The 143,712-nt window shown below is 42.5% G+C and overlaps 7 protein-coding genes and 1 long non-coding RNA gene across 17 annotated transcripts in view; 3 read left to right on the plus strand and 5 right to left on the minus strand.

Moving 5' to 3' along the window:
• Positions 1-5,172: 5,172 nt before the first annotated feature.
• LOC139535525 (uncharacterized) lies at positions 5,173-6,295 on the minus strand. Its single transcript, XR_011667148.1, has 2 exons — positions 5,897-6,295; positions 5,173-5,675 (listed from the first exon to the last, which is right to left on the minus strand). It is a non-coding gene; the product is annotated as an uncharacterized lncRNA (long non-coding RNA).
• A 1,104-nt stretch (positions 6,296-7,399) lies between these two features.
• miip (migration and invasion inhibitory protein) lies at positions 7,400-11,113 on the minus strand. Of its 2 annotated transcripts, none has more exons than XR_011667147.1 (9): positions 10,377-11,113; positions 10,029-10,249; positions 9,242-9,344; positions 9,018-9,129; positions 8,777-8,856; positions 8,530-8,656; positions 8,278-8,374; positions 7,911-8,035; positions 7,400-7,773 (listed from the first exon to the last, which is right to left on the minus strand). XR_011667147.1 is itself a non-coding variant. In XM_071335008.1 (9 exons), the coding sequence occupies exons 1-9, from the start codon at positions 10,693-10,695 to the stop codon at positions 7,639-7,641; spliced, it is 1,332 nt and encodes a 443-aa protein (XP_071191109.1). In that variant the 5' UTR covers positions 10,696-11,113; the 3' UTR covers positions 7,400-7,638. The 2 variants fall into 2 exon arrangements, 1 of the variants encoding a protein (XP_071191109.1); XM_071335008.1 differs by having other exon boundaries at positions 7,911-8,048.
• Positions 11,114-31,289: 20,176 nt separating this feature from the next.
• LOC139535528 (membrane metallo-endopeptidase-like 1) lies at positions 31,290-73,874 on the plus strand. The gene is made up of 24 exons (XM_071335016.1): positions 31,290-31,386; positions 36,382-36,671; positions 37,168-37,212; positions 37,518-37,577; positions 37,740-37,901; positions 38,497-38,577; positions 38,762-38,857; positions 40,790-40,908; positions 41,023-41,088; positions 41,175-41,309; positions 41,566-41,655; positions 47,098-47,234; positions 47,468-47,561; positions 47,671-47,799; positions 47,968-48,066; positions 48,171-48,254; positions 48,363-48,466; positions 48,687-48,745; positions 70,774-70,893; positions 71,029-71,162; positions 71,474-71,539; positions 71,681-71,776; positions 72,694-72,770; positions 72,866-73,874. Exons 2-24 carry the CDS (start codon positions 36,515-36,517, stop codon positions 72,963-72,965), a joined length of 2,310 nt encoding a protein of 769 aa, XP_071191117.1. The 5' UTR covers positions 31,290-31,386; positions 36,382-36,514; the 3' UTR covers positions 72,966-73,874.
• Positions 73,875-76,671: 2,797 nt separating this feature from the next.
• prxl2b (peroxiredoxin like 2B) lies at positions 76,672-84,022 on the minus strand. Its single transcript, XM_071335017.1, has 7 exons — positions 83,841-84,022; positions 82,861-83,065; positions 82,255-82,306; positions 82,077-82,140; positions 81,838-81,913; positions 80,800-80,918; positions 76,672-77,261 (listed from the first exon to the last, which is right to left on the minus strand). Exons 1-7 carry the CDS (start codon positions 83,898-83,900, stop codon positions 77,235-77,237), a joined length of 603 nt encoding a protein of 200 aa, XP_071191118.1. The 5' UTR covers positions 83,901-84,022; the 3' UTR covers positions 76,672-77,234.
• Positions 84,023-91,507: 7,485 nt separating this feature from the next.
• On the plus strand, positions 91,508-104,925 carry slc45a1 (solute carrier family 45 member 1). Of its 7 annotated transcripts, none has more exons than XM_071335014.1 (10): positions 91,509-91,687; positions 99,107-99,571; positions 99,739-99,831; positions 99,941-100,165; positions 100,406-101,295; positions 101,388-101,541; positions 101,707-101,883; positions 102,476-102,681; positions 102,908-103,148; positions 104,031-104,925. In XM_071335014.1, the coding sequence occupies exons 2-10, from the start codon at positions 99,139-99,141 to the stop codon at positions 104,054-104,056; spliced, it is 2,445 nt and encodes an 814-aa protein (XP_071191115.1). In that variant the 5' UTR covers positions 91,509-91,687; positions 99,107-99,138; the 3' UTR covers positions 104,057-104,925. The 7 variants fall into 7 exon arrangements, with proteins under 7 accessions (XP_071191114.1, XP_071191115.1, XP_071191110.1 ...); XM_071335015.1 differs by having other exon boundaries at positions 91,510-91,687; positions 102,908-103,133; XM_071335013.1 differs by having other exon boundaries at positions 91,508-91,687; positions 99,116-99,571; positions 102,908-104,925.
• Positions 104,926-105,934: 1,009 nt separating this feature from the next.
• On the minus strand, positions 105,935-109,349 carry LOC139535530 (parathymosin-like). Its single transcript, XM_071335018.1, has 5 exons — positions 108,584-109,349; positions 107,582-107,668; positions 107,131-107,203; positions 106,939-107,009; positions 105,935-106,805 (listed from the first exon to the last, which is right to left on the minus strand). The coding sequence occupies exons 1-5, from the start codon at positions 108,632-108,634 to the stop codon at positions 106,737-106,739; spliced, it is 351 nt and encodes a 116-aa protein (XP_071191119.1). The 5' UTR covers positions 108,635-109,349; the 3' UTR covers positions 105,935-106,736.
• Positions 109,350-126,747: 17,398 nt separating this feature from the next.
• LOC139535533 (protein FAM72A-like) lies at positions 126,748-131,525 on the minus strand. The gene is made up of 4 exons (XM_071335024.1): positions 130,550-131,525; positions 130,192-130,269; positions 129,525-129,649; positions 126,748-129,095 (listed from the first exon to the last, which is right to left on the minus strand). The coding sequence occupies exons 1-4, from the start codon at positions 130,693-130,695 to the stop codon at positions 129,001-129,003; spliced, it is 444 nt and encodes a 147-aa protein (XP_071191125.1). The 5' UTR covers positions 130,696-131,525; the 3' UTR covers positions 126,748-129,000.
• A 23-nt stretch (positions 131,526-131,548) lies between these two features.
• The window catches only part of LOC139535531 (SLIT-ROBO Rho GTPase-activating protein 2-like), a 119,421-nt gene continuing 107,257 nt past the window's right edge, over positions 131,549-143,712 (plus strand). For 2 of the 3 annotated variants that reach the window (XM_071335020.1, XM_071335022.1), the window contains exons 1-2: positions 131,549-131,645; positions 133,309-133,783. In XM_071335020.1, the coding sequence (XP_071191121.1) occupies positions 133,717-133,783 (67 nt within the window). In that variant the 5' untranslated portion in view covers positions 131,549-131,645; positions 133,309-133,716. Of the gene's footprint in view, positions 131,646-133,300; positions 133,784-143,712 lie in introns of those variants that run through there. The other variant, XM_071335021.1, reaches the window with a different exon arrangement.

The raw sequence follows: 143,712 nt of genomic DNA on the forward strand, positions 1-143,712 counted from the left end.
CGACAAAAGCGGTATCCCTTCTAAACAAAACCCTGGTAATGGAGAAATTGTATAAAAATGCCCAGTTGCCCACTATTTTGGCTACCATGGCTAGAAGAGATATCGGTGACTTTGAAAGAGCGGTCTTAAAGGTGCATAGAGGGTTCATTAGAGAACGCTGTTTGAGAGATTTTATTTTGAAGACAAACCGCAAATTCCACTATTGTGGCTACCCCGAATTTGACTGCACGTCACATAATAATGAAGCTGGTAAAACTTTGGCGCCCAGAGTCGGTGCCGCACGAGCGCAGACACACCTTCCCAAGCTCTGGGCAGTGCTGGTCGTAATAAAGCTAGCTAGCTAGCTGATGCAGGCAAACAAAGTTCTTCCCCAAAAACATAGCAAAACGACATAATCTGTTTCAGTAGTTATAGTTAGCTAGCTAACTATCTAGCTAAGTGTCATCGTCTAAAATATTTATAAGACAGTTCTTATTTGATTAATGGTGGTCGGACCCATCTATATGAAGCTAGCCACAATAAGGATTAGCCACAATCGTGGAATTTGCGGGTTGTCTTCAAAATAAAAGTCTCTCAATGAAAGTCATGCAAATAATACAAATAGGGGAATTATTCCATGATGGAATAGATCATGCAAACGAGGTTGGAATGTTCTTATATAAATTCTACAAAAGACAATCATTTGTTAATTTGACCAAAAATCTGTTGAAATCACACGGGATGTATTAGACTTTAGAATTGCATTGGTGGCATACTTATTTCACTGTACAGCCTTACCTATGGATTGTAGATCAATGACATGGGGTATCAGTCTACTCAGTGACACCAAGAGAACCTTAGCGCCATAGCTCTTATTGCGGGAATCTGAAACCACTGTGAATTGAGCCACATTTATTGTACCAGTCAACCTACCATGTGTATTGAACAGTATTCCAGAGGAAAAACAATTCAACGTGGATGTTTTGGAGCCTGATAACTCTTGAGGAGGACTTTGGGGAAAAAGCACTTAGGTACTGAGAAGGCTGATACCCCATTTAATTGATCCCCAATCGTTAGGTAAGGCTGTATAGTGCAATATGAATGTCAATACGCACAATAGGCTGACTGGGGAGGTGATTTCCCACAGTCAAAGTCCCGCAATAAGAGCTACGATGCTAATATTTCCTTAAACTATTCACAGTTGTGTTCTCTTGGTGTCACCGAGTAGACTGATACCCCATTTCATTGCTCCACATTCCAACACTCCATCCATGTTTAACAATATCAAGTCTAAACATGGCATGATTTCACCAATTTTAACCTTCTGCATCACTTTCAAAGAGGGACTTTTATTTTAAAGGCGAATCGCAAATTCCACTATTGTGGCTATTCCTTTATGTGGCTAGCTTCACAACACATAACCAGGTCGGGTCAAACCATAGTATAGCAGTCAGATGAAACAAGTGATTTCAGTGAGAGATACCAGCGTCAGCAGCGTAAACAGTGGAGAACAGCATACAAAAGAAGCAAGGAGAGGAAAGGAGCACTGAGGAACTTGACCACTCCTCCACAAAGTCCAGATCATGTTCCAGAGCAGTCCCCACAGCCAGGATCTTCAAGGTCAGGGCAATGTGCATTGTTGGTCTTTGTGTAGAGTACCGATGTTGAACGTGCAATGGAGATGATGCCAAGCCCGATGAAAGCTGTGCCTTCCACCATGAGAATACACCATGTCATCACCGTTTCTCCTGGTGAGCTGATATCTTGTGATGTCAGCTGCCTTTGTTCAACAAAAAAGGAGCTAAACTGTACATGCTTTAACACACAGCACTTCAGTTTCAGGCAGAAGGTCCTGGCTGCTGCAGAACAGCCAGCCAACTAGGAAAATCAACAACCTGTGGATGAAATCCAGTGGGGAGATCCAGGTGTTCTTGGACAGTGGTGTGTAGTGGAATATGATGATAACCTTTATCCAGGCATCATCCTCGGCATGGATGAAATGAGGGTACAAGTGAAATGTATGCATCGTGTAGGACCAGATTTTTCTGGCCTTCTCGAGACGACATCCACTGGTATCAGTTTGATGAAGTCCTTGAGATGATTCCACCCCCACAGCGTGTGACATCCCACCACGTGGAGGTTGAGAGAGATATGTGGGCCAGACTCTCAGCAAGAAACCCATGAATGAATTAATACGGTTCTCCTGAGAAGAAAGATAGTCATGGTGACACTAGCGCTGTAGCTACAGCTGTTCTAGCATTCTAAATGCCCTTGGAAAATGTTCCAACAGTTTGATGACACGTTGAACTTTTCTGATGAAACCTGTTGAATGTTATTAATTACCCTAATGCCTAATGGGTTTTTATTTGTTTTTATTTTTACTGCAGTTTGGTTAATAAAACCCAGATTATTCTAAATATATCTAATGTCCTTATTACATGGTTGCATACAATGAAATGCAATGTTTTGGGGTAAATCTTGGAGGTATTATGATAGTAAACTAAACTTGTTTATATCGAAACCGATGTCTCTTCAACCCTGTTACAGTATTCATTCCTGTCACCCTAGTCTCAACCCCGTCACATAACAATATTTGTTAAATAAAATGGGCAAAGATGAATAAATATGAATGTAATGTTTTCTGAGCTCAGTCTGAAATGTTAAGGACAATCCCAAGAAGATTAGATTTATGTTACAATTCTGAATTGAAAGCATTTTTATATTTAAATGATGAGCCCGCTGACACATAATGTGTCTATTTCAGGGTTTAACCTAGCAACATTCTGAGATTTTACATACATTTTATATTGATAATAATTGAATTGGTTTGGGGGACACATGAGCATTAGGTAAATGTTGATTTTATAACAAGTATCTTTTATAATCATATTCAGACAGCTTCCATATTGTCTGTGACGGGGTTGAAGATAAATGGTGTCCATATCAGACAAAAATGTACAATAATAAAAGGGCTTTAATGCCTGAGGTGGGGAAATGTTTTCTTGAAGGTTTAATATGTACTTAATGTTGTGGGGTGTTCAGAAAATGTATTTATTCTAGGAAAAGAATTGCATATTTAGAAAAATATTACTGCAGCCCAAGAATGACCCATGTATTAATTTGTGATGCTATCCTTGATATGATCCTGCTATTGTCACATGCTACACATGCATCTATCTATCCAATATTATGATGATTTGTTATAAGGGATATTATATTTTAGTAATCCACAATGACCTGGTGATGTAATAGTCTAATGACATTACCTTCCATATTCCTACAGTTACCTTGTAACTGGAGATTCCTTCAAAAGGATTGCCTACAGTTACCATGTAGGAAACTGCAAGGTTGGGTGACCAGGACCATCTGGGACTGCCTCCTGGAGGAATTCAGGCGTGTGAAGGCTACCTGTGTACTGCATAACTTCATGAGGATGGACACGAGGACCAGGAGAAGTCTGCTGCTCTGCAGGATGTTTCAAGGATGGGGTCCAACAACGCAGCAAGAGAGGAAATCCGTGTGCGGGAGATCTTCACCTCCTACTTCTTCGAAGAGGGTGCTGTTCCCTGGCAACACCATAGACTACACTATGCACAACCAAAGGCCCTTTATAAGCCATCCACATTGCAATAAGAGTATTCTTCCATTTACTTAGCTATGTCAACTGCAGTTATTCAATCCCCAGTTTCTCTTCCTTTGATTTCTACTTCTTAGGTGAGATTGCTGTTTAGGTAAGGGTGTGACGTCTGTACAAAAACAAAACAGGCTATTTTAAGTCACCCATATTGACAAAAATGTAGAACAATTAGACACCTTGTAACCCACACCTACACACTCATGTATCAATCTGATTGATGGATTGTGTTGTGCAGTAAGCAGGCTCAGGTGTATAACTGTGGCTCCTCCCACCTTCAAATAGGCAAGAGGGCCAACCATGGAGAATAGTAAGACACTTCATTCTATAACTACCATATATTGTTTGTCCTCCTATGTCTGTGCTTAGTGTGGACACCAGGTGAGGTCACACACACAGATTCCTGTTGGAACACTGTCTCTTTAACTACCTTATTTCCACAATAACAGTCTCTCTCCTTCACTTCATCCCTTTCTCCCCTTCTCCCTAAATCCTCTAGATTATATCAGATGTGTTGGTGAACCCCTCCCGCATCTGAACTGGCTACATAGAGGGCACAGCATGATCAGAGGTGAGCGGTCACTTGGTCAGGTCAACAGGAAGTATTATTAAAGAGATGCTTTACATTGAAATAGAGATGTAGTAGTCCCAGAATTAATGATCCAAGGTCAGTTTTGCATTTCACCTGCTGATGATTATGATGACTGACAGTGTTAAAATAAAATAAAAACAAGGCTTAAACATGATATCTCTCTCTCTCCATCTGTCTCTCTTCTGCAGGTATGTTTTGAGATGAAAGAGGATGCCAACATCGCCACCTCATCCGCTCTTAAGATAACATTCGGGCCGACTGGGAGCCCAAGGCTGGTTAGGAGACACCACTAGAGACACTATTATGTAATTGTGATGAACTGAGAGAATATTAGTGTAGCACTGTGATTCATTAATCATATGCTATCTTCCCTGCTCCTCTGTTCTTACCTCTTTCCCTTTCTGTCTTTCACACCTCTCTCGCCACCTCCTCTTTCTTCCTGTTTTTATAATGCACACCAGATGTGCATTGAAGTACAGATTGCACTTGTATTCATAATATATTACAATTATAATATTTATAATGCATGTATTATGCATTTATAACCCTTGGATAATTAACTTCTTTCAATAAAGCGTTTCACATTTTCTACTGGTTGAAATGTCCTCCTTCATTTGATGAACTACTACACCTATCCTGTGTTTATCAGATCAATGCAGGTGAATGAAATTAGATATTGAGATGAACCGGTTTTAGAGTATTTACATGATGAATAGGAAGTGTAGTGTACTGTTTTTGAAATTATATTTATGTATATATGAATTACAAATCAGCCTTTAACTAGTTAAATCATGTTTCTAGTCTATTGCAAAGTTACAATGTGCAACCATTGATGTCCCAGGACCAGGATTGGTAAACACTGTTGAAGTGTATAATTGTAATACATACATGCAGACACAACATCATTCAAAGACTGGAATTTGATACTCCTGGTATTGGATATGACTGAACAAGAATCTCACAGACATACCTGAACTGCACCTTTATTTGCCAAAGTAGAGCACATGATCAGTGAATATATTAAATGTACAGGCTACAATGTGGGGATCTCATGCATGGTCAAAACTACATGTATATACGACTTTCATCGTTGGCACAAAGTTATATTAAATTCTACTCAATCCATAGGCTTCATTAATGTCATTCAGACTGTTCTGAAGTTGATACAACTGTCTATTATAGCTGAGGATCAAGGCTAGGTTCTGCAATGACATTTTAGAGTCGATACACAGATCGGCTACATAGCTAGCTACACATCCATAGGCATACAGGTATTTATCCTCCACTGCACAATAAGCAAGAAAATAGTTAGCTAGCTACTTTACTTCAGATGCATTGAATGGCAAATATCAGCAAGGCATCTTACAAAATTGTGCATTCAATTTGAGGTAAATGCTTTAGCCAGCTACATTCTTTACATCCATTGTTTCACAAGACGACAGCGTGGTTTGCTGGTTGTTTCAGGAGTCCCTACAACATTAAACAAACAGAATTACAATTTCAAACTCATGTCACAACACCCATAAAGCTGGCTAATGTTAGCTAGTCAGCTAGCTTGCTAAATAGCGATTTTCGTAAATTAACTATATGACAAAAAAATATATCATATTTTGTCTTTAATATTATCTAACATATTACTCTCAACTGTATTTTTATTTTACATGATTCGTTATGGCGTTATAATCACTTACATTTGCTTCCACCCCAGTATTATTGTCAGCCATCTTTGCTGAAGAAAGTATCCAGCTTGGGTCGTCCCATAGCGTCTAATTCTTCATGGGAACCACTCGATATGATTGGTCATCGCCTAGCGGTCGCCGTTGGTGATTTGCATAAAGTTGGGAAATGTTTAACTTTTTCACAGCCCCACGCCAAGTTCGTGCTGACCAACGATTCCCCGCCCGATACGCTTCTCGGAGACAGCGTTTTCCATTAACAAAAAAAGGAATTATAGAATTTATTGTGGAAGAATGGTTTCAAATCCCTCCAATAGTTAAAATAAAAAAGACTTGTAGAATCTATGCCAAGACGCATTGAAGCTGTTCTGGCGGCTCGTGGTGGCCCTAGCGGTTAGACGCGAGCCAGCAGCCGGAGGGTTGCAAGTTCGAATCCCGGGTCTGACTGAAAAAATCTGTTGGGAAGTGAGCTGGCAACTGGAGTGTTGCTAGTATTAAATCCTAGATGCCATTGCCTGCCGTTATATCCTTGAGCAAGGCACTTAGGCCCTAGCAACTCACAAAAAAAACATGTTTGTGTGTCTTTTGGAGGGGTTGGTTTGAAAACGGAAGTCAAATTTCGCTTGAACCTTGTGCGCACTTGACCAATAAAGGGATATTAATATAAGACACTATGTTGGCGTTTCCTTTATATTGACAGTTACCTGTAGGTGGTGACGAATTAACAGCACTAGAGGCTGGCTGCATCAACAAAAACACCTTTCTGATATAGAATTGAATATCTTACCAAAATAAATACCTGAATGTTGATTTTAAAACATAATTCCTTATCCAATTTTGTGATAAAAGGCTAAAGCCTACCTCCATAGCTTCAATCTATGCAATCATGTCTGATTTTTTATTTATTTTTATTTAACCTATATTTAACTAGGCAAGTCAGTTAAGAGCAAATTATTATTTACAATTACGGCCTAGGAACAGTTCAAGGAAAGGCGCAAGGGTTTCCTTTTAAGATTATTCAAACAGGGTCTTCCCTTCTGTCAATTTATTCATTTTACAATGAGTCAAGTCAAATTGTTTCTAAGGTATGCACAACACTTACACTAATGTCCGCTATTTGTCCCTCTGAAGCCCCAGAAATCATCACCACCCCTAAAGACATCAACATGCATTCATAAAAAATAACAAGGTGAAATCTAATTTAATTTGTCGACCCTAACAATGGAAATTAAGTAAATTGATGGTAATACTATTTAAGCAAATTACATTGTATTATCTTGGTACCAATCTTAAAAGTTGCAATATGTTCTATGTGCACTATTTCTATGCTTCCCGTTCTAAAGTTCTGTTTTTGCGTCTTTTACTTTAGGTTTTGTACACCAGCTTCAAACAGCTGAAAATACAATATCTTTTAAATAACCGAACCACTTAAACCGCTGTGAAATGATTATCTACACTATACATTGCTTGTTTTTATCACATAAACTATTAGAATTTTAGCAACCAGGAAATGGCGGAGCGATTTCTGCATATTGCACCTTTAATAAAATCGGTAGCTCATCAAAATGAAAATCAAGCACTTAATTTTCTATCATACACTTATATAATGTGTTAAGATACATTAATGATTCAATAGCCACAATGATAATCCTACGTTAAAACTGCTGAGGGTTAATTCGTCATCATTATTAAAGATTTCATTCATGTAAAAATATGAAATCATAATACTACACAGGTTTTATAGTGCTGTTAGGTTGTCAGAACACAGGGTAGGACGGGCTGTGTGGTTTGCTGTTGGCAGGCAGGCGCTGGAAACGGTAGCGGGCCAAACGAGACACGTCAAGCAGCTGATCAGAACGCTGACTGCCAGACACTCTGGACACTGAGAAATCCTGAGAAAAAAACAGAAAACCAATCAACCAGACCCACACATACCAGTATGCCAAACAAACACATGTTAAGACACAGACATCTTTGCAACGGCCACCAAGACCTGTGATATGTTTTCATTCATCTTGCAATGGCTCACCAGAAACTTCTTAGACTGTGGCTGTGCAGAGGGGACTCCATAGCATGCCGGCTTCGTGTCCACAGAGCTCCTCAGATCCAGGCTGCTGAGCTGTTGCCCAGTGCTGGGGACTGTGTTAGACCAGCCTGACAGACAGTGCTGTAGTGAACATCAAATCAAAGGCTTGTGATACAACTACAACTAAAACCTTATTACAGTTTTTGGGCGAACTATGGGCCGGATAAGCAATGAGAATGAGCAAGATGACAAAGCAAGATGATAACAGAACAGTATAATTCAAATGATTGAGGAGTGTGCTTCAATGTCAAAACCACATTGTATGGAGAGATGTAGTCTTCTCTTATTAACACACACATGCCACACTCACCGATGGTAGACCCAGGCTGTCGGAGGGGTCAAAGCTACACCTCCGATGGGCTTTGTACTGGTATGCTGGCAACAGCGTGGAGCGAGGGATGCTGACCCTGGGACAGAAACAAAATAATATTCTTTATGACAAGGACAAGTGTTATAACGGTATGGTATTAAAACACCATCCTGGTTTGTAATGGACTTCACTTTAGTAGAAGTTGAGGATCAGTGAGATGAAAAGTGGCACCAGGCGGATGAGTGGTCTCACCTGATAAAGGCTGGATCAGCCGCAGTGTGGGGGATTTTGTATTTGGGCTTCTTACACACAGGGCATGACTCCTGAGAATCCAACGGGGTTGGGAACAGTCGGCTGTTGATCCTGTAACAGAACGTACCTAAACAACAAGGAGAAACCGAGTCAGACAGTACAGTTACAGTATTCAGGGTCTCTTCTTCAGTAAGCAATAGGGACATTATGTAGGTCTAATCCAAAAGCTTGCTATGGTTTCTCATACACTGGTGAGTGTCCATGGTGTGCTGTTGGTCTTCCTTCTCTATTGACAGTGGTGGGGGTGAAAGGTCCTCTTCAGATAATCTGTGAGGAGGGTAAATCAACAGTCATTCATTAAATAAGAATTATTATCTATTTCAGTAATAGCCCTCTTATAGTCGGAACTTTTGGTTAAAAATACTTTATACCCAAATCCGATTCACAGCTCAAGAAAAAAACATATTACATTAAGTGAATGCACTTGCCCTGCTTGTTGGCTGTGGACACACTCATCTCTGTTGACCTGTCGGAAAGTGCGCAGATCATTGAAGAACTGCTCAGAGTGCTCTGTCAAGGAGCTTTCTGCATCCACAATCCCTATGGGAGGAGAAAACAGTATCAATTTCATATAGAGTAACATTTTGGCTGCTACCCCACTAAACTGGTTGGGTTAGCTTTATTTCTGTATAGAACTCATTTCTTGGCATACCTGCTATCCAGTCATAGCCCAGTAAAGGCTGCAGACGCTGTCTGTCTGAGGCTGATGTTTGCTCCAGTCCAGGGGATTGGAATGTGTATTTACCCACCTCCCTCTATGGACACAAGCAGAGGGCAACATTTTTAATGAGACTATTAAAGGTGAAATGTGTTGCTAAAAAAAACACACAGCAGTGAGTGCAATGGTAGATCAAGCAGTTGTACCATTTTTTTTAAATAACTAACCCAAGATAGGCTACAGCCTGTCGTTTCCAATGGGAGGAAATTAATCATAGTGGGCTGAACAAGGAGGTGGGCAGAGCCAAGCACGAGCTAGTTTGATACTATTGGCACATTCTAGCATATATATTGCATTCTTCTGTTAGGGAACGCTTACTCTGTGAAATGTGCAATAACTAAATTTGCGCTTGCATTCCTTCTAAACAAAGCAATTTTTAAGAACTTTTAAAACTGTTTGTAACATATTTTAATTTTGTCGGCATCCATCTTCTCCCACAGCCGGCCACTCACCATATTTGTTGGTGAGTGGAAATGCCAACAGGATGCTATAATTCTAGTAAACATCTGGCTAATTGTTCTATCTGTGGTTGTACTGCCTCACTTTGATAATACAGTGCCATCTAGTTGGAGATGATATACCCGTGTATAGTAACCTTTCTTTATATATTATCTATGGTAGTAATAGGGTAATTACTACAGTAACAACTTTTTTTAACAGAACTGTCCTTACACCACTTGTGTAATAACAACATTTCCCTTCTCCTTTTTACTTTGCTCACCCGTTCATTCTCCTGATTATAGTAAATTGGCCTGGTATAGGGCCTCCTAATATCCAATGATCTGACAAGAGTTGCAGGAGGGCCTTTGCCTCGGTCTTGAAGAAATCCTGTGTAAACAGTAGAGTGTTCTGCAGCTTGGCCTGGTTTAAGCTTGGTTCCTGTGATAAGGTATGGTGTAGAGGTCTGACAGAGGGTGACATTCACAGATTCCACTGCCTCACCTGAGGAAAAATGGGTTCAGCATTATTTCTATGGAAATCTTATTGTGTGACTGATATGCCAATATTAGTCTATGTCAGCAGTTCCTTTGCATTTCATTGGCATAGCTAGCTTGTTAAGGTTACCTACCTTCCGTTCTCAGTGGTGCTGTTGCCTGTGTTTCAGTGTTGTCTCTCTCCTTGAACTGTACAGTAGGTTTGCTGAGAGCTGACCTAGCAGTGCCTAAGTCACCATCTATCAGGGTCACCATGTTCTCTGCAGGGGGACTTTTTTCTTTATTCTGACCTGGGTTTTTCGTTGTGTTGTTTTGTGCTGTCCGGTTTGAATCATTCTCCGAGCTGCCTTTGGTGCCGGTGATAGTCAACAAACTTTCGGTTTGGTGCCTCAACTGCATCAACAAGTCTTTGTTGCGCTCTCGCAATGCACTCAACCGTTCGGGCGAGGCCATTCGCTACTGAACAGAGGGCTGGCTAACGTTAGATATCTAGCTACTAAGCTAACTTAGCTAGCTAACGTTAGTTTGCTAGCTAGACCAAAAGCAACGTTACGTTAAGAGCAAAGAGCCAGTCTTGGCCAATTCAGAAGACACATTTTTTTTTTTAAATTCGCTGGCTATTTCATACAACTTTTAAAATATATCATATATGTTTAATAATTTATAAACAAACATAATCCAAGTTTGATCAGTCTTCTATGTTTTCAGTTTGACTTTAACTCCATAACAACGCATCAGCATATAAAGCATTTGATTGGCTAATGTGATGTTAGTCACCCATAATGCAACACGCAACCGTTTTAAAGAAACAAATACACATTACTGAAGAAAAAAACTGTTTACGTCCCAATTATCTCTACCTACTCCCAAAGTGTCCATTTGTGCACTTCCCATCACTGATTTGAAAGGAAATACTGGTCCAAGAAATATTGTGGAAACTCCCTCCATGCTACTTGTGGAAATTAGTGAACGAGAGTACACTTCAGGAGAAAGGAGACACTATTGGGATGCAAACTGGTTCTGTGGTTTGAAGATTAGGTCTAATTCTGCATTCATGACCAAGTGGGAAGGTTGTATTAGCCACTCACGACTGGGAACGCCCACCAATTGGTAACAAATGGGAAACTATATCATCCCCGATTTTTCTAACATGCTAATCTCTGACATCACCTACTAAGGAAATTACCTCGATAACAGCATTTCGACAGTTATGCAACAACAAAACATTATTCTAAAAACCTATCTATTAATATGTTTTTTGAACGCTATAACTTGTTTACAAGCGTGATCGCTGTAATAGTTACTTAGTTTATGGTTGATGCAGTTTGTTGACCATTAGCCAATCTACGTTTCTCGGCGAGTTCAAAGCACATGAATGTTTCCAATTGGGATTTACGACTTCACTTCGCTGGTAATTACCACCTACCCACTTGAAAATGAACGCAGCATTAGGTCTGAGAATGTAATCAAATAATATAATACACATTTAGTTTTCAAAACGATGTGATTTGTCAGGAAGTTAGGATTCAATTTGTAATTAAAATGACAAGGAGTGACATAACACATGATGCCCCAGTCAATTATATTATCCCCCCTACAGAGTGTCTGTAATAATACATACAATCAGTGGGTCTAATCCTGAATGCTGATCGGTTAAAAACGGTATTCCATCAGGTGTCTATTCCACAAGTTACCACCGGGTAAATCTATGACGTTAATTAAACTGCCTATTTATTCTGTTCCATCTGCCTGCGTAGTCCACTGTCTCATCAGCCCAGCCAGGCAATATATAAACGTGATCTCCACTCTCTCACATTTCTTTTAGACTAACATTTAGTTTTCAACAGCGGCGATTTGTATAAACGTTGCTGTCTGTCTGTCCGACATTTGCAACATTGTTTCAATATTCAAATTCGATCTCCTGCTGTACCATAGTAATGAACTTGTCGGGACGAGACACAGCGTTTCTCAGCCAGACGAAATCATGAATCAGCTGGCATCGTTTTTATGGATATATACAAATTGAAAAAGGTGAAACGAAACGAAGTGCTGCTAGTTTGCAGAATTTGCAGATTCAGTTTGAAGTGATTGTGTTAGCTGTGGCGTTGGATAGCTCCTCTAAACACCAGTGTCTTGACAGGGACGAGAGCAGATCTTCTATGCCAGGCAAAATAGCGCCTCATTAGCTCATTGTTATGGATGTGTCCAAATAAATGTCACTAGAAAACAGCTTAAACAAATGCAAATGCAGCTACGGTTATTTTTCTGGGTGCATTGTTTGACGCGAGTGCAAGTTAGCCGTAGTTGGCTAGCTAGCAAGCAAGAGATACAAATACGTTGCCAGCCAGTATGGCAATAAATACAGACCAAAAAGACTGAATGAATGGTTCGCGTCTGGCAACCGAACCTGTAGAACGAATGACCAGGCGGCTTGGGTATCAATCCTAGATTTGTGTCGGGACTATATCTTGTGGAAGGATGAATTAGTATGAATAAATTCATCCAAATAACGTTTTTAATGAAAATATGTCAATATTTTTCATTGTAACCCGTTGTCTTTAAAGTTATAATGCCCTCGAAGCAGGTGTTTGGAGAATATTGGAATGAAACAGACAGGGAGCAGGTCTCGAACCCTCGACCATCTAGCACGAAGTCCAGTGCTTTGTCGACTGTGCCGCAAAACCAGGCTCGAACGGCGGAGTCGATAACCGCGCTTATATATTGGCACGTTTGCCTAACAACACTAATGCCAATATATCCTCCAAACACCGGCTTCGAGGGTATTATCACTTAAATGTACAATGACTGTTTAATATAATTAACATATTTATTCATAGTTTCTGAAAACTTTAGACACGGTCATTGTAATGTTTTTCATTGTGCCATCCTAAAAGGACAATCTGTGCTTGTAAAAGCTGAGAAATGTGTGAGTATTCATCCACTGCTTACTGACAGGAGGAGATTAGTTTATCTACAATTAAACATGTCCATCCGTGGTGACACTAATCATGGCACTGCCGGTGGCAGAGGGTCAGAGTCATAATGATATGTACGCTCTCGTTTTGAATGGTGCTGAGCTGTGTGGGCGAGCTGCTACTCTATATTCCAGTCACGGCTCGTTTGCATTGAGATGTGTCCCAGCCAGTCCAGTGTGATTGGCTGACCACAGTACTGTGAATTGCACCCCATGATCATTAAATGGTGCCAGTTATGAAGTCATATACTCCTCTGTGTCCCTGTAATTACTCTCCCACTGTTGTGCTCCAGGCAATTACCGCCTGCTGCCGGAACGCCTCATCATCCATTAACTACTGGTCACGGACATCACAACAACAACAACAAAATAGGGAATTACACAAGATTTACAAACATATCATTCTTAGAATTTAGAATAAATGGGAACCTTCATTACTGTAAAAGCCCTGGTTCATTTGACAGTGGTAACCCTAGGATAAATGTGAAGCAATTCAGTCAATACTCAATGAGACCAGAGCTCTGGGAGCTTTTTTGGTGAACTAAAAGGGTAAAAGGTGAAAAAAAAGAATATCATTTTTACATCTGGAATATTATCCATTTCATACCCTGTAGAGGGCGATATGTGACTTTTTAAATTACTCTTAGATATGAAGGAACTGTAAAAGTCAATAACAAATGGAAATATATTTCACAAGAAGTGTTCTAGCAAAAAAAAACAGGACACTGTGTTTATGCTGAGGCTGAGCTAAGTGCTCCAACCATGTTACAACTACATTCAAATCACACCTGGAGTCACTGAATGTATTGATCTCATCATAGTTTTACATGGTTTAGAAGTACTGTGGGCCCTTCTTTACCAGATGCGAACCTTGGGTTTACCACACTTTTTAAAATTTCCTCTGAACTGAAATTATCGGTGTGCTCCCCTGCTGCTGCGGAGCTGTAGGCATCATAGTGGGACTATGGGGACCAGTTGAAGTAGAGTACATGCAAATAAAAATAAACCAAAGCCAAAGTAAATATACACTGAGTATATAAAAGAGCTTTCACCTGGATTCCCTGGCCAGTCAATATCATGGAAAGAGCAGGTGTTCGTCATGTTTTGTACACTCAGTGTACATCAAGTCACCTAATGTGTCTGGATGGGTCTATTCAAAAAATGTGTCTAGGGGCTACCTCTACTGGCTGACAGTGACATCTCTTATATTCCTCATTTGAAATTATGTTTGATAAGCAGTAAGCACACAGAACAACATAGTCCCAGCAGGAGATAGCGATGGACAGTGAAGGGTCAGGTTGGCTGATAGGATCAGGCTGAGAGGGGATGCCTGTCACAGCAGGTGGCAGTGAGGTGTTGAAGGGGGAGGTGGCTGTGCTGATAAAGAGACACAGAAGGTCGATTGTTCCCGCCAAGCTGCTTTTAGCAGGGGGATGCCATTAAGATAAGGAGGATTAGGTCTAGCACAGGGAGAGGGTTGTCCTAGCTGCCACACTCTGATGGACAGGACAGCAGGAGAGATCACACTGGGTAAGAGACAGGGTCCAAGACAAGGTATGCAGAGACGCAGGGTCCAAGAGAGGTTTGCAGATACTCTACTATTCAGCAGCAGCACAGGATGCACACACACAGATGCATTAAACAATCAAAGAAACTAAAGGCTGTATGTCTATAGGCTGTATGCCTTTACAGTGTCGCAATATACAGTACAAGGCAAAACAGCATCCTTCCTAGGTTGCAGGAACACATGTTCTTTGAGTTCTCGTTTTCCATGACACAATAAAAATGCTTCTAATTAGCTGAGGGGGATCTACTATAAATGATCAGCCTTTCCAGGATGGGAGGAATATTGTTTTGCCTTCCTACATAAACATCCAGGTACTAGCTTTGATCCATTATCCTATTGAGCCCTGAGTGTCAGAGAATGGTAAGAACACATTGAGAAAAACAGAACCATGGCAAGGTAGCACTCTTTAGCTAGTATTTAGGTGTGCGCTACCAAAAGTTTTCCAGGAATGGAGTGCTAATCTGTGTATATTCATTCTAGCTCCTTGGTATCTCAGAAAAGGAAGGCGATAGCATCTGGGGAGATGCTATCACCTTTCCATGCTAACAGCTTTCCTTTTCTGGAATAACAAGGATCTGCAAACCTCTTTAGCTACTTGCATTGTGGATCCTTCCAGCACAGCATTCTCCTATGAGATTTCACCCTGGTGATTTTGTGTATCTTTTATGTTGAGCACCTGTTATAGAGCGAGATGCGAGACACTTTACTTGACACCCATTGTCATAACACATTATGACACGGTCATAACCATGTCATGACACGGTCACCCATTTATGACACGGTCATAACCATGTCATAATATGGTCATAACACTCTCAGGACACATACATTTAGACCTGTTGTGACATATATTGCGTTACACCATAGCCTACTTGTCTACAGTATGTTAATGTTATATAACACTTTCTGAAATTGACCATATAAAATTATCATTGTAATTGCACACAAATGTAGGTACGACATGCACCTACCTCAATGCTCTGTTGCTGATCACTAGGATGAATGCAGGAGCAGATTTCAGGAGCAGGACAAGACATTCTTTTTTTGACTGATGACTGACATAATGGCATGGACATGATAGGCCAATCTGGCTTCTATGATTATGATGGTCATAATGCTTCATGACAGTGTCATAAAGTTTATTTTCTGCAAGTTGTTTAAAGTATGACCAAAAAAAACATGACTGTAAATAATGAATTACAACAACAACTTAAGAAATACACTTTTAAACGAAAGGAAACTTCTTGGCATGGAAAAAATACATTTCAATAAATGTGGGTTTTGACACTCTTATGTAGGTGTCATAACCAGACATAAAATAATGCAATATACACTGCTCAAAAAAATAAAGGGAACACTAAAATAACACATCCTAGATCTGAATGAAGGAAATATTCTTATTAAATACTTTTTTCTTTACATAGTTGAATGTGCTGACAACAAAATCACACAAAAATTATCAATGGAAATCAAATTTATCAACCCATGGAGGTCTGGATTTGGAGTCACACTCAAAATTAAAGTGGAAAACCACACTACAGGCTGATCCAACTTTGATGTAATGTCCTTAAAACAAGTCAAAATTAGGCTCAGTAGTGTGTGTGGCCTCCACGTGCCTGTATGACCTCCCTACAACGCCTGGGCATGCTCCTGATGAGGTGGCAGATGGTCTCCTGAGGGATCTCCTCCCAGACCTGGACTAAAGCATCCGCCAACTCCTGGGCAGTCTGTGGTGCAACGTGGCGTTGGTGGATGGAGCGAGACATGATGTCCCAGATGTGCTCAATTGGATTCAGGTCTGGGGAACGGGTGGGCCAGTCCATAGCATCAATGCCTTCCTCTTGCAGGAACTGCTGACACACTCCAGCCACATGAGGTCTAGCATTGTCTTGCATTAGGAGGAACCCAGGGCCAACCGCACCAGCATATGGTCTCACAAGGGGTCTGAGGATCTCATCTCGGTACCTAATGGCAGTCAGGCTACCTCTGGCGAGCACATGGAGGGCTGTGCGGCCCCCCAAAGAAATGCCACCCCACACCATGACTGACCCACTGCCAAACCGGTCATGCTGGAGGATGTTGCAGGCAGTAGAACGTTCTCCACGGCGTCTCCAGACTCTGTCACGTCGGTCACATGTGCTCATGTGCTCAGTGTGAACCTGCTTTCATCTGTGAAGAGCACAGGGCGCCAGTGGCGAATTTGCCAATCTTGGTGTTCTCTGGCAAATGCCAAACGTCCTGCACGGTGTTGGGCTGTAAGCACAACCCCCACCTGTGGACGTCGGGCCCTCATACCACCCTCATGGAGTCTGTTTCTGACCGTTTGAGCAGACACATGCACATTTGTGGCCTGCTGGAGGTCATTTTGCAGGGCTCTGGCAGTGCTCCTCCTTGCACAAAGGCGGAGGTAGCAGTCCTGCTGCTGGGTTGTTGCCCTCCTACGGCCTCCTCCACGTCTCCTGATGTACTGGCCTGTCTCCTGGTAGCGCCTCCATGCTCTGGACACTACGCTGACAGACACAGCAAACCTTCTTGCCACAGCTCGCATTGATGTGCCATCCTGGATGAGCTACACTACCTGAGCCACTTGTGTGGGTTGTAGACTCCGTCTCATGCTACCACTAGAGTGAAAGCACCGCCAGCATTCAAAAGTGACCAAAACATCAGCCAGGAAGCATAGGAACTGAGAAGTGGTCTGTGGTCACCACCTGCAGAACCACTCCTTTATTGGGGGTGTCTTGCTAATTGCCTATAATTTCCACCTTTTGTCTATTCCATTTGCACAACAGCATGTGAACTTTATTGTCAATCAGTGTTGCTTCCTAAGTGGACAGTTTGATTTCACAGAAGTGTGATTGACTTGGAGTTACATTGTGTTGTTTAAGTGTTCCCTTTATTTTTTTGAGCAGTGTATGTCACAACAGGTGTAAATATATGAACAATGTTCAGGCACTGAGCAAATTTCAGGTTTTCTGAGCGCAAACTTGAATGTTGTGAAAAGTCTGTGCAACTTCCAGCGAGCGTTCATTGTGAACACTGAGGCTGCAGTCGATTTGAGTTACAGTTTTGGCAGTGGTCAATTAGGCTACTGTGGCTATTTGATCATAATGTAGGTCTACCAGAGTGGCCTACCATCAGAAACAATGGAGAAAATGCATCCATAACATTTTAACATGAAAATGTTAACATGTTCTATCATTCAATCTACAGTATCAGCCAATGTGGTGTTCAATGAAGGCATACATTCCATAAGACTTTTTAAAAAGCATGCAGGGCTTGACATGAACCTGTTTATCAATTTGTCCTTCAGACAAGAAGGTGACTGAAATGGTTGTTGTGTTGTTTGATGCATGAAACCACTTTACAAAATAAAATGCATTATTATTCCCATACCATTATTACAGAGAATCAGACACATTATGCTAACCTCTCCTTACTGGCTACTTAGTTTATTCAAGTCTTCTCAAAATACAATACTGCCCCTTTAAGACAAACAAAAGCACTTTACTTGACTTGCTTTTCAAAGAAGGCTAGTAATGCAGACGTTTTGTGCGCTTGTAAGCAATCACTCCCCCATTGCTGACTACAAATGATCTATAACTGGGCTAATAACTCACTAACTAGCAAAGGATATGAACAAAATTTGCACAAATGGCTACAAAAATTTAGAAAGGCAGGGCAGGATGGATATACTGTCTGTAACAGTTTGGGTCTAGAGTGTCTCCCGCTTTGAAGAGGGGGATGACCGCGGCAGCTTTGCAATCTTTAGGGATCTCAGACGATACGAAAGAGAGGTTGAACAGGCTAGTAATAGGGGTTGCAACAATTTTGGTGGATCATTTTAGAAAGAGAGGGTCCTTGTAGGGGTCCAGATTTTGCAGCTCTTTCAGAACATCAGCTATCTGGATTTAGGTGAAGCGCGGGGGGCTTGGGCAGGTTGCTGCGGGGGGTGCAGAGCTGTTGGCCAGGGTAGGGGTAGCCAGGTGGCAAGCATGGCCGGCCGTAGGAAAGTGCTTATTGAAATTCTCGATTATCGTAGATTTATCGGTGGTGACAGTGTTTCCTAGCCTCAGCGAAGTGGGCAACCCAGAGATGGCACTAGTGGGGCACCTATCTAGGATATATAAACAGGTACATTATGAGTGTCTGATTAGGATGTTGTGACCTGTAACATGTAATACCTGAGTAAAGGATTGTGCTTGCATTTTACAAAACTCTCCGACATGAGTTATTCACATAGACATAATAACACCTGCTAACAAGCAAAAACTCAAACAGGAAGTACTAGTGACATGCTCACTATGGAAGTGGTCAGATGAAGCGGATGCTAAGCTACAGGGCTGTTTCGCTAGCACAGACTGCAATATGTTCCGGGATTCATCCGATGGCATTGAGGAGTTCACCACATCAGTCACCGGCTTCCTTAATAAATGCATTGACAACGTTTTCCCTACAGTGACCGTACGTAGATATCCCAACCAGAAGCCATTGATTACAGGCAACATATGCACTGAGCTAAGGCTAGAGCTGCCGCTTTTAATGAGTGGGACAGTAATTTGGAGGTTTATAATAAATCCCGCTAGGCCCTTCGACGAACCAATAAACAGGCAAAGAGTGAATACAGGACTAAGATCGATTCCTACTACACTTGCTCTGATGCTTGTCGGATGTGGTAGGGTTTGCATACTATAATGGATTACAAAGGGAAACCCAGCAATGAGCTGCCTAGTGAGGTGAGCCTACCAGACAAGCTAAATGCCTTTTATGCTCGCTTCGAGGCAAGCAACACTGAACCATGCATGAGCGCACCAGCTATTCCAGACGACTGTGTGATCACGCTCTCCGAAGCCGATGTGAGTAAGACCTTTAAACAGGTTGACATTCAGACGGATTATCAGGACGTGTACTCAGAGCATGTGCTGACCAGCTGGCAAGTGTCTTGTGCCCAAGAACGCCAAGGTAACCATGAATTGCTTTGAAATGCTTTTGGCTCACATCAACACCATTATCTCAAACAGCTTTGACCCACTCCAATTTGCATACCACCCCAACAGATCCACAGATGACGCAATCTCTATTGCACTCCACACTGCCCTTTCCCACCTGGTCAAAAGGAACACCTACGTGAGAATGCTGTTTATTGACTATAGCTCAGCGTTCAACACCATAGTGCCACAAAAATCATCACTCAGCTAATGATCCTGGGATTAAACAACCTCCCTCTGCAACTGGATCCTGGACCTCCGGACAGTCCGTCCACAGGTGGTGAGGGTAGGCAACAACACATCCGTCATGCTGACCCTCAACACGGGGGCCCCTCAGGGGTGCGTGCTTAGTCCCCTCCTATACTCCCTGTTCACCCACGACTTCGTGGTCGTGCACGACTCCAACACCATGACGATGAGACAGCCTATAGGGAGGAGGTCAGAGACCTGGCAGTGTGGTGCCAGTACAACAGCCTCTCCCTCTCCCTCAACGTCAGCAAGACGAAGGATTTGATCGTGGACAACAAGAGACAGAGGGTCAAGTACGCCCCCATTCACATCGACAGGGCTGTAGTGGAGTAGGTCGAGAGCTTCAAGTTCCTGTGTCCACATCATAAGGACCTATCATGGTCCAAACACACCAATACAGTCGTGAAGAGGGCACGACAATGCCTCTTCCCCTTCAGGAGGCTGTAAAGATTTGGCATGGGCCCTCAGATTTTCAAAAAGTTATACAGCTGCATCATTGACAGCATTTTGACTGGCTGCATCACCTCTTGGTATGGAAAATGCTTGGAATCCAACCGCAAGTCGTTCCAGAGGATAGGGCATCACTTGGGCCTAGCTCCCTGCCATCCAGGACCTCCATACCAGGCAGTGTCAGAGGAATGCCCTAAAAAGTGTCAAAGACTCCAGCTACCCAAGTCATAGTCTGTTATCTCTGCTACAGCACCAAGTCTGGAACCAAAAGGATCCTGAACAGCTCTTACCCCCAAGCCATTAGACTGCTGAACAGTTAATCAAATGGCTACCCAGACTACTTGGAATGACCCCCTTTTTATTTTCACTAACTCTATGCACACTCAACCACACATACACTCCAACACACACACACACACACACACACACACACACACACACACACACACACACACACACACACACACACACACACACACACACACACACACACACACACACACACACACACACACACACACACACACACACACTTATTCTCTGTCCTGATTGCCTAGTCACTTTTACCCCTACCTAAATGTACATATTACCTCAATCACTTCAACTACCTCGTACCCCAGCACATTGGTACTCCCTGTACATAACCTTTTCTTTTTTTCTCTTACTTATTATCTTTGCATTGTTGGGAAAGGGCTCATAAGTAAGCATTTCACAGTAAAGAGTTTTCAGTGCATGTGACAAATATTTTTTTTATTTGAGGTTGACCTTGGGACAGGGACTCTCGTCATATCTCAATGTCCCCCTGAGGACGAATGACTGCATAATAGTACAGAAAACCGAACTTAATCTTATAATTGCTCTGACACATCATACACTGATTAATAAAAAAGCAATTACACCATTGATATTGCAATAGAACACTCAAGCACTCTTCTTTTTATTCATCAGCTGACCCCCTGGATTCTGTTTAAAGGTATAGTTATAGCAGTTTTCTCCACTCGAATACAAAAGACACACAGACACAGAAATGCTTGCAGAGCACAGGCAAATACAAAAAAAGATATACACACGCACATACACACGCACGCACGCACACACACACACACAAGCACAGTCACACTTAGCCAAACATTATCCTTGCTATTCAATGAACCCTCATGAGGACAATTCTCGGTATTCACAAATTGCTGGTGATAAAGTAGTTATGGGTTTCTCCTCAGTGAGAGAGGCATTAAAGACTGCTCAGTGCTCAGATAGCTTGTATAAAAGGAAAGACAACCTATCAGGCAACAGGCAATGCATGCTAATGTAAAACAACCCATACAGATACTCAATAATTAAGTAAATCATAACCAGGAGAGAGCTGTTGAGAAAGCCTGGAGAGACCAAGATGAGGAGGAGAAATCATATCAGTTACTAGTGGGCCTGGAGAGATGTCTTGACCTGGACCTGTTACAAGGGTCTATCTTGACTAAAACTTTGCTGATAACTACTTTATTGAGGAAAACTACTTTATTGAGGAAAAAGGTACTTACTATGATGTGATATGCAGTTGTCTCACCTAGCTATCTTAAGATGAATGTACTAACTGTAAGTGGCTCTGGATAAGAGCTTCTGCTAAATAACTAAAATGCAAATGTTAATGTAATGTCACGTCCGTTGTAAGGAGGAGACCAAGGCGCAGCGTGGTAAGCGTACATTCTTCTTTATTATAAGAATGAACACTGAACAAAACGAACAAAATAACAAAACGAACCTTGAAGCTATACAAATGAGTGCTGACAGGCAACTACATATAGACAAGAACCCACAAATACCCAGGGGAAAATGTCTACCTAAATATGATCCCCAATCGGAGACAACGATAAACAGCTGCCTCTGATTGGGAACCATATCAGGCCACCATAGACATACAAATACCTAGACCTACAAAACCCTAGACTTACAAAAAACCCTAAACAATACAAAAACTAACGTACCCACCCTAGTCACACCAAAATATAAAGAAAACAGAGATATCTCAGGTCAGGGCGTGACATGTAATGTGAGTTGACAAACCTGCAGAGCCCTGTGTCTTGGGGTCTAACCCTAAGAAGTTCTGGGAAACGGTTAAAGACCTTGAAAATAAACCCTCCTCCTCACAGCTGCCCATGTCCCTTAAAGTTGATGATGTGGTTGTTACTGACAAGAAGCACATGGCTGAGCTCTTTAATCACCACTTCATTAAGTCAGGATTCCTATTGGACTCAGCCATGCCTCCTTGCCTGTCCAACATTTCCTCATCTCCCACCCCTTCTAATGCGACTATCCCCGATGCCTCTCCCTTTTTCACCTGCTCCGCAACACAGTGTCTCCCTGCAGGCAATCACTAAGTCCGAGGTGCTAAAGGAGCTCCTGTCACTTTGGCAACAAGGATCAGGAGACAGACGCAGGAATGTGTAATAGGGTTTTTTATTTAGCCCAAATTACGGCGTGCCGTGTAAAGGCACGGGGACAAAGACCAAACAAACACGTAACAAAAACACAGGGTTGAAACCCAAACAAAAGAGCGAGGAGTACCTCGAATAAATAACACACACGCACAATGATTAACACACGGGACGAGACCCGTAATCATCTGCGCAATCAACAAGGGCACGAAAACTCAAAACACACAGCACGGGTATTCACACTCACCAACGGACATTGTAACAATAACCTACCCGACCATGGCACATATATACAAATACAATCAGTGGGAATAGGGGCCAGGTGTGTGCAATGAAAGTTCCAGAGGGATCCGTGTCAGCCCCCCCCCCACTGGCGAGACCCCCATTTCCAAATCAAGAATAACCTTTTGTATCAGGTGTCGCGCCAACAGGGGGAACTTCGAGAGGTACTGTTGCTGCCCCGACGGTATGTGGGAACCGTTCTTCAGCTGGCCCACACCCATCTATTGGGGGCGCACCTTGGAATGGAGAAGATCCGGGAACGGCTCGCTGCCCTGGCCTGGGAGGAGGAGGGCCGTGGAAGACTATTGTCGCAGCTGCCCAGAGTGTCAAATCACTGTCCCTAAAGCACACTTCCGAAACCCACTGGTCCCCCTACCGATCATTGGGCTACCCTTTGAATCGCACCGCCATGGACATAGTAGGACCCCTGGTAAAAATGGAACGAGGACAACGGTACATCCTGGTAATAGTAGATTATGCTACCCGGTATCCAGAGGCCATTCCCCTACGGGCGGCGGTCTCCAAGGGAATTACCCGGGAGCTGTTCCACGTCTTTAGCCTGGTGGGTATCCCGAACAAGATCCTGACCAACCAAGGTACCGGGTTTATGTCCCGACTAATGAAACATTTGTGTGCTCTCCTACAGATCAAGCAGATCCGGACCTCTGTCTTTCACCCGCAGACGGATGGGCTCGTCGAGTGGTTCAATAAAACGCTCAAACAAATGCTGCGGAAAGTCCACGAGCAGGACGGGAAGAACTGGGACCAGCTACTACCCCACCTTATGTTCTCAGTCCGAGAAGTGCCCAGTCATCCACCGGATTTTCCCCTTTCAAACTCCTCTACGGGAGGAGGCCATGCGTACTACTGGACCTCGCCACGGAGGTGTGGGAAGCCCAACCAACCCCCTTACGCAGCGCGGTAGAACACGTGGAGACTATGAGGGAGCGGATGACAGCCATATGGCCAGTGGTAAGGGAACATATCAAGAAGGCCCAACGCACCCAAACCCAGGTCTACAATCGGGAAACCCAGCTCTGAGAAATCCAGGTGGGAGACAAGGTGCTGGTCTTAATCCCCACGGCAGAAAGTAAGTTCCTGGCAACATGGCATGGGCCGTACGAGGTGCTAGAGAAGTTGGGACCCATCAATCACCACGTATGGCAGCTGGGGGGAGACAGAAACCCCAACAGATTTACCATGTGAACCTATTGAAGAGGTGGCATGAGAGGACAGCCTTAGCCGTGTTATGGTCGGGACCCAGGATGCCAATGGTACCAGTGGTGGTCCTGAGCAATGAGGACCTTGACATGGCCCAGAAGCAAACGCTCTGGGAGCTTGTCAATCGGAACACTGAGGTGTTCTCCAAGAAGCCAGGCCACACGACCCACATTGAACACCATGTCCGCACCTGGCCCGGGGAAACGGTACAAAAGAGGCCATATCGGATCCCCGAGTTCCGAAGGAAGGCTGTGAAACAGGAAGTGGAGGCTATGCTGAGGATGGGCGTCATCGAAGAGTCCCACAGCGCCTGGTGCAGCCCCATCGTGTTGGTGCCCAAACCGGACGGTAGCCTGCGCTTCTGTAATGACTTCTGTGGTGTGAACGACATCAGCTTGTTCGACACCTACCCCATGCCGAGGATGGACAAGCTCATCAACCAATTGGGAAAGGCCCGGTACATCAGCACCCTCAACCTGACCAAAGGATATTGGCAGGTATCGTTGGCAGCGTCCTCCCGGCAGAAGACACCAGACGGCTATTATAAGTACCGGGTGCTCCCATTTGGTCTCCACGGAGCCCGCCCACGTTCCAGCACCTGACGGACCGAGTCCTCTGACCCCATCAACAGTACGCAGTGGCCTATGTGGATGATATCATCATCCACAGCCAAGGTTGGGAAGAACATCTGACACGCCTCAAGGCGGTGTTGGACACGCTCAGGCAAGCCGGGTTGACAGCGAACCCCAAGAAATGCAAGTTAGTGTACGAGGAGCTGGAGTATTTGTTCGGATGGGGGAACAGAAAGAGAGGAAGGCCCATACGGTATGTGACTGGCCCGTTCCACGCACCAAGACACAGGTCAAGTCCTTCCTGGAACTGGCAGGAACTACAGCCGGTTTATCCCCAACTTTGCGGCTATAGCCTCCCCCTTTACCGATCTAACCAGGGCTCGCCTCCCGAAAACAGTGAAATGGACAGGTGAGACCGAAGCGGCATTCAGGTGACTGAAGGAAGCACTGTGCTCCCATCTGATTCTCATAACACCCGATTTCCAGGTACCGATGTTGGTCCAGACGGACGCATGGGACACGGTACTAGGGACGTCCTGTCCCAGGTACATGATGGGGAGGAGCACCACAGCATGTACATAAGCCGAATGCTGATACCCAGAGAGAAAAAAACTTGATTGTCGAGAAAGAGTGTCTAGCGGTGAAGCTAGACACTTTCAAGTATTACCTGTTGGGCTCCCACTTCACCCTGGTCACAGACCATGCTCCCCCGGCCATCCAGACCAGGGACACAAACAGTCAGGTCACCAGGTGGTTCTTCAAAGCTTATCTTTTTCTGTTGTGTACAGGTCAGGGGTGAAGCATGGGAACACGGATGCCCTATCGAGAAGGGAGACATACGGCACACTGACGACAGCCCCCAGGTTAGCCACCAGGGGGAGACTCATCAAGGCCTGGTGACAGATGGATGTGCCAGGTCTCGCCGAGCTCTCCGGCCAGGACTAATTGGGGCTTATTGTGGTTGGTGAGTAATCAAGGGGCTGATTGCTCACCAGCTGGACGAGTCTCATAAAGCTACCAGAAGGGCAGCACACGGGAGTGGGGACTGGAGAAGAGAGTTTACTCCTGTATAGTCGTGCTCAGTACCAGAGATAACGGAGGGAGCTCGGTTTTGTTCCCAACAGGATACAGCAAGACCCCGAAGCCCAGAAGACGGTATCCCGGAGGAGACCTGCTGAAGGAGGCCTATTATTTCCTCTTTGTTTATTAATTAAATAAACACCCTTGAAACCAAGCTAATACAATTCTGTCCATGTTCGATCTGTGTAAATGTCTTGACCAAACCCCCTGGTCTGCCACTGTAGGCTTATGAAATATGTGTTCCAGCAAGAAACAAAACAATTCCAGGAAATGAAATGGAATATTCAATAAAAAAATACATGCATTTCTGTTACCATGTTATTATAATAGGAAGAGAACATGATGAAAATAACAGTTATAATACATGTGCAGATTGGAGGACATTTTATTAAATGTAATAAAAAATGAATCATTTTAATTTGTTATATTAAAGAGGCACATAAATGTCCAGTATGTTCTTGGTAAAAACAACAACTGTAGTTAATACTATCACCCAGGTGACCCTATCTTTCCTTTTTCCCCACAGAGAACTGTCTGCATTTGAGAATTGAGAATTCTGGTGCAGCAGGCTTTTAGCAAACTCATGCAAAAGCACGAGTTGAGTTCATTCCTAATAGCCTAATTAAAAAGCTATCAAAGCTAGTTTTTCAAAGCTTCTCATCATTGAGACAGGGAAGTATTAACTTATGGCCTGAGCGAGCACAAACATACACTGCCTTATACACTTTACAGAGCAAATAAATCTATAATGATTGAATTTGAGCTCCTGCACTTGAACACAATTAGACAAGCTTTTGCCAAGCGCTGGGGGCAGTCTCTGCTCCATATACAGGTGGACAGAAAACATCAGACAATCAGCCATATAAGGAATAATAAGCATGACAAGCCATGTCTGGTAAACCCTAAAACAACTACCAATATATGATATAGTACATATCAAGAAGCTGCAAGTTGGCTACTGAAAAACAAAGGCCACAACTCCATGAACACTGCGATTCAATGAACTATTCAAATGTGTTGTGGGAGTGCCAAACAGCCAGACATTATACCTGGAACTACTGTCCATCACCAGCTGTCAATGGTCCTCCCTATTAAATTAGCAGTGACACAAATGTACACTGTATTGTTTAACTGAGTTACTGTATGTACTTATGAAGTCAGGAAATGGGGATGCTTACACGGGGCACAACTCCTGCAACTCCTGGCCCATTCTTTCCCCCTTAACCTGAAACCAAGAGCGTTAACAAAATCTCAGCGAAAAGAAACCAACATCTTCCAATACATTCTCGAATGCACACAGAGCATATTATCATCCATCTGAGAGTTTGAGTTTATTTATTCATGTAGCTGTCAATGGTTATGTTGAATGATTTCTGAGTTATAGGAACACATTCCCTCCAACTAAATGATTCCAGAGTTATGAGCTCATTTGCAAGTCTTGATTTCCCAGGCTCGGGGCCTAACAATGGAATATTTGGCACAAGGACCCATTTCTAATGGAATGGAATGGAAATATTAGTGAGATCCCATATATTTAGTTCCTCTGGCCTGTCTGTTGCATCAGAGGTGTCATGCCCATAGGGAGAAGAGGGGCACGTGCCCTCTCAGATTTGTCCTGTCCTATTTTGTTGTTGTTTCTTTGTAACACTACTAGCCACCTAGCAATTTTATAAAGTTGGTTTTAGCTAGCCCAGATAGGTTCCCAATCTCCCAACCTCATAACTAGCGACCAATAAGCCATTTCGGGATATCAATCAAGTTAGAGTAGCTAGCTTGTCTAACTATCTTAGCTGGCATGCTGGCAAGGTTGGTAGCCTTTAGAAAAGCAAGCAATTACTAAATGTACTGAATACGACAAACATTCCTTTCACTCTTTGACCCAGATTTCAGCAGAGATGCAGAGAAGCATATTTAGTTTCTTGAAAAATTACCATCAGTCACAAGGATACAGACAGCTCAAGAGGTATGCTTAAGAAATGCAGAAAAATAAACATTTTTACATAGAATTAAGCATAATAACGTGTTGCATATTCCCCCAACCATATGCAGTCTGTATTTCCTTGATTGCCAAAGTACGTATGAAAAATCTATTTTGGCCTTTCATCTGGTAATGAACCTCCAGTACGTGTTCTAGTTTGCATGATAAAGATTGTCCACTGCTAAATGTATACACTGTTCTCAACATTATCTGTTTTCAGAACTTGTTTTATCAGCAACACCAAACCGTCATGGACAGCCAGCTGGACAGAGAAAAGGATGTTCCCACTCTCTATCTAATATCAGTTAATTATTGTGGTTTAATCAGCCTGATAATAAGCCTGGGCGCCATGCCATTTCAATCTGACACCAGGGCAGGGTCATGTCTCAGCATACAGCGGGACCAGGCAGCAGCTAACTAACTTCCCCCAAGCAGCAGTGCCCTTCCTTGGGCTGGAGAGCATTGTTTTAAACTGCTCATACGGCCTGGGACACTAAAGAGTCAATATTACATTCCATACACTCCCTCCACAGATTCCTGTAAGCCCATGCTTTTCTCCAGTTGCTCTCCCAGCCAGCTTCCCCTCTCTCAGAGTCCCTTTGTCCTTTTCACTGATTCACTCAGCAGCTGGGCGGGATCCTTCAATAGAAACTTCTGTAAGAAAATGAAACATTTATGAAACTGATGCCTACTGTGATCCTCCTCTACCCTCCTCTGCCTCTCTCTCGCCACTCTCTCTCCCTCCATCCCAAAAGTCTTCTTCTCCTCATGATTTCTTATTATCACTGTCACTATCTCACTGACAGCCTTCTACCATCTCTACCTCTACCCCTCCTCTCCCTTCAACTCTCTCTTACGTCACGTACAAAATAAATACGTAAAGTTGCAGATTTACATATGAAAATCACTTTTTCACATGTGAAATAGCTATTTCACATGTTGAGCTTAAATTTCACACCTGAAACCATATTTTCACATGTATCAATTTAGAGTTCACATTATAACACCACCTTTTTACATTTGTGGAGAATACAGATGCCGTATCTTAATTTGATCATCCTATTGTTGCAGGAATTTTCCTGCACAGCAAGAAACGCAAACTTGTATTCGAGATTGTATTCAAGGTTTAAAAAAGCTTCTATACCTTGTCATTTCCATTAAAAAAATTCAGATTTGTTTTCCCTATTGAAATGTTTATTAGCCCCTATAAAATATGTCCATTAATTGTAATCCACATTTGTCGTTTCACATGTAAAATAAAAATGAAAATCTAACTTTTACATGTGGAATTGCAAGTTCACATGTGAAAAACAATCACATGTGAAAATCAAATTTTCAGTTTCACACGTAAAAAAACTGAATTGCAGATTCACGTGGTGTTGAAATAATGTTATTCTCCTCACATGTGAAAAGATGTTGTTAATATGTTGCAGTAGCACTGTTTCCAACGGTGGAATTAGGATGACCACATCTAAAAAGCCCAAATGTGGGACAATGGAACGATTTTGCGGGACATTTCCTGAAAGGGCGGGGGCAGGTTAAATCCTCTTGAGTCCATTTCCCCGACATATATTTTTTGCATGGGCTGCGTCTCAATCCACAGCATCCACCAATGGCGGCCTTCTGCATCTGCGGTGGAAGGTGTCCAAGCTACAGCGGTGTTTGTCAGACCATAAGACAACCCTGAAAATCGGTCTTCTCACGAAAACATCTGTAGCGTCCAAACAGTTTAACCTACAAAACAAGGGAAGTACATATGGAAGTAGTTCAGTGCCTAAACAAAGGGGTTAAATATGTGTAAAAAAGATGTATAAATAGTTTCCTGATCTTTCTTATATCTCTCAGATATCGGACAGACTTCAAAACAAACTTCATTTCGTTTAATTTTTTTACTATGTATTTTTCCATCTATGAATCTGTTATTCTTAAAATAATTCCATATGTTAGCTTAGTAGAAACCTCTTTCCCCTGGCTTTAACTATAGAAGGTTTTAATGGATTACGCTCAAATGGCGACATACACTGAGTGAACAAAACATTAAGAACACCTGCTCTTTCCATGGCATAGACTGACCAGGTGAATCCAGGTGAAAGCTACGATCCCTTATTGATGTCACTTGTTAAATCCACTTCAATCTGTGTAGATGAAGGGGAGGAGACAGGTTAAAGAAGGATTTTTAAGCCTTGAGATAATTTGAGACATGGATTGTGAATGGGCAAGACAAAAGATTCATGTGCCTTTGAATGGGGTATGGTAGTAGGTGCCAGGTGCACCAACTTGTGTCAAGAACTGCAATGCTGCTAGGTTTTTCACGCTCAATAGTTTCCTGTGTGTATCAAGAATGGTCCACCACCCAAAGGACATCCAGCCAACTTGACACAACTTTGGGAAGCATTGGAGTCAACATGGGCAAGCATCCCAATGGAACGCTGTCATCACTTTGTACAGTCCATGCCCTGATTAATTGAGGCTGTTCTGAGGGCAACTCACATATCAGGAAGGTGTTCCTAATGTTTGGTGTATTCCGTGTAGTTCTGCTGTATGAAGGTCACTGCCTGTTAAAGGGGCAATCCTAAGTTTTTACATACATTTTTGGACTTAAATTAATGATACGTACCCATTGATTCTTGAAGAATATAACATAAATGCCTCATGAGTTTAGTTCAACTTGTCGTCGCCCATCAGAACCCTAAATATAAGCTTCTTTTACCCCAATGTTTGTAAGCAAAGTACATTTAAACAACCACTGTTTAGCCAAAAAACCTTGTTAAAACGGTTAGTTTGATATCATCGATGGTCAGCCCTTGCATCCATAGCGCAGTCTACGGATTTGAGAGTGGTTGCATTCCTCCAGCCCCATCCCTCAGCTTTTTACGGAAACTTTAAACACTTTCAATAGAGTAATAGTGTTATTATATGGTGCAATCTTCTAGTGAGTGAGTTAATTTTGTGCCATTAATATCAAGCAAAGCTTCTGAAGTCGAGAACAAAATTCTTAATATTGCAACAAAAAAAATCTGATATTGAAAGCAAAACATAAACCCAAAAGTTAAACAAAATACTGCAAGGAAATTATCTATTTTCTTTTATTTTAATAATGTGTTTTTGTAAGGGATGCTCTATACCTCTCCCTCGCTCCCTCTCTCTTTCTTTCTCCATCTTTTTCTCTCTCTCTCACTCTTTCTCTCTCTCACTCACTCCCTGAGCTGCAAACTGGACCAGATAGTATCTCTCAAGCATCCAGCGCCACAGCGTCATTTCTTCACACACCAGCTCTGGGTGACAGCTCAGTAGGGGTGTTTGGGAAAACAGCTTGCTGTGAGAGACGTCTCAGGGAGTTCTACCGTCTAGATACAGGTAAGGGGCACTGCCTCACAGGCACTCCCTTGCTACATACCTTTGCACACATTTAACCACGACAGGTACATAAACAGATATACATTTATAGCTGCTATAGTTTCAAGTTTTCATAGGATTTAAACTCATTTGTATGATCTTTGCTGTTCATTTTATTTCATGTAAAAATGTATACTAATTTTGCTACCAGTCAGATAACACTTTTCTTTTCTATCTATCTGTTCTACATGAATACTGTATCATGCATGCTGCCTACTTTATGGATTGTTTTGAGCATGAACACTACATGTGTGCATCCTACAAATACCCCCAAAGCCAACTGAAATGTCTTAACAAACTAGACAACAATAACAAAAAAATAATAATCTTTGTTACTATACAGATACGCTTTATATACAAAGGTATATGAACACCCCTTAAAATTAGTTGATTTGGCTATTTCAGCCACACCCGTTGCTGACAGGTGTATAAAATTGAGCACACAGCCATGCAATCTCCATAGACAAACATTGACAGTAGAATGGCCTTACTGAAGAGCTCAGTGACTTTCAAAATGGCACCGTCATAGGATGCCACCTTTCCAACAAGTCAGTTCATCAAATTTATGCCCTGCTAGAGCTGCCCTGGTCAACTGTAAGTGCTGTTATTGTGAAGTGGAAAAGTCTAGGAGCAACAACAGCTCAGCCGTGAAGTGGTAGGCCACACAAGCTCACAGTGCTGAAGCGCGTAGCGCGTAGAAATTGTCTGTCCTCGGTTGCAACACTCACTACCGAGTTCCAAACTGCCTCTGGAAGCAACGTCAGCACGAGAACTGTTTGTCGGGAGCTTCATGAAATGGGTTTCCATGGTCGAACAGCCGCACACAAGCCTAAGATCACCATGAGCAATGCCAAGCGTTGGCTGGAGTGGTGTAAAGCTCGCTGCCATTGGACTTTTGAGCAGTGGAAATGCGTTTTCTGGAGTGTTGAATCACGCTTCACCATCTTGCAGTCTGACGGACGAATCTTGGTTTGGCGGATGACAGGAGAACGCTACCTGCCCCAATGCATAGTGCCAACTGTAACGTTTGGTGTAGGAGGAATAATGGTCTGGGGCTGTTTTTCATGGTTCGGGCTAGGCCCTTTAGTTCCACTGAAGGGAAATCTTAACACTACAGCATACAATGACATTCTAGACGATTCTGTGCTTCCAACTTTGTGGCAACAGTTTGGGGAAGGCCCTTTCCTCTTTCAGGAGGAACGCCGACTGCGAGCCAGGCCTAATCGCCCAACATCAGTGCCCGACCTCACTAATGCTCTTGCGGCTGAATGGAAGCAAGTCCCTGCAGCAATGTTCCAACATCTAGTGGAAAGCCTTCCCAGAAGAGTGGAGGTTGTTATAGCAGCAAAGGGGGGACCAACTCCATATAAATGACCATGATTTTGGAATGAGATGTTCCACGAGCAGGAGTCCACATGTTTTTGGTCATGTAGTGTATAAACAAAACATAGGCTCAGAGTTCAGAAACATTGAGTAAGTTCATTCTGTTGACCTGACACACAGGCAGGCACTAATCCCTGGCACCGAGTTGAGAAGGTTAGAGACGTGGCTGTGGTACCAGTCACCAAACATGTAATCCCAACTAACGAGAAAAGGTGCTTAGAGCAAAGAAAGTCTAAATCCATGACATTTTCCACCCAAAGGTTTCGTTTTGATGTCTAGTTATACACCATAACATTGCATCATTGCTCTAATTCACAAATACACTTTTAAAGGTTACTAAATCTCATCGATTCCCCCAAGACATTTGAGGGTATAACCTATACTGAACAAAAATATAAACGCAACATGTAAAGTGTTGGTCCCATGTTTCATGAGCTGAAATAAAAGATCCCAGAAATGTTCCATATGCACAAAAATCTTAATTATATAATTTTGTGCACAAATGTGTTATTTCTCTCCACTTTTGTGTACAGATTTCTTTCCATTCCTGTTAGTGAGCATTTCTCCTTTGCCAAGATATGCCATACCTGACAGGTGGATGGGTTATCAAGAAGCTGATTAAACAGCATGATCGTTACAAATCAAATTAAACTTTATTTGTCACACGCGCCGAATACAACAAGTGTAGACCTTACCGTGAAATGCTTACTTACAAGCCCTTAACCAACAGTGCAGTTCAAGAAGAGTTAAGAAAATATTTACCAAGTAGACTAAAATAAAAAGTAACACAATAATAATAACGAGGCTACATACAGGGGCACGGGTACCGAGTCAATGTGCAGGGTTACAGGTTAGTTGAGGTAATTTGTACATGTAGGTGGGGGTGAAGTGACTATGCATAGATAATAAACAGTGAGTAGCAGCAGTGTACAAAAGGGAGGGCGGGGTCAATGTAAATTGTCCGGTGGCGACTATATTAATTGTTCAGCAGTCTTATCGCTTGGGGATAGAAGCTGTTGAGGAGCCGGTTGGTCCTAGACTTGGCGCTCCGGTATCGCTTGTCATGCGGTAGCAGAGAAAACAGTCCATAACTTGGGTGACTGCAGTCTCTGACAATTTTATGGGCTTTCCTCTGACACCGCCTAGTATATAGGTCCTGGATGGCAGGAAGCTTGGCCCCAGTGATGTACTGGGCCGTTCGCACTACCCTCTGTAGTGCCTTACGGTCAGATGCCGAGCAGTTGCAATACCAGGCGGTGATGCAACCGGTCAGGATGCTCTCGATGGTGCAGCTGTAGAACCTTTTGAGGATCTGGGGACCCATGCCAAATCTTTTCAGTCTCCTGAGGGGGAAAATGTTTTGTCGTGCCCTCTTCACAACTGTCTTGGTATGTTTGAACCGTGATAGTTCGTTGGTGATGTGGACACCAAGGAACTTGAAACTCTCGACCCGCTCCACTACAGCCCGTCGATGTTAATGGGGGCCTGTTCGGCCCACCTTTTCCTGTAGTCCACGATCAGCTCCTTTGTCTTGCTCACGTTGAGGGATAGGTTGTTGTCCTGGCACCACACTACCAGTTCTCTGACCTCCTCCCTATAGGCCGTCTCATCGTTGTCAGTGATCAGGCCTACCACTGTTGTGTCGTCAGCAAACTTAATGATGGTGTTGGAGTTATCCTAGCCCCATTGGAGTGGGGCTAGGATATCCGGGAGGATGCTGTTGATGTGAGCAGCCTTTCAAAGTTCCGATGTGAGTGCCACGGGGCGGTAATCATTTAGGCAGGTTACCTTTGCTTACTTGGGCACAGGGACTATGGTGGTCTGCTTGAAACACGTAGGTATTACAGTCTCGGTCAGGGAGAGGTTGAAAATGTCAGTGAAGACACTTGATAGTTGGTCTGCGCATTCTTTAAGTACACAGGTGCATCTTGTGCTGGGGACAATAAAAAGGCCACTATAAAATGTGTAGTTTTGTCACACAACACAATGCCACAGATGTCTAAAGTTTTGAGGGGGTGTGCAATTGGAATGCCCACCAGAGCTGTTGCCAGAGAATTTAATGTTAATTTCACTACCATAAGCCGCCTCCTATGTTGTTTTTGAGAATTTGACAGTATGTCCAGCCGTCCTCACAACCGCAGAACATGTATGGCATCGTGTGGGCTAGCGATTTGCTGATCTCAAAGTTGTGAACAGAGTGCTGCATGGTGGCGGTAGGGTTATGGTATGGGCAGGCATAAGCTACGGACAACAAACACAATTGCATTTTATCGATGGCAATTTGAATGCTTAAAAATACTGCGATGAGATCCTGAGGCTCAGTGCGAGGCCCATTTTTTTAAAGATATCTGTGACCAACAGATGCATATCTGTATTCCCAGTCATGTGATATCCATAAATTAGGGCCTAATGAATTTATTTAAATTGACGGATTTCCTCATATGAACTGTAACTCAGGAAAATCAATGAAATTGTTGCATGTTGCGTTTATATTTTTGTTCAGCATATATCAACAGAATTTAATACATAAATTACCACAACCCGTAGTAAGAAAACTGAAGATGACAGTGCAGTCATATCACTATTAGATATCAAATATGCAATATCTAATTATCAAAATAAGGAATTCATTTTATAGTCTGAGGGGTGAGAGCAGATTTTGGCTTGGATATAGGCCTACCACAGCAACCTAGTCTTGTTGACTACAGAGATACGTAGCTCTGACATTGAGACAGACAGCTTTTGCGAATACATTCGAGATGGGCAGTAAAGACCTGCAGATTCTCCAACCTCCAACAGCCGTGCCCATGAGTATTCATCAGGAGAAGCTAATGGGGCACAGCGACATGAACCTCTGATTTAGAGCCCTGCCTCCTGTCACTCCTAATAGAAGAGCAGCTAGCGAAAGTGTAAAACAGGCTGGTATTGGAGGAGGAACAGGTGTTGATGAGTGAAAAGATGCAAAGTGATGCTGAAAGGTATGAGTCATTGGGATTTGTTCCCCAGAAATGCTCATTTGCAATATTGTGTTCAGATAAAACATTATGATGAGTAGGAAATATTGTGCAGGAGGTGTACAGCCAGCTGTAGAATTATGAAGGGCCACATTGAGTTAGGCCTACACATATTTTTTTGTACTAAAAGCACAAATGCATAATTTAATTCAAAATGCTTGAAGATATGAGTGGGTAAAGAAACCCACGTTATATCTAACATTAAGCCTAATATGACCACTTGTAAGGCTAAAAACGTATCCAAAGTCAAATGAGCAAATATTATGTTCCAAACGAAGAATTTTCTCAAAATAGCGAAGTGGCAAAGCCGAGCTCACAATTTGATCTGCGCATCGTTGTCAGCTGTGTCTGGGTCATATCACAAAAGCAGTCAAGGGAACACCATGGTCACATCCGACACTACAATAATTTATTTCCAGTTGCGCAGTAGGCCCATTGGAAGGGTGTGATTATTTAGGCTATTAGCCTATAAATAAGCTTTAGCGTAGAAAGAGACACACTTTCATACGAAGAAGAGATAAGTTGAAGGTTCAACTATGTTTTCTCTCACTCGGTCTAGGTCACTTGAACGACTGGCATAGCACTGCATCACTTTACACAGCCCACTCACAAACGGGTACGCAGGCTCTCTGCCTGTACCCGGTCCCCGTCACTCTGCACGCTAATTTTCCAGAGAGCCCGGAGAGGTGAGAATGGGAAAATCCGAAAGCCAAATGGATATCATGGAAAAATCAACCAAACCAGTGAAGCGCCGTTGGACTGTTGTGGAGATTGGGCTATCTGTGCTGTTGTTGCTGGTCAGCTGCGCCCTAGCTGGACTGATAGTCCTCTACACTTCGGCTTTGAGAGGTAGGCTCAACCCAACGACCGAGGACTATTCCCCTAATCAATTGCTAAATGTCATTCCATTTATAAAGTGCGTAATGTCCTGAATTGGTCTGTGACCCTCTGATTTTCTCCACTAATAGTAATGCAATTTACATTTTAACGGGTTTGTCAAATTGTGGAGGTCATATGGTTTGACTATAGTTGGGCAATGGGCATTGGGCAGTAGAAATACAAATAGAATTTGACCTCCACTAATTACACTCACATCTTCCTGTGATATTTATCAGGTTTTCATGTTATGATTCGTCTAGTTGGAAAGCACAAAGCCAAGCAGTATTTGAACAACTTTATGAGCATCTTGTGACAACTATTCCAGAGTGTTTTGTAAAATATATTGAGGGATAAATAGGCGACCAATTTTCTAATCAGAATAAAGTGTCCATTATTGAGGTGGGCAATGCATTCCAGCCTATTGTAACAGTAAGTGCAAGCATTGTTTATTTTCTCTCCAATGCAGAGCAATCTAATAGATCTGGTGTGTCAAGGAGCTCAGTCACCGAGGGTGAGTCTTGACAATTGAGTTGAAATATGTGATTATATCCATGTTATAGGATACGCTACGATGTAAACTGGCCAGAGGATGTTCCCCTTCTCATTCCCTCGGACAAAAGTGAGAGAATAGTCATCACTGACACAGCCATTTCAGAGAGACCAGACAGACAGACAGTATCAAACCATGACTTGCCAGAGAAATCTAAAGGGTCCTTGATGCTGCTGTTAATAAATTCATACTCTTTGCCAGGAATGACGATAATTGTTTTCTATTAAAAGTTCCTCTTATATCCATTCACTGTGTCATGTTTTCAGTGCAGCAGTATCGTTCTGGCCCCAGCAATGTTTGCACAACTCCTGAGTGTGTTACTGCAGGTGAGCATTCCGCATTCATACGGGGTAGTTCTTCCTCCCAAAACAAACTCATCACTCAATATTATATCAACATCACAGACAACTGCGTCACAAGTTTCCCTTAACTGCTATGTAATCCCATATTCCCCTCTCTTGACTCTTCATCTGACTGTGGCCCCACAGCTGCTCGTCTTCTGCAGAACATGGATGCAACGGTGGAGGCGTGTCAGAACTTCTACCAGTATGCCTGTGGGGGCTGGCTGGAGCGCCATGTCATCCCAGAGACCAGCTCCCGCCACAGCGTCTTCGACATCCTCAGAGACAAGCTGGAGATTGTGCTTAAAGGTCCAGTTCAGCCATTTAAAAAAAAAAATCTCAATGTCAAATCATTTCTAGGTAACACTGAAGTATCTTCCTGTGATTTTTTTCAATTAAAATGGTCAAAAAGAAACAAAAATAGCAAAAGGCGATATTTCAAGCAAGAATATTGCTAAGAGTGGTCTGAGTGGGGAGGGGAAAACTGAAAATGAGCTATTATTATTGGCAGAGAGGTTTGAAACTCTCTTTCTTATCGGTCTACTAACAAATTTACCGCATGGGGATGTCACCATGGAAGGCCAAAACTCCATCCCACCAAAACAGGCTGAAATTTCAGGTGGTCTTTTCAAACAGCTCTTACACCAAAAAGGCATGATCATAACCTCATAGTGTGGACATATATATATAAAACACAGGAAAATCAATGGGCCTTTAAAGGTCAGTCAGCAACATGTTTCCATAGTAACCTCAGGGTCAGCCGTTATGTGATAAAAGTGACCCATGGTCAGCAACTGTCTTGTATGCAGGATTACACTGTGTTATCATCAACTTGCTGTGTTAGATAAAATCAATGAATAAAATTAGGTCAATCTTTGCGATGCTGTCGGTTATCTTCTCACAGGAGTTTTTGAGACTGAGAGTGATCAGGACCGTGATGCCTTTAGGAAGGCCAAAACTCTCTACAGCTCCTGCATGAATGAGAGTGAGTAGTATTTCTCATGTCTAAACTCATACCAACTCAACAGCAGTTATCACTGTTACACAGCTCTTTGGTCACATCAGAATTAGCTGCATACTCTGTAATATTAATCAACAGTAAGTATGTAAGATTGACGGACAGTGCATTCGTAAAGGTGTTACTGTGTTGTCTGTGTTGTCTGCTGTAGCTCTGATAGAGCAGCTCGACTCCAAGCCTCTCATGCGTCTCATCGACAGCATAGGAGATTGGCCTGTTGCCTCAGAGGACTGGAACAGCGCTACAGGTACTGATAACACACACACACACACACACCAGCTGAAATGATGAGTGATATGAGTGTGAGTGACGTGTGACATGCTCGTCCAGCCTGCCCCTCCTCCCGGCTCTCAGGTGTTGTGATGGGGGGTGGGGGGGTGGTTGAGTGGGCAGCAGAACAGCAGAGCAGCCCTCAATCAGGACTGTGACTGATTCTTAAAATAGACCACTGTGCTCTGCGCCAAACCTCCTGACTGCCGCCAGTATAATTAAATGTAATCAAGGACGGTGGCTCAAACAAAATTAACCACGCGTAAGTGCATCTGGTGCATTTTCACAAACAGATATATGACTGTAGATTGTGCGGCAGTGGCCATCTACAGTGCCTTCAGAAAGTATTCACACTCCTTGACTTTCTGAACATTTTGTTGTGTTACAGTCTGAATTTAACGTTGATTAAATGTAGACTGTGTCACTGATCGACAAACAGTACCCCATAAATGGAATTGAACAAATGTATAAAATATGTTATTTGTTAAATTTGTTATGACAAGCCTAAATAAGTTCAGGAGTAAAAATTTGCTTAACAGGTCACATAATAAGTTGCGTGGACTTACTCTGTGTGCAACAATAGTGTTTAACTTGATTTTTGAATGGCTACCTCATCTCTGTAACCCACACATACAAGTATCTGTAAGGTCCCTCAGTTGAGCAGTGAATTTCAAACACAGATTCAACCACAAAGCCTAGGGAGGTTTTCCAATGCCTTGCAAAGAAGGGCACCTATTGGTAGATGGGTAAAAAAAATAAAAGCAGACATTGAATATCCCTTTGAGAATGGTCAAATTATTAATTACACTTTGGATGGTGTATCAATACACCCAGTCACTACAAAGATACAGGTGTCCTTCCTAACTCAGTTGCCCGGAGAGGAAGGAAACCGCTCAGGGATTTCACCATGAGGCCAATGGTGAGTGTAAAACAGTTACATAGTTTAATGGCTGTGATAGGAAAAAACGTAGGATGGATCAACAACATTGAAGTTATTCCACAATACTAACCTAATTGACAGAGTGAAAAGGAAGCCGGTAAAGAATTAAAATATTCCAAAACATGCATCTTGTTTGCAACAAGTCAACAACAATGTGGCAATGCAATTAACACTTTGTATTCAGGACCAAAAGTTATGTTTGGGGCAAGTCCAATACAACACAAAATTGAGAACCACTCTCCATATTTTCAAGCATAGTGGTGTCTGCATCATTTTATGGGTGTGCTTGAAATCGTTAAGCACTGGGGAGTTTTTCATGATAAAAAATAAACGGAATGGAGTTAAGCACAGGCAGTATCCTAGAGAAAAACCTGGTTCAGTCTGCTTTTCACCAGACACTGGGAGAGGAATTCACCTTTCTACAGGACAATAACCTAAAACACAAGGCCAAATCTACACTGGAGTTACTTACCAAGAAGACAGTGAATGTTCCTGAGTGCCGAGTTACAGTTTTGACTTAAATCTACTTGAAAATCTATGACAAGACTTGAAAATGGTTGTCTAGCAATGATTTTGAAAAGAATAATGAGCAAATGTCTTACCCAGAAAGACTCACAGCTGTTATCACTGTCAAAGGTGCTTCTGCAAAGTATTGACTCAGGGGTGTGAATACTTATAGAAATTGGATATTTAATTTAAAAAAAATGTGTAAACATTTCTAAAAACGTGTTTTCACTTTGTCATTATGGCGTATTGTGTGTAGATGGGTGAGAATTTCCATTTATTTGATCCATTTTGAATTCAGGCTGTAACACAACAAAATGTGGAATAAGTCAAGTTATGTGAAGACTTTCTGAAGGCACTGCATACTTGGCTGTGTGAGAGGTAGGCAGTGTCCTCTCTGCAAGCCAGATTATTAATGTTATATTAAATGGCCTTGTGTATAATTGTTTAATGTTATTATCCCAGAACAGGCTTGGAGCCTGGAGGATACTCTAGCCACCCTCAACTCTCGTTACCACAAAAAGGTTATTCTGGACATGTATGTGTGGACGGATGACCGCGACTCCCGGCGCCACATTATCTACGTAAGGACAGTGTCTGAAAACACACTGTTCGCAAAGGTTCAGTGTTTTATTTGTCAATCTTCACCAATACTGATTTGGTGATAGAAAACTGACATGTCTGTTTATATTTTACAGATTGACCAGCCAGGACTGGGAATGCCATCCAGAGATTATTACTTCAACGATGGAAACTACAAAAGGGTACTTTCATCAACAGCGTGTTTCATAATGTTATATTGATGTCATTGCAGGTCAACTTTGCAGTTATGTGTCGAATGGCTCTTTAGGTGCGAGAAGCCTACTTGCAGTTCATGGTTTCCATGGCGAGGATTGCCCGCGAGGACAGGAACTTGACCCAGGAAGATGACTGTGTGGTGGAGGAAATGGTGCAGGTGCTGGATCTAGAGACAGATATTGCCAATGTGAGTGCAAACCTGCCACAATAGGAACCAGAACTGTGACAGAAATGAAAAAGGGACTTCAATGAATTAGTCTACAGCAAGAAACATCTAATAGAGACATCTAATAGAGACACTGTACTTTATGTTGTCCGCATGTTATAAACTTGATGAAAATCATGAATAGATCAATATTACTGATAAATACAGTTTGTCACCTCAAATTATAATACATCAGACATTACTGTACACCTATACTTTCTGTGCTGTCGTGTCATAGGCCACATCCCCTGCAGAGGAACGTCAGGATGTCACGATTCTCTACAATAAGATGACCCTTAGTAAGCTGCAGGAGTCCTTTAATCTCAACGTAAGTGCTTCCACTCCAGTGATTTCAAGTGGATGAGACTTGAGTCTGATGGCTTTGCCTATTTATAGTACACTGTACTATATGTACAGTGCATTCTGAAAGTAATTAGACCCCTTCCCTTTTTCCACATTTTGTTACGTTAAAGCCTTGTCCTAAAATTGATTAAATTATTGTTTTCCCTCATCAATCTACACACAATACCCCATAATGACAAATGTTAGAAATGTTAGCAAATTTATACAAAATAAAAAACAGAAATACCTTATTTACATAAGTATTCAGACCCTTTGCTATGAGACTCGAAATTGAGCTCAGGTGCATCCTGTTTCCATTGATCATCCTTGAGATGTTTCTACAACTTGATTGTAGTCAGCCTGTGGTAAATTCAATCTATTGGACATGATTTGGAAAGGCACATACGTGTCTGTAAAAGGTCCAACAGTTGACAGTGCATGTCAGAGCAAAAACCAAGCTATGAGGTCAAAGGAATTGTCCGTAGAGCTCCGTGACCGTATTGTGTCGAGGCACAGATCTGGGGAAGGGTACCAAAAGAATTATGCAGTATTGAAGGTCCCCAAGATTACAGTGGCCTCCATCTTTCTTAAATGGAAGATGTTTGGAACCACCAAGACTCTTCCTAGAGCTGGCCGTCCGGCCAAACTGAGCAATCGGATGAGAAGGGCCTTGGTCAGGGAGGTGACCAAGAACCAGATGATCACTCTGACAGAGCTCCAGAGTTCCTCTGTGGAGATGCGAGAACCTTCTAGAAGGACATCCATCTTTGTAGCACTCCACCAATCAGGCCTTTATGGTAGAGTGGCCAGAAGGAAGCCACCCCTTAGCTTTGAGTTTGCCAGAAGGCACCTAAAGGACTCAGTCCATGAGAAACGAGATTATCTGGTCTGATTAAACCAAGATTGATCTCTGTGGCCTGAAAGCCAAGCCTCACTTCTGGAGGAAACCTGGCACCATCCCTACGGTGAAGCATGGTGGTGACAGCATCATGCTGTTGGGATGTTTTGCAGCGGCAGAGAACTGGGAGACTAGTCAGGATTGAGGGAAAGATGAACGGAGCTAAGTACAGAGAGATCCTTGATGAAAACCTGCTCCAGAACGCACAGGACCTCAGACTGGGGGCGAAGGGTCACCTTCCAACAGAACAATGACCCTAAGCACACAGCGAAGACACCACAGGAGTGGCTTTGGGACAAGTCTCTGAATGTCCTTGAGTGGCCCAGCCAGAGCCCGGTCTTGAACCCGATGAAACATCTTTGGAGAGACCTGAAAATAACTGTGCAGCGACGTTCCCCATCCAACCTGACAGAGCTTGAGAGGATCTTCAGAGAAGAATGGGAGAAACTCCCCAAATACAGGTGTGCCAAGCTTGTAGCGTCATACCCAAGAAGACTCAAGGCTGTAATCGCTGCCAAAGCTGCTTCAACAAAGTACTGCATACTCCTGAGTGGTGCAGCGTTCTCAGGCACTGCATCTCAGTCCTAGAGGCATCACTACAGACCCTGGTTCAATCCCAGGCTGTATCACAACAGGCCATGATCGGGTGTCCCATAGGGCGGCACACAATTGGCCCAGCGTCTTCCATGTTAGGGGAGGGTTTTGCCGGGGTAGGCCGTCACTTTTAAATAAGAATTTGTTCTTAACTGCAGACACATTTCAGTTGAATACATTCAGTTGGACAACTGACTAGGTATCCCCCATTCTCTTTCCCTAACTGACTTACATAGTTAAATATATGTTAAATAAAATTTTAAAAAGTAAAGGGTCTGAATACTTACAGTTGAAGTTGGAACTTTACATACATAGGAGTCAATAGGAATCAATAAAACTCGTTTTTCAACCACTCCACAAATTTCTTGTTAACAAACTATAGTTTTGGAAAGTCGGTTAGGACATCTACTGTGTGCGTGACACAAGTAATTTTTCCAGCAATTGTTTACAGACAGATTATTTCACTTATAATTCACTGTATCACAATTCCAGTGGGTCAGAGGTTTACATACACTAAGTTGACTGTGCCTTCAAACATCTTGGAACATTCCAGAAAATTATGTCATGGCTTTAGAAGCTTCTGATAGGCTAATTGACATAATTTGAGTCAATTGGAGGTGTACCTGTGGATGTATTTCAAGGCCTACCTTCAAACTCAGTGCCTCTGCTTGACATCATGGGAAAATCAAAAGAAATCAGCCAAGACCTCAATAAAAAAATTGTAGACCTCCACAAGTCTGGTTCATCATTGGGAGCAATCACCAAATGGCTGAAGGTACCACGTTCATCTGTACAAACAATAGTACGCAAGTATAAACACCATGGGACCACGCAGCCGTCATACCGCCCAGGAAGGAGACGCGTTCTGTCTCCTAGAGATGAAAGTACGTTGGTGCGAAAAGTGCAATTCAATCCCAGAACAACAGCAAAGGACCTTGTGAAGATGCTGGAGGAAACAGGTACAAAAGTATCTATATCCACAGTAAACGAGTCCTATATCGACAAAACCTGGAAGGCCACTCAGCAAGGAAGAAGCCACTGCTCCAAAACCGCCATAAAAAGCCAGACTACGGTTTGCAACTGGACATGGGGACAAAGATCGTACTTTTTGGAGAAATGTACTCTGGTCTGATGAAACAAAAATATAACTGTTTTGCCATAATGACCATCGTTATGTTTGGAGGACAAAGGGGGAGGCTTGCAAGCCAAAGAACACCATCCCAACCGTGAAGCACGGGGGTGGCAGCATCATGTTGTGGTGCTCCTGCTTTGCTGCAGGAGGGACTGGTGCACTTCACAAAATAGATGGCATCACTGAGGCTTGCAAGCCTCCCCCTTTTTATTATTTTACAGTGACGGCCTACCCCGGCCTAACCCTCCCATAACCTGGAAGATGCTGGGCCAATTGTGTGCCGGGGCGGCAGGTAGCCTAGTGGTTAGAGCGTTGGACCAAAAGTTTGCAAGATCGAATCCCAGAGCCGTCACGTTACAAATCTGTCAGTCTGCCCCTGAACAAGGAAGTTAACCCACTGTTCCTATGCCATCATTGAAAATAAGAATTTGTTCTTAACTGGCATGCCTAGTTAAATAAATACAAAATGAGGACGGAAAATTATGTGGATATATTGATGCAACATCTCAAGACATCAGTCAGGAAGTTAAAGCTTGGTCGCAAATGGGTCTTCCAAATGGACAATGACCCCAAGCATACTTCCAAAGTTGTGGCAAAATGGCTTAAGGACAACAAAGTCAAGGTATTGGAGTGGCCATCACAAAGCCCTGACCTTAATCCTCTAGAAAATGTGTGGACAGACCTGAAAAAGTGTGTGTGAGCAAGGAGGCCTACAAATCTGACTCAGTTACACCAGCTCTGTCAGGAGGAATGGGCCAAAATTCACCCAACTTATTGTGGGAAGCTTGTGGAAGGCTACCTGAAACAATTTGACCCAAGTTAAACAATTGAAAGGCAATGCTACCAAATACTAATTGAGTGTATGTACAGTTGTGGCCAAAAGTTGAGAATGACACAAATATCAATTTTCACAAAGTCTGCTGCCTCAGTTTGTATGATGGCAATTTGCATATACTCCAGAATGTTACGAAGAGTGATCAGATGAATTGCAATTAATTTCAAAGTCCCTCTTTGCCATGCAAATGAACTGAATCCCCAAAAAACATTTCCACTGCATTTCAGCCCTGCCACAAAAGGACCAGCTGACATCATGTCAGTGATTCTCTCGTTAACACAGGTGTTGACGAGGACAAGGCTGGAGATTAATCACTCTGTCATGCTGATTGAGTTCCAATAACAGACTGGAAGCTTCAAAAGGAGGGTGGTGCTTGGAATCATTGTTCTTCCTCCGTCAACCATGGTTACTTGCAAGGAAACACGTGCCGTCATCATTGCTTTGCACAAAAATCATTGCTTTGCCTTCACAGGCAAGTATATTGCTGCCAGTAAGATTGCACCTAAATCAACCATTTATCGGATGATCAAGAACTTCAAGGAGAGCGGTTCAATTGTTGTGAAGAAGGCTTCAGGGCGCCCAAGAAAGTCCAGCAAGCGCCAGGACCATCTCCTAAAGTTGATTCAGCTGCGGGATCGGGGCACCACCAGTACAGAGCTTGCTCAGGAATGGCAGCAGGCAGGTGTGAGTGCATCTGCACGCACAGTGAGGCGAAGACTTTTGGAGGATGGCCTGGTGTCAAGAAGGGCTGCAAAGAAGCCACTTCTCTCCAGGAAAAACATCAGGGACAGACTGATATTCTGCAAAAGGTACAGGGATTGGACTGCTGAGGACTGGGGTAAAGCCATTTTCTCTGATGAATCCCCTTTCCGATTGTTTGGGGCACCCAGAAAAAAGCTTGTCCGGAGAAGACAAGGTGAGCGCTACCATCAGTCCTGTTTCATGCCAACGGTAAAGCATCCTGAGACCATTCATATGTGGGGTTGCTTCTCAGCCAAGGGAGTGGGCTCACTCACAATTTTGCCTAAGACCTTGCCTAGCACCTTGCCATAAGGAAAAAGTGATAACTAAGTGGCTCAGGGAACAAAACATCGATATTTTGGGTCCATGGCCAGGAAACTCCCCAGACCTTAATGCCATTGAGAACTTGTGGTCAATCCTCAAGAGGCGGGTGGACAAACAAAACCCACAAATTCTGACAAACTCCAAGCATTGATTATGCAATAATGGGCTGCCATCAGTCACGATATGGCCCAGAAGTTAATTGACAGCATGCCAGGGCAGATTGCAGAGGTCTTGAAAAAGAAGGGTCAACTGCACATATTGACTCTTTGCATCAACTTTATGTAATTGTCAATAAAAGCCTTTGACACTTATGAAATGCTTGTAATTATACTTCAGTATTCCATAGTAACACCTGACAAAAATATCTAAAGATACTGAAGCAGCAAACTTTGTGAAAATTAATATTTGTGTCATTCTCAAAAATGTTGGCCACGACTGTGTACTTCTGACCCACTGGGAATGTGATAAAAGAAATAAAAGCTTAAATAAATATTTCTCTCTACTATTATTCTGACATTTCACATTCTTAAAATAAAGTGGTGATCCTAACTGACCTAAAACAGGGAATTTTTACTAGGATTAAATGTCAGCAATTGTGAAAAACTGAGTTTAAATGTATTTGGCTAAGGTGTATGTAAACTTCCAACTTCAACTGTATGTAAATGTGATATTTCAGGTTTTTTATACATCTGCACAATTTAAAAATATATATATTTTTGCTTTGTCATTATAGGGTATTGTGTGAAGATTGATGAGGGAAAAAAACAATTCAATTAGAATAAGGTTGTAGCGTAACTAACAAGTCAAGGGGTCTGAATACTTCCCGAATGCACTGTATGTACTTGTAGCTCGCAGAAGAAGGCTCAGCCTGGTAATAATAGAAACAAATATATATTTCTGACAGGGTTTTAACTGGACACGGTTTGTGCGTGGGGTGTTGTCCAGCGTGGCTGTGGACCTACATCGAGAGGAGGAGGTGGTGGTCTACAGCTCTCCCTACCTGAAGAAGATGAACGACGTGTTCTCCAAACACACTGTCAGGTCAGACTCTGCCCAATGGCAGCTGTTCATGTAGAACAATGGTAGGATCACGATAAGCCCATGGTTCAAATGTGCTTCTATCAGTATAGTATCTACTGTGAATTATCATGCGAGTCATGCAGTAGGGTTGATTGTGGTCACACCATCTTGGGTTGTGTGTGTCATGTAGATACATCTGCTTGAGCGATTGAGGAACATTATTGGTGAAATATGTCCATGTTTTTCTCCTCCAGAACCATGCAGAACTACCTTACCTGGCAGCTCGTCATGGAGAGAGTCAGCAGCCTGAGTCGCCGCTTCAAAGATGCCAGGGCACACTATAGAAAGGTGAGACAGATATATGAGCACACTTAGGAGCACACTTCGAAACAAGCACATTGAAAAGCGAATTAATGTGTAAACGTGTGGCAAATTAGACGGTCTGTGTGTGTGTCAGGCATTGTACGGGACCACCGTGGAAGAGGCACGGTGGAGAGACTGTGTGCGTTACGTCCAGGGCAGCATGGAGAACGCAGTGGGTGCTCTGTATGTGCGAGAGACCTTTGCTGGTGAGAGTAAACGCATGGTGAGTCACTCCTGTTGACGAGATGCAGGCAAAACAGGGACAATCCCTCTCCGGCTTATTATATCACTGTCACTAAAGCAGATTAGGCTGCACTTTTAACATGAGTGCCCATTTGTGTCCATGTGAGTTGTTACGGGTGTGTACATTGTTAACTCTTTGTGTGAACAGGTCAGTGACCTCATCAGTAAGATCCAGGAAGCGTACGTGGAGACACTTGAGGAGCTGAACTGGATGGATGACCAGTCTAAGGAGAAGGCAAGAGAGAAGGTACAAACAAAGTGGTGCAAACAAACATACCATTTACATCAGCATTTTGAATGTGTAAAACAAAGAACTTACCAGCTGACTGTTCTACTGCTCTATGTTCTCAGGTCATGGCCATTAAGGAGCATATTGGCTATCCTGACCACATTCTGGAAGAGAGCAATCTGAAGCTTGACCTGGAGTATGCCCATGTATGTGTGACCTGGCCAAAGTACTGTGATACATCTTCCTTTTCAAAGAGAAATGGATGTAGAATTTGTTGTCTATATTGTTTCTGATGATCTGGTCTCTGTCTGCAGCTGAACTTCAGTGAGGAGAACTACTTTGAGAACGTCCTTGAGAACCTGCAGGCTGAAGCACACAAGACGTTGAAGAAGCTGAGAGAGCCAGTCGACCCGGACATGTAAGATACATCCATTTAGCCTCACATAGTGTAGACGCACCCCACACTGGGCACAGACGTCAATTCAACGTCTATTCCACGTTGGTTCAACGCCATTCCATTGAAATTATGTAGAAAAAACGTTGATTCAACCAGTGTGTGCCCAGTGGGACGTGAACACGGGGCACACATTCCCTCTCAAATGATGGGATCTTTATTCTAATAGTTTTTTTTTTACTAGGTGGATCATTGGCGCTGCTGTTGTCAATGCTTTCTATGCGCCAAACAGAAACCAGATAGGTAAGATGACAACAGCCAACACAATGGCTGCAACTTTTGTCACCCATCCAAAGTTAGCTATCATCAGCCAATCATGACTTCAAGAAAAATCCCTTACTAGAAAAATAAACAAGTTCTGCAGACACCATAATTATTTGATGAATTCAGAAGCATGTAGAGAATAAAAACAAAAACATGCATCATGTTTGCAACACGGCACTAAAGCAATACTGCAAAACGTGGCAAAGCAAATCACTTTTTGTTATGTTTGGGGCAAATCCAATACAACACATTACTGAGTACCACTCTCCATATTTTCAAGCATAGTGGTGGCTGCATCATGTTATGGGTATGTTTGTAATCATTAAGGACTGGGTATTTTATCAGGATAAAAAAGAAACGGAATGGAGCTATGCACAGGCAAAATCCTATAAGAAAACCTGCTTCAGTCTGCTTTCCACCAGAGACTGGGAGATGAATTCACCTTTTAGCAGAACAATAACCTAAAAAACAAGGCCAAATCTACACTGGAGTTACTTACCAAGAAGACCGTGAATGTTCCTGAGTGACCGAGTTGCAATTTTTACTTAAACCTGCTTGAAAATCTATGGCAAGACCTGAAAATGGCTGTCTTAGCAATGATCAGAAGCCAACTTGAAAGAGCTCTTACAAAACAATACAAAAACAACACAACCAATTGTGCTGTTTGTAACTCATTTTGTACATAATGTTGATAGTACCGTCTCTTATGACCGAAAAGAGCTTCTGGACATCAGAACAGCGATTACTCACCTCGAACTGGACAAATATTTTTTCTTTAATGAGTCTGACGCTCCCGGACAAGGGGCAAATCCTCGTCATTCGCATGAAGAAAATAAGGAGATACAGGGAGCGCAGACCAGGGTGCCTTGTGAGAATTCGTCAGGGAGTGTGTAACCCGCCTCTACCATCCATTCTACTGGCCAATGTGCAATCACTAGAGAATAAACTGGATGAGCTCAGTTTGAGACCATCCTACCAACAGGACATTAAAAACTGTAATATCTTATGTTTCACCGAGTCGTGGCTGAATGATGACCCGGATAATATACAGTTGGCTAGGTTTCCTGTGCATCGGCAGGACAGAACAGCTACATCCGGTAAGACGAGGGGTGGGGATGTGTGTCTATTTGTCAATATGTCACATATGTCTAATATTAAGGTAGTCTCAAGGTATTGCTCGCCTGAGGTAATGTACCTCATGATAATCTGTAGACCACACTATCTTCCAATAGAGTTTTTATCTATACTTTTTGAAGTCGTCTATTTAGCACACAGTCTGTTCTGCAAATTTAGGAAGAGATTACGTCAGTAATGAGATGCACTATAAAGAGGTTATTGTGTATTTTCCAGTAAGTTAATGGCAACTTGTTGCTGTGAATTTGTCATTTCTTACCTGGAAGCTACTAGTTAATAAGTTATTTTAAAATTCAGAAGAACTTACTGGCAAAACATTGCAAGTAATCTACAGGACACTTGCTGCCACTCCTTGCCAGTAACCTACTGTGCCATCAAATCAAATCCAGCTTTATTTATACAGCACATTTCAGACATGGAATGCAACGCAATGTGGTTCACAGGAAAACAACAAACAATAAAAACAATGAAAATAAAAACTGAAATATTTACTACACAACATAAATAAGAGGATAAAAAAACTAAAGAATAACATTGAAAACTGAACGACTAAACACCATAAGGAAAAGCAAAGCTGAAAAAGTTAAATATGTCCACAATTTCAGCCCCCTCAGGTTCTCTGGCAGGCTATTCCAGAGGCTGGGGGGATAATAACTTAAAGCTGCCTCTGCAGGCTTTAGGATAGTTAAAAGGGCAGTGCCAGAGGACCTGAAGGACCTCCTGGGTACATAACATAAAAGCATGTCTGACATGTATTGGGGTGCACAATCGTGGATTGATTTAAACACCAATAGAATCATCTTAAAATGTATTCTAAATCGCTCAGACAGCCAGAGCAGAGACCGTAAAACCGGGGTAAGTGTGCACTCCGTCTGGTCTTGGTCAGTACCCGTGCTGCAACATTCTGTATGTGTTGCAGTTGACCAATGGGCCGACTAGACAGTAGAGCGTTACAGTTGTCAAGCCTTGTAATAAAAGCATAGAGGAGTTTCTCTGTATCAGCCTGAGAGAGAAAACGGCCGCACCTTGGTAATGTTCCTCAAGTGGTAAAAAGGTGACTCTTCTGTTGACAACATGCACATCACTTGCTGATTGGCAGCATACTGTAGCAGAGGCAGCCAATCAGAAGATTGCAGGTGGTTTGGAGGTTTGGCTTTCAGCTAACTATTTTTGGTCTCCCATGAGTGGGAATGCCATCCCAGTTAATGTGTTCGGTTGTATTCAAGACACCATGTCATTGTCATACTCACTTCCCTACCAGACCATCAGGTCACTGAGTGATGTATTAACTACACTAAGTTACTGTGAATTTCACAATAACCTACTTGCAAATAGCTGACAGCAAGTTATTGAAAATTAAACATTAACTTCCTGTGAATCAGCTGCTATTAAGCTACTGGAAAATACACAGTAACTTCTTCACAGTGCAGCTCTTAATTGTCTCTAGCTCTTACAAAAAGGGCCTCAACCTTGATCAACACAACAACAAAACCAATTAAACTGGTACAACATTCCAGTTGGTAGAGCATGGCGCTGTGGATTCGATTTCCAAGGTGGACCAGTCCGCAAAAAATAAGTATGCACTCACTACTGTAAGTCGCTCTGAATAAGAGCATCTCCTAAATTACTAAAATGTAAACATTCCAACTAACAGTTGGCAGCCTAGTGGTTAAGGCCGTTGGCCAGTAACTGAAAGGTTGCTGACCCGGTGAAAAATCTGTTGATGTGCCCTTTAGCAAGGCACTTACAGTGCATTCAGACCCTTTGACTTTCACATTGTTACATTACAGTCTTATTCTAAAATGTATTAAATCGTTTTTTCCCCTCATCAATCTACACACAATACCCCATAATGACCACGCAAAAACAGGTTTTTAGAAATGTTAGCACATTTATTACAAATTCAAACAAAAATATTTAATTTACATAAGTATTCAGGCCCTTTACTCAGTATTTTGTTGAAGCACCTTTGTTAGCAATTACAGCCTTGAGTCTTCTTGGATATGACGCTACAAGCTTGGCACACCTGTATTTGGGGAGTTTCTCCCATTCTCTGCAGATCCTCTCAAGCTCTGTCAGGTTGGATGGGGAGCGCCGCACAGCCGTTTTCAGGTCTCTCCAGATATGTTCGACCGGGTTCAAGTCCGGCCTCTGGCTGGGCCACTCAAGGACATTCAGAGATCCAAAGTCACTCCTGTGGTGTCTTGGCTGTGTGGTTAGTGTCGTTGTCCTGTTGGAAGGTGAACCTTTGCCCCCAGTCTGGGGTCCTGAGAGCTCTGGAACAGGTTTTCATCAAGGCTCTCCCTGTACTTTGCCCCGTTCATCTTTCCCTCGATCCTGACTATTCTCCCAGTCCCTGCCGCTGAAAAACATCCCCACAGCATGACGCTGCCACCACCATGTTTCACCGAAGGGATGGCGCCAGAAGTGAGGCTTGGCATTCACGCCAAAAATAATCTTGTTTCTCATGGTCTGAGAGTCCTTAAGGTGCCTTTTGGCAAACTCCAAGTGGGCTGTCATGTGCCTTTTACTGAAGAGTGGCTTCCGTCTGGCCACTCTACCATAAAGGCCTGATTGGTGGATTGTTGCAGAGATGGTTGTCCTTCTGGAATGTTCCTCCCACCTCCACAGAGAAACTCTGGAGCTCTGTCAGTGTGGCCATCGGGTTCTTGGTCACCTCCCTGACCAAGGCCCTTCTCCCCCGATTGCTCAGTTTGGCCGGGCGGCCAGCTTGAGGAAGAGTCTTGGTGGTTCCAAACGTCTTTCATTTAAGAATGATGGAGGCCACTGTGTTCTTGGGGACCTTCAATGCTGCAGACATTTTTTGGTACCCTTCCCCAGATCTGTGCCCTGTGCCTCCACACAATCCTGTCTCGGAACTCTACGGACAATTCCTTCGACCTCATGGCTTGGTTTTTGCTCTGACTGTCAACTGTGGGACCTTATATAGACTGGTGTGTTCCTTTCTAAATCATGTCCAATCAATTGAATTTACCACAGGTGGACTCCAATCAAGTTGTAGAAACATCAAGGATGATCAATGGAAATAGGATGCACCTGAGCGCAATTTCGAGTCTCATAAAAGGGTCTGAATACTTATGTAAATAAGGTTTCTGTTTTTTTATTAGCAAAAATTGCTAAAAACCTGTTTTCGCTTTGTCATTATGGGTTATTGTGTGTAGATTGATGAGGAAAATGTTTTATTTAATCCATTTTAGAATAAGGCTGTAACATAACAAAATGGAAAAAGGGAAGGGGTCTGAATACTTTCAGAATGCATTGTAAGTCGATCTGGATAAGAGTGTCTGCAAAATATTTACATATTTTAGACCATACTCCCAAATATACTAATGAGCCTCCACAGCACATTTCCCCCACCTACATTTCAAAGTACAGTATAGTCACGTTCACATGCTAGTCGGAGCTAGGAAACTCTGAAATGTCCGACTTGCTAATTCGTTGAACACAGCACGTGATTAACTACAACCAGTTAGCAATTTGGAGATTTCAGAGTTTCCTAGGTCCAACTAGCATTTGAGCGCAGCATAATGCTGCGTTCATAACCAAGTGGGAATTTGGGAATTTACCTGGGAAAAATCCACTTGAACGACCCTCCAACTGGTAATCACTAGTGGGAAACTCGTCTATCATCTTGAGCTCCCACTACTCCCCCATGCTGAACTTTGACGTCACCTAAGGAAATTACATTTTATAACAGCATTTTCGGCAGTTAAATGCAACAACAAAACATTAAAAGCAACCCATTAATATGTTTTTTGAACACTATAATTTGTTTACAAGCATGATAGCTGTACTTTTAGTTTATGGTTTACGCAGCTTGTTGGCCATTAGCCGATCACCTTTACTCAACAAGTTCAAAGCATGTGAGCGCATTCAACTGGTATTTACGACTTCACAACTGGTAAATTCCCACCTTCCATATAGTTACGAATGCAGCATTAAATGGAATATAGCATTATATAGAAAGAGGAGTGGGAGGCCCCAGTGCACAACTGAGGAAGAGAACAAGTACATTAGAGTGTCTAGTTTGAGAAACAGACGCCTCACAAGTCCTCAACTGGCAGCTTTATTAAATAGTACCAGAACACTAGTCTCAACGTCAACAGTGAAGAGGCGACTCCGGGATGCTGGCCTTCTAGGCAGAGTTGCAAAGAAAAAAGCCATATCTGAGACTAGCCAATAAAAAGAAAAGATTAAGATGGGCAAAATAACACAGACACTGGACAGAGGAACTCTGCCAAGAAGGCCATTATCCCGGAGTCGCCTCTTCACTGTTGACGTTGAGACTGGTGTTTTGAGGGTACTATTTAATGACGCTGCCATCATTGATTACATTTACTTATTTTAGCTATTTGAGAGTTTTCTGTATAGTTGTCAAAGTTGGTGGGGTATATTATTCTGTTTTAATGTAACACCTGAATCACTATGATAAATATAATCGTTTTTCTTGAGTGTATCGTTAACAAAACTGAGATGTACTTTGAAGTCTAAAGTGTAGGAATACAGGTGAAATCAGTTATTGACAGACATTCTGGTGGAGTAGGATGATGAGAATGCAGTGAACCTAGAGATTTCAAATCCCAGGTAAGGACATGAGGAATAATAATTACTGTTTAAATAAACATACACACTGTAGTCAAAAATGTTAGTTAAAAGCACTGTGTGTGTATCATAACACATTTTTGTTTTCAGGGTTAAAAGCACAGTGTGTATCATAACAACAAATTTTGGTTTTCAGGGCATCACCGTGAATTTTATTCCACGTGAAAAAGTTATGCGATCACGTGAAAATCCATGTGAAACTTAGTGTGAAAATCCACATCATCACGTGAATTGTTCCAAAAACACATGGTTTCACATGTGCAAAATGTGATTTTCCACATGTGAAATCATGTGGTTTTTCCCATAAGGGCTGGCTCACTTCCACTCTCACCTGATTGAGAATAATGACTGGCGGTAATCCTTTCTGCTGTTGATAGTTTCAGGCTCCAGTGCACACAAACTTTGCGGGCTAAAAAAGATGGACTTGGCTTGGGGCGCCAGCAACAATGAATGCAACTCAGACAATGCTGCTAACACATGGACTGGTAATGTGCAATGATGATTAGTCAGATGTGAAGAATTTTGTTTCATTCGCTTGATATAAAAGGTTGCATGATGTGGAAATTCTTACACGCGGCATTCTAAGTCAATCTTCAATGAATCATTGTTTATTATCAGTGCGCTAGAGAGGTTCCAACCAACTTGAAGTGCCATAGTGAACGTCTGTCAGGAGGTCCCACGGGGCAGTGATTTAGCTTATTCATTATTTATTCATCATTAACGTTTTCTTCATTCATGTGACCGACCAATACTGGGTCATGCATGTGACAGACCAATACCCCACAAGGCTTCTTCTCTAAGCTGAGACCTTGAAACCGAGATATCTTTCATTCTCAAAACAAGGGTCTGGGCGTTCTGCCAAATTGCAGATACTGATAGTGAGGGTTCTTTCAATCAGTCACTTGCATGAACACAGAAAACGGTTATTAGAAAAGCATAAACATAGAACACAGAAATTGTTAAATAGAAAAGCACCAACATAAAATGTTCCATCACATTCCATCCTCTTATCTCGTGTGATAATAATCATTACATTTTAATAGAAGCTAAAGTCTAAAGGCTTACATATCAAAATATTATATACTCCTATTAAAGTAAGGGAAATCAACACAGAAAAAACACATAATTTCAAACCCTTCATTCTGGGTTATACAATCTAATTAGTATCGTAACACTATAATCATAATAAAGGTTATACTTCTATTAACGGGAGTGAATTTATCAAGAATACACACACATGCACAGCATGTTAAATAACAATTTAGACAAACTAAGAAAGAAAAAACATGCTGCAGCCCATCGGGCAATTTGGGATCCCCACTTCCAAACAGGGATTCCAAGCAAGTTGCAGGCGTCCACTCTGGTTGTGGGGAATTATTCTTAGCAACAGTGGCAATGTATTCGGCGAGATCAGTCATATTAGAAGAGTGATCTGGGACAAAAGTACAACATTCATCGACAATGATTGCACAAGTGCCCCCTTGACCTGCCAAAAGATAGTCAAGAGCCTCTCTGTTTTGCAAAGCCAATTTAAGCAATTATTTTAGCATTTCCAATTCCAAGTCTCTAGAGAACTCCTGAATCTGGTATAGGGCACATGCATAGTGACTTTCACAGGGAAGAGAGAGAATACATGTTATAACAGTTTCACACCAACCTTTTAAATCAAATCAAATTTTATTTGTCACATACACATGGTTAGCAGATGTTAATGCGAGTGTAGCGAAATGCTTGTGCTTCTAGTTCCGACAATGCAGTAATAACCAACAAGTAATCTAACCTAACAATTCCACAACTACTACCTTATACACACAAGTGTAAAGGGATAAAGAATATGTACATAAAGATATATGAATGAGTGATGGTACGGAACGGCATAGGCAAGATGCAGTAGATGGTATAGTGTACAGTCTATACATATGAGATGAGTAATGTAGGGTATGTAAACATAAAGTGGCATTGTTTAAAGTGGCTAGTGATACATTTTTACATAATTTCTATCAATTCCAATTATTAAAGTGGCTGGAGTTGAGTCAGTATGTTGGCAGCGGCCACTAAATGTTAGTGGTGGCTGTTTAACAGTCTGATGACCTTGAGATAGAAGCTGTTTTTCAGTCTCTCGGTCCCTGCTTTGATGCACCTGTACTGACCTCGCCTTCTGGATGATAGCGGGGTGAACAGGCAGTGGCTCGGGTGGTTGTTGTCCTTGATGATCTTTATGGCCTTCCTGTGACATCGGGTGGTGTAGGTGTCCTGGAGGGTAGGTAGTTTGCCCCCGGTGATGCGTTGTGCAGACCTCACTACCCTCTGGAGAGCCTTACGGTTGTGGGCGGAGCAGTTGCCGTACCAGGCGGTGATACAGCCCGACAGGATGCTCTCGATTGTGCATCTGTAGAAGTTTGTGAGTGCTTTTGGTGACAAGCCGAATTTCTTCAGCCTCCTGAGGTTGAAGAGGCGCTGCTGCGCCTTCTTCACAACGCTGTCTGTGTGGGTGGACCAATTCAGTTTGTCTGTGATGTGTACACCGAGGAACTTAAAACTTTCCACCTTCTCCACTACTATCCCGTCGATGTGGATAGGGGGGTGCTCCCTCTGCTGTTTCCTGAAGTCCACAATCATCTCCTTTGTTTTGTTGACGTTGAGTGTGAGATTATTTTCCTGACACCACACTCCGAGGGCCCTTACCTCCTCCCTGTAGGCCGTCTCGTCGTTGTTGGTAATCAAGCCTACCACTGTAGTGGTAGGTTGAGTTGGAGGCGTGCATGGCCACGCAGTCGTGGGTGAACAGGGAGTACAGGAGAGGGCTCAGAACGCACCCTTGTGGGGCCCCAGTGTTGAGGATCAGCGTGGTGGAGATGTTGTTACCTACCCTCACCACCTGGGGGCGGCCCGTCAGGAAGTCCAGGACCCAGTTGCACAGGGCGAGGTCGAGACCCAGGGTCTCGAGCTTGATGACGAGTTTGGAGGGTACTATGGTGTTAAATGCTGAGCTGTAGTCGATGAACAGCATTCTCACATAGGTATTCCTCTTGTCCAGATGGGTTAGGGCAGTGTGCAGTGTGGTTGCGATTGCGTCGTCTGTGGACCTATTGGGTCGGTAAGCAAATTGGAGTGGGTCTAGGGTGTCAGGTAGGGTGGAGGTGATATGGTCCTTGACTAGTCTCTCAAAGCACTTCATGATGACGGAAGTGAGTGCTACGGGGCGGTAGTTGTTTAGCTCAGTTACCTTAGCTTTCTTGGGAACAGGAACAATGGTGGCCCTCTTGAAGCATGTGGGAACAGCAGACTGGGATAAGGATTGATTGAATATGTCCTTAAACACACCAGCCAGCTGGTCTGCGCATGCTCTGAGGACGCGGCTGGGAGTGCCGTCTGGGCCTGCAGCCTTGCGAGGGTTAACACGTTTAAATGTTTTACTCACCTCGGCTGCAGTGAAGGAGAGCCCGCAGGTTTTGGTAGCGGGCCGTGTCAGTGGCGCTGTATTGTCCTCAAAGCGAGCAAAAAAGTTATTTAGTCTGTCTGGGAGCAAGACATCCTGGTCCGCGACGGGGCTGGTTTTCTTTTTGTAATCCGTGATTGACTGTAGACACTGCCACATACCTCTTGTGTCTGAGCTGTTGAATTGCGACTCTACTTTGTCTCTATACTGGGACTTAGCTTGTTTGATTGCCTTGCGGAGGGAATAGCTACACTGTTTGTATTCGGTCATGTTTCCGGTCACCTTGCCCTGGTTAAAAGCAGTGGTTCGCGCTTTCAGTTTCACGCGAATGCTGCCATCAATCCACGGTTTCTGGTTTGGGAATGTTTTAATCGTTGCTGTGGGTACGACATCGTCAATGCACTTCCTAATGAACTCGCTCACCGAATCAGCGTATTCGTCAATGTTGTTGTTGGACGCAATGCGGAACATAACCCAATCCACGTGATCGAAGCAGTCTTGAAGCGTGGAATCAGATTGGTCGGACCAGCGTTGAACAGATCTGAGCGTGGGAGCTTGCTGTTTTAGTTTCTGTTTGTAGGCTGGAAGCAACAAAATGGAGTCGTGGTCAGCTTTTCCGAAAGGAGGGCGGGGGAGGGCCTTATATGCGTCGCGGAAGTTAGTATAACAATGATCCAAGGTTTTACCAGCCCTGGTAGCACAATCGATATGCTGATAGAATTTAGGGAGTTTTGTTTTCAGATTAGCCTTGTTAAAATCCCCAGCTACGATGAATGCAGCCTCAGGGTGTGTGGTTTCCAGTTTACAAAGAGTCAGATAAAGTTCGTTCAGGGCCATCGATGTGTGTGCTTGGGGGGGGATATATACGGCTGTGATTATAATATAAGAGAATTCCCTTGGTAGATAATGCGGTCGACATTTGATTGTGAGGAATTCTAAATCTGGTGAACAGAATGACTTGAGTTCCTGTATGTTGTTATGATCACACCACGTCTCGTTGATCATAAGGCATACACCCCCGCCCCTCTTCTTACCAGAAAGATGTTTGTTTCTGTCGGTACGATGCGTGAAGAAACCAGCTGGCTGCACCGACTCCGTTAGCGTCTCTTGAGTGAGCCATGTTTCCGTGAAGCAAAGAACGTTACAATCCCTGATGTCTCTCTGGAATGTTACCCGTGCTCGGATTTCATCAACCTTATTGTCAAGAGACTGGACATTGGCGAGTAGTATGCTAGGAAGTGGAGTGCGATGTGCCCGTCTCCGAAGCCTGACCAGGAGACCGCTTCGTTTGCCCCTTTTTCGGCGTCGATGTTTAGGGTCATCGGCTGGGATCAGATCCATTGTATTGGGTGGAAGGCAAAACACAGGATCCTCTTCGGGAGAGTCATATTCCTGGTTGTAACGATGGTGAGTTGACGTTGCTCTTATATTCAGTAGTTCCTCCCGACTGTATGTAATGAAACCTAAGATTACCTGGGGTACCAATGTAAGGAATAACACATAAAAAAACAAAATACTGCATAGTTCCCTAGGAACGCGAAGCGAGGCGGCCATCTCGGTCGGCGATGGCCGATCGGCCAAGGAATGAGATTGGGGCAAGGTTAGCCCAAGCTACAATCTAGTGGCTCTCCTCACATTTTAGGGCACAGCTCGGTCTCTAGAAGTCTCTCCTTTCCAAATCATAATTATAATTATTGATCAATTATCCAACCCAAAATTAGAATGACGGTCCTTAGTGCTTCATGTTGGTTCTATCACTTTAGTTTAAGACTCTCAACTTAGCACAAACCAATACTGGCGGAATGTAAATTTATATTGACATACAGTATATTTATCTTATTTTTCTAACATTAACGTTTCTCATCACGGCCCCAATTTGTGGTAATGACAGATTGGTATCTCAATGCATTCTTAGTCTAAATGACTATCAAATTCGCAGTGTGCAGACCTCCACAATCAACCTGATACCCCAAATAAACAATTTGGCATAAGCCTAAATCCATTACATGCACGGTTGACTTTTGTTCAATTAATTCAAATCAAGTTTATTTTATATAGCCCTTCGTACATCAGCTAATATCTCGAAGTGCTGTACAGAAACCCAGCCTAAAACCCCAAACAGCAAACAATGCAGGTGTAGAAGCACAGTGGCTAGGAAAAACTCCCTAGAAAGGCCAAAACCTAGGAAGAAACCTAGAGAGGAACCAGGCTATGAGGGGTGGCCAGTCCTCTTCTGGCTGTGCCGGGTGGAGATTATAACAGAACTATGCCAAGATGTTCAAAATGTTCATAAGTGACAAGCATGGTCAAATAATAATCATGAATAATTTTCAGTTGGCTTTTCATAGCCGATCATTAAGAGTTGAAAATAGCAGGTCTGGGACAGGTGGCGGTTCCATAACCGCAGGCAGAACAGTTGAAACTGGAATAGCAGCAAGGCCATGTGGACTGGGGACAGCAAGGAGTCATCATGCCAGGTAGTCCTGACGTATGGTCCTAGGGCTCAGGTCCTCCGAGAGAGAGAGAGAGAAAGAAAGAGAGAAGGAGAGAATTAGAGAGAGCCAAGATTTTCAAAATGTTCATAAATGACAAGCATGGTCAAATAATAATCAGAATCAATTCCGTCCATATACAGTGGGGAGAACAAGTATTTGACACACTGCCGATTTTGCAGGTTTTCCTACTTACAAAGCATGTAGAGGTCTGTCATTTTTATCATAGATACACTTCAACTGTGAGACGGAATCTAAAACTAAAATCCAGAAAATCACATTGTATGATTTTTAAGTAATTCATTTGCATTTTATTGCATGACATAAGTATTTGATACATCAGAAAAGCAGAACTTAATATTTGGTACAGAAACCTTTGTTTGCAATTACAGAGATCATACATTTCCTGTAGTTCTTGACCAGGTTTGCACACACTGCAGCAGGGATTTTGGCCCACTCCTCCATACAGACGTTCTCCAGATCATTCAGGTTTCGGGGCTGTCGCTGGGCAATACGGACTTTCAGCTCCCTCCAAAGATTTTCTATTGGGTTCAGGTCTGGAGACTGGGTAGGCCACTCCAGGACCTTGAGATGCTTCTTACGGAGCAACTCCTTAGTTGCCCTGGCTGTGTGTTTCGGGTCGTTGTCATGCTGGAAGACCCAGCCACGACCCATCTCAATGCTCTTACTGAGGGAAGGAGGTTGTTGGCCAAGATCTCGCGATACATGGCCCCATCCATCCTCCCCTCAATACAGTGCAGCCGTCCTGTCCCCTTTGCAGAAAAGCATCCCCAAAGAATGATGTTTCCACCTCCATGCCTCACGGTTGGGATGGTGTTCTTGGGGTTGTACTCATCCTTCTTCTTCCTCCAAACACGGCGAGTGGAGTTTAGACTAAAAAAACTATATTTTTGTCACATCAAACCACATGACCTTCTCCCATTCCTCCTCTGGATCATCCAGATGGTCATTGGCAAACTTCAGACGGACCTGGACATGCGCTGGCTTGAGCAGGGGGACCTTGCGTGCGCTGCAGGATTTTAATCCATGGCGGCGTAGTGTGTTACTAATGGTTTTCTTTGAGACTGTGGTCCCAGCTCTCTTCAGGTCATTGACCAGGTCCTGCCGTGTAGTTCTGGGCTGATCCCTCACCTTCCTCATGATTATTGATTCCCCACGAGGTGAGATCTTGCATGGAGCCCCAGACCGAGGGTGATTGACCGTCATCTTGAACTTCTTCCATTTTTTTTATAATTGCGCCAACAGTTGTTGCCTTCTCACCAAGCTGCTTGCCTATTGTCCTGTAGCCCATCCCAGCCTTGTGCAGGTCTACAATTTCATCCCTGATGTCCTTACACAGCTCTCTGGTCTTGGCCATTGTGGAAGGTTTGGAGTCTGTTTGATTGAGTGTGTGGACAGGTGTCTTTTATACAGGTAACGAGTTCAAACAGGTGCAGTTAATACAGGTAATGAGTGGAGAACAGGAGGGCTTCTTAAAGAAAAACTAACAGGTCTGTGAGAGCCGGAATTCTTACTGGTTGGTAGGTGATCAAATACTTATGTCATGCAATAAAATGCAAATTAATTACTTAAAAATCATACAATGTGATTTTCTGGATTTTTGTTTTAGATTCCGTCTCTCACAGTTGAAGTGTACCTATGATAAAAATGACAGACCTCTACATGCTTTGTAAGTAGGAAAACCTGCAAAATCGGCAGTGTATCAAATACTTGTTCTCCCCACTGTATATACAAAATGTCCATTTATTTGGCGCATTTGATCCAGAAAAAAACAGCTTCCAATTTGCGCAACGTCACTACAAAATATCTCAATAGTTACGTGTAAACTTTTGCAAAACATTTCAAACTACTTTTGTAATACAACTGTAGGTATTTTTAAACGTTAATAATCGATCAAATTGAAGACGGGACTATCTGTGTTCAATAGAGGAAGACAACAAACTGACGCTACTTTTCGAGTCATGCGCCCCTCTCAAAAAGTACACTTCAAGTGACACTTGTTCAAGATGGCCGTACTTCTTCATTACCCAAAGGAATAACCTCAACCAATTTCCAAAGACTGGTGACATCCAGTGGAAGCGGTAGGAACTGCAAACAAGTCAATTGGAAATCTAGTATCCCAATGAAAACTAATTGAACAGACAGTGACTTAAAAAAAATAATATTCTGAATGGTTTGTCCTCGGGTTTTTGCCTGCTACATAAGTTCTGTTATACTCACAGACATGATTCAAACAGTTTAGGAAACTTCAGAGTGTTTTCTATCCACATCTACTAATAATATGCATATCTTATATTCTGGGGATGAGTAGAAGGAAGTTGAAATTGGGCACGCTATTTATCCAAAAGTGAAAATGCTGCCCCCTATCCTAGAGAAGTTAATAACAACACACAGTTTAAAATTTTTTTTTTGTCAAATTGGCTTATACTCCTATCATCTTGGCGATCTCACCGCAGAGTTACAAGGTCAGGGAGTTAGAGGGCGTATCCTTAGAGAGAAATCACGACCATACAGCAGACCCAATCTGGTGAGATATGTTATTGAAGCAAGACAAAAACAAGGAAAACAAAACACCACAAATATATCACTCAAGGTGGAGAAACCTTCAGTCCATTTGGAGTAACTGTCAACCATTACCAACATCTTTTTCCTTTTACTTGCAGGCATGTGAATAAAATCTATTTGCATATTTACCAAAGGCTCAGGGGACCGGTAATTCCCCCTTTGGACACACTTACATCGTGATTCATGTGTCCAAGAAAACAACAACACTGCCTGTTAAATAAAAAATAAACAAATTAGAATAACAAATCAAATTAGAATTAAAACTCTTGATAACTCCATCAGGAAATAATTGTATCCCAAAAGGTAATGGTAAAATAGACTAGAGACAGGTGTTCCTGATTCAGGGGCAGCGCTCTCTCTCTCTGTCTTTCTCGTGGTCCGAATCACACATAGGACTATTGATAAATGATAAACTTTTTCTTAATTATTAGAGTTTACATAGCCCATTTAAATCTGACTCAATGTCTCTCTAGTGAGGGTGATCAGGCCTCACCAGGAAGTCAGAACAGAGGTCCAAGGTCAGTCAGCCCTATTAGTGTTTGTTTCCCTGTACCTCAGACATTATTTAAAGATATTTCAAACATTTTGCGTATCAGGTTTACATTCAGTACATTTCTTTTCTTATGAAGATAATTTGCATGTGTGCAACCAAAACTGACAATAGAACCTTCAGAAAATGTAATTTGTGTACAACATCCTTTCTAACCTGTGAGTAGGTGGGTTGTGTGTGGGTGCTGGCGTGTGTGTGGCAAAAATCATAGGGTAAAAACAAACAAAATATGGCCAGGCCTAACTTAATTTGGGAGCTCCCTTAACAGCTGGATCCGGGGAGCTTTAACTGCTCTCCAAAGGCACTTGCATTAGGAAGCCTTTCATAGGGAGAGATACATAATCATTAAAAACATTTTTTTTAAATTATTATTATTAATAATTATACTTCAGACTTTTCGGATGATGCAGTGTCCCGTCAAGCTGAATAGGCACCTTCTAAAGTAAACAATCCCAGAGCCCCTCTCTTGTAATCTTGTCGTTTTGACCTGTTGCATTAACCTCTCTGGAGCGGATAGCACCCCTGAGGATAGCACCCCAGCTAACAATCACAGACCATCATATTTCAACCCTCCCGGCACGACACAAAACGCAGAAATAAAGATATAATTCATGGCTTACCTTTGACGAGCTTCTTCTGTTGGCACTCCAATATGTCCCATAAACATCACAAATGGTCCTTTTGTTCGATTAATTCCGTCGATATATATCCAAAATATCTATTTATTTGGCACATTTGATCCAGAAAAACACCGGTTCCAACTTGCACAACGTGACTACAAAATATCTCAAAGGTTACCTGTAAGCTTTGTTCAAACTACTTTTGTAATACAACCCCTATCCTAGAGAAGTTAACATACAATTCTGTACAAACTGTCCCTGGGACATAAAACTAGTCAAAATATGAAATCCGCTAGGATCTTCAAAAAGTTAGTGCTGGCTTATCAGCTCAATATTCGGTACTAAAACATTTACTTAGATCTACTTCATTCTGGACACAGTTCCACGTAATGGGAAAAATATTGTTTTAGATGACATTACCTTCTTACTTAAATCACTGGTGCTACCCAAACTATAGAATTGTCAAAAACTTGCTTATTAAATTATTCATACCTCTGTCCCAAATGTCCCCACTGTCTTTCATACAGCCTGTTTGAGTTCAGTGTGTACTGGCAGCTATCTATTGTATCACAGGAAGCTTATCTCTAACCCAAACAACAGATGACATAAACACGAGAGCAGTGGACCAGGCCTTGAAGAGTGAGCGGCCTCTAATTTAATATCATTCCCAATGCTCAATCCCTCTTTCTTACTTCTTCAAATTACTAAGATATTGCATTGTTGGAGTGCAATTTGAAAGCCAATTACCATTCACTTTGTTACTTTCACTAGTCTCCATATAAATTTCCCTTCAACTAGGACTCCCTTCCCAATAGGAAGACCTCTTAATCTACTACTACTAATACACATGGATCACTCTCAAACAACATTCTGCTTTTCCCCCATTGCAAGGTTTAAAACAAAACAAACATGATAACTTTATCCATATTGGAAGGCATTGTTTTCATTTTAGTCTACCCTAACAATGTTACTCTATATATTTATTTCAAATTTCTGATGGATATTCACTTTCTGCTTCACACTTATTAAATGTCTATTATTTTGAGATGAACATGTCATGCTTTGGAGGGATCAATATGTATTAACTGAGCTGGCACTGTCTATCAGTCCCCTGTAGATGGCATGGTGCTCTGTCCATAATAAGTCTCTACCTAGCAAGTTAAATGGTTGAGTAGGTGAATACAGAAAATCATTGGGTCTATTTAACAGGGTATGGGATTTATTTCAAAATGTATAACCAGGGTGGAGGAAATCATATAAGCAGTTATAGTTTTATTGGTTAGGTTTAAGTCCAGTACTTTAACCGTATCTTTATCAAATGATCCATAAAGGGACCACTGAACATTTCTCCTAATTTTTTAAACCACTTAAGCATGTTGATGTGTGGGTGTGCAAGTTGTATATTATTATTATTATTATTTCTATTGTTACTTCATCAGATTTCTAGTAACCCATTATACTCAATATTATGTTACTTTATCTCTAGTAACCCATTACACATGTGTGTTACATCACAAATTCCTCCTCTACACCAGTGTTCTATTCATACAGGGGTTTGAATATTTTCTAGTGTTTTATTTAACAGCATATTTGGGAATGGTACTTTCTATTTTCATATCTCCACATGCATAATAACGTTATACCATCAAACTCCAGTGATGAGTCATGTTATCCTCATGTAATCTAAAGGCATGTTACCCTCAGAGACATGTTATCCTTGTTACTAATGAGACGTGTAATCATGTTATCCTCGTTACTAATCGAGACATGTTATCCTCCACCTGTAGATCCAACGGGTGGTGTTGGACAGACCCCTAGATAACGTTACAGACTGAAAAACTCAATTCACAGAACTTGTGGGGGCATTCATTCACCTCTTTCACACGTGAGCTAGTCCCCTGGCAGCTCTCATTCACAGCTAAATTTCAATCTCTTATTATCCAACTTTCAATCATCTTATAATCATATTTCAATCAGTATTATGATCCAAATTTCAATCATAATAGTAATAATGTCAATCAATTAATTATTCAAATTTCAATCCGTTTAATATGCTATATCTCACAATCACACAACTTACACATCCACATTCACTTAGTAATATTCCCAAACACACTCTGTAATCTCCCTTATTACCCATGTGCATCTTCAACAATTCTCTTGTCATTACTTGCTATGCACCATATGCATATCCTGTACATACAGTGGAAGTCAGAAGTTTACATACACCTTAGCCAAATACATTTAAACTCAGTTTTTCACAATTCCTGACATTTAATCCTAGTAAAAATTATAGTTTTAGGTCAGTTGGGATCACCACTTTATTTTAAGAATGTGAAATGTCAGAATAATAGTAGAGAGAATTATTTATTTCAACTTCTATTTCTTTCATCACATTCCCAGTGGGTCAGAAGTAAACATACACTCAATTAGTATTTGGTAGCATTGACTTTAAATTGTTTAACTTGGTCAAACGTTACGGGTAGCCTTCCACAAGCTTCCCAAAATAAGTTGGGTGAATTTTGGCCCATTCCTCCTGACAGAGCTGGTGTAACAGTCAGGTTTGTAGGCCTCCTTGCTCGCACACGCCTTTTCAGTTCTACCCACACATTTTCTATAGGATTGAGGTCAGGGCTTTGTGATGGCCACTCCAATACCTTGACTTTGTTGTCCTTTAGCCATTTTGCCACGACTTTGGAAGTATGCTTGGGGTCATTGTCCATTTGGAAGACCCATTTCTGACCAAGCTTTAACTTCCTGACTGATGTCTTGAGATGTTGCTTCAATATATCCACATCATTTTCTTACCTCATGATGCCATCTATTTTGTGAAGTGCACCAATCCCTACCGCAGCAAAGCACCCCCACAACATGATGCTGCCACCCCCGTGCTTCGCGGTTGGGATGGTGTTCTTCGGCTTGCAAGCCTCCCCCTTTTTCGTCCAAACATAACGATGGTCAATATGTCCAAACAGTTCTATTTTTGTTTCATCAGACCAGAGGACATTTCTCCAAAAAGTACAATCTTTGTCCCCATGTGCAGTTGCAAACCATAGTCTGGCTTTTTTATGGCGGTTTTGGAGCAGTGGCTTCTTCCTTGCTGAGCGGCCTTTCAGGTCATGTCGATATAGGACTCGTTTTACTGTGGATATATTCCTTTGTACCTGTTTCCTCCAGCATCTTCACAAGATACTTTGCTGTTACTCTGGGATTGATTTGCACTTTTCTCATCTCTAGGAGACAGAACGCGTCTCCTTCCTGAGCGGTATGACAGGTGCGTGGTCCCATGGTGTTTATACTTGCGTACTATTGTTTGTACAGATGAACTTGGTACCTACAAGCGTTTGGAAATTGCTCCCAAGGGCAACCAGACTTGTGGAGGTCTACAATTTTTTTTCCTGAGGTCTTGGCTGATTTCTTTTGATTTTCCCATGATGTCAAGCAGAGGCACTGCGTTTGAAGGTAGGCCTTGAAATACATCCACAGGTACACATCCAATTGACTCAAATGATGTCAATTAGCCTATCAGAAGCTTCTAAAGCATGACATAATATTCTGGAATTTCCCAAGCTGTTTAAAGGCACAGTCAACTTAGTGTATGTAAACCTCTGACCCACTGGAATTGTGATACAGTGAATTATAAGTGAAATAATCTGTCTGTAAACAATTGTTGGAAAAATTACTTGTGTCATGCACAAAGTAGATGCCAAAACTATAGTTTGTTAACAAGAGATTTCTGGAGTGGTTGAAAAACGAGTTTTAATGATTCCAACCTAAGTGTATGTAAACTTCCGACTTCAACTGTAGATATTTATTATAAATGCCTGTAGATACAGTAGCTGTCAGCGAGGCTTTCCATGGTCCCGTTACTTCCTCGCTCTAGTCTTCTCGTTAGACTAGTGACTAGCCTTCTCTCTATAAGAATATGGGTACCTTTTTATGCGTTGGTCGCCTTCATTTTATATCATTTATTTTTTATACTGATTGATTTAAATTGACTTACTGAAATCAGTTGCCGTCCCTCAATTGTTAGCGGATGATGCGTCTCCTCCTGGGCAGCTCATAGTAAGGCTCTGGTCTGGACGGGTCTCGTCCTCTTTTGGTCAGACAGGAATTTCCCTTATGCTTCCTAGAATGCCCCCCACTCCCCACTGGAAAGCTCAGTAGGCAGAATGAATAATCCAGTTTGTGACTTCAATTTTTTGTGGAAATTCTTACACAGGGACACTCAAAGTCAATCATAAATTAATAATTGTTTATTAATCAGAGCGCTGAAGAGGTTCCAACAACCTTGATGCACCATAGTGAACATCTGTCAGGAGCTCTCATAGGCAGTCTCATAGTTCTCTTATATACTGCAGACAAGTCATATTTGCACGATTTAGCTTATTTATAATTAATTCATCCGACCAATACTGGGTCATGCATGTGACAGATACTTCACGAGGCTTCTTCTCTAAGCTGAGACCTTGAAACTGAGATACAGTGGCTTACGAAAGTATTCACCCCCCTTGGCATTTTTCCTATTTTGTTGCCTTATAACCTGGAATTAAAATGGATAGGCCATTCCAATACATTTAAATGTTTCCCCTTAAACCACTCGAGTGTTGCTTTAGCAGTATGCTTAAGGTCATTGTCCTGCTGGAAGGTGAACCTCCGTCCCAGTCCCAAATCTCTGGAAGACTGAAACAGGTTTCCCTCTAAAATTTCCCTGTATTTAGCACCATCCATCATTCCTTCAATTCTGACCAGTTTCCCAGTCCCTGCTGATGAAAAATATACCCACAGCATGATGCTGCCACCACCATGCTTCACTGTGGTGATGGTATTCTCGGGGTGATGAGAGGTGTTGGGTTTGCGCCAGACATAGTGTTTTCCTTGATGGCCAAAAAGCTCAATTTTAGTCTTATCTGACCAGAGTACATTCTTCCATATGTTTGGGGAGTCTCCCACATGCCTTTTGGCAAGATTTCTTCTGGCCACTCTTCCTTAAAGCACAGCTCTGTGGAGTGTACAGCTTAAAAAGTGGTCCTATGGACAGATACTCCAATCTCCGCTGTGGAGTTTTGCAGCTCCTACAAGGTTATCTTTGGTCTCTTTGTTGCCTCTGATTAATTCCCTCCTTGCCTGATCCGTGAGGTTTGGTGGGCGGGCCTCTCTTGGCAGGTTTGTTGTGATGCCATATTCTTTCCATTTTTTAAATAATGAATTTAACCTCTCTAGGGTACGTGAGATGGTAGCGTCCCACCTCTTCAACAGCCAGTGAAACTGCAGGGTGCCAAATTCAAAACAACAGAAATCCCATAATTAAAATTCCTCAAACATACATGTATTTTACACCATTTTAAAGATACACTTGTTGTAAATCCAGCCACAGTGTCCGATTTCAAAAAGGCTTTACGACGAAAGCAAACCAAACGATTATGTAGGTGAGTGCCTATTCACAGAATAACACAGAAGTTCCAAAACATCCTTTGATTTTGCAGAGAGCCACATCAATTTACAGGAATACTCATAATAAACATTGCTAAAAGATACAACTGTTATGCATGGAATTTTAGATGCACTTCTCCTTAATGCAACCGCTGTGTCAGATTTCAAAAAAGCTTTACGGAAAAAGCAAACCATGCAATAATCTGAGTCGGCGCTCAGAGCCCAATCAAGACACAAATATATTCGCCATATTATGCAGTCAACAGAAGTCAGAAATAACATTATAAACATTCACTTACCTTTGATGATCTTCATCAGAATGCACTCCCAGGAATCCCAGTTCCACAATAAATGTTTGTTTTGTTCGATAATGTCCATCATTTATGTCCAAATTATGTCCAGAAGTTTTAATGGTGCTCTGTGGGATGTTCAAAATGGCAGATATATTTTTTTAACCCAACCCTGATCTGTACTTCTCCATAACTTTGTCTCTGACCTGTTTGGAGAGCTCCTTACTTAGTGGTGTTGCAGACTCTGGGGCCTTTCAGAACAGGTGTATATATATACTGAGATCATGTGACAGATCATGGTGACACAGACTGCACACAGGTGGACTTTATTGAACTAATTATGTGACTTCTGAAGGTAATTGGTTGCACCAGATCTTATTTAGGGGCTTCATAGCAAAGGGGGTAAATACATATGCACGCACCACTGTTCCGTGTTTTATTTTTTTAAACAAGTTATTGTGTTAATTTCACTTCACCAATTTGAACTATTTTGTGTATGTCCATTACATGAAATCCAAATAAAAATACATTTAAGTTACAGGTTGTAATGCAACAAAATAGGAAAAACGCCAAGGGGGGTGAATACTTTTGCAAGGCACTGTATCTTTCATTCAAAAAATAAGGGTCTGGGCGTACTGCCAAATTGCAGATACTGATCGTGAAGGTTCGTTCAATCAGTCACTTGCATGAAAACAGTTATTAGAAAGCACAAACATAGAACACAGAAATTGGTAAAAAGAAAAGCACCAACATTAAAGTTTATTAGATGGTTTTATAGATGGTCTTAGTTAATTTGGCCCGATCTGTTCCTTGTACGTTTCTCTCTGTCCTTTTTCCTAGTATTCCCTGCCGGTATCCTGCAGCCTCCTTTCTTCAGTAAGCAGCAGCTCCAGGCCCTGAACTTTGGTGGAATAGGGATGGTTATTGGACATGAGATCACCCACGGGTTTGATGACAATGGTGAGGCAGTCCTCATATTTACAGTCAATGTCTGTGTCCAATGTGTTGCACAATCATTTTTAGTATAGAGTATTAATTCATGGGAAAATGTCAAGAGATTGCATCACAATTAATTCCACATATCTTTCAAAACAGGCCGTAATTTTGACAAGGATGGTAACATGCTTAACTGGTGGAGTAATTATTCTGCTGAGCACTTTAAGGACCAGTCACAGTGCATGGTGCAACAATATGGCAACTTCAACTGGAAGCTTGCAGGAGGACAAAATGTGAGTTTCCAAATGTAGCTGAAGCATGGGCAAAATGTTAAATGTATTTGGGTATAATGACTAAAACTTAATTTTAGCTTCACTATAAAATATTATAGAAGATAGATTTTTTTGAAAGAACCTCAATTGAGTGTTTACCATTTAGCTGTTAGTGTGTTAAATACATCCTGCAGTGATTTTAGAACTTTTTCCAATATTTTAAGTATAAATACACTACTGTACATACACTTAAGACCACCTAAATCAGGTGTTAAATGAGGTCAAAAGGAGACTGGAGTAGGACTTTAATGACTGTCTCTGTGTTACCGCAGGTCAGTGGAATTAGTACTTTGGGGGAGAACATCGCAGACAATGGAGGAGTTCGGCAAGCTTACAAGGTGCGACACCAAATTATTAAACGCATTCAACCCCCATAAAACACAATGAACCACTTCATAACAACAACAAAAAAAATCTCTGACTAAATACTATCTAATTATATTTTATATTTGTATGTTTTTTTGTGTGTTTGTGGTCAGGCCTACATGAAGTGGGTGGAGAGAGAAGGAGAAGACCTTCATTTACCTGGTCTGGACCTGGACCACAAGCAACTTTTTTTTCTTAACTTTGCCCAAGTGAGTAAGCTCCCATTTTTAATAAATTGAGTAGTCAAAAGCAGGATTCCCCTACAGGGGTGGGCAACTCCAGTCCTCAAGGGCCTGATTGGTGTCACAGTTTTGCCCCAGCTAACTCACCTGACTCCAATAATCACCTAATCATGATCTTCAGTTTAGAACGCAATTTTATTAATCAGCTGTGTTTGCTAGCGATGAAGAAACAGTGTGACACCAATCAGGCCCTCGAGGGCTGGAGTTGCCTACCCCTGCGCCTAGCACTACACAGCTGATTAAAATAATCAAAGCTTGATGATGAGTTGGTTATTTGAATCAGCTGTGTAGTGCTAACCGAGGTTGGGAAACCCTGTTCTAAAGTAGGCCACTGTTTCTCAACCTTTATTACACCAGGGACCTAAAAGCTATATTAGCGTCCTTCCTCCACTGCTGTCCACTGAGAACAAAAACCCAAAGAGATTATATTTTCCTAAATAATTGGTTTTCAAGAGATAAACAATTGGACAAAGGAGTTTAAAACTACACCAGATCATGACTATATATCAAGCGACCTACCTAGGGGTACAGAATGTTTTTTTTTTTAAAGACCACTGCGGTGCCAGGGAAAACAAGGCAAGAGCAAAGCCAGACTAGTGTTTTATAGTCCTTATCCAAAACCAGGTCAAAAGCCAATGTCTGCATAACAGCCAAACAAAATCCCTACTGGGATTATTCAGTTGGGCTGTCGAAAGGCACTTTGGAAAAAATACTTTTCTCAGGCATATCAATTTCATTATCATTTAATGGTTTACATTTACTGTATATTCAGGCAAAAAATATCAGTACTGGTAAAATGCGAACACATGTAGTTGAGAAAAGAAATGTGCTTTTACTGTATCAAACTTGAATTATTTAATTAGTGATACATCTTTCTCCTCCAGGTATGGTGTGGTGCCTATCGGCCTGAATATGCCAGCCAGTGCATCAAGACTGACTCCCACAGTCCCCTAGAATACAGGTAACGACCAACAGTAAAAATGTAGCGCTTGGCTATTCCAACATACAGTATTTTCTGTCAATCTGTTAACACTCTTCACCTATCTTCTCTCACAGGGTACTTGGCTCCCTACAGAATTTTGGAGCATTCTCAGATGCATTCCAGTGCAAACCAGGTACTCCCATGAATCCTGAGATGAAATGTCGGGTGTGGTAGCCAGTTTGGGCTTTTCAGCTCTACTCTTGTTATTTATTTCTTGACTGGGGCAGCTAAACAAAAGAACATGCTTAACAACCACCTTGTGTTATACTGACGCCAAAGAGACATCCTGCCTTGGAGTATGTCTGATTGATTTACATGGCAGAAGATAACAGACATTTACACAAGTGTTACGGATTGGATAACTGACCAAACTACACCCTAGTATCACCACTTGAAGCAGACGATGAGACAGGAAAAACACTTGGAATGCGTATGTACTTATATGGCTACTCAACCTAAAGATGTTGTCTGTGGGTGAACAGTTTTGCTTGTTCTTGTTTACAAGTGGTTTTGTTGCATACATCTGAAGCTCCTATGGACCAATGTGGGTGGTCAGTGGATAGATGCATAGTTGGGCAAATGTAGGACTTTCCTAAGACCTTGTGGAATATGTTTGAGCCAAGCTGGCTTTATATGCTTTAACTGACTTTTTAAAGAATTTCCTAAATAACTCTTTGTTATTTTTGCCAAGTCATTCAGATGGCAAATCCACAGCGCTTTTCAGCCCACATATTTAGTGGCTTTCATTTATGTGCAAAAGTGATATTTTGGTACTGAGTTGCCTGGTACAATCCTGTCTGATATGGAACATTTGTTTTTTAAGACATTTTGCCACAGGGCAAGAGTCAAAAGTGAATAATAAGTCTGACATTACAGTGTGACTATGAAATGAATAAAGGCTCTGTGAAAATGAAGAGCAGCGGTGACCTAGAGATGGACATAATTAGTCTCACTCCTAGGCCAAGGCTTGGCTACGTCATTCTTTGAAATGAAACCATTTACCTGAAGACGTCAGACTGTTAAACCTTTGCAGCTTTAACCTTATATGAACATTTTGAAAAAATAAAAAAGGATGGCTTAAAATGTTTTTGATACAGCATGTATAAATGTGAGATCTACAAATATATATGCTTGGAAATAAGCTTAAATACTTGCTAGGCTAGCACTGTTTTGTTTGAGATTCATTTATAGTGATAATGATCTGCCATGGAGTGATCAGTGTCTTATATTAGATACTCAATACTCGATCACAACTGAAAGTGATTTGACTTACTTGACTGACTTATTGTTGTGTTACAGTATGTTTCAGAGACAAACATTTGATCAACAGTGCTCCTGATCTCGGGCTTTGTCCACACAGCACCAGTCAGCATTTGGGACTAGGATATGATCAGAAAGAAACGTTTAGAGGAGTGTTTTTCAAAAAAGGTACACAGAGAAGTCTTTAACTGTATACAATGCTTTGTGTTTTCTGCATAAAATAAACAGAGCAGAAAACTGTTCCCAGCATCCCGTAATAGTCATGGGGTTAGCGCCTACCAATAGTCCTGGCATCGCCAGCAGAAAGTAACAGAGGGGATTGACACTTCATATAATGAGGAATGTGCAGCCATGTCCTTTCCTCCATGTCTCCTTCCACCGTTTAAAAAATATATATACAGAGACAAATACACTTTACTTTTGCTTCCGGATACCCCGTTCCATATTGGGTGTGCAAGAAATAGAGAAATGAAATAAAATATTCCCCCCAAAAAAGGGATACTAGGTGTAGCATTTTTTATGGTCTGGCTTGGATGTCTAAAATGCCAATATTTCAGATATCACTACAAGGTGTTCCACAATAGTTTCCAGGACAGGCAACACATGTTCACAATTTGACGAAGTTGTTTAAAAAAAATGTCCAGTCTTCATAATTCCTTACCCGTTGTTGTGTATCTTGCCGTGATTGAACACATGCTCTTCTGAGAACATCTATAAGCTAGAACTTGATTATTGTATGCAACCTTTGAGGCAAAACCCTATAGTCATTGGCATATCCACACAGAGGTGGAACGTAGGTTTGAATAGAGAAGCAGGTGAAGTCCAGGTGAAGGGGCACGTCTTGATCTCTGCCATTGACTAGTGGCCCAGAGAAAGACTGTGCTGGTGCGTGTGTGGGGACAGTTGGGAGCCTGGTAACTAACCGCTATAGGGGCCTCTTGGACAGACTGACAGATTGACACTGGGGAAATAGCTTCTCATTAGAGAGTTGCCAGTCAAGGCCAGGACTGTTATTTTCTACCTTGATTAACAAGTAATGACAGCAGAACTAAAGGGCAGAACAGGAGAGAGAACCTGACAACATGATCAAACAGATTGCCATGGTGGAACAGAGGGTTTTGAAGCACTGCTGGGGAAAGAAAACACACATTGTTAAAAGCTCAACACTGTCATTGAGAGAATTCAGGATGCCTTTGTCAATTGAACATGACTGTTATGTCTGATCAGAGGCTGATTTAGTGAATGTTCATGATATATGTATCTTGCCTTTGAAGCTTTATTTACAATCACTCTGCCTGTTTACTTCTTGTAATGGCTTGGATGTTGTGCAGTGCAGGGGATTCTGATAGCTTTGTTACTGGTGCCTGTTTCACTTGGGATGTGAGTGGTGAAGTAGTTTGTTGCCAATCAAAGCGACTATCCATAGTTGACAAGGAATTAAAATAACCAACAGTGACAATATAAAGATAAAAGCTAGATAACCTACTTGGGTTGCTTCTGAAATAGCACCCTATTCCCTATATAGTACACTACTTTGGGATGTGCCATTGTATTTGTTATTTGGTTGTCCATTTAAACGAAATGTTATAATGGTTTCATCATGCACATAAGATTTAAACAATACCATTCGCACAAAATCAGTTTGAGAATTGTACATACCTCTTACACATTGACACACAATAGCCTCTTCAACCTGTGATAATAGATATACATTCCCCCACTAGTATTCCTTAGACCATTAGAATCAAATAAATACCCAAACTACAGCTATCTGCAATTGGATTTGTACTTTTCTTACATAACTAGCTGATGATATAACTATAAACCAAAATGGAACACAAATAAAATATTTCTGAAGCAACAATAGGATACCTTGTCAGTGCTGTGTGCTTCTCTGGTAATTACAGGTGAAAGCTCATGCTGCTATATAATTATCTATATAAACAGCTTTTTTTGTGACTCAATCTGTTATTAGCGCTATCAATTGATTGTTTACCTGAGACGTTTCAAGTCTCTTCTTTTCAATGTTTTGTGATCATAAAGAGCTATGGAGCTAAATCCTCACTTCTCAAACTAGTGAGTCATTTTCAAACTTTTGTTAAATGTTTGTGTGCATCACAATGTTCTGAATTTGTGCCATTTTGTGATAATGCATATTGCATAAGTAATATGCTAATTATGTTACTGTATATCTTGGTGTAAAAACAAATGCTATACTTATTGAAGATATTACGTAAATTGATTAAATTAACTTGTATCTAAGCATAACAAGTGTTTGGCCTGAGTTTATTGTGGAATGCAAGTTGGATATTTTAACTGTTTATATTACCTTACATAAGGTATATACATTTTTGCCTAGATAAACCCAAGTCGATCTAATGATGCTATTTCTTCCAGATCAGGTACAAATATTTGATTCATGAGAAGTTGATAGCTTGTGTGTGTTCCAGCTCTCCATGTCAAAAATAATATGGTTACTATAAGGTCTTACACCTGGCAGCTCTGTCCAGATCAGATGACTGAACTCCATGTTTGTATTTCACGAGTGTGGAAAGTGTTCAGATCTCTGCAAAACACTCAACATCAGGGTGAAGTCATTGTATTCAATCCCATAAGCCACTAAACAGCTAGTTTTAATTTTAATTGGGCACAACACATACATACAAAAAGTATTTCAAACAGTACATTGTAGAACGTCACAAGCCAATGAGCAATTACTATACAATAAAATCTACAATGTTATATGTTATGTGAGGTATCTGATTAAGGAAAAAGTATCAGGATAATTTATAGGAATGTCTAGCGAGGCATGCGTAAGTCAGCACCAGCCTCAGCACACATACAGTGAGTGTTTAAATGAGCTGCTCTGTGACGGAACTGGAGTGACTGGCCACTCACCAGTAAACAAGCAACTTTATACTATTTAATAACATTATGCACAATCATTTATAAATAAGGATTTACAAGCTGGAAAACATCTAGTAATCTACTATATCGAGAATCAAAATTGATTTGGTTGTACCGAGTTAGAGTATCTATTATAAGAACCATTGACGCAGATTCAAAAGGTTATAATCATCCTGCTTCACAGTCCAGATTTGCCCCTCTTGATTGGTGGTCGGGGTTCAGCTCTCCTCCCCAAAGTGCACTTGAGTTGTCACAAGTCCAGGGTGTGTTCAGGCTTCATCTGGTACAAACATCATCGTTGCACTGGGAGGAGATGTAGTGAGATACCTAGGTTATACTACTATATGGATAAACCTTCAACAGGGTATTTTACATAGTGCTCTGATAAAGGCTGACTGACCGAAAGCTCAGCCACAATTACATACATTTGCATATGACTGGAAGAGTGCAAAGACTTTTGCCTCCAGCACCTTCACTAATCAGCTGTGTGTGCGGTAGATTCTGCATGTTATTACATAGTGAAAGGCCGAAAAATGGGTACTCTTTCAGATATACTCATTCAAAGCAAAGCAAAAACAACTCAGGGGGATGAGGATCATTTAAATACATCGGGTAGGAAACCCTTTTCCTGGAGTGCCGGAGGTACTGCAGGATTTTGTTCCAACTAGGCACCACACCTGAGCTAATTGATCAGTTCAATCATTGCCTAAATCCAACACACCTGGTCTTCCCCGTCGGTTAAATCCAAAACATGAAGTGCCTACAGCGCTCAAAGATCGGGGTTTCCTACCCCTGCTGTACATGTACTCAAGACAGGTAAGTCAACTATGAGTGACATAATAAGCACACTGCTCCAAGGTTACAGTAGTAAGATTTCTCAGATATTCTGCTGCCTACAGTAGCTGTTGTAGGACATTTATAACTTTCATATTCATCAGCATGTGAAAGCCTGCGCTCTAGAACATCCATTCAGTTCTAAATACAGTCAAGAGGAAATTGTCAAATCAGTTTGGAGATGTTATTGCGGCCCACACTGTAGGCAGTCAGCGTGCCTGTAGGTGAAAATCCAGGGGAAGACACGTCACGTACTACTATATATACACCATATGTTTTGGACTTCGGCGTAGCTACTGTTTTATTTTACAGACAGTATTTTCATTCCCTTTTACATTGTGCCTTTTGAGTTTTGTGGGCTGCATTGATGAGGATGTACTGGTCCTTGGGCTTGATTCATTTATGCTGTAGATAAAGGTTCTGTAGTTTGATTTGTGTGAGCCAAATATTTTCCTTATTTCTGAATGCCACTCTCTCAGAGATGTGGTAACTCAGGAATGGAGAGCTTTTAGCCCATTCTGGAGAACGGATGAGATTTAATCCGTTTTGCTGTCAAATGAAATGCTACAATGGCTGGATTTACAGCCAACTGGGGCAGCTAAGTGTTGGCTCAAACATTTTCATTTTAATGCTTCATTGAGAACAGGACTTGGCCTTCAGCCACAGGAACACTCTCCTGCCACAGATGTACAATTGACGGCAGGTCTCATAAAAGGTTCAATGACATTAACTTAATTCAATCTTCCAAAAACAGAAACCCATAGCTTCTTTGCCATGCAGCACACCTCACAGAAGCTGGCCTGTAGTGTAGAATTTAGGGACCACCTCGCAATTCCCTGTGCACCAAGCCCTGTCCAGGGGAAACCTCCTGGCTTCCTGAGGGAGAGGGTGGAATAATGTCCCTGGGGCCCCTGGTCAGGGGCACAGAGCCGGAGATGCGGTAGGGCACAGGGGCTCCTGAGTGGTGCAGCGATCTAAGGCACTGCATCTCAGTGCTAGAGGCGTCACTATAGTACCTGGTTCGAATCCAGGCTGTATCACATCCGGCTGTGATTGGGAGTCCCATAGGGCGGCGGCACAATTGGCGAAGCATCATCCGGGTTTGGCCCAGTGTAGGCCGTCATTGTGAATAAGATTTTGTTCTTAACTGACTTGCCTAGTTAAATAAAGGTTAAATTAAAAATAAATAAAATGCAGGGGACTGAAGTGATTCCCCTGGGAGAAATGGAGCATTTCCAGCTCTGATTCAGACACAGAAAGCAGCCTGTGAGTGACACTGTTAACTACCAGACAGGCCAGACCTATGTGGGCATATTAACACACCCACACTGGGTGAGCTGGGGTCATTTCTCACCATTGACAGATTAAGTTGAAACTTGTTCTCCTGTGATTATCAAACAGCCACATGCCTTTTTAACTCATGCTGTCATGTTTAGCTCATGATAACCGTGATAAGATGGCTATCCATGAAATGCATCGCCTTCCGGGCTTACAGACCGCGGCACTGCAATGTAGACGTTGGAGCCTAAAGGCTTATTTCACCCACCTCTTCACCCGTATAAAGAAAACATAAAGGTTGCTGTGTTCCCGAGCTGGTGAGAGGACATCTGCTTGTCCTTAGCAGTCACGGGGAAACACCCATGCCTTGCTGGCTCTAGGCCTGGCACTGTGAAGTGTTAGCAGAACATCGGCCTGCAGTTGTGTCCCACATGCTGAGCCTCTTAGGCCTGCAGACATCACTAACAATCACCGGGTCACCAGCCACTCAGTCGCCTGGAAGTATGACTCTGTTTATTTCTCGAGGCATGTGCTTACAAAAACTCTATTGTGTTGTTGAATGACAAACAATGGGTGGGTGGGTGGACGTAAACGTGACTATTAGGGATGTAATGATTCACCGACACGCATCGATCCCTGATTCAAAATGTTGAAGATACGACTGCATCGGTCCACATTCCCCAAACTGATCCAAATGTAGCATGCGTTGGTCAGAAATTCAATTTAAAACATTTCGAATTGCTGATTTCCTCAACTGTTTTGCTCATATTAAGTTCTACCTTCCAAAAATACCTAATCTTCTGTGACAACGTATCCTTCAGTGTCGAACTAAGCATATAACTGTGTTGACGTTTTTAGATCTACAAGTCATTTTGCATGCCGAACAACCCCAGGGAATATCAGTAGCATAGTCAGACTGCGCACTGTGCCCATTCACACACTGACCACTGAGGTAAAATAAGAACTGGAGAATGCGTCCAAGATGTCTGTTGTTCCCTATGTAATCTATTCACGTTCACATAGGTTCAAGGTGGCCAGACCGGGCACTCATCGTTATTGCTCCAATTTGTGGTTTAAGATAACGCATGATTTAGACAGATTATAACACATTATCTATTAAATCACCAATCACCTCCCTACAACAAATGATCAACAGCTCAACCTATTCACGGGAACATCCTCGGGAGATGAAACAGCAGCTATGTTATTCTTGGTCTATCTGTTCTCTTCCTGATTCCATATGAGCACTGAGAAATCGTCAGGTTCTCATGGGAGCCATTTCAAAACCTCACACTGTAGGGATATGCTGAAAAAACTATTACACCAGCCAGAAAGACCATTGTCAATGTTCAAAGGGGTTTGGAGAAGTAAGAGTGATAATACAGGCTGCCTATCTAAAATTGAGGAGATCTGGATCATGGAGTGCAGGCAGAACGTGTGTGGCATTGTCAATAAGGAGTATTCTCTGATACACGTGTGGCTGTGTCTGCACACAGAATCAGTGGGAAATCACCATAAGGAACTTGTTCGCAGCCTGGAAAAACTCAGCTCTTTATCTCAGATCTAAAATGATCTGAGATGTGAGACATGATCAGATCTAAAATGTTCCACTCTGAGCTCTTTCACAACAGCAATAATCACTAAATCATGATAATATCAATTATTCCAGAACATGGTCTCTCTCAAGAATGTTCATGTCTTGCCCATCATTGGTTGGTTGCCAACTTACCTGTGGTCTCTCCCCTGCTTGTACATTGGCTGAGATGTCAAGAGCCTTGGAAATGTCCTCCAATGGTACATAGTCTCCGGGTGAATCCTGGACAAAGTGTAGCAGTACTTTTTCTCCACCTGTATAGTACACAAAACACAGCATGGACAGGCCTGAGATGCATACCAACAACCTCAAATACCAGTCTAGTGTGAACTGATGTTATCACACTGCCCTCTGGTGGAGAGTCTATAGTACAGTCACAGATAGAACAAGGAGCCAGTTGTTTCAGCAGAAGTATAAATCTGAAGCATGTGGTTGGAATTTCCACTCACCACCAAATATTGTGATGAGAGGAAGCCCAGTGGCCAAGAGTGGGAGAAAATGGAGCGAGACTGGGCCGACATTCTGCTAATTTTCTCATCTATGAAACATTTAATCTCAATACAATTTTCTGATCCCAAAAAAGGATTATGTTACAAACAGAGAAAACTATGTTTTATAGACTTTACCCTCCACCAAAGTTTCTAAGAATTGCGTTGTTTAGAAAGACTGCAAGGGCGAATTGAGTCATTGCACACGCGTACTTCATAGACGTTCACTAATGGAAATATGCAAACGAATGCTAAAACGAAACAATAGGATCTCGCTAGCTCGTGCTTGGTTTTGCCCACTTCCTTGCTTGTTCTGCCTACTATGCTTCATTTGCTCCATTGGAAACGACATGCTGTAGTGTATCTTGGGTTAGTTATAAAAAATCTTTGGTACAGTACACAAAAAGTGGCCACAGCATTATATCTATTTATGAAAAAAATCCCCTGAGGGTCTTAACTCATGACACTTATTATCACACATTGTTATGTTTTATGTATTTAGCTAATATTTGAAAAACATATCTTTCCAGCAATCAATTCTAATCACAACAGCTTTGATATGTCTTTCCAGACAGGTCAACCCCTGAAAGCTGTATGGTGTATTTCTGACCTATATATGGTTCAGTCTGGCGATTATCTGGAATGTACTTCAACCTTTTCTCCCCATGTCTGTGTTTGGACCTACCTTTGGCCACAATGAGCATGCCTCCACTCTGTAGGAGGTCCCCAGTGAAGTTCCCCTGGATCCCTTGAGCTTTGGCCTGGAGGACAGAGCAGAGGACAAATCATGTAAAACACCTTCCAATTCAACTCAGACAAACAGAAGAGGACATATACATGCAGTATCAACTGAACATAACCCCCCTACCGTGTCAACCATGAATACAGCAATGCTATTGGACAAAGTGAAATAACAAACGTTACCTTTGTCGTAACCTCTCGTACTTTCTTCCCCAGTGCTGCAGGAACCACACTCAGAGCCGTGTACCTGTTTACAAATGTAAAATTACAAACATAAGTTCTATGCAAGAGCTATTTTTCTTCTTGGCACTCCAAGTAGTACACCTAGGGAAGTAAATAGTATTCAGACAACCCAGCTTACCTTTTGAAGCCCAGGTCCTTGTAGCATTGCTTTTTCTCGTCAATGTAAAGGTCTGCCACAGAAGACAACAGGAGGATTATGATACGATCGCCAAATTCTCAAAACTCTTTTGAGTACAGGAGGGGACTGGCATTTATGGTCGGCTGTGGAATCCATCAGGAGGCAAGTTTATTGCTTTCCTAGTAAATGGCCATAACTATGTAACTATGGCTACTTAGGACACACCCGCTTGCACTGAATGTTACAAAAGGAAGCTACGTATGTTGTGTAAGGGTGACAAAGCTTCTATTGATTCTAAATGACAAACTGTCATTAAAAAGTAAAATGGTATTCAAAGATCAAAATATTTTTTATATGCTTAAAAAAAATGTAAATACTATTTAAGTAAATATTTTATTTGCTTAAATAAAATATCTGTATTTAACTTTTTTTTAAAGTCAATTGTGCTTGAATACATTTGTGGTTGCATGAGAAGTCAAAAAGGTTGGGTTGTAGACATCATTGGTGTATTGACACTTACAGCCAACTGTAATGTGACTTTGGACAACTGACTTTGCCCCCAATCGAGAATCTGTTTTTTTGCAAAGCAGCAATGGCTTTTCTAACCTCCTTTGAAGAATCCCCCCTCCTTAAACTCCTTCAGGCCTGTCTCCTCAGGTCCAATGCCCACCAGGGCGATACCATGGGCTGTCAGGTCTGGTTCCAGTTTACTGATCTCTGCAGCTGTCCAGCGGCACACCTGGCAGCCAAACCTGCGCAGGAAGAACAGGACCACAGGCTTGTCACGCCATAAAGACTGGAGCTCCACACTCTGCAACAAATGACAGAGACAAATGACATGTTATGAAAGATTGAGGGAGGGAGGTTACTTCCCTGAATAGTAATGTCTTTCCCATAGGAGAGTGTTTAAATTGAATGAAGTACATTAGTGGCTCACAAACAATGACTGAGTGAATAATCAATGTAAAATAGTCAGTCAGAACAAAGTAACACTTTCATGTTATGAAACATTGAGGGAGTGAGGAGGGAGGCAGGATAGAAGTAAGCAAGGGAGAGCGGGAGGTATGAAACGTTGAGGGAGGAGGTAGATGGGGAGTGGTTGAGATGGGGAAGATCAATGTTTGTACTCCCTCTACTGAAATGTATTGATCATTTTGACCCATACCTAGGGGATGCCATTTACAATTTGCTGCAATAATAAGATTATACCAATCATTAAAGTGCTGCCTGTGGCTCGCAAAGTAGCTAGTTAGCGGGCTAGGGAAGCCGTTCACAACCTTTCTAAGCCTGGCACAACCTGATAAAGAGAAAACAGATCTGGCCGAACCAGTAAAAACCTGGGTCTATATCTACTTAGTATTGTAATGAAACAGACAGGGAGCAGGTCACGAAACCTCGACCTTCTAGCCCGAAGTCCAGCGCGCTATCGAATGTGCCGCAAAACCATACTCGTGCGGCAGAGTCGATATCCGCGCTTATAAACCCAGGGTCGTTACACTTTCTTCCAAATCAGCTAGCTTACGCTAGCTAGGAGCCTAAACCCAACATTATTAACACACACATTTACGTTTCAACACATTACGTACCTCTCCAGAAACACTCTTCAACAAGTTAGTTCCAGCTGTCTTTAGTTCAATCTTTGCCATTTCCACAGAATGTATTGAATTGACTAGAGACAATATACGTTAGTAAAAACGACTTACTCAACGGACTATTGCAGACACGCTAGTTGCACAACCAGCGTACTAAGCGAACGTACAACGACCACGCCTATTTCCATATTGATATCCAATCACAATCGCGAACAACACCCTGGCGCGATGCACGCACGTGGGCGCGTTTGATAACATAAAGTATACATTTTTATGACCAGATACAAAGTAGCCTATATTCCAATTTCTAGTATTGTTGAGTAAAGTGAATAGCTGGGATTATATCTAGCTATAGATTCAAAGATTATGTAATTTCACGCAGTTTGTGCCAGCGTTTGAATCACAAAACACACATTTTCAAGTTTTATTACTATATGTACGAGTTTACACCAGCCTGGTCTCATAAACTACACGTAACACAGTAAATTTAAATCCGGGACTCTCAAATTAGTATGATATGTTATCTTTGGTTACATAAGGCAGAATGTTACTTAAGGCAGACAGTAGGGTGTGTGGGTGTATAATGTGAATGTCTAGCAACCCAATGGTTGTGTGTTTGAATCTCATTACAGACAACTTTAGGTACTTGCTACTTTACAACTACTTAGCATGTTAGCCAACCCTAACACCTAACCACTAGCCTAGCTAATGTTAGCCATCTAGCTAAGGTTTGCGTTAGCCACAACAAATTGGAATTTGTAACATATAGTACAAATTGCAATTTGTAACATATTGTAGTAATTCTAATTCTAATTCGTTGTAATTGGTAGTATATAACATGAAATGGACGATGGACATCCACAAAATAATACAGACCATATAAAATGAAACATATTATACTACTGAAATATCACGAATTTACATGTATTATGTTATATCTACCCCTGAGTCCAGGTTGCATACAGGTGGAATGAAACGCTTACTTGCAGGTTCCTTCTCGAACAATGCAACAACTAGAAGTAATAAAATATAAGAATACGAACATAAAGTAAATGGCCCAGTAGAATATAATAATTATTTTAGCATAAACCTAATACAGGAATCCACCATTTTTTGTCCAATATTTACACGTATTTTGGGGAAGGTGGGATTGGTAGGCAAGTGTTCAAATTGTGCAATATTTAGAAATCATAATAGTCCTGTACAGTAGACAGGTCATAACACCCATAAAACTTAGCAGTCAAACACGGAAATGGTTCCAATCCTTTATTCAGCTTTCATTTTTCACTTTGTGAATTTTACAAACACTTCAAACGAAGTATGTGTTTGGTGTAGGCCTACATCGGCGTGATGTTTTGATAACCATGTAATTTTCTCACGGACAAGGTGAGTATTATCAATATATTCGCCTCGATTTACAAAAAAAAAAGTGAACTGCTAATTAGCTACAGAGAAGACCTCAGCACGACTACAACTTCCTGCAGGAAGCACCTACATGTCATTATCAGCCAACACTGTCAGCTACCGTTCACCAGCGCGATCAGAGACCTGTGCCCAATTCATGATTAATCCATGTGCTATATTGAAATCAAATCAAATGTATTTGTTACATGCACTGAATACAAAAGGTGTAGACCTTACAGTGAAATTCTTAATTACAAGCCCTTAACCAACAATGCAGTTTTAAGAAAATCCCTACAAAAGTAAGCGATAAGAAAAACAAATAACTAAAGAGCAGCAGTAAATATACAGGGGTACCGGTACAGAGTCAATGTGTCAATGTGCAGGGGGCACTGGTGTCGAGGTAATTATGTACATGTAGGTGGAGTTATTACAGTGGCTATGCATAGATAACAGAGTAGTAGCAGCAGCGTGGGGGGGGCAATACAAATAGTCTGGGTAGCCATTTGATTAGCTGTTCAGGAGTCTTATGACTTGGCGGGTAGAAGCTGTTTAGAAGCCTCTTGGACCTAGACTTGGCGCTCTGGTACCGCTTTTAGTGCAGTAGCAGAGAGAACAGTCTATGACTAGGGTGGCTGGGGTCTTTGACAATTTTTAGGGCCTTCCTCTGACACCGCCTGGTATAGAGGTCCTGGATGGCAGGAAGCTTGGCCCGATGATGTACTGGGCCGTTCTCACTACCCTCTGTAGTGCCTTGCGGTCGGAGGCCAAGCAGTTGCCATACCAGGCAGTGATGCAACCAGTCAGGATGCTCTCGATGGTGCAGCTGTAGAACCTTTTAAGGATCTGAGGATCATGCCAAATCTTTTCAGTCTCCTGAGGGTGAATAGGTGTTGTCGTGCCCTCTTCACGACTGTCTTGGTGTGTTTGGACCATGATAGTCTGTTGGTGATGTGGACGTCAAGGAACTTGAAGCTCTCAACCTGCTCCACTACAGCCCTGTCGATGAGAATGGGGGCATGCTCGGTCCTCCTTTTCCTGTAGTCCACAATCATCTCCTTTGTCTTGCTCACGTTGAGGGAGAGGCTGTTGTCCTTGCACCACACGGTCAGGTCTCTGACCTCTTCCCTATAGGCTGTCTCATCGTTGTCGTTGATCACTGTTGTGTCGTCAGCAAACTTAGTGTTGGAGTCGTGCCTTGCAGTCATGAGTGAACAGGGAGTACAGGAGGGGACTGAGCACGCACCCCTGAGGGGCCCCCGTGTTGAGGATCAGCGTGGCGGATGCGTTGTTACCGACCCTTACCACCTGAGGGCGGCCCGTCAGGACATCCAGGATCCAGTTGCAGAGGGAGGTGTTTTGTCCCAGGGAAATGAATACAGCGTTTTACTTCTTCCGTCTCAGCTAGCTACTGACTACACTTTAACTAGCTAGCTATAGTAGATTAAAAAGTGTTACTTAGCCTTGATAATTGTACAGTATGTCGACTTGGGTCCATTTCAGACCTTATGGAATTTAAGGATGAGCATAAGAGCATTAAAAGGGAGCGAGGACCCCTAAATCTGTCCATGTGGAGAATTGCAGCTATAGTGAGGGATAATGTTTGGGTTGTTGAGTGAAGTAGCATTGGCTCATAGGGCAGGAGCCCATCTCCTGTTTCTGTAGCTTGATGTACAAGTACACCCCCTGGATATGACGCTAGTCTATCGCAGAGCCTTATCCCCAATCTATCTCCTTAATGCGGAGTGCCAAGCAGAGACGCATCAGATCCCATTTTTAGTGTTTGGGATGACTCAGCCAGGGATTGAACTCACAACCTTCCAGTCTCAGGGCCAAAACTAATCACAAGGCCACTGAGTTGTGTAGCAGTTAAGTTAAAGCATCTTAGCAATATAATGTGTTCTTTATAGCTGCCAACGTTCAAGAAAAGAACCACTTAATTATATAATCATTAACCAGATTTTGACACAAGAGAACTCAGTTCCAGAATGTTGTCATTAATGAGAATTAAATCAAAGTCTATTGACATTCAGAATTGACTTTTAGACATCCAGCCTGTATTGTAGTTTCATGACCAGAGACAAATATTGAAAGGCACAGTATTTATTCAGAGTGGTACATGCATTCAGTCTTGATGTATAGGATCCTTCCCAATATATGATTGATATGTCAAGTGGTAAAATCCCAAGTTATCAATTAAAAGTTTATGGAAAACTGCACTTGTGAAAATGACAGCTTAAGTATTCTACAGATGCAATGTCATAAAGCTAACTATTCACAGTATATAGCACATTTCTTGCATTGAAAGGCATGTGGCACTTAGAGACCTGCCAAGAGGCAGGATGTTATAGGTGACCAGGGGATTCCCTCTACCACATGTGAATGACTCCGTGGAGCTTGTAAGTGTAGCCATGCAGCTTATCTTGGCAGTTCACAATGTTGACCTTGCAGATGTGGAATGCAAGTGGAGGAAGCCAGCTGTGCCCAACCAGGTGCAGTCAGTAGAGGCCCTGTACACAGCCCTCTGTCCCGAGAGCCCACTGAGGAGGATCTTCAGTGGCTAAGAAACCATCTCCGGGGCAGGTTCAGTGGAATGGCGTGTCTCCTTGAACCTGCGCCAGAACAAAAACGCTATCCTCCGTCAGTACCGGACATTGTTTAAAAAAACAAGGGCACCTGGGGCATGCAGACATCCTGGTTGGCATGGTGATGTCAGTGGAGCAGCAGGAGGCTATGCGGCAGGCAACAGTTGGACAGTGCATCAACCCCAACTGGCACACCATGAGAGGGAGGTTGACGGCAGGCAATTATGGAGCAGCGGTTAGGGCCAAGCGCGTTACTCCGTCACTGCTAAAAAGGATCCTCATCACAATCAATGGATGGGGTGTTGTCTGTAAAGTGGGGCACAGATTAAGGAGGGAATCAAGGCATTCAAAATGGCTACAGGGGTGAATGTGCAGGAGTCAGGGCTTTGGGTCACAGGTCTGGGATCCTGGGTGCCTCACTGAATGGTCTGGTGGGCACCACAGCGGTGGAGGTCAAGTGTCCCTATGGTGCAAGGGACCTTACCATTGAAGAGGCGGTGAAGTAGAAGGATTTCTATATCAAGGACAGAGGGTTTTATAGCCTCCGTGAAGACCATCTTTACTGGCAACAAGGTCAGCACATGCGTCTTCGCTGTGAGGACAACCAAAGCCTCCAGCACCATCCAGCGTGACGGCCTCTGACACTCATTTTGCTCCTCCTCCTGTCAGGACCTGTTTTCAGGGAAGCCAATGGTCCAAAAATATTCCACAGTTCATACGTGCACACACACTTCCCAGAAAAGGTTCTATTACATACAAGTAGGGTTGCAAAAATTTCCATGGGAAGTTAAGACTGGGAATTTTGCTTAAAATCACCACAAAAGTTACTTGACAGAGAACCTTTTTTGTGGGATACACAAGCCAATTCTAAGTCTTTGAGCATATTTTGGTTAAACTACCCCAATTCAACGGAATTGCAACCCTCTGCATGTACAGTGAACTCTTCCATCACATGTACAGCTGATTATCAAGATCTTGCACTAATGAGATGCTATCGAGCCCATACTACTACACTGTCTGAGCCAAGGACTACATGGTTTCTGGTAAGTTTTGATTACAATACTGGGTGGGGTGAATATATTTTATATGATATACATGATTTTTTGTTAACTAGTAAATAGTAGCTAGTAAATAGTAGCTAGTAATAGTTGTTAACAATTTCTGCTAGTTAGTTTTTGCTACCATGTGGGTTTTAGTTTGCTTGAGCCTGCTAACTGAGTGTTAATAAACCTGTTTCTATACATGTTTCATTTTATTTTATTTATTATCTTACAAAGGAGTTGTTTAATCTAACAGCTTAACTATTTATCTGTACATGGAATTGTATTTGTTTTTTTCTAATCTTTACAGGAAAATGCCACGGGCACTATCTGATGTGTGAAGACATTTCATTGCAGCTAATCTAGAAGGAAAAGCTGTGTACATTTGCAAATACTGTGCCAAATCATATGTGAAGAATGCAACAAAGTTGCAGAATCATCTGGCCAAGTGCATAAAGTTCCCTCAGTGCTCACAACAAGCAACCTCTGACAAAAATCCCTCTACTTCTATTCGAGGTGAACATGATGAATCAGACACCTTATCGATAGCAACAGCTCATGGTCCTCCTGGAATCAGATTTTCTTTTACTCAAATGGAGGAACACAGTTAGAAACGCTGATGAATGTCTTGTTCAAGCTGTGTATGCAACTGGTACACCTCTGATGCTCACAGGCAATGTGTATTGGAAAAGATTTCTTTGACCAGCATACACCCCTCCAAACATACATGCTTTATCTACTCATTTGCTGGATGCAGAGTTCAAGTGAAGGTCAAGCAAATCAGAGAAAGCAGACTATTGCAATCATCTGATGGGTGATCGAATGTTCGTGGGAAAGGAATAATTAATGACATCATCTCCACCCCTCAACTAGTATTCTACAAGAGCAGACACAAGAGACAACAGACATACCGGTCTCTACATTGCAGATGAACTGAAGGCAATCAATGACCTTGGACCACAGAAGGTATTTGTACTGATGACTGACAATGCTGCGAACATGAAGGCTGCTTGGTCTAAAGTGGAGTCCTAACCTCACGTCAACCATTGGCTGTGCTGCTCATGCATTGAATCTGTTCCTCAAGGACATCATGGCACTGAAAACAATGGATACACTCTACAAGAGAGCCAATGAATTGGTTAGGTATGTGACGGGTCATCAAGTTATAGCAGCAATCTACCTCAGCAAGCAAAGTGAGAAGAATAAGAGCACCATATTGAAGCTTTCCATTAACACCCGTTGGGGTGGTGTTGTCATGTTTGACAGTCTCTTGGAAGGGTAAGGAGTCTCGCCAAGAAATGGCCATATCACAGTCTGCCGATATGGACAGCCCCATCAAGAGGATCCTCCGGGTTGATGCATTTCGGGAGAGAGTGGTTAGCAGCCTGAAACCTATAGCAGTAGCCATTGCACGGATTGAGGGAGACAATACCATCCTGTCTGATGTTCAGACGCTGCTTGCAGGTGTAAGAAGAAATCCGTACTGCCCTGCCCACTTCACTGTTGTTCCAAGCAGAGGAAACTGCAGTCCTGACATACATCAAGAAGCATGAAGCCTTCTGCCTGAAGCCCATGCACGTCGCAGCATACATGTTGGACCCCAAGTATGCTGGCAAGAGCATCCTGTCTGGTGCAGAGATCAACAAGGCCTATGGTGTCATCACTACCGTGTCTCACCACCTTGGCCTGGATGAGGGCAAGGAACTTGGCAGTCTGGCAAAGTACACTTCCAAGCAAGGGCTTTGGGATGGAGATGCAATATGGCAGTCGTGCCAACATATCTGATCAGTCACCTGGTGGGAGGGACTTTGTGGCTCTTTCCTCTATTGCCTCCATCATCCTCCAAATCCCACCAACATCAGCCACCTCAGAGCACAACTGGTCCTTTTTGAGCCTGACAACGAGCCATCCTCAACAAGGTTGGGAAGTGACAGTGAAGATGAGGCCTCAGTCTGATGTTCAAGAGCTGGACATTGAGGAAGTCCAGGGAGAAGACATGGAAGCCTGAGAGGAAGACAACCAAAGCTTTAGTTCCTAGAGTATCATTTTACAAATGAAAACATTTTTTGGGAGATGCGATGGACCATTTGGGGGGGGGGGGGGGGACAGCTGATTTAATTAAAGTTCATTTTGTAACCCCACATTTATTTTTTTCTATTGGAAGGATTTAATAATTTGCAATTATGTATACTTATGATACGGTTTGTTTGTCTCCATATGATAAATATCCAATGCAAAAAAAAATATTTAAATGTTATTAATACCCATATATTTCCATTAATTCCCATGGAAAGTTTCCACCTCTGAATATTCCCCAAAATGTGCAACCCTACGTAAGAGTAATTTACTTAACTTTCCCATAGGCTTCAGTTGGAATAGCTGTGATGTTTAAATTATTTCTTACCCCCCTGTCTTACTTGCTGTAGGCCCCAGTCATCCCTGCCTGTAGCTGACATGGTTGAAAAACAAGTGAACAGTTAATAAAGATCATACACAAACAGGCTCCTAGAATAGATTATGTTACATTGAGGTTTCGCTCGAAGCAGCCAACTGAAGTAATGTAGTTAACATAAATTCAATCACAAAGGCTGGTCTGATATAGGGGAGGTAATCAGGAAGGTGATGGAGTCCAGGTGAGTGTCATGAGGCGCAGGTGCGTGTAACGATGGTGGCAGGTGTAGTCATGATGCACAACTGGCGACAACGCACGCCAGAGAGGAGTAGTGGGAGTAGACGTGACAACTATGTGAATGGGACATTTCTGCTGGAATGGAAAAATGATCTGGAACGCTCAACTAGATCAGGACATTCTAGGGTAAGTATTGCAATTAGCTATACGGCTGTACTTCTGATTCTAAAGTGGAAAGTTACAACCCTTAACCATGAGGTCACTGAGAAGGACCAACAGTGATAGGGGATCCTCTGAAAAAGACAGATGTACTGGCCAGCAGACTACGATTTCCTCCAGCCCTGGTAACATTCAGGTCCTAAATTGGTGGCATATGATGTTTAGAAATGCAAAATTTCACTACTGTCAGGCTAATTTGGCACATTGTCTCCTATTCCAGTCTGAAAAGTACTAGCCTAATTTCCATCCCTGCTGACATGCATAACTGACTTCACACAGATTAGTAATGTACAACAGATACACTCTTGGAACAAAAGCATTTGTTTTGAATGGGAAAACATTGAGCCCACAAGTCCTTTGAGTGAGCCAGTTAACATTTGCTCACCTTTCGTGTAGTCAAACTTTTCCATGTGTTAACATGCTAGCTAATGTTAGCCCACCCGGGCAGGAATATTTAAGTAACGTCTAGCTAGGTAGTTACATTAGCTCATCATTTGTGTATTCAGACTTTTCCCCTGACACCACGGGTGGTGACATGCTAGCTAGTCCACCTGGGCAGGAATATTTAATGTTAGCTAGTTAGTGCTAACATGCTATCTAATATGCCTATTGGGAAAGTCCGACTACACCATGGTGAGATACGGTGCAACATTAGCTAATGTAGCCAACTAGCCAACCAAGGTAACTAACTTGTTAGCCCACCAGGCGATATTTAGCTAGCTGTATCCTTATCAATTATTTACACAAGAAACAAAGGATATCATTTACTTGTTAGGCTACTTTAAACTTGTCGATGAGAGTTTGCGTGGAGATTTGTTCCACACCCTGCACCTTGAATGATTACATCAAAGCTTGGGACAGGATGTGTAGTTCTGTATGATAGCCACATTAGCGGCTAATTAGCGTAACATTTTTGGGGGGGTAATTACAGGCAAATGTATTGTTAAGTTACCTTGCCCGAGAGAGATTTGCACGGTTATCAAAACATCACGCCAGGGTAAGCCTACACGAAACACAGACCTTAAATGCAGTAGTTCTAAAATCCCCTACGGAAAAATGAATGGTGGAAAAACGATTGGAACCATTTCCTTGTTTTACCGCTAGGTTTTATGGGTATTATGACTCATACTGTGGTACTCAATAAGAGTCTGTAGGCAGCAGATGTGTGTGCGTGGATGTAGTTTATGTCTGTGTGGGTGGTAGTGTGAGTTGAGTGCATGTGTGTTCATTTGCGGAGAATCAGAGCAGGTTGTCAGTTCAAGTGTTCAGCAGTCTGATGGCTTGTAGATAGAAACTCTCTCTGAACCCGGTGTTATCAGACCTCATGCTTCGATAGTGGCTGGGGTTTACAAGTTGCATAAGTTAACAAAGATGTGGCAAGTGTTATATAATTAAATGTTGGTGAGATCAAAGATTAACAGGTGAAGACAGTATTGGCATCAGCTTTCATGCTGCTCATTATGGTTTATGAAAATAAAACTACTAGGGTACTGTACTTCTATCAGAGAGCATTTCTATGAAACTCCATTGCGTATTGGGCTTAAACTGTCTGGACAGCACAAAAAATAAATGCAGATGTTTGTCTAGGTAGTCTAAGCCCAGGCTAATATGTATGGTAAATGGTTGACATATCCGTACTGCTTTTAACTATTAGTTAGTGCTGTTGGCAATAATTTTAAAGGTCCAATGCAGCCGTTTTTATCTCAATATCAAATAATTTCTGGGTAACAGTTAAGTACCTTACTGCTATTGTTTTCAATTGAAATTATACAAAAAAAGAAACAACAATAACTTCTTAGCAAAAAGCAAATTCTCGAGCAATAATTTTGCTAGGACTGTTGGGGAATGGTATGAGCGTGAAGGACTAAAATATGAACTAGACTGGCCAGCAAAACACCAACTGGGGTTTTGCGGGTACTATTTAATGAAGTTGCCAGTTGGGGACTTGTGAAGCGTCTGTTTCTCAAACTAGACACTCTAATGTACTTGTCTTCTTGCTCAGTTGTGCATCGGGACCTCCCACTCCTTTCTATTCTGGTTAGAGCCAGTTTGTGCTGTTCTGTGAAGGGAATAGCACACAGCGTTGTACGAGATCTTCAGTTTCTTGGCAATTTCTCACATAGAATAGCCTTCATTTCTCAGAACAAGAATAGACTGACGAGTTTCAGAAGAAAGTTCTTTGTTTCTGGCCATTTTGAGCCTGTAATCGCTCCAGATACTCAACTAGTCTAAAGAAGGCCAGTTTTATTACTACTTTAATCAGGACAACAGTTTTCAGCTGTGCTAACATAATTGCAAAAGGGTTTTCTAATGATCAATTAGCCTTTTTAAAATGATAAACTTGGATTAGCTAACACAACGTGCCATTGGAACACAGGAGTGATGGTTGCTGATAATGGGCCTCTGTATGCCTATGTAGATATTCCATTCAAAATCAGCTGTTTCCAGCTACAATAGTCATTTACAACATTAACAATGTCTACACTGTATTTCTGATCAATTTGATGTTATTTTAATGGACAATTTTTTTCTTCTTTCAAAAACAAGGACATTTCTAAGTAACCCCAAACTTTTGAACGTTAGGGTAGGTAGTGGTAAAGTGACTATGTATAGATAATAAACGGCGAGTAGCAGCAGTGTAAAAACAAAGGGGGAGGGGGGCAATGCAAATAGTCCGGGTGGCCATTTGATTAATTGTTCAGCAGTCTTATGGCTTGGGGGTAGAAGCTGTTAAGGAGCCTTTTGGACCAAGACTTGGTGCTCCGGCACCGCTTGCCGTGCGGTAGCAGAGGGAACAGTCTATGACTTGGGTGACTGGAGTCCTTGATCATTTTTGGAACCTTCCTCTGACATCGCCTAGTATAAAGGTCCTGGAGGGCAGGAAGCTTGGCCCCAGTGATGTACTGGGCAGTACGCACTACCTTCTGTAGCTCCTTACGATCGGATGCTGAGCAGTTGCCATACCAGGCGGTGATGTAACTGGTCAGGATGCTCTCGATGGTGCAGCTGTATAACTTTTTGAGGATCTGGGGACCAATGCCAAATCTTTTCAGTCTCCTGAGGGGGATAAGGTTTTGTCGTGCCCTCTTCACAACTGTCTTGGTATGTTTGGACCGTGATAGTTCGTTGGTGATGTGGACACCAAGGAACTTGAAAATCCTGACCCCGCTCCACTACAGCCCTGTCGATGTGAATGGGGGCTTGTTCGGCCAACCTTTTCCTGTAGTCCACGATCATCTCCTTTGTCTTGCTCACGTTGAGAGGTTGTTGTCCTTGTACCACACTGCCAGGTCTCTGACCTCCTCCCTATAGGCTGTCTCATCGTTGTTGGTGATCAGGCCTACCACCGTTGTCGTCAGCAAACTTAATGTTGTTGTTGGATTTGTGCGTGGGCGAACAGAGTACAGGAAGGAATTAATCACGTACCCTTGAGGGGCCCCTGTGTCGAGGATCAGTGTGGCAGATGTGTTGTTGCCTACCCTTACCACCTGGCGGTGGCCCGTCAGGATCCAGTTGCAGAGGGAGGTGTTACGTCCCAGGCTCGTTGGAGTAGTGATGAGCTTTGTGGGCATTATGGTGTTGCATGCTGGGCTGTAGTCAATGAACAGCATTCTCACATAGGTGTTCCTTTTGTCCAGGTGGGATACAGCAGTGTGCAGTGCGATTTGAGATTGTGTCATCTATTGGGGTGGTATGCAAATTGGAGTGGGTCTAGGGTGTCCGGGAGGATGCTGTTGTGAGCCATGACCAGCCTTTCAAAGCACTTCATGGCTACCGATGTGAGTGCTACTGGGCGGTAATCATTTAGGCAGGTTACCGTCACTTTCTTGGGCACAGGGACTATGGTGGTCTGCTTGAAACATGTAGGTATTACAGACTCGGTCATGGAGAGGTTGAAAATGTCAGTGTAGACACTTGCCAATGCTCTGAGTACCCGTCCTGGTAATCTGTCTGACTCTGCGACCTTGTGAATGTTGACCTGTTTAAAGGTCTTGCTCCCATCGGCTACAGAGAGCATGATCACACAGTCGTCTGGAACAGCTGGTGCTCTCATGTATGCTTCAGTGTTGCTTGCCTCGAATCGAGCATAAAAGGTAATTAGCCCATCTGGTATGCTCGCGTCACTGGGCAGCAGATGGCTTTGTAGTCCGTAATAATTTGTGAGCTCTGCCACATCCGACGACTGTCAGAGCCGGTATAGTATGATTCAATGTTAGTCCTGTATTGACATTTTGCCTGTTTGATGGTTCATCTGAGAGCATAGCGGGATTTCTTATAAGCGTCCGGATTAGTGTCCCGCTCTTTGAAAGCGGCAGCTCTAGCCTTTAGCTCGGTGCTGGTGTTGCATGTGATCCATGACTTCTGGTTGGGATATGTACGTATGGTCACTGTGGGGACGACGTCATCGATGCACTTAATGATGAAGCCAGTGACTGAGGTGGTATACTCCTCAAGGGGCGGCAGGTAGCCTAGTGGTTGGCGTGTTGGACTAGTAACCGAAAGGTTGCAAGATCTTATCCCCGAGCTGACAAGGTAAAAATCTGTCGTTCTGCCCCTGAACAAGGCAGTTAACCCATTGTTCCTAGGCCGTCATTGAAAATAAGATTTTGTTCTTAATTGACTTGCCTAGTTAATTAAAGATAAAATAAAATACTCCAACAGTGGTGGAAAAAAAGTACTAAATAGTCATACTTAGAAAATGACTAAAGTGAAAGTCACCCAGTAAAATACTACTTGAGTAAAAGTCTACGTATTTGGTTTTGAATATAATTAAGTATCAAAGTAAATGGAATTGCTAAAATGTACTTAAGTATCAAAAGTAAAAATATAAATAATTTCAACTTCCCTTATATTAAGCAAACCAGAGAGCACAATTTTCATTGAGGGATGAAAAGGGGCACACTCCAACACTAATTTACAAACGAAGCATTTGTGTTTAGTGAGTCCGCCAGATCAGAGGCAGTAAGGATGACCAGGGATGTTCTCTTGATAAGTTTGTGAATTGGACCATTTTCCTGTCAAAATGTAACGAGTACTTTTGGGTGTCAGGGAAAATGTAGAAAGTGCATTATTTCTTTAGGAATGTAGTTTAGTAAAAGTTGCCATAAATAGTAAAGTACAGATGCCCCCAAAAAACGACTTAAGTAGTACTTTAAAATATTTTTACATTTTTACTTTACATCACTGTTCCTCAATGCCATTGGATGAATCTCGGCACATATTCCAGTCTGTGCTAGCAAAACAGTCCTATAGCATCCGCGTCATCTAACCGCTTCTGTATTGAGTGAGTCACTGAGTCACCTGCTTTAGTTTTTGCTTGTAAGCAGGAATCAGGGGGATAGAATTATGGTCAGATTTGCCAAATGGTGGGCGAGGGAGAGCTTTGTACTCATCTCTGTGTGTGGAGTAAAGGTGGTCTAGACTTTTTTTCTCCTCTGGTTGCACATGTGACGTGCTGGTAGAAATTAGGTAAAATGGATTTAAGTTTGCCTGCATTAAAGTCCCCGGCCACTAGGAGCACTGCTTCTTGATGAGCATTTTCTTGTTTGCTTATGGCCTTATATTGTTGAGTGCGTCTTTGTGCCAGTGTCGGTTTGTGGTGGTAAATAGACAGCTACGAAAAATATAAAAACTCTCTTGGTATATTGTGTGGTCTACAGCTTATCATGAGGTACTCTACCTCAGGCAAGCAATACCTCGAGACTACCTTAATATTAAACATCGCGCGCCAGCTGTTATTGACAAATAGACACACATCCCCACCCCTCGTCTTACCGGACGTAGCTGTTCTGTCTTGCCGATGCATGGAAAGCCCAGACAACTGTATATTATCCGTGTTGTCGTTCAGCAACGACTCCGTGAAACAAGATATTACCGTTTTTAATGTCCCGTTGGTAAGATGGTCTCGAACAGAGCTCATCCAGTTTATTCTCCAGTGATTGCTCATTGGCCAATAGAATGCATGTTAGAAGCGAGTTACCCACTCGCTGACGAATTCTCACAAGGCACCCTGGTATGAGCCCCTGTATTTACTTATTTTCTTCATGCGAATGACGAGGATTTGGCCTTTGTCCGGGAGCAACATTATATCCTTTGGGTCAGACTCATTAAAGAAAAAATATTTGTCCAGTTCGAGGTGAGTAATCACTCTTCTGCTATCCGGATGCTCTTTTTGGTCATAAGAGACGGTAGCATAAACATGACGTACAAAATAAGCCTCAAACAACACGAAAAAACACACAAAATAGCACAATTTGGTTAGTAGCCCATAAAACGGCGTCCATCCCCTCCAGTGCCATTCTTCCAACCTCATAGTGTGGAAATATATATATATATATCACAGGCAGTCATGTTTTTGACTGCACTGGGCCTTTAAATATGGATGACGGTAACTTCATATGTATTGGTGCTGAGGCTGCAGGTCTACCAAGAACCAAGCGCAGGGAACAGGAGGGGTGATGGTGACGTCACGGGTGAGGGACGGGAAGAGTGGGGGAAGGAAACGGGACGGAGGATAAAGAAGGGAGATGACTGCATCTAAGGGAGAAAAAAAAACGTATTTCTCTCATCCAACGTAAATATTCTAAATCATAAATATGATTGACTTGTTTACCAACAGAGAATACTGAAATAAATGACAGAGAAACGGTGATAAGGTAATTTCTTTAATGTTCCAATTTGCACGCTTTGCCCTGTCTAAGACCATGTGTTAATTCGATTGTATAATCTTCACCTTGACTCGAGAACAAAAATGTTTTCAAGTCAAGGGACATAACGTCGATGACAATTGGAAAATAAATTGACAAACCAGACCTATCAAGCCGTAGTCACATGCTTGGCATGTTTTTAATGTTTAAAGACGTGTGTTTCACAAGTAAATAATGTGTAGCCTTGCATGTTGAAACGTTTTATTTGAGACGATTTGTGCCAATGGCTTTTTATAGCTCTTACGCATCCGATTAGCTTGTTACGTGGGCAAAATACATCCATGAAAAATCTAAACCGAAAAAGCCACGGTGAGAGACGATGCCGCATACCACACTGCTGTACTAGAGCACATGGGCACCATCAACATGCACATTTGTTGCAGTGCGTTTTGCCCATGAGGAGCATAGTGCCATCATAGGCTGGCAGTGGCCTTACTGCCGGTTACCTTGGTGTCTACGTATTCCTCTCCTGTTTTACAGTACTAGCCATATGAGCAGATGTTACCTTGAGTGTCCTCTAAAAGTAGCTTGCCAAAGATACTAATACTTTATGGATGTCATTTCTGCAATTCTGTTATTGATATGCCTCCTTACAGTACAGTCTTCCTCATAAAATGGTACATTTATCTTTTAAACTTTCATGTGATTGCATTTTGATCTATGAATGAGAATCTCCTAGTGTGTCCAGAGTAAACTGGGCCCAGCAGAGTGATGTCATCTCCAGGAATGGGCACCCCCAGTGACCCCCTGTTGGCCAGCCCAGGAGGGAGGTCATCAGAGAGGTCATTGGGTGCCACAAATGGTCTCTGGAGGAGCTCCATGCCCAAGACCGTCAGCTTCCCATCGTCTACCACACGCCTCCTGAGTCACCGTGCCAACAACTTCCAGAGACACCCGAAGCGGCGGAAGCTGATCAGACCGTCCCCGCCCCCCCCGCCCAACACCCCCTGCCCCCTAGATCAGCTGGACCTCAGTGAGATGCCCCCTCGCCGCACCTTCCCTGAGCTGCTCTTCAACGGCTGTGTCCTGTTTGGCATTGAGTTCAGCTACGCCATGGAGACGGCCTATGTCACCCCTGTCCTGCTACAGATGGGTCTGCCCGAAGAGTTCTACAGCCTGGTGTGGTTCATCAGTCCTATATTGGGTAATGAAGTGGCAGGGAGAGATGAAGTAGATACAGAAAGTCCTGTTTGATTAGATAAAGATAATGCATAACTGTGCTTTGAATAGTAGAGTTAGATTATATTGCTGTTCCCATCAGCATTACCCATTGAGTGCCCCTAAATCCTTCTAATTTCTCATGTTTTTAAGGATTCCTGGTCCAGCCTCTCCTAGGAGCTTGGAGTGATCGTTGTACATCCCGCTTTGGCCGTCGGAGACCGTTTATTTTAGCCTTGGCTATTGGTAAGGAATATTCTGTCTTGCAAGGCTCTCCCTCCTCTGGTGAAACTCTGTTCCTGTTTTTAACTAATATTGTAGTCCTGAAGTGGAGTTCTCTGTTTTAACTTTGTAGGAGCTCTGCTTGGTTTGACAATGGTGTTGAATGGGCGAGACATTGGAGCTGCGGTGGCAGACACAGCAACCAATCACAAGTGGGGCATCATACTGACTATTTGTGGAGTGGTTCTGATGGACTTCTGTGCGGACTCGGCAGATAATCCCAGCCACGCCTACATGATGGACGTGTGCCTGCCAGAGGACCAGGACCGTGGTCTCAATATTCACGCACTGCTGGCAGGTTAGAGAGCACTGTATGCACTAACTACTGGTCAGTCAGGGAACGCTATACACTACTGGCTGGCTATAACACTCACCACTGGTAGGTGAGACAGTAAAATGTACATATAAAACACTTCTGACAATGTAAAGTTAAACATAACATATATAATAAGTCTAAGCTGTGATAGTGATAGCATAATCAATGTCACTGATATGATGACCAGTTCTATGATGATTATGTCCCGCATGCTCTATGCAGGCCTGGGTGGTGGATTCGGGTACATCGTGGGTGGAATTAACTGGGACCACACTGAGTTTGGGAGGTCAATGGGAGGTCAACTTCGAGTCATCTACATGTTCACCAGTGTCACATTGGTCATTGCCACGTGCATGACCCTCAACAGCATCCCCGAGCGGCCCCTGCCAAAGATGCAGACTCAGAAGAACTCTAAAAACTCTCTAAAGAGCCCCAGCCTCCCTCTGCCCCCCTCTCCCCCTGTCCCTCCGGGGGCAAGCCTGGGATTGGAGGAGGAAGAGGCAGAGGAGAGGCTTTATAGCTACCAGTTCTCTGAACCCTGCCCCTCAAACCCTAACCCCATGGCACACTCCTGTAGTGCCAACGCACGCCTCTGTGCCGGACTCACCAGCCCCATCTCCCCCCTCAGCCCCCTTACTCCTAAATATGGCAGCTTTATCAGTCGGGATAACTCTCTCACTGGCATCAATGAGTTCGCCTCATCCCTGGGAACCTCCTATATAGACAGTGTGCTCATCGACTGCTACACCGGACAGCCATCTCCACAGCCTCTTGACCAGGACACTGCAGCCCGACCACTGCCTCCAGGGGACACCCCACCTCCCCAGGGATCTCAGCCTGGAACTGGGTCACAGTCTGGAGCAGTAGCCCAGGCTGGAGCACTAACCGTGGCTGTAGCACTAACCGTGGCTGGGACAGTGGCCCTGGCTGGGGCAGGATCCCAGGCCGGGGCTCAGGCCGGGGAGGCTCAGATGGAGGCAGGGTCCCATCGAGGTTCGTCCGCTGGTATCCTGAAGCGCCCTCAGAGCCTTGCGCTTGTGGAGGAGCCAATGGTGATCCAAGGTGAAGGGCTGGAAAATGGCCGCAGAAGAACGGTGACCTTCAGTCAGCAGGTCAGCCTGGAGTTTAATTCCTCTGATTAGTTTAACAAATCATCATGTTGAGATAATTAATGTATCTGATTCTTCTTCCTCCTGTAATAAAGGTGGCAAACATTCTGCTGAATGGGGTGCGCTATGAGAGTGACCTGAGTGAAAATGTGGAGACAGCAGATTCACAGATGTCAATGAGGCTACTGTGTATCGCCATCTACAGGATGCCTCCGTCACTGCGCAGCCTATGCACTAACCATTTCTTGGGTGAGATTCATGTCACTCATGTGCTTGTGTTTTATTGTCTGTAAGCCTACTACGGTTAAAATCACCAGTGATGATGTCACCGCAACCTATCTGTACTCCAGTGTAAGCTGTGTGAGTATGTCTATGTAAATATGAGCCATATGCCACCCTGTCTTGATCCTATAGGTTGGCTGTCCTTTGAGGGCATGCTGCTGTTCTACACTGACTTTATGGGGGAGGTAGTGTTTGAGGGAGACCCAAGAGCACCCCATGACTCTGAGGCCTACCAACGCTACAATGCTGGGGTTAGCATGGGCTGCTGGGGCATGTGCATCTATGCATTCAGTGCTGCCTTTTACTCAGGTGAGTCCTGCGCACACACACACATCAGTACACTCATAAACACTAAAAGAAAAACACATATTTTTAATATTTATTTGAATCCACAAATCACATTACTTTCAAGAAGGATTCAAACATTTCAAAGGTCTTTGTATGCATGGACACTTAAGGATACAGAAAACACCCTGTTCTCCAAACAGCTACGTTGCCGATAACAGCTGAAAAAGAACCGTACCTAGCCAGTTGCTTTGCTTTAGTTTTAGGCAGGCCTGCAAAATGGAGGCCACGTACTGTGAGCCTATATACATTGCAGAGACTGCCAAATATCAGTGATACTAACTGTCCGAGGCCACTGACCGTGGCCAGTGGGACCTTCTTCCTCCGTCAGTCCAGGAGGGAGGCTCTGGCTAACTGCCGCATTGTCACTGTTGAGCATGTTCAGCGGATTATTCAGTCTGGTAGCAAGTGTAAATTCACTCGACATTCCACACACATCCAGACAATGGAACACACACCTCACACAACATCCGTCATTTAGATTCTTTATCAGATATAGTTGTTTTACAGGTTTTTCCCTTCTGTTATCTTCCTCTCCTCTTGTTTCTATTCATAGCCATACTGGAGAAGCTGGAGGAGCGTTTTTCCCTCCGCTCTCTTTATTTCTTTGCCTACCTGGCGTTTGGCCTTGGCACGGGCCTTGCTACACTCTCCACCAACCTCTATGTGGTGCTGTCGCTCTGTGTCACCTACGGGGTGCTCTTCTCCTCTCTGTGCACACTGCCTTACTCTCTGCTGTGTGAATACTACCAGAGCCCACAGGTTAGTGAATGGGAATACACTGAATACAACACAAAAATGTGAACATATTATATAATGTTCTGAATTGTGTTTTTGTGAAAGTATTTTATGCAGTATTGGTCAAGTGTTTTGATTTGGCACAGTACTGTGTCTTTCTAGATTTATTTGTAAAAATGTGTTTGTTGTAAAAGTGTTCACAGTATTAATCATACATGTGCCGTCTCTCTCCGCATGTGTGTTTGTGTAGTTCTGTGGCTCGTCAGAGGAAGGGACCAGGAGAGGGATGGGGGTGGACATCTCTCTGCTCAGCTGCCAGTACTTCCTAGCTCAGATCATAGTCTCCGTGGCGATGGGACCTCTGACCTCGCTGGTGGGCGGGGCCCAGGGAGTGATGTACTTTTCTAGCGCGATGTCATTCGTGGGCTGTCTGTACTCCTCCCTCTGCGTGGTGTACCACCTGCCCCCCCCTGAGGGTGAGCCTTCTGAAAGTGAGACCCAGCCACTACTGGTGCACATTTAGACCCCCCCCCCCCCTTTTCTCTCACACTGCACTACACACTATCACACTGCAGCCTTCTGTCACAACGCACACCGCATATAGCCTACACTCTGTCTCTCTGCAAAGCACATACAGTACTGTACTCTCTCGCACTACTTAGCATTGCTCCGCTTAGACCGACAGACAGACATTGGCCACCGTTCTGCGGTGGCAGTGTGTTAAGAGTGTGTCCACGTATTTCTCTCCCATAATTTCCACTAAAAAGCGCCACTTATGTTCATTTTGTGCGTGCCTAAATACTTACGGCCCTACAGCCCCTATTCCCCAGGACATCAGGAATAAATTAAAACTACCTTTGAAGGGGTTAATTGTTTTGGCCTCGCCTAATATATGCATGCGCTGTAGCCTCAATGCCCTGCATCTTCTGTTTTGGTCTGATGTCCGAGGGAATGTCTACCTGCCTGATTCTCTGAGTCAGCACACTATCATCCCACTGTAGACAGGCTTAGGGACTGTCTGAATGTGTCACCAATGACCTTTTGCTTGAAGCCTTGAATTCATGTAAGCACAGTAGCATATCTACAGTACATTTACACACACATGCAAGCCATAGGTCCACCCTCACTCAATGTAGTTTGTACTATGTGAACAATAAAGAGCCAAACTGTGCCTCTGAGGTTTTACATCTTTCACACAAGGCACTCAGATTATTATGGTCATTATTTATTACCATTTTGACTTGACACTCACTACTGCGTTTACAAACATACACACAGAGATGGACCCTTTACTAAGCCATGGACATCACTCTGTCCTGTCACCTTGCTTCTGGCGTGACTGTTGTAATGACAGTGATTCTTGTCATTACCAGGAAGAGAAGTTGAAACTGGGGTGTGATTCGGCATTCCATCGGAAACCGAACAAAAAAGAAGAACAACAAATCTGTTGTTTTGGTGGCGAGAAAGAATTCAGGAAGATGCATGTGAACTATGCTTAAGATGGCGCTGGACAACTTTGAGAGGGAAGACTTTTGGGTTCATATTTGCCAACAGCAAGTGCTTATTTTCACCGCTAAGGCGCATGCTTTAGTTATGGTTTAGGCTTGTTTCACCACACAACCCAAACTGGCTCACTGGAGTGACCCTCTCCATTTGGGTTAGTTATCCAGTCTCATCACACGCTGCTGCATTTATTCACTCAATTCATTTGATTATAAACAGCTCAAATAACATTTCATCTTCCATGTACATCAATCAGCCAATTATAAAACATTGGTGAAATCATAATTACTTTTCAATTGAGAAAATCTGACAGGCTAAAAAAAACTTGCTTGCCTTGAACATCACTTAATTGACACTGAGACTGTTTACAGGCATTTTTTGAATGAATTGTTAACAATAACTCATGCCTGCGTTCAGCTTCATTTGTGAGTTTCACTAAAATACCCACCACCGTGAAACACCCCACTGTCATGAGTCATCTAGAGCTGATGCCTCAGTGGAATGTTGATCAGGGTCTACCACTAAAGCCTCCATAACAGACTGGACACGTGCCATGATGATGTCATGTTTCTGACTGGTTTCTTTTGAGAAAACAGCAACTGTATGGATCATCATGCTGTTGCAACTTGCTTCAATTCAACAAAATAACATTTATAGTATTTTACAATAGTGTTTTCTGATGTTCTTCATCCTTAATTCCAATATTAACTGTATTACTGTAACAGCTACTTCAGGGTTGAGTTCAATTAAAATGATAATTTTTTACTTTTTGGGCTATTGTCCTTTTTTATTAAACTCACTATCATAGAACTTCACACATCTTAGAGGTCTCCTCTATGCAGATAATTATGCATATAAGTGTCCTTTAGGCTTAATGTTATAAAATATTGGTATTAGATTTACAGCTATTATGTATTTCGCATTAAGATATGTAATCTTCATAACTGGTCATTATCAGAACACCTCTATCCACATAGAACCTCCATCAAATAAAAACGATTCTCAGAAATCAAACCTACCCTGAATTGACCTACAATACCAGTTTACACCACTAGATGGGTCTGTAAACTGCATTCAATTGATTGACGTGTAGTGTAGTTCTATGGAAAAAAAAGAGGCTAAATCCAGATTATGAGAATCACCCCTTTCCCAGTTACAAAATCATCTTGGGAATTACTCCCATCCATATTCTGTTTTATGCCATATTAAATCAACTGACATCAGGTACTTTACATGGGTAGGACTGTTAACCGAAAGCATCCCTTATTTCATTGCTAACACTAGTGTTAGTCACAATTGTAATTTGGTGTTTACATTGTAAAGCATCTTACATGGCAATTCCACCACTAACCTCATTTTCATTATCTCCAGCACAATACCAGTGTCTACATGTAAATGTACATGTGTATAACAGCGCATTTCTGTTTTGTTGAAAAAAGGTACAAAATTCAACCCGATATCAAGTTAAAGCAATGATTTTTAAAACCCTGAGATTCGTAGTGACGTGGGGAGCAAGAAAATATCCTCTCTATGGCTAGAAACTCATTGCAGGGTTTGACATTTTAATTTGATTCTACCCTGTGATGTCACAGAGAAGTGTTTTTTAGGACCTTAACCGCAGACCATAGAAACTTACTGTTTACAGATATGTAGACACTAGTATGGCACTGAAGATCATGAATAATTGGTTGAAAAGTGGCAGAATTGCCCTTTAAACAGAGGTGAAATATCCAGCACATTTAACTACAGCGTATGCAAAAACAAAACACCATGGTTAAAAAGACAAGACTGACTTATTTAATCATCAACAACCAGAATATACAAAGCAGTGGCCAAAGCAACCAAATAGCAATCATGAAATATAACTGCACTAGAAGAGAAAAAACACTAGGTTGGGAATGTTGTTTTGATTCAAAATAACTGAAAATGAAACAGAAAAACAGTATCTTGGGTACAAACTTGTTTTAAAATGCATACAAAACATATGACCAACGCCTTAACAATTAAGAGGGGGTAATTAACATTGCAGAAGACAGACCCCTAAACAGGATCAAGCTATCTTTGATCACGGAGGTGTTCTTTTATTTGTGCCATTGTTGTGTTAACAGATCAGTCAGACAAAGGATTAACTACTAGCAGCAGCACTAAACAAAAGGTATTAAAAAAGCCTCAACTAATAATGCTAACAATAGTCCATTAACCCCTGCTTAAAACTTATCTTTGGTCTTTAGTGAGTCTGAGGTCACCTTGAAAATGTGGAGAAGGGTGCAGCTGCCTGCCTCTGAATCAACTGGTCAGCAGTAACAAAGTAGAGAATGTGCTTAACTCATACAGACACAAACTAACATACTGATAAAACAGCATGGATCCTATTTGCACAAGTTTTTTTTGCGTAAGAAACCAATAAATAACATCTTATAAAAAAGGGAGGAGGCCACTATGTTTAAGGACTCCAGTGCAATGTAATATCTTGGGGGCAAACAAAATCTGTAAAACATACATAAAGCACAAGCTCTACAAGGTGAAGTTGACAACGGCATGTAGACAGAGCTGTGGAAGAGTACAGACTGAGTGTTCTAGGCCTCCACTTCAGCATCCTTTGAGTCATTGTTTTCTGTTTTCTGTTTTTTTGTTTCCACTTGTTCCTGAGGGCAAAAATAAACATTTTTAAGTGAGGAGAGAACTTAAAGGCCAGATATAAAACAGTAATAAAGATGGCTCAACTTTTACTGTGAGACTACTGTATATTGATGGTTTTAAAATCGGACAAAACTGTACCTCCTCCTCAGCTGGGCGCTTCACAGGGTGGTCAACCTCCTCAGCAGCTTCTTCTGCATCGTCTCCCTCTCCTGCAATCACATTCATAAATGAAACAAAAACATGGGCTTCAAGCACCTCACATGTATCAAATAACCATTAAACATGTAATTTTTTATCCAGCTGTTAGTCCAAAGAGGGGCATGAATTTACCATCCTCTTCAACCTCTGGAGTTACTTCAGAATGAATTGCACCATTTGTCTTCTCCTCTGCACCATTTGTGTGCTGGAGGGAAGGAACCAAAGAATGACAAACGTTAATATTTCACATAAATGTAGGTAAATTGTATGCATGAGTGATAAGGAATTTCTTTCAGAAAAGTATTCTGAAAAAGTTAACCGAAGAGTTACAGCCAACACGCTTCAGAGTTAAAACAGGGCACATGTTGCAGTTTATACTTAATTCCCCTGAGAATTAGAAAAGGAAATGCAATGAGGTCCAACACATGTCTTAAGGAACATTTGTGCCATTTCACAAACTAAACAAAGAATAGTGAGTGGGGGTGGGGTAGTTGGGTCTGAGTCTGGAGACACCTGTATGATGATGGCGCCAAGACAAAAGGCCATGAGGCTCCCAAGGAAATAAACTTCGGCATCAACTCACTGTTTCATTGCCAGGTGCGTCCCCACTGCCGTTCTCCTTCTTCTCCACCATCACCTCCTCGGCAACCTCTTTCTTCTCTTTGAGCTCCTGAAAATATGTTATTCTTGATTGTCTCACTGACACAATTGAAGCATGTCCACCACGATGTGGCCATATAATCGTCGCCAAAGTAACGTAGCCATCTTTAATTCGGATTGTTAAAATTGTAGTAACCTTTCTACACATCTCCAGTATTTACTAGCGGCGCATGCCCGACCACTGCCAAAGTGCACACAACGGAAGGCATCGGGAACTAGCATCGCCGTTCCCTACAAGAAAGATAAGCATGCACACTTCTCTCCCACTGTGAAAGATTTACGTTATCACTTCCCGCCATCGCGCAACCGTGTAGCTCGAGCGCATTCAATTTGAGGTGCTTTTTAGCTAACGTTTACTAACTAGTAATAACTTTCATTTGCAATGTGGCTACTGTAGCAAGTTTAACGACAAAAAATAACTGTCTAGGAAAGTTAGTCCCAGCCAAGTCGCCAATAGTTGAAGTTAAATGTCACGTGCTGAAGTACAGTGAAATTCCATTCTTGCAAAATCAAAACAATGCAGTAATCAATGTAGTACTAGTAATGGAGCTAGCGAAGTTATTGAACTAGTTAAATAGCTAACTAAATGTTTGAGAAATACATACTATTTTTCAGCCATTGACAGTGACTAGCATTACTGTTAGCTAGCTACTTGGTTATTATTACACGGCTGGCTACTGTAGCTTGCTTTTACAGCTAAAGTTAGCTAGCTGGTGTGGCTCAGTTGGTAGAGCATGGCGCTTGCAACGCCAGGGTTGTGGGTTCATTCCCCACGGGGGGACCAGGATGAATATGTATGAACTTTCCAATTTGTAAGTCGCTCTGGATAAGAGCGTCAGCTAAATGACTTAAATGTAAATGTAAATGTTCATACAGGCTTAGCTGAAGAGTGAAGTTGTTAGCTAGTCAAATTAATCAAACTCACCTTTGCTGAAATCTCGGTGGTTGTGGTCGTCTCTACTGCGGTATCAGCCATAGCTAGTTTAATTTAAGGGTATAATATGCTTCCGAAATAAATACTTTGTTTGATGTTTATGGCAGTGATATACCCTGTTTCAATAACACGCTGCGGAGAGAGTTATGAATACCAGCAACATCTGTTAGGCTCAACTGTAGTCCATTAGTTAGAATGGAGATGGTCGATCTAAAACGTAATTGGACAATCTAAAGTAACCAACACGCTTAAGCGGTTCTTATTGGACAGGTTGTTGTCAATCTTCTGAATTTGAGCCCGATTATCAAGCTCCTCCCAGCTGTCCTTCTCCTAATTGGTTGAAAATGTAAAGCGTGCACTCTGATGTAAAGCATAAAGAAAGTGTTCATGTGATAACATTAAATTATTTAAATTGAAAGTATTTTAGGGATATTAACATTGTTATTCTCTCTCATGAATTACATTTGACATTTTAATGGTGTTTAATGTAAGCAATAGTATATTCAAAGAACGTGCTTGAAGTGCGCTTTGATGAATGCAGTCCCTTTGTGTGACTGCAAGCATTCCCTACATTCAAAAACAACAATATTTTTTATCATTAATGCTGTTGCCAATTGTATATTTTTTTTGGACTTGATTTTGACATATTTGTATTCAAAACAAGTTGTCCTTGATTTCGTCCATCTAGAAGCATGTGTAAAGCCCTGGTAGAGCCGCTTATCCCTTTGTCTTCAGTGCCTAAGTATCAAATTACAGCACAAAGATGATATGATGTGAAACCATTTACTAACTAGACCACACCTCTTGCCTCGGTTAGACTTCTCTATTTTAAACATGAAGGTCAGGAACAAAGTGCCTCGTTTGAAAAAAATGAGAAGGAGGCTTTTGTATTTAAATACAATAGCTAGACTACATAAGCCTATTACAAGCACACAGCCAGTAAGCTACCTACACTTATTCGCTGTGTCTGTGACTGTCTGTGTAATATGAAATATCTGAACTGTAAAGAACGAATGGTGATCCATGTGAATGTAAACCATTGCAATTCTTGGGCCAGAGTAATGATTGGGAAACAAGCAGCATGTCTAGTCAAATGCATTTAGAAAGCCCTTCTTACATCAGCTGATATCTCAAAGTGCTGTACAGGAACCCAGCCTAAAACCCCAAACAGCAAGCAATGCAGGTGTAGAAGCACGGTGGTTAGGAAAAACTCTCTAGAAAGGCCAGAACCTAGGAAGAAACCTAGAGAGGAACCAGGCTATGAGGGGTGGCCAGTCCTCTTCTGACTGCCGGGTGGAGATTATAACAGAACATGGCCAAGATGTTCAAAAGGGATCAACTAGGCCTATGTGTTATTTTCTGAGTTGTTTAGAAACATGTTTCATAAAACTACTGATTCTGTGTCCCACCGATACTTTATCCGTGTTCAGTAACTTTATGAAACATAATGCAATGGACCACAGGCTGAGGGCTGGTCAGAAATCATTGGTCTTTTTGGGGCCACGTATTCTATGGCAGGAAAGTCCACGTGCAGAACAATGGCTTTGGTCGTAGGGTCAGCAATTAAGGTGTGGCTCTCTGATTTGAGTCTGACAGACAATGACGGCAGGAAGAGAATGGGGTGTGAGGGGAGGAGAGTAGGGTGGTCTCCTTTTTTTGTGAATCTGGAAAAACGTTGCACGGCACATTGGATTACTGCACTTGTATGGACATTTGGCCACTTCTCTCACTTAACGCTACCAAAGCCTCGGAAGTAATTCAAAAGAAGATAAAGTAGGCCTAAATGTTTCCTTCACAGATTTGATGACACGTCCAATGTAGATTGTGTCCCATGGCCATGATTGTACAGTATGTCTCTCATCGTTTTGTGGTTCATACTGTACATACGTTTAAAGTTGATTCCTTACAACACCTGGATGCTTTTGTAAATATAATTAGATAATTGAGTGTGGCATTGGTGAGCCCTCACACAGCCCTCACACAGCCCTCACACAGCCCTCACACAGCCCTCACACAGTCATCATTTGGTCTAAGGTCGCGGCAGGAGCATCACATGTTGTATTTTGCTGTCTGCCTGTGTATCTGCACGCGCACTCAAACGCACACACACACACGCGCTTACACACAGATGCAGGCACTACACACACCACACCAAGCCACTTTGGAGTCTTTTGTTTATGGCCACTGTTTCATTTAGCATGTTGTGTGGGGGCTATTGTATTGCAAATGGAGCTACACTGAGCATCTGTTCCAGTATAATGCAGACTCACTCACTGTGGAATATTATCTCGCCATCTCCTCTACCCAGACCCAGACATACAATCAATGCTCAAATACAATAACTCCAGTTTTGCCTCTGATATGATATATGTTATTCATTAGTATCACGGTATTGAGAACTGTTTTCATTATTCTTACTATTATGAAATTAGACTTTTCATTTGTCCCCCACTAAGAGGGTGGGGTGAGCACCTGCTCCAGAGTATTAGAAAGTGGTACTGCATATCACAGATCACACCTGATTCCTCTCTCCTGGGTAATTTAAGGTGAGCCCTTCTGCTCCGTTTCTCACTCATCTCGCGGTTTAAACCTCAGGGAGCTACATATGGCACATCACGTGCCCAGAGCCATCCCACTGAACACGCTTAACTGAGCTCAAGGTGATTAAATCAAATCAAATGTTATTTGTCACGTGCACCAAATACAACAGGTGTAGACTGTACAGTGAAATGCTTACTTACAGGCTCTAACCAACAGTGCAAAAAAAGGTATTAGGTGAACAATAGGTAAGTAAGGAAATAAAAACAATAGTAAAAAGACAGTGAAAAATAACAGTAGGGGCCAAAAACAGTAGCGAGGCTACAACAGTAGCGAGGCTACATACAGGCACCGGTTAGTCGGGCTGATTGAGGTAGTATGTACAGGCCACCAAAAATGGGGATCACCTGAACATGGTGTTGTAACAGCTTGTGTCGCAGTTCGGTAGGGGCCACTGGGCAGAATATTTTCATTTGCTTCTCTCCAGGTGCACACTAGAGACGTTAGAGATCACCAAGATTGATAACAAAGCCCTCTTGGAGGTCCTAGATGGAGAGCATTTTTGTTACATGAGCTTTTGACTCCGCCTGGCCAACATTTACTCATGTATATGAATATCCTTCTTTGGCATTAGGCTGAGACAACATTTAAAAGGATAGAACAGTGACAAGAGAGAGAATTTATGAGATGATTTGCATTTCTTCTGATATTGCTCATCTTTCATATCCATAGCTTGGATATTTCTACTCTCAGGGTTGAAATTATTGGGACTCATGCATGTGCACCCTTTATATATGAAGAATATCAAAACAAGTGTTAAATGAAGCCCCAGACTTTATTTTTAGGGCACCCTCAATAGTAATACCCTGGCTGGCTGGTTTGGTTAAATTATGTTCACCAAAATACAGAAGCTTTATTTGATGAAGCCTCAGAGAGCTCATTCAGTCATTAATCCCAGAGTTGGCTAAAATGTAATTATGACTGGTGGAAAGCAGCTATAATTACATGGAGAGATCAAAGGGCTGTGTCAGTGCCGTAGTGGGTTATCTCAGTCCATGGGAGTTTGTGTCTGGGAATCTTGTTTTTTTCGTGGGGAAGAGGACAACTATTGTGTCCATCATAAAGAAATAACTTTTAACTGGTAAATACTTACACTAATAGTTTAATCAAATACTTCCCAATATTTCTTGATCATTAATGCACTAAATCAATAGACGACAGCAAATGAAATGCATTCAATGAAGGCTGACATAGTGTACATAGGCCTACAGTTACGGTAGTGCTTTCATTTTGGAAATGAAGACTATGTGGAGACCGCAGAGCACTGAAACAGACGTCTGCAATCTAATGATCCCAGTCTTTGCGTAGTCCGGAACCAAAAGAGAAGCAGTCTAACTGCCTGAAAAAAAAGCAGTCAGTCCAAGCATTACTCATTCTCTGTGACTGGAAAATGGGGGCAATCAGAGAGGGGAGTGTTTGTGAGATAATTTCCTGTCATTTTTTCTCTCTCTCTCTTTCTTATGCCTACCACCTCAACTTGTTTCCATGGATACTGGACCTCTTCCAGAAATGTCCTCCTGCTGGTCCCTTGTAGTAGGTTGCTTGAAACAGGTAGAAGTTCACTTAGAAAGAGTGAGTTCGAGCAAAAACTGAAGAGATAGTGAGAGAAATATCCTACATCTGTATGCTGTTCACAGTTGTATGATCTATCATCTTTACGGTTTGCAGGAGAAGGTCTCAGAATCATGGGCAGTATTCCATTTTACACTCTGACACAAGAGAGTATTTTCCTCACAGTTGCTACACAACTTAGAAAGCTATGATGGAACATTATTTTGACTTATGAACGGATGCGGTGCAACAGAGAGTCTCTATAACTGTCTGGACCAGGCAGAGAGAATAGAGTCTTTGTGCTCAAGAAGTTGATCTTTAGTTTTAGAATGACAGGCAAAAGTGAGTCGTTGGCCATCAGGCATCCCCTCCACCACCACCATCACAAACAAAGAACTTTCAACGTCAGAGTTTTCTGCTCATGATTGTCCCCCCCAAAAAATCTGAATAAACACAAGACAGAGTTACTCACAATCAATCACACCTGACAAACAGGGAGACAAAAGACCTGATCCATGGAATGTCAGTGCTTGAGGGGAGAGCAGAGCGGGGGGGCATCAAAGAGCAGAGGTCAGGATTAGGAGGGGCAAGGGTCCCCATAATTAGAAGAATTGGCAGTGGCTAACTGGGCTCTATTCTTCTGAACAGTGGTGTCTTGCACGCTCTGAATGGCTTTCTCGGCGTTCCAGGCAGATCCAATAAAGAAGCAGGAAAACATATAAGTTGACTGCTACACAGTGACAGAGTGTACAGAACCTCTGAAGAGTTCCTAGACAGTGGATGTGCCAGCGGGGGAGCTCAGTCTTTGCTATCAGTGCCAACAGGGGTGTTGGTCATGTACACTTTCATAAGTACATGCAACAATAAAAACACCTATGATTGCTATCGTACCTTCACCACTGTAATTGGTCTTGCATGGTGTATTCTCTGTATCCTTACAGACTGTGAACTTACAAAGCCACATGGCTGGCTACCTCCTGGAATGTGGCCCCTTGGCCCCAACCCGGAGGTGTCCTGCTCATTTTAAGGTGACAGGAACATTGAAGCATGTAATCATCGATTTAATCTCTCGTTTTGTCAAATTAGCATTAAAGGAGAGAGGACTGAAATGAAAAGGACAGGTACTGGGTGGAAATGTTTGCAAAATGGATGCCACCTTTTATTTCTGCTTTACCAAAATTGTGGAGTTTGTGAAGAGACTGAAAAGGGACAGAGTGTAAAGGAGAGAGGAAAAAGTACTGGATGGATGAGCAAGTGGAGAAAAAAACATTCTACTTCTACCCGATAGGCCAACCTGCTGAGCGCAATTTATTTTTTATTTTTATTGTACTCCATTCTTGGTGTTATCTCCTGCTTTCCCAAGTGCAAACATCTGTGGCAGGTAGAAAGAATAGCCTATAGATAAGGTGAGCTCTATAGAGAGATTGTGGTAGAGAAAAAGGTTAATGGCAGCCCACCCCAATGGCAGAGTCGAAGTAAGGAGAACAGGGAATGACTCCATGTGCCCTGTGTTTGTACAACACCACCTTATTCCATCTCAAGCCCCACCCACACTCCTGCCTTGCCAGGAAAGTGGAAATTTCCACTAATTCAGTTTCTCCAACTCCCTCTAGGTTTCCCGCCTTCATTCTACATGTTCCTTACTGCGACTATTGGTCTGTGTAATGCCTGCCCAAAGGCATCTCATTGGTGGACCCCCTCACTACCCTTTTCCTCTGAACCTACATTCATAAGTCATGCCTTGAGTGTTTTTTTTGTTATGTAACAAAACAACATGAAACCCCTTATCCACATCGAAGGGAGGTGGAAGGTTTTAAGTTCCTTGGCGTACACATCACAGACAAACTGAATTTATTTTTATTTATTTTATTTCACCTTTATTTAACCAGGTAGGCCGGTTGAGAACAAGTTCTCATTTACAACTGCAACCTGGCCAAGATAAAGCAAAGCAGTGCGACACAAACAACAACACAGAGTTACACATGGAATAAACAAACGTACAGTCAATAACGCAATAGAGAAAAAAAAGTCTATATACAGTGTGTGCAAATGGCATGAGGAGGTAAGGCAATAAATAGGCCATAGTAGCGAAGTAATTACAATTTAGCAAATTAACACTGGAGTTATAAATGTGCAGATGATGATGTGCAAGTAGAAATACTGGTGTGCAAAATAGCAAAAAAGTAAATAAAAACAATATGGGGATGAGGTAGCTAGATTGGATGGGCTATTTACAGATGGGCTGTGTACAGCTGCAGCAATTGGTAAGCTGCTCAGATAGCTGATGCTTAAAGTTAGTGAGGGAGATATAAGTCTCCAATGGTCCACAAGTCTCAAATGGTCCACTCACACAGACAGTGTGGTGAAGAAGGCGCAACAGTGCCTCTTCAACCTCAGGAGGCTGAAGAAATTTGGCTTGTCACCCAAAACCCTGACAAACTTTTACAGATGCACAATCGAGAGCATCCTGTCAAGCTGTATCACAGCCTGGTACGGCAACTGCACCGCCCACAACCGCAAGGCTCTCCAGAGGGTGGTGCAATCTGCACAACGCATCACCGGGGGCAAACTACCTGCCCTCCATGACACCTACAGCACCCGATGTCACAGGAAGGCCAAAAAGATCATCAAGGACAACAACCACCCGAGCCACTGCCTGTTCACACCGCTACCATCCAGAAGGCGAGGTCAGTACAGGTGCATCAAAGCTGGGACAGAGAGACTGAAAAACAGCTTCTATCTCAAGGCCATCAGACTGCTAAACAGCAATCATTAACTCAGAGAGGCTGCTGTCTACATTGAGACACAATCACTGGCCACTTTAATAAATGGATCACTAGTCACTTTAAACAATGCCACTTTAAATAATGCCACTTTAATCATGTTTACATATCTTACATTACTCATACCACATGTATATACTGTATTTTATACCATGTATTGCACCTTGCCTATGCCGCTCGGCCATCGCTCATCCATATACTTACAAATTCTCATTCACCCCTTTAGATTTGTGTGTATTATGTAGTTGTTGGGAAATTGTTAGATGACTTGTTAGATATTACTGCACTGTCGGAACTAGAAGCACAAGCATTTCGCTACACTCGCATTAACATCTGCTAACCATGCGTATGTGACAAATGAAGTGTGATTTGATTTTTGCTCTCAAATGTAGTATTCTTTTATTTTTCTCTGAACAGATTTGACCACACACACTTAATAGATAGAGTTGGACTAGGTGCAAGACGTCACTACCCGTGGGGTCAGTCAGCATCGCTGTTAAACTTAGAATCAGTGGCTAATGGCTCAATAACGGTGGTTCTGACCAATGATGAGGCAGGGCTGTTGTGGGATCACAGAACAGATGATACATTTACCTTTCCTTCTCCAGAAGATCAGACATTTTGCCTCCAATTTATACTGAACAAAAATATAAACGCAACATGCTACAATTTCAAAGATTTTACTGAGTTACAGTTCATATAAGGAAATCAGTCAATTTAAATAAATGAATTAGTCCCTAATCTATGGATTTTACATGACTGGGAATATAAACTCAGCAAAAAAAGAAACATCCCTTTTTCAGGACCCTGTCTTTCAAAGATAATTTGTAAAAATCCAAATAACTTCACAGATCTTCATTGTAGAGTTTAAACACTGTTTCCCATGCTTGTTCAATGAACCATAAACAATTAATGAACACGCACCTGTGGAACGGTCGTTAAGACACTAACAGCTTACAGACGGTAGTCAATTAAGGTCACAGTTTTGAAAACTTAGGACACTAAAGAGGCCTTTCTACTGACTGAAAAACACCAAAATAAAGATGCCAGGGTCCCTGCTCATCTGCGTGAACGTGCCTTAGTCATGCTGCAAGTAGGCATGAGGACTGCAGATGTGGCCAGGGCAATAAATTGCAATGTCCATTCTGTGAGACGCCTAAGACAGCGCTACAGGGAGACAGGACGGACAGCTGATCATCCTCGCAGTGGCAGACCACGTGTAACAACACCTACAGAGGATCGGTACATCCGAACATCACACCTGCGGGACAGGTACAGGATGGCAACAACAACTGCCCTTGGTGGAAGAGCTGAGTAACATCTCACAGCAAGAACTGGCAAATCTGGTGCAGTCCATGAGGAGGAGATGCACTGCAGAACTTAATGCAGCTGGGGGCCACACCAGATACTGACTGTTACTTTTGATTTTTACCCCCCCTTTGTTCAGGGACACATTATTCCATTTCTGTTAGTCACATGTCTGTGGAACTTGTTCAGTTTGTCTCAGTTGTTGAATCTTGTTATGTTCGTACAAATATTTACATTTATGTTAAGTTTGCTGAAAATAAACGCAGTTGACAGTGAGAGGATTTTTTGTTGTTGTTGTTGCTGAGTTTAGATATCTATCTGTTGGTCACAGATACCTTAAAAATAAAAGATAGGGGTGTGGATCAGAAAACCAGTCAATATCTGGTGTGACCACCATTTACATCATGCAGATCTCCTTCACATAGTTGGTCAGGCTGTTGATTGTGGCTTATGCGAAGTTGCTGGATATTGGTGGGAACTGGAACACGCTGTTGTAGAAATCAACCCAGAGCATCCCAAACATGCTCAAAGGATGACATGTCTGGTGAGTAAGCAGGCCATGGAAGAATTGGAACATTTTCAGCTGCTGTGTACAGATCCTTGCCACTCCCTCCCTGCCTGCTCCCTCCCTCCGGCGCTCGACGTCGCCTGTCTACTAACCACCGGGCCTGGCAACCCACATTGCGCACACCTGCTCCTATCGTTAAGCACACCTGGACTTCATCACCACCTTGATTACTCTCCCTTCCTATAGCCCTCACCAACCTCAGTAATCAGGCAGTATTGGTTCTGTTTTCCTGTCAGACACGTCTCCTGTTTTGTAACGCTCTAGGGGCATTATTAAACTAATCATCTGTACCTGCTTCCTGACTCCCTGCGTCTTCATTAAAGTGACATGGGGCTGTGCATTATCATGCTGAAACATGAGGCGATGGCGGAGGTTGAATGGCATGGCAATGTATCTCTGTGCATTTAAATTGCTATTTATAAAATGCAATTGTGTTGTTCGTAGCTTATGCCTGCTCATACCATAGCCCCACCATGGGGCACTCTGTTCACAACGTTGACATCAGAAAACCGCTCGCCCACACAACGCCATACACGTAGTCTGCAGTTGTGAGGCCGGTTGGATGTACTGATTTTTTTTAAAACGATGTTGATGGCTTATGGTAGAGAAATTAACATTCAATTCGCTGGCAACAGCTCTTGTGGACATTCCTGCAGTCAACATGCCAATTGCACACTCCCTTAACTTGAGACATCTGTGGCATTATGTTGTGTGACAAAACTGCACATTTTAGAGTGGCCTTTTATTGTCCCCAGCACAAGGTGCACCTGTGATCATGCTGTTTAATCAGCTTCTTAATATGTCACACCTGTCAGATGGATTGATTATTTTGGCATAAGCAAAATTCTCACGAACAGGGATGTAAACAAATTTGTGCACAACATTAGAGAGAAATAAGCCTTTTGTGCATATGGAACTTTTCTGGAATCTTTTATTTCAGCTCATGAAACATGGGACCAACACTTTACATGTTGCGTTTGTATTTTCGTTCAGTGTAGATTGAACACCAATGAGACGGTGTCCAAATTGAAATGTCTCAGCTCTTTTGAAATTAGACTATCTTTTGATGTAATAGGTAAATGATGGTTGGTAATACAGATATGATCTTCTTTTTAGTCACAACCACAACAGTTGAAATGTGGGGTCGCTACTGGCTAGATCTTTATCTGGGGGTTTATAAGGCTACTTCCTCATCACCAAGGTAGCGAGAGACTGACATTCTGTGTATTCTCAAACATTGGTGGAGCTGTAGTTAAGGAGACGTCAATAGATAAGCGAACGTTGATTGAGAAATTATGGCGTACCAATCGGAGGCAATGTGACAGAGAAACCGAGGGAGGAGTATCCATGGGTTAATGTTAGGGCACACTGACCTCGGCCCCATAATGAAACCAACAAAGAACCATCTGCACAGCCACCAGAGACCAGAGACGAGGAGGGACACTTTGGGGATAGGGTGGGGGAGGGACTGATAGGAGCCTAGAGACTAAGGAAGGACAGAGAATGAACCAGGGCCGGGCCGAGAGATGTTTGTATTTATTATGGATCCCTATTAGCTGCTGCCAAGGCAGAAGCTACTCTTCCTGGGGTATTGCAAAATGAAGGCAGTTATACAAAAAAACATGACATTACATTCACAGCAGATTTCACAACACATTAAGTGTGTGCCCTCAGGCCATTACTCTACTGCTACATTTCTACAACACAAAATCCATGTGTACGTGTGTGTATAGTGCATATGTTATCATGTGTGTGTGTGTATAGTGCGTATGTTATTATGTGTGTGTGTGTGTGTATGCGTGTGTCTGTGCCTGTGTGTGTGTGTCTTTTCAGAGTCCCCGCTGTTCCATACTGTGTATTTTTATCTGTTTTTAAATCTGATTTTACTGCTTGCATGAGTTACTTGATGTGGAGTAGAGTTCAATGTAGTCATGGCTCTATTTAGTACTGTGTGCCTCCCATAGTCTGTTATGGACTTGCGGACTGTGAAGAGATCTCTGGTGGCATGTCTTGTGGGGTATGCATGGGTGTCTGAGCTGTGAGCTAGTAGTTTAAACAGACAGCTCTGAGTATTCAACATTTCAATACCAATTGTAATTTTCCTAAGTCCCTCTTTGTGGCACCTGACCACACGACTGAACAGTAGTCCAGGTGTGACAAAACTATGGCCTGTAGGACTTTCCTTGTTGATAGTGCTGTTTTAAGAAGGCAGAGCAGTGTTTTACTATGGACAGACATCCCCCATCTTAGCTACTGTTGTATCAATATGTTTTGACCATGGCAGTTTACAATCCTGGGTTACTTCAAGCAGTTTAGTCTCATCGACTTGCTCAATTTCCACATTATTCATTACAAGATTTAGTTGAGGTTTAGGGTTTAGGGTTTAGGGAATGATTTGTCCCAAATACAATACTTTTAGTTTTTGAAATATTTAGGACAAACTTATTCAAGTGGAATGAAAGGACAAGGAGGAATAAGAGAATAGGTGTTTGGATCTGTAATAACAGGGAATACGGAGCCCTCATACAAAGCAGTGGTCTCCAGTGCACATGGTGAAATAAAGTTGGGGCTCAGGGGAATTTAGTGGTGTAAAGTACTTAAGTAAAAATACTTTAAAGTACTACTTAAGTCGTTTTTTGGGTTATCTGTACTTTACTATTTATATTTTTGACAACTTTTAATTTTACTTCACTACATTCCTAAAGAAAACAATGCCCTTTAACTCCATACATTTGCCCTGACACCCAAAAGTATTCGTTACATTTTTTATGCTTAGCAGCACAGGAAAATGGTCCAATTCACGCACTTACAGTATCAAGAGAACATCCATGGTCATCCCTATTGCCTCTGATCTGGCGGACTCACTAAACACAAATGCTTTGTTTATAAATGATGTCTGAGTGTTGGAGTGCCCCTGGCTATCCGTAAAAAAGTAATAAAAAAAAGGGAAAAATGGTGCCGTCTGGTTTGCTTTATATAAGGAATTTGAAATTATTTCTACTTTTACTTTTGATACTTAAGTATATTTTAGCAATTACAGTTACTTTTGATACGTAAGTATATTTAAAACCAAAGACTTTTACTCAAGTAGTATTTTACCTGGTGACTTTCACTTTTACTTGAGTCATTTTCTATTAAGGTATCTTTACTTTTACTCAAGTATGACAGTTGGGTACTTTTTCCACCAGTGGGGGATTTACATGGCTCCTCAGACACACAAACTAGAACCCCTTTAGCAGCCTGTGAAATGGAGGGCAGCTGTAATTATTCATGAGCAAACTTCCTGTAAATGGCAGAATGACGCCAAGTCAACTGAAACTTAGAAGGCTGATCAAGACTAATGTTTAACCTAGCCCAGGGCCTGTTCTGTTTCCAGCAGACTCTGTCATCTCAACATTTCACATTTACCACAAACTGAGGGTTTTTAAGTCCACACCAGAACACAAGTATTTCACATGCATGTCCTCTCATAGAAGGGAAAACCACTGTGAACAAGAACATAATAACATTGCTTGCTTTTTAATTTAGAACTACTGAAAAGTGATGGCTATCATGACTTTAATGCAAGTGTACTCACAATAGTGGCACTGCTGATAATGATATAACGTTGTATAATCATATTAAACGGACATCTGTGTCAATCACACAATCAATAACAAAATATATACAGGTAAAGGAGCTAGATTACTTAGCATCCGCTGCCCGTTAGCCTGTCTTTCTTGCCCAGCTGTAAGCAAAAGTGAACTGCTAGTGTTGCCGCTTAGTGTTGGACTGCCTTTATGTCAAGTATAGGGCTAGGCACAAAATTCACCCCAAAAAATACACAAAGCCTGGAAAACTGACCCTTTAAAGTGAGAATAAAACCTAAAACAGAACATGAATAAAATGGTATCTGAAGGTAGAGGTTCAATCAAAGGATTTGAAAAATAAATGTACAACCTGATTGGTTGGAGACTCTTGGTCGGCTGGTTGCCTAGCAACACATATTGTTGGGTGAATTGGAGGGGAATGGGGGGAGGGCTCTGGGCTCTTCAGTAATGTTCCAGAGCAGCAGGCAGACTAGGGAAATACCTGGCACAATTCCCAAATAGACAATCTGAAAAGGAAAGAGAGAGAAAAGGGAATAGGGTGAGAGTCTTAACTTACCGGTGGTGCAGATCACGGAGTTGTTGCAAATAAATAATATTTCTGGTTGTGTGAAGGGAGGTGATTTATCTGAGCAATAAAATCCATTGCACTCTCTTGTACTTAGAAGCTGATAACATGCTATATAAAAAGTGAATCCTACCAGGTGAGAGGGAAAATATGTAGTATATACACTTATCTAAATGTATTTGGAAAGGATTGACGAATTGCATGCAAGTATTATGTAAAGAAATGAAGTGCAGTTTTGACTAGACCTACAGTGACGAGAGCCAAAAGAGAGAGTGAAGGCAAAAAGACAGGAAAAAAATTATACAAAACAGGACATTGACTGTAACTGATAAGGGCATAGAGGAGGTGAGATAGAAAGGGCAAAAATGAACAGGAAACAGGCCAGTTTGTAAAGCTCAGATAAGAGAGCGAGAGAGACAGAGAGTGTTTGTGTAGATGCAGGCCTGGCAAGTGTGGGTGTAAAATGTCTCTCAGCAAGTTTCCACTAGCTGCTCTTATGCCTTGTCTGAGACTAATCGCAATATTTCATGTGAAGCAAAATAGGGATAAGAATAGGGGCTCAAATCAGAGTAGACGACAAAAAGGGTAGTGGGGCCGAAGGTGGAGAAGTGAATGGAAAGAGCATGGGAGTAATAAGAGAAGGAAAATGGGAAGGAAATAGGAAAGTGAGGGAGACAGTGAAAAGAGGAGAGAGTAGGGAGAGCACTGGTGGCCTGCTGGTAGGCAGGGCTTAGAGAGTAGGAGGTGGGCCTTGGGACTGGGCTGGGGACTGGCTGGTGCAGGCGGTCTCCAAGGCCGATGTGGAGCCTTTGTCAGGAGGAAGAAATTAGGTTCTGTTGTGATTAAAGGGAAGGTTTCTATGGCAATGCAGCGAACTGCGCACAGAGAATTTAGTTGGGCGTGGAGGGTGGCTCAGTAAGAGTCGAATTTCAAAGCAAACATCCTCCTCCATATCATCTCTCTTGCCCTGCCTCTTTCTCATATTTCTTTTTTATCTTAGATTTTTTTGTTATTCATAGTTACACAGTGAAGTTTCAGAGTGGATTAGTCACAGTCTCCCTTCTTAACAAACTGCTGTCAAATCTCTCCGTATAGGGACAGATACAGTCAGGTCCAAAATTATTAGCACCCTTGATAAAGATGAACAAAAAATACTATATAAAATAATACAAATACTGAGCTATATTGTATGCAATTTTTGGGGGAAATTATTTTTATACTAATGTGTGTTTGGGGTTATTGGAACACAGTATAATTGGTACTTGGGGTTATTTTCTTGCTGAAGATCCACTTGCGGCCAAATTTCAGCCTCCTTTTAGAGGCATCCAGGTTTGTGGCTACCAACATATTTTGTAGTAGCCCTTTTCTGTATATGCATATCTTTTTAACCGCAAAACCCACCACTGATCTGCGTGGCCAAAGAGCTCTAATTTCATGTCATCTGACCATAGCACCGGTTCCAATCCAAGTGCCAATGCCGTTTAGCAAACTCCTGGAGTTTACATTTGTGGAATGACATGAAAATAGAGCTCTTTGGCCACGCACACCAGCGGTGGGTTTTGCTATGAAAGAAATATGCAGAAAATAACCTCATACCTACTTGTAAAATATGGTGGTGAATCTTTGATGTTATGGGGCCATTTTGCTTTCACTGGTCCTGGGAGCTTTAAGGTCAACGGTATCATGAACTTTACCTAGCGCCAGAACATTTTTAGACGAAAACCTGGTTGCCTCTACCGGGAGGCTGAAACTTTGACGCAAGTGAATCTTAAAGCAAGACAATAAGCCCAAGTACAACTGAAAATCCACAAAGTAATTTGTAATTAATCACAAAATCAACATTTTGCAACTGCCAGCTCAGTCTTCAGACTTGAACCCCATTGGAAACCTCTGGTTTGAATTGAAGAGGGCAAGGACCTGGAAAGACTCTGCATTGAGGAATGTAATTACATTTTTGTACCGCAATCACATTTTATATATAGTTCCATATCTGCTTGAATAGGCATAAAACAATATCCTACAAATATTAATGATCAAACTTTTAGATATGAAAAGGAAATGAAAATTCCCTTGATACCAGTAACTGACAAGCAGGAAACAGACTGGAAGGATAGAGGTAGGAACCACCTGACACACATTGTCATTCAAAATCATTCAAACTCCTTCATCACATATTAAAGCCTTTATCGAAGCTCTTTAACAATGCAGATTGTTCTTTGTGGCTATCAATCTATACAGTGAACCTACAATGAGTGGAACGGCAATGATCTGCTGCCCTCTTGTGTTCAGTTGTCAGAGAGCAGGACAGCAGGGGGGTCTTGACAACAGACTTGAATAGGCAAAGCCGGATGGCCTGTGACACATTAAAAAAAACAGCTGGCTGCCAGACTGAGAGAAGTCTCCTAACCTAATTAGTTCAAGCTAAACAAATCACACTTTGTTGAAACAGACCATGATGATGCAGCACCATGGTTGTGGACTACAGGAAAAGGAGGACCGAGCACTCACCCATTCTCATCGACAGGGCTGTAGTGGAGCAGGTTGAGAGCTTTAAGTTCCTTGGTGTCTACATCACCAACAAACTATCTTGGTCCAAACACACCAAGACAGTCGTGAAGAGTGCATGACAAAGCCTATTCCCCCTCAGGAGGCTGAAAAGATTTGGCATTGGTCCCCAGATCCTCAAAGTTCTACAGCTGCACCATCGAGAGCATCCTGACTGGTTGCATTGCTGCCTAGTATGGTAACTGCTCGACCTCCGACCACAAGGCACTACAGAGGGTAGTGCGTAGGGCCCAGTACATCACTGGGGCCAAGCTTCCTGTCATCCAGGACCTCTATACCAGGCGGCGTCAGAGGAAGGCCCTAAAAATTGTCAAAGTCTCCAGCCACCCTAGTCATAGACTGTTCTCTCTGCTACCGCATGGCAAGCGGTACCAGAGCGCCAAGTCTAGGTCCAAAAGGCTTCTTAACAGCTTCTACACCCCCAAGCCAGAAGACTCATGAACAGCTATTTGCATTGTCCCCCACCCCCTATTTTACACTGTGGCTACTCTCTGTTTATCATCTATGCATAGTGACTAACTCTACATGTACATTTTACCTCAATTACCTTGACTAACCTGTGCCCCCACACATCGACTCTGTACCGGTACCCCCTGTATACAGCCTCGCTACTGTTATTTTACAGCTGCTCTTTAATTATTATTTTTGACTTATCTATTTTTTACATAACACTTATTTTTTCTTAAAAGTGCATTGTTGGTTAAGGGCTCGTAAGTAAGCATTTCACGGTAAGGTCTACACCTGATGTATTCGGCGCATGTGACAAATAACATTTTATTTAATTTGATCATAAAAAAAGAGTGTTATAGAAGTGCAAGTAATACTATCTATCATACATTAAATCAGAACTGAAACGGAGACATTTGGTCATTTACTTTTGGTTGAAATTCAGGTGATAATACTACATGACAAAAGCAGCTATTCTCCCTAGGCCGAGGTCCTTCACCTGGTGGGTAGCTATGGCGGTGTCTGTGTGTGCCGCTCCTCTCAAGCCACTAGGGGGCGCCGGTGGCAGTTGGACGGCAAACTCATCTTTCTCCTCGCTTCTGCATGATGCAATGATCCCTCCGTCAGCAGGACCTATGGAATAGTATCGCTTATAGCGGGCATACAGTAATTGAGAGGGTTCATGTTGAAAGTACAGGATGTTTGAACGGTTTGATCTTCATCGACAGTCTTAGTAGTCCGGTCATCAAGGTGAAGGTGAAAAACAAAGATTGCAAAGTATCATAACCGAAAATGATATTGTTTGAAGGGTATGATTCTCTGGCGTAGTCTTCCCTGGGATAGAGGCCGCTCTTCCTCGTCAGTAAGAGGAGACTCCTCCGTGTTATAGTCATCCCTGAAGAGCACAATCACTCACACAGGGTACATGTAGACACACACAAGCTAAAACCAATACACAAAAGTACCAACCCAGTGACTGGAGGCTGTATGATGATATGCCGTCTGGTGACTTCTGGGTTCTAACCCAGTAGAAAAATCAGGTCAGGTCTTTTGGTTCATACTCCTTATCAATATCCTGTGAGAAGAAACACTGCACAGTGTGACGTGTGTGTACATACAGACTGACAGTAGACTGGTCCTGATCTTTATGCTAAAAGATGAACGAAGCAAAGTACAGTGAGATCCTTGATGAAAACCTGCTCCAGAGCGCTCAGGGCCTCAGACTGGGGGCGAAGGTTCACCTTCCAACAGGACAACGACCCTAAGCACACAGCCAAGACAACGCAGAAGTCTCTGAACGTCCTTGGGTGGCCCAGCCAGAGCCTAGACTTGAACCCGATCGAACATCTCTGGAGAGACCTGAAAATAGCTGTGCGGCAACGCTCTCCATCCAACCTGACAGAGCTTGAGAGGATCTGCAGAGAAGAATGGGAGAAACTCCCCAAATACAGGTGTGCCAAGCTTGTAGCGTCATACTGAATAAGACTGGATGCTGTAATCGCTGCCAAAGGTGCTTCAACAAACTACTGAGTAAAGGGTCTGAATACTTATGTAAATATATGTATAAAAAACTGTTTTAGCTTTGTCATTATGGGGTATTGTGTGTAGATTGATGAAGGGAAAAAAACATTTTAATCAATTTTAGAATAAGGCTGTAATGTAACAAAATGTGAATAAAGTCAAGGGGTGTGAATACTTTCTGAAGGCTGTGTCTTACTATACTTTAGGACTTTTTGGGGACCAACAATTTCCATTGAAAAATCCTTCCCGAACCTTAATTTTAACCCTAACTCTTAATCCTAAAATAGCCTTTCTCAAAGTGTGGATGGCAAAATGGCCTCACTTCTCTGAATTTTCGTTGGTTTACTATTCTTGTGAGGACTTCTGGTACTCACAAGTATAGTAAAACCTACACACGCACGTCTGCTGAGTGTGCATATGGACTCCTACCATGGCTGTGCTGTATTGTGTGTTGCAGGGAGCTGGCAGAATCACTTGAGAGCTGCCATGGCTGGCTGGCAGATCAGGACCAGGACAGTCAGAGCAACATTCCAACATCACATCCACAGACATTATACCTACACAGTTAGGGCTGAACTCAATGTGAGAGAACTCACATGTGAAGACTTGCTTCAGTACCTGAAGATTCTTTGTGACCAAAAAGTTCACAAAACAATAGATATTTTGGAAAAGGTGTATTATCAATACAATAAGCATTAAAAATGACAAATGTTTCAAACTACCAATGCAGTTTCAGTGCAATTTCAGAATATACATATTTTTTCAGCAGGGCAAGTCACATCAGTATAAACACAGCAAATGCCTGTTAATAAATACATACATTAAAATTAATAAATAAAAGCACGCTACTTAAGTTAATCATATTCAAGGGAGATTTCAATTATTTTTTTTTTTTTAATTGGTCACTGTTTTGATGGTCTTTGATTATCTCCCTATTGTCCTATGCAATAGGAAGCTTTCAGGTGATACCTTCACTAAGGTAAAACTTCAAAACAAAAATCAGCCTCCAAACGTAACACTCAAATGCAAGTGAAATGTAAAATAAAGAGAAAAATAAAAACTACAGTACACTACAAAACATTGCTTTTGTGAATGAAAATTAAACAAAAAGGAACATTTAAGTGAAAAGAGATTGTCTGTGGGATTTAGATAATTGGCTAATAATTTTGTTAAATCATGTCACAAGATGTGATCTACTAAGCCAGAGCTTAGAACATCATTTAAAAGGTCCAATGCAGCTGCTTTCACCTCAATATGAACTCACTTCTGGGTAACAATCAAGTACCTTGATGTGATAGTTTTGAATTAAAATAGTCAAAAATAAACAAAAATAGCTTCTTAGCAAAGAGCAATTTCTCAAGCAAGAATTTTGCTAAGACTGTCGGAGTGGTCTGAGTGGGGAGGGGAAACGGAAAACTAGTTGTTATTGGCCGAGAGGTTTGGAACTCTTTCTTATTGGTCCATTAACCAATTTACTGCCTGGTGGTGATACCAGGCACGTCAAAACTCCATCCCACCAAAACAGGCTGCAATTTCAGGTGGTCGTTTCAAACAGCTCTTACACTAAAAAGGCATTATCATCATATTCACACTTTCACAGTATTATTCCAACCTCAGTGTGGAAACATAGAAATCACATTTTTGACTGCGCTGGGCCCTGGTGACTGCCATTTCAGGTATTTGGTGTGTATGTCTACCTTTCGTACTGCTCGTTATCACCCCAAAATAATTTCCCATGTAAGCTTCAACATATCTTTTTAACACAGGAATAGCTTGTCTGCTTGAACTGGGAGGTATATTAACGGAAATGTAAGATACGTCACTCATTGCGACAGTACTTGCTGGGCACCGATGCATCAAAACAAAGCTAGCGAACACATTTTAGTTCCAGTGAGAGAGTGAGTATGACCTCCTGCAATGACAGTCAGCCCACAGTTCTCCACAGAATACAAATCAGATCCAAGGCCATTAGAATACAAGTCGAGAAGGTTGGCTGAAGCAAAAGCTTCAGCAGCAATAGAAAGTTCTGCTCTACACAGGCACTCCTTTATACAAGTGATCCATACTCATATATACAGTATACTCATATGGTGCTCTGACAAGCACACAACCGTTCAAGTGTTCAATCATACAGGGTTTGGATAGCAACTTTCCCCACTGTTTTTGCTGCAATATTGTTACTATGTCAACAATGTAGTGAGTGGACATCAACTTTCCTTTTCACGATCATGTATTTTCTGTCTGGCTCCTTCGCCAGGTTCAGATGACATGTGCGTAATTAGGCCTAATCTATTTTCCTAGAGCATCTTCAGTCCCACCACAGAGGCGCCCTAGAACCAAACTCGTATCTATACCGTATGTTCTAGTACCATCTGTTGAGCACACTGGCCCTCCTCATGAAAGAGTGACAAGATAAACTGGCAAATACTCAATGTAAACAATGTCAGATTCTGAAACTTAAACACAACATCATCGTGATTGTTCAAGGACCAACACAGGACTGACAAAAATCTAAAACACAGCATACAATGTTCAATCCAGTGTCCAATGGCAATAGGCAACCCAAAGGGTATAAAACATGTGAAATGTTAAGACCATCCATCCATCCGGCTGTCTGTCCGTCGGTGAATGAGAAAGAGGAGTTTGTTTGAGTGGGGATTCAGTTGTGAGTTTGAGGAGAGAGGGCAGTTCCGACAGTTGGTTTCACCCAAAGAGAGAGAGAGAGAGAGAAAGGGAGAAAGATCGGACCGTGAGAGGAGAGTGTGTTTCTAACGGACAGATGTTGGGAAGGGGGATGTGGTCACAGGGTAAGCCCCCCTCTCCTCTTTCGCTCACTGCTTCTTCTCCGTCTGTTCCTGGGGGTTCTGGTAGGTCACAGGGTAACGTCTTGCTCCTCCATCTCTCATCCCTCTCTACCTGATACACTCCTCCTCTGATGGGCTTTCTGATTCCTCGTTCTCGCTGTCCTCTAGCTCGGGAAGGTCTCCCCACAGCAACAAGTTTAAACCTGCAACAAAAGACAAAGTCAACACCAAAGTTTGTGTGTGGCAGACTGTGTGGTGCAGCAGTTTAATTAAGTCTTTCCTCGCCAACTAGCTAAGTCAATCAAAAATTGGCCAAAGCTGAAACAGGCTGGCATCCAGGCGTTGCACAACGACCCCAAGTAATATATTCAACCTCTGCATTTTTTTTCTGCTGGTGCTTACTGATGTGGTAGTATAGATAGGAAGAGTGCACACACAATGCCAAACATTGTGTCAGTCGGTGTTGCATCTTGTCACAAACTATGCATTTAGAGGAAATTCTTCTTTACATTTACTTTAACTAACTCCTTTGGGTTCAGGACATTCCTCTTGGGATACAGTCTGTATTCTTCATGAGCAGGTACTGTAAGAGGTCAGTGTGCTGGGAGACAGTGAGTGAAATAAGTTTTAACCTGTAGCATCCAGTCGGTTGAGGGTGGACACAGCATCACTGTTAAACATCCAGAAATGGCCATTGTTACAGGACAGCAAGCAGGGCTTACAGGGAGCGACCACGTGATACCCCACAACATTACCACTGAAGAAGGGGAGAGAGGGGAGGCAGAGAGGGGGAAATAGATACAGAGAAAGGGGGAAATTGATATATATATATATATATATATATATATATATATATATAGAGAGAGAGAGAGAGAGAGAGAGAGAGAGAGAGAGAAGGAGGATGAGAGAGAAACAAAAAAACATGTCAGCTTTTTATAGGGAGCACCTGTGAAAGTGCTAACTATCAGTAGGCAGTAGGTGTCTATTATCTACCCAATGCGTTTCTGTGAACAACAACAAAGCAGGAGAAACAAAAGGGGCCTGACAAAAGCCTCCCTGTACCCACCAAACTGCTGGCTCAACAACTTTCCTACTAAAGCACAACACATGGACATTTGCATGCATTTACATTGGCATTTGTCAATATAAATAAACCCCCCCCCCCCCACCAAAACAGCCACAGCGGTGTTGCGCTGTTATTTTGTAAACAAAAAAGCACATAGGATTATATGGCGATGAAAACAGGTTAGAGTTTTGCGAGTAGGCAAATCTGTGATTACAGTAACGTTAAATACATACCATTTCAGGCAGGCGATATCTCTCAGTTTGCATCTGCAGCTTTCTGTAGAGTAGCAGCTGGCCACAAAGTCAACAGTTCTAGACGAGGTGGGGGTGGGGGTGTTATTGGGATTGTTAGAAAGAACAAAGGGGCACCATCTCATTCTAGCCATAGAGTGCGATAATGGATAAGAACTTATGTCGATTTATAAAGTATTCACTATATCTCACAGTAATCACAAACACTCAACATATGAACAAAAACAACTGACCAATGAGCGACCCCCCCCATAGAAAACATAATATTAGCTCATTAGTCACAACTCCATCCACACATTCAGTGATCATGTCATAACAACATAGTGGCTGTATTGCTTACCTGTTGGGAGGTATGTCAGTAGAAAACAGCTCAATTTCTGTGTCTGCAAGAAGTACTGCCTTCATTCCTCTTGTGCAGAGAAGACTCTCACAATATATACAATTCACTTGAGTGACACATTTGTTTTTGAAGTTGGAGGTAGACATGCTCTTTAAATACTGCTCTGCTAGCCCCAGAATCCCAGTGTCCAGAGGAAATGTGTCAGAACAGATCGATCAATGTAGCAATGGTAGCTCCTCTGAAGCGAACGTTACCAAAAATAAAAATGTATAGCTAACTGTTACCTAAGTTAGCTAGCTAAACACTATTGTTACTGGATAACTTAGTAGGTAACTTAGCTAGCAACAACTAGCTGGATGACGTTAGAAGCAGGTTGGTTATAAAACATACGCCACAAATCAGATGGCGTAACGTTGTCATATAGCTACCGTTAACGTTTCCACGTCTATATTGGAGGTGTCAATAATTAGTTAACTAGATAGCTACCGACTCTTGTTGATAGCAAGCTAGCTACGTTAACTACTTGTCAACACAGAGCCGCAAGATAGCTATCGTTAGCTACGTTCGTTAAAGTAACGAGTGACCACAATAACACAGCATCCGATGTTCAAAATAGCTAATGGTCTGTTGCCATTTCAATTTATCTTCGAAGTGCTCTTCTCATATGAAACAATTTCCTGAATCTTTGTTCAGTTACGTCGTTGCATTCACAGATTCTGTCAAATGTTGTAGTAGTAGCCAGCTAGTTTCACTGTTGTGTTGATTGTTTATAACTTCCTGTTAGCTACCGATACTTCCTGAAACATTTTTAAACGGCGTTATCTCGAATTTCGATTGGCTCTCGAGGACAATAATGACTATTCCATTGGGTAATAATCGTACATCACGCCTACCTAGGTAATCTTGACAGTCGATTTAAAGGATGTTATGCCATTCATAATCAATTCAGCCAATCGAAAGATGCAAAATCTCATATTTTTCCATGAAGAGGCGGGGTTATTTTGGGAGAATTTGTGAAGAAAGCACCAAATAAATCTTCACGAGGGACTTAAATTAAATAGTAAAGCTCGTATTCTCATGGAAATCGACATACGAGGTAAAAATCTATTTGGTGCATGTATAAGATCTGCTTTTAGCAACTTACACTGTAAAGCGTGTGCGATGCAGTATGTGTTTATATCACACAAATAGTTAGAAAAGTAACTTTTGCAACTCATGACTTAGATGTATGTCAACGTTTGTAGAAAGACAATGTGTATCTAGCTAGTTAGCTAACGGTATCCCGGAGACTTTACCTTCTTATTATACCTGAGTGGACTTGACTAGCTAGCTCCTTAGCCTACCTCTGGTCCCGAGACTTTTTCTATGGCAAAAAATTGCGAAATGCCTTATTCTTATAGCCTGATGTAACCATCAATATTATTTTCCCCTTCACCTATGGATTAGTGAAAAGGAAATAATTGTGAATTTTGCGAACAGGCTGGTTCCACAAGGCTTTCATTCTTATGCCACACATTCTCAAATGCAACAGTTGTATTTCCCTCCACGTATAAAAGCCTTTAGTTTTTCACATTGTTGTAATGTAAGTATTTAAATGTCCTCCTATTTCTTTTCTACAGCCAAATGCATCTTGGGACAATATTGCAATTTGCGAGACCAATGCGTGATCTGACCGCAGATAGAACAATGAGCTAATTATAAATATATTTGATCTGAATGTCTGTAAAAAAAAATATATACATGATAGATTTTGACCTCATGCTACAATTCCAGGCTATATTGCAGCCTACTACTCTGCAAGATCCAATGTTGTATATATAGCATCATTAATATCATCTGTAGGGCTCAACTTTGATAGCACCTTCTTTAAAGGGGTTGTCGCTCAGCTGCTATAGTTAGTTTAGTAAAACAGCTATAACTCAGTGATTGGTTGACATTGTGATATGCCCATGTTTTGCAAGCACCACATGACTCTATTTCACTCAATGAGATAGACCTAGGCTATATTAACTGTAACGTGTTCTAAGCTACCTATAAACTAATACAAAGTGTAACTGCCTGTATAATTTACAAGCCTTTATATAAGGTACCCCAGTTTGTTTTTAAGTGTTATTACCTTTTTCTGAGTTTTTGCTTTTCACAACACACCCGAGTTAAACTGTTTTTAGTCAATTATATTGTCAATGTCATGGGCACATTGGACCACATTGAACTGAAATATATTTGGACCTTTATGTTCTCTGGGCTCTGCCAGATATGGCCCCACCCTAAAAAAATCTAATGCATTTCTCTCGGATAATTAGTCAATCACAATTCAAGAGTACAGCTATTATATTGAGTCAGATTAGCCCTATGTGTTATTACAGTGTAGTGTGTAGGCAAGGGTCCGTTCACCAACTCTAACCGTCACTGTTAAGAACTACAGTTGGATCTCATCTGACTGCCCTCCCAACCCTGTAAGCTCTACGCCCACCCCCTAGACACATGGCAACACCCAGCATCTGGCCTAATCACTGCAGTATCAATAAAGTTGCCCATTGTTATAGGTTTGAATGATGTGTAAAGCCCACTATTTTATCCATACATACACAGTATTAAATACTGGGCTAGTGTGATAATGAATATGTATGGACAAGCACTCTGCAGTTTATGTATCAACCAAATAAATGCGATACATTGCATAGTGTGTGGGCTTTTCCCCATGCCTGCGCATTGGCTTCCCATTCCCAGCTCATCCATGTACCCCACTCTGACTCTAGGAGGAAGAGCAGACAGCCACGGAGCCAGGCCATCCTCCGACCGTCGTGGTTACAACCACTCACTGAAGGACTAAACTTTTTGGGAGTCTCCTCATCCGGCGGTGCTGGCTGACTGGTTATTGTTGGTTTAGGGGAATGCATCTTTCCTCTGTTTGCTCTATAAACGGTTTTGGGAACGCATTGAGGAAAGGGTCCACACGAATGGGAATACGGCAGCGCCAAACTCTTGCAATGCGGCCAGAGTGAAGGGGGCAGAAGACAATACCATTCCACGGGCTGTGGGGCTGCTCGCTACAATATTTCAGTGGGGTCTGCTTCCAAGCGAATTGTTACAGTTCCATTTTTTCTCTGATTGCTCCTATAACCTATTATTGCGACGAATAGTGTTTTTGATTAGAAGAACAAGCCATGATGTCTACGGCCAAATTCCGAAAGGACAAGGAGATCGTAGCCGAATATGAGACTCAAGCTAAAGGTAATACTTTTCTACCAAGTTTTATATTGTTATAAATGCTGTTCCTTGCGCTCATGTTGGCTATCCAGCCCACAATGCCTTGTCGCATTTATTTTCCGCTTCGTGGATACGTCAACGTGGACCAGTTATTCCTGTCTAAGCCTACCCCAATATCCAAACTAATAGCCTATTCATTTTACAAAGGGTAAAAACGTGTGGGTCCTATTTGATGGGTTTAGTAGGCAGATTATTCTTATTTAATTGTCATCATAGTCTACGGTGTGTCAAATCGAAGCGTTCTTTTAAGACCATCTTGATAACCGATTTTATCGAGAGTAGACTACCAAATCATCAGGCCCACAGTTAATAAAAATACATCTGATAGCCTTATGTCTGAATTACGCGGTATCGGTGCATCCATATACCGCATTAATAAGACAGTATGAAATGTGTTTTTGCTCTCCATGGTGATGTTATGTATGTAGCCTACATATTCCACATGCCTGTGAAACAACGCAGGGCGTTTTCTCTCCCCGCAGGTCTCCTGCATTCTGGTGTGGTGCTAGGCATTAAGAACAACGTTCGGAATAGGACAAAATTATGAATTAAATGGCCCGTCGCCTCACGTGCGAGGGTCGGTCCGAGGTTCACCGAATGTCGCCTGAACCAAGGACATGGGAGCACGGGAGGGTTTTGGCGAGGTTTTGTCACGGGGGAGTGGGGAGAGGATGAGAGGGGTAGTGTTTAGCGGGTTAACTGTTTACTCGCTGATGGTTTATCGATGTTTGTTGTCAAGGGGATCGTGATATTTTCATGGTTAGGGAGTCAGTCATACTAGATTTATATCTGAGTGGTATTAAGGATTGGAGAGGAAACTAGAGTGAAAGAAAGGACAGGATATGATCCTCCTAATGAACAGCACTGCATCCACAGAAGATTAGGTGACCCCCCCCCCCCCCGTTATGGGTCAGAGAGGGGGACAGACACCACTTCATCATAAACTAGTCAAGTTAGCTGCATCCTAACAGTCTGAAAGCGCTCGCCCCTCTCCTTACCGTACCTCTTTAATTCACAACCCTGCTATAACTATACCCAAATCCATCCATATAGGAGAAATGAATGGACAGAAGTAGAAGAAACATTTGAATAAGTTGGCACAGTGTGTTTGTGACTGTAACAGACCAGTAAGACTAGCCCAAAGGCTGGCAGATGGCGATATTGAGTCATGTCATCTTACCGTCCAAATGCATTGTATTCCGCCGGCAGTACATTCGTTTCCCCGTGGACCGGTTTTTACCCAAAACATTTTCCATTCAGGCTGCAAAGGCTTCGATTTCCTCTATGCATATTTTCATTTTTACACCACAATGCTAGTGGCTGGATGCCAATCCCAGATGTGTATCGTGTTCAGCCAATCATGTTACAGCAGTCTGGTTTTTCACCCCTAACCTAATGCAGGGCTGTATCTCATTAGTGGAAACCAAGACTCTTCTCAGGGCGGGTCTGTCGGTTTTGACCCTTTTCGTAGCAGGTGAGGATACATACGCAGTAGGTTAGGAGAATTAGGTTAAGGTTAGGAAAGGGTTAGGGTTAGCTAAAATGTTAAAATTGTCCCCAACGCGAATCAAACATATCTATCTACAACCAGGTCTGCCCTGAGAACAGTCTTGGTTTCCACTAATGCGATGCTGCTGATGCCCAAATCAAACGAAAAGTGTTTTTTGGTAGTGACTGAGAGAAAACAAACCGACGTGAGCGTCAACGGTATATTTTTCTCAAGTGTATGCAGAGCAATTCTGATAAAATAAGCAGATAAATGGCGTGGGTCGTTTGTTGCAAAGGAATTAGAGAAATTGTTTTGATCTTCCCTGTGCTAAGTAGACTAGCTAAATATTTAGTTTAAAATGTATTGGTCTGTAAGCTAAGGTTTCAGTCAAATAAGATATATATTTTAAACAATGCACCCTACCTGTGTTCATTCTGGTCGTATATAGCCTAGTCGTATATAGCCTAGTCGTATATAGCCTAGGCAGGCTGAGCTGGAAAAATCGAGGACTCCGATTTCAAGAGAGAATACTTTTATGTTAAACGACGAGACTAGCTAAATTCTTCATGAACTGCTAGGATGTATCTACAACTCTCCTCACAGTTGGTGAGCTAACATAACAACTGTTTAGTGCTGGCAGGCAGGTACAGTAGCTCCCATAGGACATATAAGGCGAGTCAAAAGGAACACACAACAATAATATGTAAGGGCTACATAGCGAACATAACAAATACAACTGTTTAAATGGATTCTCTTGACATTTAGGTTGGCATTCGCAAAGCGGTGCCTGTGAATTGACGCTCTTTACTCTCGCACGCACATTTTGACGCGTCAAAAGAAACTGCAGCAGGCGTTTAAAAAAAAGAACCCTTGGTGATTGCCTGAACGCGATACACAGGATTAGCATTTAGCCACTCTTGCATGGTGGTGGAAAATGGTGTTTCATAAGGAAAGTACACACATATTCCCAGTTTATTTCCTATTTTCTCACCATTAAATAAAGTTAAGGAGGAAATCGAAGCCTATGCAGCCTGAATGGGAAATGTTTTAGGTACGAACCAGTCCACGAATGTATTTCCGGCTGCATACACAGAAGAGAACAGAGGGGTAGAAAGAGAGGCTGTCATGGTCCAATGAGGAGGAGGCTGGGAAGTAGGCCCATACCTTTTCTCTCTCTTTCATTCTTTTTTCCCTTTCTCTCCCCACCCAGGGAATGGAGCATGGAAGCAGGTCAGATGTATTCACAGATAGTATGGCTCTCTATCGCTTAGCAGCATCTCACTGAAGCCATGACCCTGTAGGATCTGAGTTGTTGGCAGTGACTTGTTGACCAGTGTTGGGGAGTAGTGAACTACATGTAGTTAAACAAGTAATTTAACTACATTTTGAAGTAGATTGGTGGTATTTGAACTGAATTCAAATCTAGGTGGTGTTTTCAGTAGTTAATAACTTTTTTTTTGCCATGTAGCGGTGTAGATAACTACTGGAACTACACACTACTTTTTTTGCAAAAATATAATATGGGCAATCATTTCCTTCATTTTTTGGCATCAGACCTGCCTAATTCTCACTTGAAACATTGTTTTTGTGTTTAATGGGCTAAATTACACATTCTGTTAACATATGACCCCAAAGTGAACTGGTCTTGTAATTTGTAGTTGACATTTCAGATTTACATATGATGATTTTTCACAAATTAGTTTGGATGTAGTTAACTAAAGTTACTTTGAAAAAGTAGTTTAGTAAATTATATTTCTCTTAAGGGTAGCTTTCGTGTAGCTTAACTTCTATCATTGTAAAGTAATTTGTAACTTGGTAAACTATCTTTTCAGAGTAGTTTCCCCAACATTGCTTGTTTCAGTGTAAAGTAATTTGTAACTATCTTTTCAGAGTAGTTTCGCCAACACTGCTTGTTTCAGTGTAAAGTAATTTGTAACTTGGTAAACTATCTTTTCAGAGTAGTTTTCCCAACACTGCTTGTTTCAGTGTAAAGTAATTTGTAACTTGGTAAACTATCTTTTCAGAGTAGTCTCAACCAACACTGCTTGTTGCCCTGAAGGCTGTTGCTGTGTTCCTACAATGACAGGGGTTTCATGCCTGGCCAAGTATCTGAGGTTGCTGCAGTGAGTCTGTTTTCTGAAGCAGAAAATGTGTTCTTACTACAGTGTTATAAGAATGTACACCAACTTCAGGGAGTACACCTACGTCCTCTTTTTCCTCCTGTTTTCTCCCATTTCATGCTCATCGGTGGTGTAGTGGCGCCAGGAGAATTGGATATACTCTAATGTAGCCGACGTTTTCCCAAACGGACCACCCAGCAAAGGAAAGGGGATCTGTGTGAAGTTCTATGAGAAACAGTAACACACTCTGAATGACCTAAAAGGATGAATCCCATATTAGTCTTTGAGTCAGGCCAACCCAAGCTGTACTGTGCAAGTAGGCTACTAGTAGGCCGTCTATTTAAACAGATAAATTAGTCTATCAACTGAGTCACAGGTTTCTGATTTTTCCATTTCCCCCCCCCCCAGGTTTTCACTCTCAAAGTCACATATTTTTAATAGAAAAACAGAAAAGGTCCATAACAATATTTAAACCACATCAGGAGAGCACTTTTGAGGTCTAAGAAAAAATGACATTTTAGATTTGTTTTGTGTAGTTACCCTTTAATTCAAGTGCACAGGCACCTACCACTGCTGTTCAGTTAGCAGCGTTTCTGTAGCACATGAGATGGAGTTCGCAAGTAACCATGATGTCATTCAGCCAGGTAGGCATAGGCTACTCTGTAGCTTGTTAACATTTAATTGAGAAGTTTTTTGGGAAAGCCTTTCCATCTACAAGAAGACAATTAGGCCTATCATTAGCATCACTATGTTTTTCCCATTCCTTAATTGTTTTAAACCTGGACGTTTTACTTCATATTATGAGGCATGTCTTACCTAGATTCAAAGTAACCTACAACCAAAATCCCACCATGGAAACGTGGAGGCAATTATTTTATAAAGACTTCCTTATTATGCGTTCTCCTGTTCTATTGGTTTTCTTTCAACTTTCTTTCAGTGTCTCGCAGCCAAAGGCATTATCCTAGTCACATTAGCGACCCATAATAGTTGTTGCATCTTTAGATCTCCCCTCTTTCTAAATGCCTAACAGATATTTCCATCTCTGTCCATGGTACCGTTTGCACGTGCATTTTAGAACGGTGTCTTCCCGCAAATTGTATTTTGTAACATTCGCGCGTAGGCTACTGCCGTGTGCACACCGCTGCGCCTAAAATGTGAAGAAATAACAGTTCGTTCTGATCTGTTCCATCAGCCTTATTCATTGATACGGCGTAGACCTCCACTCCACTACTTTGATAGGCATCATGGGGATTCTGAAGTGAGTATACACAATGCCCCCTGAACAACAAGTGGATATACAGCATATAGCTGTGTATATCCTCCACTACACCACTGATGCCCATTGAACATGGCAGTGTTGAGCTTGTGGATCGACCTCATCTCATAGTTTCACGTTGGAATCTGCCATAATTGGATGAACACCGATTTTTGACCCATTATTTCCAGGAGGTTACATGGTTAATTCCACATGGTTACAGGGTTAAAAGAGAAACAGCTCAAAGGGTTAAGTTTAGGTATACATTTTGTGTGGTTAAGGTTAGGGCTATGGTTTGGGGAAAGCTTCAAATATTATAATTAAAAACAATGCTTTTTCCCATTAAGTATCATCAAGTACTCTCCCTACTTGTTAGAGAGTTGTGAGTTGCCGTGGTGCAGTGTTCTAAGGGTCGCGCTCTGCCTCTGAGCCTCGTCAGTTCAAGCCCAGCGCTGTGCCATTGTTTTTGTTTTGGTGAGCGCCGACGAAGGCATATATCCACGTCCTCAGGACCTTTTCAAACGTCCCAAATCGACGGCTCTTTCCTGTGACCAGCCTGTGTGGACAGATTGGCACCCTGGCGTCAGTGGCGCGCTAGGGCTTTGAAACTCTGAGTCTCCAGCAGGCTGGGTTAGCTGTGTGTCTGTCCCCTGCCGGGTCCTCCTGTTCCCCTGCCGAGTCCTCCTGTTCCCCTACCACACCTGTCATCGCTGTCTTTAAACAGCGTACAGGGTAACATGTCTGTGTTTTACCAGTTTGTAAAGGATTTCTATTGTGTTTACTAGTGTAAAAAGTCTACTGAATAAACCATCTTTATTTGTTTATATTCCCCTATCTATCCCTCGCTCTTAATTCTGCTCGTATCTCTCTCTCCATCTCTCTCTGTATAGCTGGGGTGTCTCTCCCTCCCAGCAGAGCCCCACTAAGACATTAATCTGCACCCTGCAAGGAAAGCACATGTCCCCTCCAAGGAAAATGAATAGAAATGTACAGGCCTGATAGCAATATTGTGCCAGGGCAGCTATACACACACACACACCGTTTATTCTGTCAGGTTCTTGAAAGGGGGAGGTGATGGGATGTGGAGCTGTTGCCTGTCTGTCTTTTCCCCCGACTCACCCTCTCCTCTCCCCCTCTTCCTCCTTCTCTCCGTCCTCAGGGCTGTTCTGGGACGAGGAAAATAAATGTATGCAGCTCCTCAACTCCTCAGCCCTGTATTCCCAGAACCAGCAGCTCAGCAGAATAGCACGCCCCATTTCACAGCTCTGGAATTCCACAGGCAGACTTTTCCCCCTGTAATTTCCAGTTCAATCCCAGGTGGTGTGTGTGTGTGTGTGTGTGTGTGTGTGTGTGTGTGTGTGTGTGTGTGTGTGTGTGTGTGTGTGTGTGTGTGTGTGTGTGTGTGTGTGTGTGTGTGTGTGTGTGTGTGTGTGTGTGTGAGAGAGGAATGTCACTCCTACGGAGATGCAGGGACTACCACGTTAAAGAGGAAACGTAATCGGGATCACCATGCGATCTCGACTACGACACAATTACTCAAAACGCAGTTAGACAGTAATAACGGACAAATGGACACACACACACACACACACACACACACACACACACACACACACACACACACAATGGTCTCAAGTGTGACACAGAGAGAGAACCACTCGCTCAAAGAGGCAACAAGTCGTTTTCCTAGGGAGATCGTCCGTCTTCTCTCTCTAGAAATAAACCCTATCATATGTCTGAGAAAGGGTTTAAATTCTCCCTGTTGTATTGGTCAAACAAACAAGAATCCATTTATATTCCTGATAGAAATATTGATTGGAATGAGGTCTGAGTGTTGGAGGGCTGAGCTCTGAGCTGCCCTGATTCTGTAGGGAACCATTCTGGGGACGACAAATGAGAAATCATAGTTCATATCTGCTTTAGGCTGTCCGTCTCCCCCTTCTCTCTCTTCCCCAAAAGATACTTGGTGGAGAGTTGCTATGGGTTCACACACGCACACCACACGAACAGTTCTAAGCTCCATTGAGGAATGAAGCTGCCCTGTGATATTACAATTGTCTGTGAGCTTAAGCAACTCTCTTGGAGACGGGTGATGTCAACGGCGTGTGTGTGTGTGTCTGATGTGAAAGGCTGATTTTGCTTCCTCAAAATGGAAAATGGAGGAGGCACAATATGTGCGTTTTTAGAGTGTGTTTTGGTACTTCTACTTGCGCACGCACGCGTGTGTGTGTGCGTGTGTGCGCGCGTATATGCGTGTTCACAGGCTGACTTAATGTATATTTGATCAGACGGAGCACTGGGGAAAGAGTGGGCCAGCTGAATACTGAGTGTGTTATGTCTATAGCAGAGACTGCTATTAAATGGGTCACAACCAGCAGACAGAGAGACAGAGAGAGAGAGACAGACAAAGGGAAAGATGGAGAGAGCAGAGAGAGAGAGACAGACAAAGGGAAAGATGGACAGAGCAGAGGCCATCTGCTGCTGTAACTGTGTCTTTTTTTCAGTGGAGAATGTGGCACGGGACAAGTCCAGGTAGAACTGTCGACGTACCTCCTCCGCTTCCTGACAACGTAGACCACCGCGGCTTTGTGCTGGTCTTACAGCAACGTGAGAACGTGCAGTGCCTCTCTGTCAGTATCCAGGGCAACCGAAAGCCAGACCACCATTTCTTATTCAAAGCGATAGAATTCAAACCTATTGAAACACTGGCCCGTCTGCAATTACCTTCTAATCTGTCATCATCATACATGATTACTTGCCTGTGTGTGTACTGGTGCGTGTGTGTGTGTGTGTGTGTGTGTGTGTATGTTTACGCTAGCAGAGGCTTTGGGAAGCGGTCATTAAGTTCCCCTAATCTCCCATTGTCCACTTTAGTACGATCTCCTAACGACCCATAGTCAATTATTGCTGGACTGTGTGTGTGTGTTTCTAACGACCCACACTCAGAGGTGGACTGCACGGCTCAATCAGATGACTGTTCACTCCATCTGTGAGTGAGAGAGAAAGGACGTTTGTGAGTGTGTGTGAAGGAGAGAGAGCAGTAGTCTGTGTGAGGGAGGGAGAGAGATGGTGAGAGAGCGGTAGTCTGTGTGAGGGAGGGAGAGAGATGGAGAGAGAGCGGTAGTCTGTGTGTGAGGGAGGGGAGAGAGATGGCGAGAGAGCGGTAGTCTGTGTGTGAGGGAGGGAGAGAGATGGAGAGAGAGCGGTAGTCTGTGTGTGAGGGAGGGGAGAGAGATGGAGAGAGAGCGGTAGTCTGTGTGTGAAGGAGGGAGAGAGATGGAGAGAGAGCGGTAGTCTGTGTGTGAGGGAGGGAGAGAGATGGAGAGAGAGCGGTAGTCTGTGTGTGAAGGAGGGGAGAGAGATGGTGAGAGAGCGGTAGTCTGTGTGTGAAGGAGGGAGAGAGATGGAGAGAGAGCGGTAGTCTGTGTGTGAAGGAGGGGAGAGATGGAGAGAGAGCGGTAGTCTGTGTGTGAAGGAGGGGGAGAGATGGAGAGAGAGCGGTAGTCTGTGTGTGAAGGAGGGGGAGAGATGGAGAGAGAGCGGTAGTCTGTGTGTGTGTGAGGGAGGGGGGAGAGAGATGGTGAGAGAGCGGTAGTCTGTGTGTGAGGGAGGGGAGAGAGATGGAGAGAGCGGTAGTCTGTGTGTGAGGGATGGTGAGAGATGGAGAGAGAGCGGTAGTCTGTGTGTGAGGGAGGGGAGAGAGATGGAGAGAGAGCGGTAGTCTGTGTGTGAGGGATGGTGAGAGATGTAGAGAGAGCGGTAGTCTGTGTGTGAGGGAGGGGAGAGAGATGGAGAGAGAGCGGTAGTCTGTGTGTGAAGGAGGGGAGAGAGATGGAGAGAGAGCGGTAGTCTGTGTGTGAAGGAGGGAGAGAGATGGAAAGAGAGCGGTAGTCTGTGTGTGAAGGAGGGAGAGAGATGAAGAGAGAGGTAGTCTGTGTGTGAGGGAGGGAGAGAGATGGTGAGAGAGTGGTAGTCTGTGTGTGAAGGAGGGGAGAGAGATGAAGAGAGAGGTAGTCTGTGTGTGAGGGAGGGAGAGAGATGGTGAGAGAGCGGTAGTCTGTGTGTGAAGGAGGGAGAGAGAGATGAAGAGAGAGGTAGTCTGTGTGTGAGGGAGGGAGAGAGATGGTGAGAGAGCGGTAGTCTGTGTGTGAAGGAGGGGAGAGAGATGAAGAGAGAGGTAGTCTGTGTGTGAGAGAGGGAGAGAGATGGTGAGAGAGCGGTAGTCTGTGTGTGAAGGAGGGTAGAGAGAGATGGAGAGAGAGCGGTAGTCTGTGTGTGAAGGAGGGAGAGAGAGATGAAGAGAGAGGTAGTCTGTGTGTGAGGGAGGGAGAGAGATGGTGAGAGAGCGGTAGTCTGTGTGTGAAGGAGGGAGAGAGAGATGAAGAGAGAGCGGTAGTCTGTGTGAAGGAGGGGAGAGAGATGAAGAGAGAGGTAGTCTGTGTGTGAGGGAGGGAGAGAGATGGTGAGAGAGCGGTAGTCTGTGTGAAGGAGGGGAGAGAGATGAAGAGAGAGGTAGTCTGTGTGTGAGGGAGGGAGAGAGATGGTGAGAGAGCGGTAGTCTGTGTGTGAAGGAGGGGAGAGAGATGGAGAGAGAGCGGTAGTCTGTGTGTGAGGGAGGGGAGAGAGATGGAGAGAGAGCGGTAGTCTGTGTGTGAGGGAGGGGAGAGAGATGGAGAGAGAGCGGTAGTCTGTGTGTGAAGGAGGGAGAGAGATGGAGAGAGAGCGGTAGTCTGTGTGTGAAGGAGGGGAGAGAGATGGAGAGAGAGCGGTAGTCTGTGTGTGAAGGAGGGGAGAGAGATGGAGAGAGAGCGGTAGTCTGTGTGTGAAGGAGGGAGAGAGATGGAGAGAGAGCGGTAGTCTGTGTGTGAAGGAGGGGAGAGAGATGGAGAGAGAGCGGTAGTCTGTGTGTGAGGGAGGGAGAGAGATGGTGAGAGAGCGGTAGTCTGTGTGTGAAGGAGGGGAGAGAGATGGAGAGAGAGCGGTAGTCTGTGTGTGAGGGAGGGGAGAGAGATGGAGAGAGAGCGGTAGT

The sequence above is a fragment of the Salvelinus alpinus genome, chromosome 12 (genome assembly GCF_045679555.1).
Source record: "Salvelinus alpinus chromosome 12, SLU_Salpinus.1, whole genome shotgun sequence".
NCBI lineage: Eukaryota > Metazoa > Chordata > Actinopteri > Salmoniformes > Salmonidae > Salvelinus > Salvelinus alpinus.

What these genes read in the sequence shown, in the direction of transcription:
- miip (XM_071335008.1), bottom strand. Translation starts at nt 10,695, where the DNA reads ATGGCCTCGCCCGAACGGTTGAGTGCATTGCGAGAGCGCAACAAAGAC. An exon ending in ATAATCAGGAGAATGAACGG is followed by an intron (nt 9,345 to 10,028) that starts GTGAGCAAAGTA and finishes TTGTGTCCATAG; the next exon opens with AGGGAGGTGGGTAAATACAC. An exon ending in GGGCTATGACTGGATAGCAG is followed by an intron (nt 9,130 to 9,241) that starts GTATGCCAAGAA and finishes CTCCTCCCATAG; the next exon opens with GGATTGTGGATGCAGAAAGC.
- LOC139535528 (XM_071335016.1), top strand. Translation starts at nt 36,515, where the DNA reads ATGGGAAAATCCGAAAGCCAAATGGATATCATGGAAAAATCAACCAAA. An exon ending in AAGGAGCTCAGTCACCGAGG is followed by an intron (nt 37,213 to 37,517) that starts GTGAGTCTTGAC and finishes TCATGTTTTCAG; the next exon opens with TGCAGCAGTATCGTTCTGGC. An exon ending in GAGCCAGTCGACCCGGACAT is followed by an intron (nt 48,467 to 48,686) that starts GTAAGATACATC and finishes TTTTTTTACTAG; the next exon opens with GTGGATCATTGGCGCTGCTG.
- prxl2b (XM_071335017.1), bottom strand. Translation starts at nt 83,900, where the DNA reads ATGGCAAAGATTGAACTAAAGACAGCTGGAACTAACTTGTTGAAGAGT. An exon ending in TGAAGAGTGTTTCTGGAGAG is followed by an intron (nt 83,066 to 83,840) that starts GTACGTAATGTG and finishes CATTTGTTGCAG; the next exon opens with AGTGTGGAGCTCCAGTCTTT. An exon ending in GGGGGGATTCTTCAAAGGAG is followed by an intron (nt 82,307 to 82,860) that starts GTTAGAAAAGCC and finishes CTTCTGTGGCAG; the next exon opens with ACCTTTACATTGACGAGAAA.
- slc45a1 (XM_071335013.1), top strand. Translation starts at nt 99,139, where the DNA reads ATGTCATCTCCAGGAATGGGCACCCCCAGTGACCCCCTGTTGGCCAGC. An exon ending in TATTTTAGCCTTGGCTATTG is followed by an intron (nt 99,832 to 99,940) that starts GTAAGGAATATT and finishes TTAACTTTGTAG; the next exon opens with GAGCTCTGCTTGGTTTGACA. An exon ending in CAGTGCTGCCTTTTACTCAG is followed by an intron (nt 101,884 to 102,475) that starts GTGAGTCCTGCG and finishes TTCTATTCATAG; the next exon opens with CCATACTGGAGAAGCTGGAG.
- LOC139535530 (XM_071335018.1), bottom strand. Translation starts at nt 108,634, where the DNA reads ATGGCTGATACCGCAGTAGAGACGACCACAACCACCGAGATTTCAGCA. An exon ending in CCACCGAGATTTCAGCAAAG is followed by an intron (nt 107,669 to 108,583) that starts GTGAGTTTGATT and finishes ACATATTTTCAG; the next exon opens with GAGCTCAAAGAGAAGAAAGA. An exon ending in AGCGCCCAGCTGAGGAGGAG is followed by an intron (nt 106,806 to 106,938) that starts GTACAGTTTTGT and finishes TTTTGCCCTCAG; the next exon opens with GAACAAGTGGAAACAAAAAA.
- LOC139535533 (XM_071335024.1), bottom strand. Translation starts at nt 130,695, where the DNA reads ATGTCTACCTCCAACTTCAAAAACAAATGTGTCACTCAAGTGAATTGT. An exon ending in ACTGACATACCTCCCAACAG is followed by an intron (nt 130,270 to 130,549) that starts GTAAGCAATACA and finishes CACCTCGTCTAG; the next exon opens with AACTGTTGACTTTGTGGCCA. An exon ending in GATATCGCCTGCCTGAAATG is followed by an intron (nt 129,650 to 130,191) that starts GTATGTATTTAA and finishes CCCCTTCTTCAG; the next exon opens with TGGTAATGTTGTGGGGTATC.